The sequence below is a fragment of the Onychostruthus taczanowskii genome, unplaced genomic scaffold (genome assembly GCF_017590055.1).
Source record: "Onychostruthus taczanowskii isolate IOZ18803 unplaced genomic scaffold, ASM1759005v1 scaffold6, whole genome shotgun sequence".
NCBI lineage: Eukaryota > Metazoa > Chordata > Aves > Passeriformes > Passeridae > Onychostruthus > Onychostruthus taczanowskii.
Genome location: NW_024503679.1, coordinates 9,249,106 through 9,393,284, shown reverse-complemented (window position 1 = coordinate 9,393,284; position 144,179 = coordinate 9,249,106). Strand labels below are relative to the sequence as shown.

Below are 144,179 nucleotides of genomic sequence, written 5' to 3'. Positions count from 1 at the left end.
GAGCTGCCTGAAAAACCACAGCTTGTTTCTTCAGATTTATACCCTACACAACCATATTACTTAGACAAAGGAAGGCCACTGACCTATAGCCTACATGTATCAGCAAATATGTCTATTTTTAGCAAAGATTTTGCATGAGAATGGCATACTAAATTATATTTTGTCAGCATTTTTAGAGTGATTTGAGTACAACATAATTACTGAAACAGATCAAATATTTTGAGCATAGGATTCATTTTAGCATTCATTGTGTTTATATAGGTTTACTTGTATAAATCACAGAAAGTTCTGTGATCCTCACGAAATCCAGAAGATAGAGAAAATAAAAGTTCACTGTACAAATCTTCACACATCATTTGGACACCAGATTTGACAGGAAAAAAAAAAAAACAAACAAACAAACACCAGTGAACTTGTCTGTTTGCAGAGAACTGAGCTGCAATGCTGCTGGTGCTTTGCAGCATCCACGCATTTTTCAGTAGTTTCCTGATCAAACAGTCCGTAGCACTTCCTTTGGGGTGCCTGAATGCAATCTGCCTGAAATCAATGGCAAATCTCTTTTTACAGTAAAAATGAAAGGCTGATCCAAAGTCTATTGGAATTACTATGATTTTTGGACTAAAGCCTAAATAATCAGGTAAAGGAGAACATATCTTGTATTTACAATTGCAACCATCTCCCAAGGGCTATTTTAAAAATTACAAAAACATCCCACATCATACAGAAGCCTATTACTACTAATTTTTCTCACCCATGTGCAAATACCCTAGTCTGCTTCATGAACCTATAAATCAGTTAAAGGGTTTGGTGCCATTTTAAATGGCCTTTTTCTCTTATGCAAAATAAAAATGTTAAATTCATAAAGGCATGTACCATCAAAGCACAAAAATTTCTTATAGCATTGTAACACAAACAAACAAAGAAATTTACTACCAATGAGATAATTTTATAAAGCTAGATTACATTGGCTCTACTGGAAAGAGGTCAGGTTTTATAGCCTTAAGAGTGTTTAAAAAAGTCCAGATTGTTTCCAGTTCTCAGAGGTCTGACTGCCTTTCCTTCCAGACCAAGAATCAGCATAATAGCTGAATTATCAAAAAACTAAATACCATCTACTCTTTCCTTGTTTAAGACCAAAGAAAAAAAGAGTTTCAAAATGTTTGTGCTATATAAGCAAAGTGATTAATGCACCATCAGGCTTTATCAGCCTAAAACATCCTCTCACCATGTATATCTGAAGAATGACTTTCCAGCTCCAAGCACTGCATTTCCCACAGTACTTGAAATACATCTTTTTGATTTAGAAGCACTTCTCTACCGTATCTCAATGAACTCTTATTGATAGATGATAGCAGCACTACTGTGTAAGCATGGGATTATTTCTGTTACCTCCAGACCTTTCAGTCTTAATTTAGAAGGCTGAACCTAAACCTTTATCAATGTCAAAATTCTTGGATAAGAACATGTACCAACTTTTGGAGGTTCACCAGGGGCATGAGGAGGTCAGTGGGAAATTCACATTGCATTGTATCAATCTCTCATGATTTAATCATTGGGCTCTTCTAAAGAATGTCAAATGAGCACCTATCTGTATAATGTTAATTCATCAAGTGTCCTGTTACTAGCCCAGTGTAGCAGAATTGAGTTAAAGAATTTACAGTAGAATATTTGCCCAAGTACACATCCTTCTGTCTGCTCCTTGGGAAATGAAAGGTTAAAAAAATAATAATTTTAAAAATACTTTTAATCTATTGCTAGAAATTTAAAACATATCTGAGAAAACTTAGAACTGTAAACATTACAACACGAAACACTGAATGTGAGTTTTAGAATTTCAGTCTTTTATGAAAACTGTTCATGGTAGAGATGCTAGGAAAGCAAGGGTTTTCCTATGTAGGTCAACCTCAAACTTAATAAACATCAATTTGTGGCCCCAAAAGTATGTCTAAGAAAAAAGGAAGAAAATCAGTACCCCCTGCATAGCCTTTTCTCTTCCACCAGAGCAGCCCCAATGTCTGTCCAGCACCCAGGGGAGCAAGAATAAGAGAAACAACTACAAGTTTTGGTCCATTCTCCTTTCTTTCACGAGGAATCTTTCTGGGGGATGACCTTGCAAATGAGGGGTCATTTCTGCTACCTGGGAATGCTCTGCCAGATGCTGAGGTCAGTATCATCACAGCCACAGGAGGACTACAGACCCAGACCAGTGAGTTTCACCACAGAATTCGGTGGAATAGGATTACAGCCTCTTGGAATGTATTTGGTCCAAACTGAAATGATATAAAATGTGTTTTCTGCAGAAACTGTACTATTACAGATTCCCTGTGAAGGCTGTTTTACTGCACAAGGTGAAGACCTACTGGCTTCTGTGAGTATGATTTACACACAGAGACCTCTGGCAGGGCTGGGACTGAGGCTGTAAGAGAAAACAAGGAAGTCTGTAATTCTTAGTGCACAAAGAAACATGGACTGCAAACAGCAGTTCCACTATTTTCTCTGAACAACAAAAATGGTAGTTGGTGCTTTTAAGAAGTGCCAGCTCCCCATTCAGTTTGCCAATAAACAAAAGTATTTTAAAACACTTTTCAGTTCACTAAGCAACCTATCACACACAAGTAATGATATAATTACTCGTGCATATACTGCTCATACACTTCCAGCCAGCAATTAGCCTAAACAAAAGTATTGTTTGAATAGGATCATGCCTGACTTATGCAGTACCAGTCTCTCTAAGAGTAGTTTTGCCTGAAATTGTAAGTGGTTTTCATTTTCTCTTAATCCTTGCCTCCTTTCCCTCCTTTCCACTCCAAATCAGAAACACATTTCAGTTGATTATGGAGCTAACTTCCTTACCCAAAAAAAAACAAAACAAAAAACCAACAACCAAAAAACGTACCCTTAAAAATAGAGACCAAAATTAAACCTGTGAACAAAAAAATAATAGCATATATTAAAAAAAAGGAATAGAATTAAAAATATTAGCGAACACCTAACATCACCTTCAGTTAAATTTTCAGAGAAACATCACCAAATGATGCCTTTTGTCTCCACACAGCCTTACAAACACATGGCTGTACACTCCTTAAATGTGATTAAAAACTCGTTACAGACATCTGTAGGATTAGTATGGAGTACCACAAACCTGACATAGTAATTTGTTGCTTACACAAGATGTCCTAGCTAAGAGAATGGAAAGACTTGCAGGACTCAAGTCAGTGAAATCAGTATTATTCTAATATCAGCAGACAGACTGAGTGAGGACTGCAAGGCCAGACCCCTACATAGCAGAAAAGGAGTATTTCTAAGACAGTGCTGAAATTCCCACCGCCACATATTAGTGGTTGCAATTCTAGTGCTTGGATAAAATTAAGTTTATCAATTCGTTCTCCAAATACACAAATGAAACCACCAAGTGTTCCACAGTGGAATGTTTTCATTATAGAAGAATTCCTGAAATAGTTTGTGGCCACTTGAAAACAGTTTATTTATTCAAAAAAAATCTCTAAATGAAGAGCTAGACATTGAGATTGAAGACGTTAAGTCTTTTTAATAGTCTGAATGCTGTTTTAGGGTATCAACAAAAATGGCTTGTCAGAGAAAAACAATGGTTTCAGGCTCCTTCCCAAATCCAGAGTACTGAAGCTTTATGTGCATGGGTAGCAAGTGAGCCTCTAACTACAAATCTTCCTCCCTTCCCGGGATTAGAGCTTGTCTTCACTGATGTGTTAATTTGCAGTAACGTCCCTTGCATGACTCATCCCCAAGCCTGAAAACAGCTCCATTTCTCTGGTGATTTAGATGCAAACTGCCCTGCAGAGGAATAAAAAGGCCCAAGAATAAGAGAAAAGCCAGCAAGCTGCTGACACTCAAAGCCAGGCTGTGGCTCGGGTACCCTTCCAGAGGCAGAGCAGGAAGGATGGCCAGCAGCAGCAGGTGGAACCGGGAAAGAAATGAAGGAAATTGTGGAAAAAGAGCTGTCAGCCCAGTGGGACACATAAGACAACTTCTGTCCACACAAGAGTTTCCTTGGTGTAATATGAAAAACTTACAGAACAGGCACAAAAATGTATTGCTGCTGGACTGCAAATAAAAAGGTGGAGTAAGAGGTTCCACCAGTTTACTTCAATATTAAATTCTGAAGTAATTCAGATCCTGGGTTCCACTGCATTTTTTTCAATTTAATACTTGATATGTCATGATCCTTTTCCCCGTGAAAAAGCAGAAGCCAAGACAGATTACTTCTATTTGTGGAAGACAAGGTTTTAATGAGAATATTTTCCTGATTTTGGCATTCACTTTACAACAAGACACTTTTCTAGCAAACCCAAAGAAAGACTAGTTATTAAATGAACTGCAGCAGCCGCAGCCTGGGTATTACAACTTGCACATCTAGTTGAAAACAGACTGATCATCTTCTACCTTACCTCATATTGCCATACACAAGCCTGATAGTGCAGATTTTTCTTTAGTATTTGTTTAGAAACATTTCTCTGCCAAGATTAGACTACTTAGAGCCATATATCTAATTCCAGAATCAGGCTATCCTTGTTGTGAGTTTAAACTGGTAAATATCATAAAATTTAGAAGAAGCAAGGTCAACCAGAAAGCTAACTGGTCAAGCAAACATTTTCTCTCTATAAAGATAAACTTATTTTCTTTTTTCCTTCCCTTTTTTTTTACCCACACCCCCAAGAGAACTCTCAGCCAGCCAGCCAATCAAAGTGGAAATGAACTTCAAACACATTCAGCCCAACCAAGTTTTCACTGCTGTCCTTCTTGGTGGTCCGTCATATGGAATGGTTTTAATACTTGGAAGCAATACCTTAAGTGTCAGAAAACAAGAACATTTTATTTCTGCAAGAAAGCTTTCCAGTACTACTAGTATTTTGGAAAAGAAAAAAATTCCTTGTAGTAGATTAAAAGGTGAAAAGCCAAAAGAAATCAGAAAGAATACTAGGAAACTGTTCCTTATGGCAAGGTTCAACATATATTCAAAGCTGGACAAAGGGCTATTACTTGTATACTCATTTCATAATTTACTTTATTTTCAGACATTTATTCCGTTATTTAATTATTTCCATGAATGGTAAGGGGGGGCCATATTTTTTTTTAATCTCAAATTTCTAACAGCAGTTGAAGTCTTTGGCTATGCATCAAAATCTATTTGGTACCAAATAAGGTTTAAATTGCATTGACTCAGTAGAATCTCAGAAATTAAGGATGCAATGCACAGATACAAGACATCATGTGGTGAACAATACAGAAGCCTTTAGAAAATGCTCAGTTCAAACATTCCTACATTTCTGTCCTTTGGGATCCCTCAAGTATTTGCTTTGAATCACTGTTTTTCCCTGAAGATACAGCAATAAATGTGTCAAAACTATGATGTCCCACTCTATGCAGATGTCACCCCAGTGAATCAGTGTCAGTATTTAATCAGATCTTTAAAGGTATTTTTTCTTATAGGAGTGGTAAAAAAGATATTCACTGAATTTTGAAAATATCTAGCCAAAAAATTTCATCTGCATGTAATTCTTAAATACACATAGAGCAACAAAATATGCAAAGAGGTTAGTGCAGTCCTGTACAAAAATGAGAGCACAGTCCTGCCAGATTAAACCAGAACAAAATGTACTATCTTGCATGTACAACATGAATCCATGTGTAATTCTGCTGGGCTAGAGCAGAGTACAGTGTGTTCCTGTTAATATTTACTCATCTTTCATTTCAAACTGTAAGCTTGTCATTTCAGATAGCAAATACTTTTGAATATTTAAGCAACAGCTAGTTCTATTTTACTGAGATTACTTACTAAAAAAGGAATGAATGATTCTGATTAAACTGGCTCCCTGCTTGAAAAATATCACACACAACAGCCAAAGAAAACCCCTTTGAAACATTCCTGTGTTTGGAGGATGTAAGGAAACTAATCTTGGATCATGACAATGATGATGCTGCTATATAAAAATATTGTCCATCTCTCACTGGAAATTTTACTGACCTGGAGAAAGGAACAGTACGAGGGGGAAAAGGGCACATTTGGGAAGATAGGGATAGATGACTTCCCTGCAAGTGTCTCAAGGGTGGTTAGCCAAAAGAACAGAGGGTGTGAACCACCCTCTTCTCCACACCCATACCACAGCATCAGGAACCTCTCTCCCCTTTTATCCATTCTGTTCCCTTCCATGGACACAGGAGGAGGGATCACCCCCACAGCAGACCAGATCAGACTGATCTCGTGTTTTACTGGAGCACAAGGTTATTTCAAGTTTCCAATTTCCAGGTGTAACTTGGGATGTAAAGGAACACCAGGACTCTATAGGGATGCCCAGAGGACAATTCTGGACATCAGAGAAAAGGAAGGAATGTATTTCCCAAAGGTCAGCAGCCCTTCACAGTAGACAAGATAGAAAATGAATTACTAAAACTAAATTAAGGAATTAAGGTGTGTGAGAAGATGCTGCTCTATTCTTTATTTATGTGGTAACCTTCCAGCACTGATTCCACTTGTGTTGGATAGGTTAAAATGGGCTTTCAATGTGTATATGAATATATATATTTCTCTCTTTTTATTCACTTGTGTATTCTTATCACATTTATTATGTATCAAATATATCCATTCCAGCATATAAAAATTCAAGAGATTACCCAATGAAAGATTTTCACCCTCTGGTTTTAAGACTTCAATCCATTCATACTAGTAAATGTCATAAGAAAGAGCTGAATGAAGCACAGAAAACAAAAATATCTAGTTTTCTTATGCAGTTTGACCGTGATACAACTGAGTTTTGTATTAACATTTCACCAAAAGTATAATTATAATTGTGTATTATTAAAAACCTATGATTAATTTCCTATAAAGTTAGAGAAAATCTTTTTATTCACCAAAGAAATCCTGGTTTACTTGCAGGAAGTAATAGATCAGTAACAGATCAGTTCCCATCTGCATTCAATGTATTTTTAACTTTTAATAAATAATGCTTAGGGACTAAATTTTCTTTCAAAAGAAACTACTGCTAAAACAGTTGCTTTTACTTTTAACATTTTGATGTTTCAGCACCACTTTCAGTTCCAGGAATTCAAACTAAATTTCATACTGCTAAGTGTCTGGGAAGAGCAGGCTTCAAAACTAAATCACATTTATGAAAGAACAGAAGCTGGCCATATCCTAGATCCAATTCAGATCTCAATGGAATTAATGGAAAACTTTCCAGCAAATGGAATTCTTTCCATCAAATGGAATTGGGCTTTGAACTGCCTTCTGTATAGAGCTATGCTGGTATTTGAGGCTTTTTCAAGGGGATTCATTTTGTTTGTTTTTTAATCAGCTATATTATTCACATAGTCCAAACAGTCTAGTCAAAGACTCAGACTAAGCCTCTGCTATATTTGATTTATCATCTTCTCAAAAACGTGCTCCATTAAATGGAAACTATTCTGATCAAAGTGTATAACCTTTATAGTGTTTTTCAACTACTGTCATTAAATGCAGCCTGAGTTGCAGCTGCATTTTACTGTCCTATAAGTTATTGCTTTCCCAGGTGTTTAGTCCAAGGAAGGTCTTATCCAAGAACCTTTTCTGTTGATAATCAAGGCCCTCTAGGGAAGGAAAAGTATGAATTATTGTAAACATTTAAACTAAATTCAAATAGCTCACAGTGGCTCAGCATGCTTTCCATTGTAGCTTTTCTGCTTCCTTCTATCTAAAAACACTGTCAGTTTAAAGCTGAAATAAACCCACCTCAGTTCTCTCTTTTAGGATAGTGATGAGCAAACTGTTTTCTTCAAGTAGCTCCTGCAAGGAGCTCATCTTTCAAAATAAATCTGCCCATCACTGACAGAACCACACCTTGGGATGCAGGGCAAGTCCGGCTCTTCTCTCACTTCTACAGGGAGTGTTTCCTAACAAACTCCCTCCTCTTACATTAAGAAATGTACTATAAGTGTCTATGAATGTAATTCAGACAGTTTTGATGTGAAATTCAACTGACTCCTGGAACACACTGTGTTATGAGTAAATTTCCACAGCACGCCACACATTTCCTAGGTTTACTTCAGATCTTTTGCCAAGATTAACAGCATTTCTTTCATGTTGCTTTCTTTACATTTATATCTATATTCCATGTTTAACATAATGTTTCTATGGGTCTGGAGAAAGTATTAAAATTTTTAACTTAAAAAAAAAATTGTTTCTTTCTAAACACTGTTCCATCCATTATTCCCATTTGTTTCTTTATAATTCACCTAACCTTCCCTTACAAAACCTTAATGAACTAATGCAATATTCTGACTTTATAAGCTGGAAAATGCAAAATCTGCCTAATGCTGATTTTTTCTATTAAATAAAACAAATTGAGTCAAACAATTCACAGAAAGAGCAATCACTTCTAATTCTACATATTCTGCAGATGTAACTATAAACATCAATACATCACTAAAATATTGCTGCTTTTATCTCCATTACATCCTATTAATATTTCCCAAAAGTGGTTTCACTTATTATTTATGAAACTAAGTGCCTTAATTTGGATTTTGTATAGTGTGTCATCATTCAGCTTGCTATAAATTTTATGTGCCTTCAAAAGATAAGACACGCTCTCCATCTTAATCTGTTCCACAGCAATCTTTATGTCAGAGGTACACGAATCAATCAAGCAATCTCTGTAATTTTCACACATGGCACACTGACCTGGTCGTCATAGCGGTAAGTGAGGAACTGTTCCCCCGTGGTATCCTCAAGAAAACTCCCCTGTGGAGAAAGTGCAAACTCAGGCAAGAAGTATGCACCTTGGGACTGCTCTGCTCTTGTCTGTAAGAAATTCAGAAAGGTCACATTACACCTACTACAAACACAAGTAATCTTTTAAAAAAACCTGTGCATATAATTACAAAATCTAGACATGAACTTCTGGAGAGAAAAAAATAGTGTTGTGTTTTAAGGCATGGTATTTCTGAGTGGATATTTTGCTGTGATGGAGACATGCTAAATATCTACAGAGGTTCAAAGCAAAACAAGATGCCTCAATTGCAGAATAATCTGCTAAACCAAAGGAGACCATCTTTGGCTTATCTAACATCACTGCTCAAAGACATTCAAAAAGCAATGTTACACTTTCTTTTTCCTCATACACTTCAGAGAAGTGAAGCAGAGAAGTAGCTGCTGCAGGTAACAAGCTTTTGGTTAAATGCAACATATTTATTTTTACAGGAAGAAACAAAGACAATCATACAGTAACTCAGCTTAGAAAATATCTTTAGGGCTCATCTAGTCTAAAAGGAAGCCAAGACACTATGAATTACTTTTCTATCTTGCAGGAAGATATTACTGCAAAGAAGAAATAGGAATGACTGGAGTGAACACAGGCAGTGCTCCATATTAGTTCAGGATGCTATTCACAACTGAGGAAGAGCATTTGAGAACAGGCTGGGAAAGCAAAAAAGGGCTCATTTCAATCTACAGAGGAGTTAATTCTGTCAGAATCATAGCTGGTACCTCCAGCTGGGCTGTCTGACACCCGAGCCCTGATTAGAGAAACAGCTTTTGCTTGGAGGATCTGTGCCTGATCAGCCATCCCAACACACCTGAAAAGTGCTCAGCACACCCAGCCCGTGCTGGGCCAGCACCACCTCCCTGCACTGGAGGCCTCAAGCAACCCAGAGAAGCAGCAAATGTTCTGCACAGACTCTTCTGCCCTTAATCCTCCTGCATTTAACACTGCCCTGAGAAGCCAACTGGTTTGCATATTACAGAAAATAAGCAATCAAATTTCAATGCAGAATATTGAGTCCAGCTGTGTAGTGAGGACAGGGCAAGCAGATCAACTTTCCCTTCCAAAAGGTTGAAACCTTTCAGGGAAGAAAAAAAGGCCTGAAATGTGCAAGTTACTGCTGGACATTTACCAATGAATAAACTTAATAAATAGGGGTGTAATTAAACTGTATATTTTGACATTTACACAGCAATTTCACATGAAAGCTGGCAGTTGCCATCATCCAGTTTCTAGACTCTTGGCTAGAACTGTACCAAATATAGGTGCCAGCTAACTAGAGATTTCTAAAGCAATCAACATCATTTAAAGCAGTTTGTGGTGGAAAAGGAAGGTAAGACCTACTGCACTTTCTCTCTTACAGTAAGTTCACCTTCTGAAGCTCACAAGTTATCTCATAAAAAGCAGATGGCATGTCATTTGCAGGATGGTCTGGAGAAGCTTACAGGGCTTTTGCTTACTCTGCTGAGAGCTGTCAGCATCTCAGACTGCAAACCCCATCAGTCATGACAGCATCAGATTAACGTACTTGGTTTAAATCAAGCAGTCTTCATATAAACTAGAAATAGCTTGCAAAGGACATGTCTAGACTAGGGTAAAGGTCATATTTCAGCATGCAAGACTGAACAAGATTGTAAAGAGGATTTTTTCATCAGGCCTGCATAAGAGTAATTCATATTCACACCATATTATCCTTACATTTCTATAAAGCTTATTGCAGCAGAGGTCTCCCTTCTACACTTTAGCCAACAGCCCTTATTTATGCATAATTAAGTAACACAATATGGAGAACGAATCTACATTTGGTAACAACAGTTTCCCCATCAGGCCACCAAAAGAGGCCTGCAGTGCTGCTTCCTGCTGATCCCGAGCTGGCTGCAGCTGATGCAAGCCTTGACATGTGAAGCACAACCCAGACACGAGAGGGGCTGACATAATCTGGCATCCTTCCCCGCTGCTTTCACTGGGCTATCGATGGACCCGATGCGAGGGAATATGGCAGTGATGTAATCCTGTGATTTCAGCACAGGGCTAATGGATGAGAGATAGGAATTCTAAACCTCAAGTGGCCTGCGTTAAAGCACTTATCCATTTCTACCTCGGTTTTGCCAGGTGTAAAACAATTGCAACACCTACCGACCTATCTTAATGGTGCATTGTTTAGTTTATATTTGTAGAATACTTTGGAAAACAATCCTGTTAAGTGCTAGTGATTAACAACAATATTTTTGGAAGATTTTCTTAATTTACAGGCAGAAGAGAATCAAAATTACCCCACCATACTTCTTAGCTAATTGTATCTATCACACTGTTGCCTAATCTCTCATAAACAAATTTGTCAGTAGGATACATAGCAATAAACTTGTTTGCATTTCTCATCTTTGTGATTTAAACATTCAAAATACAAAGTCTTTGGACATTAATCAGCATTATGCTTTGAATATAAAACATGCCAATATTTGAAGCTGAAATAGCAATGTGAATAACATAACAAGAAAAACTAGAGGTTTCTAACACACATTCCATTTTTTTGTGAAAAGCTCATGAGCAGCTAGGCACTTGAGGAGCAGAGGAATGCTTGCTAGATTCAGGCAAGCAAAATCTGGCTTCCTAGCATGGAAAAATTCTGTGTAAAACGTGGATATTTTATAAGGTTACACAGGAGGTTACAATGGAAACTGATTGTCAGCTGCAGCAATAGGTACTGCTACCTGTCTGGTATAAGTCAAGTAAGAAAGAATACAGCCAAGAAATTAAATAAAAACCAAACCAAAAAAAAAAACCCAAAAAACAAACAAACAAAAAAAAAACCCACTAAAAGCATACTATCAGCTGTCATGGCAAACTGATATTGAAACAAATGACTTGCATCTGATAAACAACCCAAACTTAAAAGTTAATTTTTAAAAAACCAAATCTTCAAGTGTTCAAAGAACTCTTTTGTATCCACTCACCAAAGCAGCAGAAAAACATTTTTACCATTTATATGCAGGCTCCTCCAAATAAGCTGCATGCTCCCAATGTAATTTCATTCATAAATTGTACTGAACACAAAATAGAATGTTTCCACTTAGTCCATTTTATTCCCCACTGAGGAATCCACCAACGTTCCTTATGAGGCTTTTATATTTCTATGGGCACTTTGGCTTAAACATAATTCAAATTTCAACAGTCTGTGGGTTTATAGTATATTTAAGATCATCTCTGAATGACTTAGCTAATCTGATATAAATTCATGTTTTAAAGTAAAGACTATAAGTGCAAGTTTCAGAAAACAATTACATTTCATGCTAGTGTTTTAGGTCTGTTTAATGGCCAGTTTAATCTCAATAGCTTTAAATTAAATGTGTCAAGTTACAAGTACACTTAAGATTTAAAGCAGGCATTTTAAACCAGCTTTTATGATCTTAAGCATATGAAGACAGTAGAAGGTGATAACGTAGCCAAAGCATATATAATACTAATCACTACATAAAATTCACTGACATTAGTAGATCATGTAGCAAGAAAGTCTATGTTACCTACTGACAAAAAAATAAATATGAAAATTGGAAACAGATCAGTGTTCGAAAATCCTCCTAGTCAATCAGGACATGTACTTATTAGTCAGACACTGAAAAAATAAGGCCTTCCATGCTACATCTTTCCAGCTATGTGATCAAGGAGAACTATCCTGATCAGCAGAAGTGGGAAGTGTGACAAGCACTGGGTTTATTCAAGCCTTGATTATGCTGGAGCACAGCTTTGATGTCAGGCTGTGGCTGCTTCCTCACTCACCACTCCCCACCTGGGTGCTGAAAGACCAAATTACTCTTCCACTTTCAATTGCACAAGACACAAAGAATTGCCTGTATCCAAGCTCTGGTTTTTAGATCTCCTTCCACCAAGAGCTGCACGTTTTCTCTGCTGCTGCCCAGTTTCATTGCTCTGTAGAACACTGACTAGAAGCTGCTGGGGCTGAGGATTTGAGGATTTGATTTTATTTTATTATTGAGAGTCAGAGGAATGGTCAGTGAGTGCTTCCCAGCCAATGCTGCCATTAGCAAGCAGCAAGGCTGGGAAGGACTGAGCTCCCACACACAGCTGAGCCTCTCCCAGGGACTGAGCAGGAGGTGCTGCTGGGGCACAGCTTCTGGTTTGTTTGACCCAAAATTAATCCCTCTGGCACATTCTGAAACCACCACACAAAGCAAAGTACTTCAACTGCTCTTTATTTCCCCAGTACCCAGGATTCATGTTAGCTGTTTTCATCCAGTTTACTTAAAATTATCAAGTCACTAAACTGTGGAGTTTTCCATTACTAAAAATTATAAATATTAATCACTGGACATTCCTTTCAAGTTAGAGAGTAACAATTCCATCCAAGGATTTAAACTGCTATTGTAATTTCAGATAAATTAAAAAATCTGGTTTAGTCTACAGTTCTTGGAGATAATTTGATACTAAGGCCAAGACAAAGCTCAACCAAACCTCATAACAGCATGCTACTGTTCTACTTAATCACAGCCACGAGGAGACTTGAAAGTAATTGTTCCATATTTACATGTAGACAGCAGCAGCTTTAGAATGAGAGCCTTCTATTAAATCTGAGCTGTGAAGGTCAAGAAAATGAGATAACAGAGGTGTAATACCTCAAAGAAATTGCTTGAACGTAGTAAGAAATAAAACATTAATATTTTAGATACAGAGGAATTTTAATTTTAGACTTTCTTAGCACCAAGAACCACAAAAGTAAGAACTCTTCCTGTTATGTACACTTAATACATATAAACATTACCTAGATTTAAATCAGTCATTCCCTAATTAGGCCTGTGTTCTTGCTAAAATTGGGAGCATAATGAGATCAAACCCAAGTAATGGAGAGGAAAACTTCAAAATTATCTATTTCAAATGCTGAAAATTACAAATACCATGTTCTTCTTGAAACTGCCTCAATATCTTACTTTTTAAAAGAAACACAAACAAAAGATAAAAGGTCCAATCAATAGAAGTGTTACAGTTATGCACAAGTGCAGTACCCTGCCCAAAGTAAATTCTGAAAAGAAAGGAGAAATACAGTGAAGGCAGTTTGCTTTCCATAGTTTTGTGGCTCTTTTATTAGTTCTTGTTGGAAGCGGAAAATGGGCAGCATTCATTTCCAAAATCATTGGTTTAGGGGGAAAAAACCCAAGAAAAGCAAAATGAGAAAAACTATCTGCATTCTTAATGACTTGTAAATACATGTTTGTCAGATTAATATGCACAGCAAGCCCAATCATATATCAAAATGTGTGTATTCCCATTTAATTCAAGTTAAATATGTGTCTCCTGAGCTGCTGCAGCATTTGATTTATGCCCCAGGGAAGTAATATACCAGCTAAGTAGCAGTTTAGTTTAATGGATTTTCAAGGACTCCAATACAAAAATGTTAGATAGAGCACAGCATCCCAGCTTCATCACAACATGTAAAAGTGTATTTCCAGATAAACAACGTCACACTAACAGTTCAGAACTTCAGCTATCTCCAGAGCAAGAAATCCTGATGAATAAATATCTAGTAAGAGTAAGATTAGCTTTTGTCATGGCCAAGATCTACAGAAACAGCTTCCTAATGCTAGACACTCTGAAACATTTAAAGACCCTGCAAGGGAACTGAGTTTCCACAGAAGCTGCCAGCAGCTCAGCATTTCTACAGACCAGGCCAATTATTTAATTATTAATATTAAACTAAGAGGCCAGCATTTCAAATCAGAATTAAAGTATAAATGTCATTTCTCCTAGAAAAATGAAAGAGGACTTGGCTGAACTGAAGTCAAGCAGTTCTTCACAGAAGAATTCTGAAAGAAAATTTGGCTGTCAGATTTCATCAGGGAAGCCACAACTGAAGCAATGAGACAAATCTGAAACACTGAGTCAAAAGCTCTGCTGGGGACTGAACTAGAGTAGGAGACTCAAGTATTGTTCTTCCATGTTGCATGCTCTGTATTAGTTAAAAGCAGACTTAAGACATGTCTGATTTAAGCCCAGATCTAATTATTTTTCCTTTCATCTCTCATTCTAGGCCTGCTTGAACATGAAGAAATAAAACAAGCTTGGAAAAATGTGCCTCTGAGTTGAAGATACATACAAAGATAAGCAAAAGACAATTCTTAAATATTTTGGATAAGCTACCATTTTTCCAACACAGTAAAATACTGCCAGCAAGCAACTTAGACACTGATAGTTCAGCTATTGTTTGAAGTGTCTATCACTGAAAACTGAACCTAAGCTGTAACTATAATCATACTCACAGCTGCAAGAAAGCAACTGCCTACATCATCTCTGCTGCTCAAACCATCCTGTGCCCATTCAAGCACTCGGAGCCATTCCAGTGACTGGAATGTGTTTAAGATCACGTCACCAGAGAAAAGTGCTCAGCCTAAACCTCTCTTCAGGCTCTCAGTTTGTACAACTTAAAGCCAACACTGAAACAGGAAGAACAATGGAGAGCATCTAGTTTTTAAATTAAGATCCCATCTTTCAGTCTTTTCAAAAGGATATTTCTACCACCATTTTTCTTGATTAAATGTAAATACATTTTCTTTGGCTGCAGACTGAGATCAACACATTTTGAAATCTTTTTCTGCACCCTCTAAAATTTATACTAGTGATTAAGCTTTTGGATATTTATCAACAATTACTTATGTTTTCTCTTGTTATTGTCTGGCTAAAAGATTAAACATTTCACTGAAAGGCTGCAGCAGTATTTAGTCAAAACTTCATTTACTTTCAAAACCCAGCTTAAATATCGACTTCGCTTCATATTTCTGAAAGAAATATTTCTAAAAGAAATATGAACCCTGAAATTTTCCTACTTCCAGTGAAGCTTCTTCTAAACTCTGTGTTAGGCAGACTCTGCCTGCTTTCCAAAGAACTGATCAGATGTGCCTAAAATTTGCTCTAAAATAGCAGCAGCAGCAGCCTGAAGCTGCTCCCAGTGATATCAGTTCCCAGAGACCCTCTCAGAACCAGGGCCCAAATCCAGCTGCAGCAGGACAGCATCCCTTACAACATAACACTGGTAGGTCTGTGAGCAGCACTGCTTGCTCAGTTCTCTCTAGTTTTGTAAAAATAAGAGCCAAGGGCAATTCAGCACCCAGAGAAGATAACCCCAGAGCAGATCACTTCCAATTTTTGTCAGAAAGCTACTGACTGTGGATCAGATCCTGCTTGCAAAATATGCAATACCCAATTATTTCCCCAAGTCTTTAGCTTAGCCTTGGGGAATGGGGAAGGGGCACAGCTATGTTTAGATCCAAGAGAAAAGCAATTTTATGGCATCTAGATAAATCAATCTACACTGGTGAGTGAAGATTCTACCCACATGTTCCCCAAAGCTTGTGCTTTGGGGGTATGGGAATGGTTGAGGGATGTTTTCAGCCTTTTTTAAGACTAAATCCCCTATATCAACTCTCCTCTGTGATGAAACAGTGAAAGGAAGGAATATCTGGAAATGAGACAGAATATAGTATTTCACTTAAACCCCTTTTAAAAATCTTGCAAGACAGACATAAGTGACTGAAGTCTAAAAATATATTTTTTATCTCCTCTTCCACCATATGTTCCTTTATTGCAGACAAAAACTTCTTTTTATTCTCTTATTTAGTAACCTAATAATTGGTAAAATTCTTGTCATAAAAGAAGTCCTTTCATATTCTTATGAAACTCTACACCTTTTATTCACTGACAATTTCTAAAGGTTCTCACGATCCTCACAGAAAAAAATACATTACAAAAGTACTGTGAGCATTCTTAGCAAAGAAGGTGGGATAATCTGTGATAGCATTTTAAAGTTTTTGTTGCAGTTTAACCTGACAGGAAGCTGAACACCACACAGATATTCACCCCTCACAGCAGGATGGGGGAAAGAATCAGGAAAAAGGCAAAACTCCTGGCCTGAGATAAAGACAGTTTAACTGGTCAAAAAAAAAAAAAAATAATGATAATTTTAAAATGTACAAAACAAGGGATGCCCAGTGCAACTGCTCGAGATAAAGACAGTTTAACTGGTCAAAAAAAAAAAAATAATGATCATTTTAAAATGTACAAAACAATGGATGCCCAGTGCAACTGCTTTCTATTTCTTGACTGATGCCCAGCCAGTCCCTGAGTACCAGCCACCCACCCCTGGCCCATTTTCCACAGTTTTATTGTTCAGTTTGTTCCCACCCAGCTTGGGACATCCCAACATCCCAGTGGACACCTGGACTCACCCGCCCTGGCTGTGCCCCCTCCCAATTTCTTGTGCAGCCTCCTGGCTGGCAGGACAGTGTAAGAAGATGGGAAGTCCTCAACTTAGTGAAAGCACTGCTCAGCAGCAACCAAAACACCATTATTCTCATCCTAAATCCATAATACAGCACTACAACAGCTACCAGGTGGAAAATTAACTCCATGCAGCCAAATCCAGGACATTTTGTTAGTGTCCTTTATCAGGAACACCATGTGTGAAGGATTTTTTTGTTGCTAAATTGACCAGCTGCTGGCAACTGCACTCCTTTGCAGGGAACCAACAACCCTGCTTGTCTGTGATCCCAGTTACAGGTCCAGTTACAAACTGGAGGAGACTGGGAGCATAATCTTTGAGGAAATGCAGATTGCTTTACAAAAGACAAGGAAGAAGAATAATTTAAGGCCATGTAGGATTGCTATCAGAAGCAGCTGGATTATAAATCTCAACAAATCAACACATTCATTGAATGGAGATTCACATTGCTTAAGGAACAAAGGAAAGGAGAAAGGATACAGAGTCATTCCTTTAATGTGGAAGAAGCATCCACCATGAAGGGCCAAGACACCCTATGCATTAACACAGACCTCAGGATTACTCAATTACACAAAATATTGATGAATAGAGGCCTCATAAGAAGAACAAGAAGCTGCAGAAGCCTAATCCTTTCCTAGTGAGATAAACAGCACCCAACTGGCTTGCAAGACCAACGTCACCCTTTTCTAATAAATTATTTTCTCCTCATTGCCTCTCCCGGTATCCAGACTGGATAACTACTCTAACAATGCTGAAGAAAGGTTACAGGAAAGGTGTGAATACTCCCAGGGAACCAAAACTTGCAGTTTAACAAAAATCCTCCTAAAAACTACCAAAAAGCAAAAATTCTGGGCAGGTGAACTTCATGGCACCCTTTTTTTAACATTTCTGCACAGACCTCGTGAAATGTCTCTTTGTTTTCACCTGGCCACAATGACATGCCCACACTGGTGTGACAGAAGGATTCAGGATTTAAGGAAAAATACCTTCCACTGCGTATGACCAACTTTTCTTCATGCAGGTCTCAACACTTCAAGGAAGGCAATATAGGTGGTAGCAATTTGTATATTTATGTTTGAGCAAAATGGGACCTAGGACACTGTGGGGCACAGCAAAAGAGTCTTAGCACCATCAGATAAACAGGATAAGGGTGAGGGAATGCAAGATTCACACAATACTTAGCTCCCACACAGTATATTATACAGAACTAAAAACTACACTTAGTCCTTATATACTCTAGTATTATTGTACTATTCATCAAGACATATTGTGTGACTCAAAGGTGTCAATACCCTCATTTACAATGGCCACTCTCAGGAGAGTCTGGGACTTCTGACTCAGATTTTCCAAATTCTTTTTAATTTAAATTATAACCTGAATGTTATTAATGGTATGTTATGTTAGTATGATTATTTATATTTAATTTCCTTTTGAGTTTTTTCTTTAATAGTGATATAATTTGAACTGACACAGTAACATGCTTTTCATATACTTCAGTTGAAATTGTGCCTAAGGGCAGTGAAATTCTCATCCATAAGCTGTGTGAAGAAAAAAACTCTGGCACTCAGAAGCCAAACACCTGCTAGAACTAGTGGCGGATCCAGATTTTTAAGAGAATTCCTGTTGCATAATGAAAACACAAAGAAGGGAAATGTGTGGGGTGATGGAATGGTATTAAAACCACGGCACTTAGGGGTGAAAAAAGAATCCTAAGCTGCTATACACTTCAGAGCTAAATGCTGAAGATTTTGGCATTAAAGTTGTTCATGGGTGCAATTAAAACCAGAGACTTTTGTCGTGTGAGGAAACCTGAACAGTGACTCTGTCATACACTGCAGGGCACTGCCATGCCTTTCACTGCTCATGACAGAGTTTTCTCCCTGCCCTCAATCTCTGTACATCTTCTTCTGATTCAGGTGGCAGGGACAAACTGGCAAATATTCAGCCCCCAGAAAAGGCTGCCCTAGCACTAGTAATTTTTCTTCCTTGCATGCTGTTTATACAACTTTGTCATCAGCAACAGTGTGGTGTTTATCATGAACTAAACAGGTAGATGAAATGGATGGAATTGCTCTGCTACTGTAAATGACTACAAATTCTCGTAATAGAAATTGACCTGGAAACAGGCAAACTCTCAGCCACCAAGAACTGGAATAATTTCTTAGCAGGAAAACACATCTTCGTCACAACTCTAAGATCAAATAGCCCAAAAATCAAGTAGGAGAAGCCAAAGGGCATGCAACTAATCAACTTGGACAGATCAGGAAGAGAGAAAGCTTCTGATAATCAATATCTGCAATCAAAAAGTTTCTCAATGACTGAACAGTCCTGTGGGTGCCACAGGAGAGCTTGGGCTAACACTACTCCTCATCCACCTTTCTCACCAGAGCACCAGGAGCACCTGCTACCATCTTATCAATACATCTGTAAAGAGGGGCTGCAGAGGGGGTGTATCCCAAAATTCGGCTTGCAAAGACAGACCACCCTGAATAAGAGTGTAAATATTCAAAGTGGTTCTCCTCCCTGTTACCTCTAGCTGACGAATCCTCTCTCACCTGGAAGAAACCAGACTGCAGAGAAATGCCCCAGCCAGATGTTCACTCCCAGGCTCACTTAGGATTTCCAACAGCTCAGCACATAAATGCATTTAACATATGGTGAGGAAAATGTGATTTTTCCACTGCTAGTTTTCCACTACTTCTGATAATTTTAGAGATATTAACCCAGTTCTTTGTCTACTCTTCTTTCTCCATTGCAATGAGTCCCTTTGCAGGGTTTATGGACTGAGCAGCCTTGCACATTGAGTTGGTCAGGCACATTTTCACAATAAGGAAGCAGTTAAATGGTCATGGTTCTGCTGTAGGAATGTTGGTTTAAGGCTATTAATAAGGCACATGAGGTGAATGCCTTTCAGCCAAGCGCCCTCCACGTGTGCACACCTGTTTCAGCATGATTTTAAAAAGAAATCCCCAAAAGAAACTGTTCATAGCACGCAGCTTCTAAGTCTCAAACACGTTTCTGCAAATACTCTAAAGGTTTTAAGCTTTTAGTGCTTTACTGGTGTCAGGAATTCTGACACCAACCATGAGGAAAACATGCTACTTCACAGTAAACCATTTTTCCCTAAGAAATTACTTTTGTCTTACCATTTGTCTGCCACTTGGACACTACTGACAGTGATTTCCAGCATCATCATTCCCACCTGATGAGCTACTGCTGAAATGGTTTCCCAGACTGAGGCCCACTGTTCAAACACTGCAACTCACTTCTCCAAGCACTCTAATTTAGCTACATTTAAATCTCAGCTTAACTATTCCTTCAGTCCAGTGATGCCAGTCTTGATATTTATGATTCATCCATTTTTCAGCTTCCTCTCACTTTTTACAAGGGAGAAAGGGTGGTTTTTCAAATATATTTCCTCTTTCTCTCATGCCAGTGAAAGCATCTCAAGCAGAGCAAAGTTTTAACTGTGTGTTGTACCGAGCCAGACACATTATGCAGCATTAGAAATTAAATGCTAACTAGAAAAAGGTTCAATAGCAGAACAAAAACCAAATAATGCAACTGTGTAACAGGACAAACCATTAGTCTGAAGATTGTTCCCTTCCTGGTCGCAACTCATTTACCAGCACTAACTGACAGCATTTCATGTGTATGCTCACTAACAAGCCACTACTTAGATTATTCTGCTTTAGCAGCAAACCCCAGAGCAATTAAAAGCTCACATGACAGGCACTGCAGGCATCTGTTCACTGACAACTGTTAAGACTAATGGTCATTAGTTTAATGACTCATTTTTATTCTTCTCTCCAATGTGTACAGTAATGCTGGAGGACTGATATGGTGAAGGGAAAAGGGCTCTTACTGAGGTGAGAAAAGATAAACACAGGCCCTGCTGCTGGAAAGAATGAAATAAATCCTCTGAATGAAGCAGAATTGCTGAAATGTTAAAAGACACAGCTGAGCAAGTCAGACATAAAATGAAAATAGAAACTGCTAATTCAGAACAGGGTGCCTGCTCTAATCAGGATAGTTTCAACACTACAACTTCATCACCCATCTTCTGCGTCCAGCAAAGCAATTTTGTTAAGCAATTTTAAAATGATCCAGGTGATTACAGAAAGGCATTCAATGAACAAATAAAGGATAAAAAATGGACAGCACTCAGGAACATCTATAATTCTAAGGCAAGCCATTGTCTAGAATTTTGGAATTTAAAAATGAATGATGCCCTATTAAATGCCCTGCATTTTCTTTAAATATTTTAAGCACCAAGTGTCTTCCTTGTGACTGATCCCATTATATAGTAATTTTAGTCTTCTAATGGTCAATATTTCAAATGCAACAAGTAGCAAGTAGAAGTGAGTGAAAGAGTTATCACAGAAGGAGCACAGAACGATGGGCCCTGTGACTGTATTCCTGCTCACTCATCTTGTATTCTCATTCCAGCAGCTGAGTGAATTCCTCCTCTCCGTGTGCATTGCTCTGGGAACTTGGCCCCCACGTCCACAACACGGGATTTGCCAATACATACCACCTGCATTCTGAGGGAACGGAAGACCTTCCTGTGGAGGAATATCTTCCCATCCTGTGTGGGTGTACAGAAGCAGATGTGGATGCACAATGGATAGTTCCCAGGACAGATGAACTGAGACATGTCATAAGTCATGCACTGCTTTCCAATTATGATTGTCTTTCTACAGGAAATTTAACAGAATCATTTTACTCCGGAATATCACTCTGGAGTTTATGATGGCATAGCAGATGGATAGTGGGATAAATGGTCATTTCCTTCTCTTTACCAGCAGTTTGAAGAAGCTAACTGGAGGAAGCGATAACTTTTCAGCAGGTACCAAGTTAACTGACATTTCACTGAACCTACCAGCAGCCCAAACTTAGAGATCCACAACTGGATACAAAGCACAGACTGTAGTTAAGCTACTGAAAAACCCTCCTGATTCCACAGTAAAGGCTGTGGAAAAACTGACTCTTATTGTTGGTGCTGGTACACTCAAATCTCCTAACACATTTACCTTGCACACAAAATGAGCAATCAGCTCTAAGTGCCATGGACATCCTTTAAGGGCCACTCATTTGGCCTCTCCTGCTACAGCCAAGGGGAAACCACCACTATTTTGCTCAAAAGTAGGATGACTACTAAGGAAAAGCTTTTAAAAACAGCTTTTATATACTGAATTCTAAAAGAGTACACAATCTTGGGTTTTCCCCTTGAACAGTTTTGAGAAACTGTCATACCTCTGGTAGGACAAGGGATGCTCTACTCACTACTTTTTAAACCAGCGAGGGCCAGGGGAACGTGGAGTCCCCAATACATGCCTCATGTCCAACCAGTGGTGCAAGATCATCTACTCTTGTATATCTAGCAGCTGCTCTTTTACCACTACCATTTGCACTTAAGGTTAAACAGAATTCTTGACAGAATAGTTTCATTTTAAAGATTTACAGAGGGGTACTATTCCTACAGAATCTTTTTCAGCTATTCCTGAGCACTTTTGGAAGGATCTGTGGCAATAACCTCCCCTGAATTTTCTTATCCACAGTCAGCTCTTAGTTTGCCAGTACAAGCTAATGTGAGCTCGGAGGCCAACCCTAACAGCTCAGTATCTAAAGTTTTAGCATGTTTCCAGATTCTCATATGTTTGTCTTTAGCATTCTAAGACTTTTCAAAATACAGACAGAATCCAAGAACAATGGACTGTGCAAAGGGAGGGAAATAAATTCATCTACCCTTCTATTTAATTGCAGAAGATTCCTTTTGCCCTACACATCTATAACTTCTCAGACTAAAGACAACCATGACACTAGAAACTACTGCAGCTGGAACCTTCACATTCTGGTGAACTTGCAGTGGTGTGAAATACTGTGATCTTCCTGATTCATTTGATGCATTCTTATCCTGCATAATTATACATCTCTTCACATTCTTTTCTTCACTGTTTTGCAAATTGAAAACATTAAGAGTCTCACTGTTAAGCCATGCTGGAGTTATCTGTGGCAGTATTCCTATTTTCATTTGCACATTTTACAGTCCTGGTTTCCTCTGCACCCTAAATAGAGTAAAATGCTATTATAAGAAGCCTAAACAGAAACCATTTTAAATAACACGATCCAAATATAAATCTTAACCTGTGTATTTCCCTGCAAGATTGGCTGTACTTGGAATTATCAGTCCAGAACATCTCTATTTCAGAGCCCAGTTCTTTTGGCCAAGATAGATGTTCTTTTATCGTGATTATAGTGAAAAAAGCCAACTTGCTGGCCTGACTCAGGCTGTAATTATTCTGTGTCTTTGTACAACCTTTTTATAGTTCCTGGTGGAAAGGCTGAAGGAAATCCTACACATTGCAGAATGTCTAAAATTTTTTGCCCTCTTGCAGAAAACCATTCAAAAATGACTGAATGAGACTTATCCCTTCCCTATATGATTTCTCATTCTTCAAGTTAAGATAATGCTAGATTTAATATAGTCTCTAAATTTCAAAATAGTCCAAAACTCTTAATTTCTACCATTTACAAACAGTCATTCCACATTACCTAAAAGTCATAAGAACCCAAACCAATACCTATTCTAAATCAGTGTGTTCTGTACTACTACTTCCTGGGAGGCTGGGGGCCAAAGTCACGTAGGAAAGGGAGGGTCTCCTTCACAGGTCTTTACAAGGTATAGAAATTACATCTTAAAAAAAACCCCAGTAATGTAACACAAAACCTTGTGCTTAAATCCCCAAGTCTACTGTGAGTGGACAAATAGAAAATCAGGGCAGCCCACTTAAATAAATAATCCACCTATTGCTACTAATTATATTTTTCTCTTCTCATGTAGATGAAAAACAGCCAATTTGTACTATTTTGAGAATTATATTCAAGGAACAGAGGAAGTTATGTACAGCACATTTTAAACAAAGTCAAAATACAGAAATCAAATTCAACTTCAGCTGAGGAAAGTTTAAAAGAAATTAAAGTTAATAGAATAAACCCTCCTCTGTAAATCTCTTCTTATAATTTCCTTCAGTTAAAGATAACAACATACTGGATTTAAGTCTATACATAACATATCAAATGCTTTTTTTTCTTTTACAGAGGATCTATTCATAGCAGCTTGTATTTGCAACATATGCAGCAAATTATACTATTAAACACTTAATCCCAATAAAGTTTAAATTTCACCCCTAACAGTAAAGCTTGTACAGTTCTTGCTCTACTTGAAATCAGATTCTAGAAATAAACAATAACAGTCATAGGTAGGTATCGTGACAATTAATAATTGAACATTTGAGATATATTTGAAATGCAGCTGGTTATGTGGAAATGTGCTGATGAAATATTAAGACTAATCATTAAATAAATTTTTTGCAGTTGACAAATAGAAAATATAGAGTAAACATTACCAAGATGTAGGAAAATATCAGCTAGGTGAGAGCCTTGTGATTCTGGTTACATGTCTCTGAAAACCAGGGCTCCATGTGCCCTTCAGAGCAGTCAGGACCAACCCCACTGAGAGCCCTCTGCAGCTCCAGAGCCTTGGGAAAGGGCTGGGTACCCCACCAACCCTCACAACATCCAGAGGGAAAAATCCTTTCTGCAGCAGGGATGCTCTGGTGCTGACAGCCCACAGAGGCTGCACTGCTGGGGCAGCTCTCCAAAAAGAGCAACAGGCACAGGTGAGCTACACCAGCATTTTAAAAGCTGAACAGAACAAGTATCAATGAAGAGAACTGGACAAATTTCAACACAAATACCCGCACAGAGTAATGAGTTGCTGAAAGCAAGGTCCATTAGAATCAAGAATGTCCCCAGAAATCCAAATTTTATTTCTGCTCAGGTGCTCCATACATTATTTCTGACCTATCTAGTGTTAATTATGCAGCTCTGAACAGGATTGTTTTTTCCTAAGGTACTTTATTAAAAGAGTCAATTCCAACACAAAATCAGGCAAACAGGCCTCTATTTTACAAAACCTGTCATGCCATGCAAGTCCCAGAACAGGTATTCAGCCTAGCAAAATGCACCACCCTTCAACATGAAGCACCATTCCTCATTTTTCTCACCCCATATTCTAATTCAGCTGTGCAAAAACCTCTGATTGTAATTTCTCAACTAAAAATAACACTGGAGTAAATTATTGTTTTATGCAGCAGCACTGTAACTTATGTATAGGGAAGAGTCCATCAGGAGCCTGCAGCTTTCTAACACTTAATTTAGACTAAAATTCAGCTAAAGACAATCTCAGTTTGCCTAAGACTTTGTTAGTGCAATCACATATGCTACACATGCAGGTATTTCCACATAACATACACCTAGGAACAAAATTTTAAATTTCAGCAGTGAATTGCACACCTGAAGCAGAGACTTGAATTTTTCTAGGGTTGTTAAATGCTCCTCAGGAAAAAAAACATGCTAACTTTTCTCTGCAGGCAAAGGAACAGACTCTTTGACAGTTACTCTGTGCTTTTGATTTCACCTAAAGATGCAGATGCAATTTCTCAGAATACAGATGTCTAACTCTTGCAAATCCATCTATCCCAGACACTGAAAAAAGAATTGGGTCCTTCATTACAAGAACAGGTTAATGAAACTGGACTTGTCTCCTATCAGCTGGGGAATCCCATTACTGAAGTCAGTAAGTTGCTTTGGTAACATGGAATAAATTCATGAAGGTGTTCAGAGCAGTCTGATTTTGGGAAGAGCTGGGGAAGAACTAACAGGTGCAAGGATGTTGTACTTAAAAAACTTTTTCTCAGGAGACTGAATAGAGTTGATGACATGGGAAACTTGGGTTGCCAACTTTCTACATAGTATATAACTCTGGGAAAATTAATTTGATCATGAAGGTCAAAGAGAGAGGCCAGCCCATTATTGAAAGATAATCTAATTGAATTTTGCCAATTTTGTCTGAATGATTACTCTCCAGATGAAGAACAAGTGTGACTTTTTCATTGCTGCTAGTCTTTTTTCTTCACCTCTAGGCTCACTTTTTCACAGACCCATCTGGAACTAAGAAACCACATTAGTGGTAACTTCCCACAATCAAAGGGTTGGTTTTGTGCAGCTAGCTAAGTTTTCTCCACACTTAGCACAGCTTTCCTTGAGAGAAGATCATCCAAACTCAGCATCCTTACTCTCAGAGTAAGGTATTCTTGAGCACAGTAAGACAACGTTGAGTGGTAACAGTGGAACCTAAACGTTGGCTTTGACTATTCTGACCCAGACATGCACATTACTAGTTAATGTTTGCATTATTCATTCGCATTTTGTGCCAGAGAAATCTTACTCCACGAGTTAAATTTTATTCATAGCTCAAGTCTACATTCAAAATAAGACTGGGCTAATATGGAAGCAAAGACTTATAAAAATTGAAAACTCCCTTTGAAACACATGCTTTCCAGTAAGTGCAGCTAGCAAAATGCAAAACACTGTCAACATTCCTACACCATGATGTCAATTTTCATCTGCACAGACAAAATGCTGCTACATGTAGAAATCAGTTCTGCCTTCCTCTCTGGTGGTGTACTCATGTCTCCCTCTTTTCACTCTCAGAACTGCACCATGCAGTGGAGACTGCAACCCCTTAAATGCTCAGAGACACCTCCTGAAGATAATTCTGGGAAAAAGCCGCATTAATTTTTAAAAAATGAGTTTCCACATTCAGCTTCAGTTCTCCTGAAAAACAGTGTACATGCTCCAAGGACCAGTTTTGATGTTTGCCTCTACAGCAGTTCAGAGGAACTCCTGCCAACAGGGAAGGACCATAACACCTGATAAAATGGTCTTCAGTGACACAAAATAAAAAAGTGACTTGTAAAAAATGGAAGTCACTTCAATTCTTGCAAGGTTTATAAGAAACAGGAAAATTATCTTTATTATTTCTGCGGTTTTTTTTTCCCTCCAGAGAGACAAATACAGCCATTTTTCAAGAAAACAGCTGCAGGCAACACTTTTAAATGCCATCTGTCTTTAGCAGTTATATGATGAAGAGATGGACTTATTCACACCAAACAACAAGAAATATGATGGCCAACTGGTTAGCACTACTAAAATTCAGCCTCAGTTTGCTTCCTATGGGCAGGTCTTCCTCCAGAAAAACTCCCACTGATGTCTCAGGCAAAGTGCCTGAAGGCTTCACTTGTTACTCAAGTGCAGAATGCTGTACTGTTGAAGTAGAAAGCCTGAATTTTACAAAATAAAGTCTCACTTGTGGCACAGCAACCTTATGAAGGATCTTCTTCAAAACTGAAATCTTGTAGAGCTTGGAGTACAAGAGCCTATCACTGATTTACTATCACTACTACTATCACTGATTTAAAGTGAGCTTTTGGCAGGCAAGGAATGATGAGACACTCAGTACAGGGCAAGAGGACTAAGTCTTTTCCTCAGTATTATCAAAGATTGGCCTTAAAATTTGAAACAGTAAAAAGAAAGTTTATAATTCCTACATTTCCCCCATTTCTAAGTAGTGGCATCTATGTGACACATTACAAATGGCTCACAGAGGTCTAAATTCAGCAGTAAAAATAAGCAATTACAAACAAATACATCACTGATGTCTGCTAAGGACATAATTCAAGCAAGTTCAAAAGATCAGAACAAAACACACATGTTTTCTTATCCCAACTAAGGCCCTTCTCAAGATGGTTATCTACAGGAAGAAATTTTCTCCAAGAAAAGCTTAGTGCTCTGAGAACACCTCTGTTTCCCTTGGAGAAACCATGCAAGTTGGGGTTTTTTTAATTAAAATTAAATTATTAATTTTTATTTATGAGCTAAACAAAAATTTCCCTTTTATTGTCACACTGCATAAGGGAAAAGCTTTAAAAGACTGGGTGTTAAGAACAGGTGATGCTGACAGGATATTGGAAAAGCCCATGAGACTCACAACATTAAGTAAAATGTATTTGCCCACTGATCTAATTGCTTACTAATTTTCAAATCTATTCCCACCAGATAACTAATGGCATTTTAAGCCCAGCTCCTGGCATTAAAAATACATTTATAGTTCCCTCCTAGCAGAAGATAAACAGCTGCATGGTAAAACCCCATATGTTAAGACAGCATTCTGGAGGTTTTCCTTATAGTTTGAACCAACCTATTGTGTTCCAAATTTAACTGGAAGAGGGAGGAAAAGGAAACGGGAAAAGCATTTGGGTGTGCAGTTTCACACTGAGGGGAAGGCAATTCTCTCTCATGCACGGAAAACGTCTGGAATATTTGTGTTTTACAAAAGGACTGATCACATCATGGAAGTGGAGCTTAAGGCAAGCCATAAGAAGCTATTTCTCTATTTATCTTCCTCAAGAAAATACTAGTATTTGTTTAAAAATAAGAAGCTATTCCAGCAATTAAGCCTGAATTTCCTCAAATACTTGAAAATCATTCTAAAATTCTAACATTTGAAAATATATCAGAAACATCCTAAAAATGTTTGCATAAAAAATTAATAACAATATAAAAAATTGGGCCATGTATTTCTTGGTTACTTTTTAAATGGTGATTCCTAAGTGACAGTACATCTAGAACTGGTTCTAGTTCAATGATGCTCAAGTATTGCTCTGAAGAACCCCAAAATGACCTAAGAACAGCTGAACTGATTCAGACCATGGAACCATCCAGTCTAGCAGCTTCCAACACCCAAAAAAGCAGGTCCAGAGCAAGAATGCTGCAATACCTTCCCAGCCTGCTGGGGTTCATCTGTACTGTACTGTGAGGTGGATCTTCCCAGTACTCACCCTGTCTCCCCTGACATCCATGTAACCTTCTACTCCACAGTATGGGAAGGAGTGCCAAATACCATTATCATTACATGGATGAAACCCACACTTCATTGCTTTCAGTCTCCCACCTAGTGGTTTTAAAGACCCTCAGTTCTCACCAGCCTAGAGGAAACATGTAAATTGTTAGTCACGTAAAGCACCTTACATTCGTATAAATAAAATTATAAAATCAGGGGACAAAACCAGAGCCTGTTCAAGCAATCTTATCTTTAGCAAAATCCCCTACATAGCATAAAGCACACACAGCCCATCTCTCCAGGGATGGATGTATTCTCTGTCCTGCTTTCAAGAGAAGTGCTGATGAGATCAGCTGGAAGAATCCATAATATGCCACATGTACCTGGCAGTTTACAGCTAGGATATTGCCTAGCAAGCAGACAGTACTCAAGACACTACTGTGCAATTGGATTTTTCAGCCAACATTCGTGTTGCTCAACCAGGGAATGGTTTAAAAGTATTTGAAGACTCAAGAAAACAAAACACCAAATGAGTAATGTGACCTTGAAACATCTAATAAGAGAAGACTCTCAGGAGAGGAAGACAAATTACATATTAGCATATTTCTTTTGTTATACATCCACAGAGAGCACTGAACTTGTTCAGCCTTCTGCTTCCACACCACTGCTACACCACAAGAATCTGCAGTAGTCAGAAAGAAAAGGTCCATCAGAAGAGGCAAATCTGAATTTATCAGAACCAGTACCTGTCCCTTCACATTTCTCCATCCCAGTAGATAGCCTGGAACAGCCATGTATATAAGCAGGGAAATTGCAACAAAAACAGGGGACTTGAAGTTAATTTCTTGCTGAATCAGCCAGCTGGGAATAAAGCCAGATCCTGCAATCTTCTCAGAGCTTCAGCAAGGTGCATGCCAGGAAACACTTATTGCCAGAGACTGAGGAAACACAATCCCTCACTTTTCACATTCTGCAGCAGTGCAGGTGTGTCCATGTCACCTTACTTCATTGGTTCTAAAAGGCAGGAGATCAGGCAACTAAAACTCTCCTTTATACCTTGATTTACCATGCAGTGAGCCCCTATAGGTCCTTTCACAAATACACACTGTAAATGTTGCCCTGTTTTGCTTGCATGCACTAACAGGAGACTGCATCCTATAAATTTTAAGCAGCTTCAATTTTTTTGGCAAAGCACCTGATGACAGAAAAAAAAAATACCATTACATAAACACAGAAATACATGTTTCTACATATAAACAAACATTCCACTTATTCAATGCTACAAATCAGTCTCATTAAGCAGTTGGGACCTCCCACCAGGATACCAACAACAACCATTAGCATACAGCAACAATCTAGTAACTGCAATCATAAATACAGTTTTAATATTGGTTCACAATTTTGTTGAGCTAACTTGCATTCACTGTGTTTCTAGTGCATCCAGAAGCATGACAAACTGACAATTCTTGGAAACCACATTTCTCAAAACAGTCTGAAAATATTGTTCTCATTTTCCCTCTATAATGATGTTAAATCTAATAAATACAAAATTAGAAACAGAAATAACATTGTTGCTAAACACTTTATGTAATATGCTCTCTGCAAGGGATTTATTAGGCCAAGTTCTGAAAAACTACCCTCTCTTTATAAACACGTGACACTTGTACTTGCACTTCTCAAATATTATCTTATATGCACTTGAGTATTAGAATTCACACACCAGAAACCTATTATTTCAAAAGAATTTTTAGGGTGAGAATTTTGGTTTAATCAGCTAATTATGATGAAAAATACTAAGCCAGACTTTTTAGAAGTGCCTAAGGCACCTAATGCCTGGCTCCCATTAGGTTAATTGAAATTTACCTTGTTTTGAAAAACCCAGCTAAGCATTTACCAATGCAATTGAGTACCTAACAGTGTTTGTGTTTAACGTCTCCGGTCTTACTGAAAGACATCAAAACAAAGACTCCACAAACTCTTCTGAAAATACTGCTCTATCTGCATTAATTTAGCACTCTTGTATGGTTGTCATCATCCAAAAAGGAGTTCACAGAACTGTCCTTCCTCATACAAGTTGAATTGAGGGAATTTTGAAAATCTGACCCTTAAACACAAGGGCACTTTTCAGTCTATATTCTTCAGCTAATATCAAGTTCTCTCCTTACAGGAAAGGAAGTTTTGTGCATGACTTCAAACTTAAAGGAGTTATTGTCTATCACTGACAATAAAGTGAGTGCATGGAGCACACAGAACTGCAGTGCTGTACAGCTCCTACATGGGTCTCAGCACTCTCTTTGGAGCTGCCATGGTTATATCCAATGTCCTTTCTGGAATGTTGTGCTCACTGTCAAACTGTACTTCAAAAACAAACCCATTCTTTCACCATGCACAAACTGTTTTGCAGAGATTTCACCTAATAAGAATTACCCTGGAATTGTTCAAGTGTGACTGTGTTGAACAGTGCACAGCCACAGAAGTACCAGCAGTATTGTTAACTGTATAAAACTGTACTGACACATGGATTTGACTAAAGTACAACATTTGCACAATGTAAGTTATACCTGGGATTTCTTGCATAGACTTACAATGCCAACAACTAAAGATGCATGATTATGAATATGCTTCCACTGTCAATGAATTCACTTTATTACTTGATTGTAAGCCATATTGGAGCTCCTGGGGGTTTCAGGAGAGCATGGAGAAATGTTTAATGAAAAGCTTCAAGCACAAAAACTGAACATAAGGACAAATACGTGAACTTACAAGTTATAGAAGTAACAGCAAATAAAAAGGACTCCGATTTTAAAATGTATGTTCTTGCAAAGCAAAATGCATTACAGTGGGTGGCTAAATCTTGAATTCTGGATGAAGAGTAAGAGTTTTAATATCAGTACAGTCAATCATGTACATTTTCTGCAATGCAAAGGCAGGAATGGAATTTGGTGCCCTGTGCAAAACTGCCACCTCAGTGCTGTTTACGCCCCAGTTTGGTAAGGAATATGAGGGATACGGCTGCACCAAGCAGACCTTAATGAATAATTATCAGTGACTAAGCATTCAAGTGTCTTCTAAACCAAAGATCATCCTAGAGCCATTCCTTTATTTCTTGACTACTCTTTCAAGAGAAATTAGAAGCCACTGGCAGTTGCTAGAAATTATTCCTAACCTTGAGGCTTCTCTAAGTATACCAGACTCTTGGATATCTGGTTTTGGAAACAAAAACATGCAGCTCTACACACAACTGATCTCAGAATTTCTGTCCAACTTTCAGTGTAACTTCATGAGAAATTATCATCATAAGGAATAACTTAGATAGTAAAGGGGTGCCTTCATTGATGACATCTGTACTCCTGGTGCTCTCCCATAGCTGACTTTAATTTTTTATGACACATCTTAAAAAGTAAGTATTCATACATAGTTTGTGCCTCAAGTCACAAGAAGCATCAACTTTTCAGGCAATTCCACTATTGGATTGTAAACTAGGGGTAACAGCAGTTCAGATTCTATGAGCACTGGCTGGGCAATCATTATCAGTCATAAATTTAAAGCACATTCAGAAACTGAAGCATAAGTTTTCTGGTAATGCAGTCACTGAGTTGCAACCTTGTCAATAGCAATGAATATTTTAAGTTAGAAATGTTATAATGTCAGATATGTTATTTGTCTTTAGAAGCAGCAACTCAATTTTCACACTAAGAATAAAACCACAGGTCTTTTGAGGCTGATGGCAAAACTCCAGATGGGTGCAGAATTGCCACCTGCTTTCAGAAACAAAACCTTGCTTCAGGTTTAACTCAGGACTTGCCAATCTCACCCTGATATTTCTGATCAGGGTTACTGAAGACTTAAGAATGTTGTATGTAGCTCATAATCTATTTTCTGGACATCAGTGTGCAGTATATCCAGTGACTGTAAAAAAATAATCCAAAGGTTTTCCATGAAGATGGTCTCCAAGTCCACTATGTCATATAATGGACATCAGATTTTTGGCCTTGCAAAGCTCAGCCTTAAAGACATTTACTATGTTGGTAGTTTTTGGCAGATTGGTTATGGCAGAATCATTTTGAAGACAATAATGTTTTCAGTATGTATATCCTTCATTTCCAAAATATCACAGATAGTTAGAAAAGACCATAATGCAGGCAGGGATTGCAGGAACATAAATCATGGAAGCAACCAACAGTTTATTGAATGAATTTATGACCTATGAAACTTTCCCTTCCATAGAAACCAAGACTTAATGCTTCTTAAATACCCAGACATGGTGTCTTTGCTGTTACTCCCTCTGCACACATTACCAACCCCATGGTCTTTGGAGGCAAAATGTACTAACTTTTAGAGGGTTTAATTTGGACTATAGGAACCGAAGAAAATATCAGCATATTCCTGATTTGAAAACAACATACCAGAGAATAAATCTAAAGTGAATCCATGTGTAAAATTCTTGATATGTTTGCCCATACAAATCTGATAGCCATCATTTCTTCCTGCCAGTAATCCATTAGTAAGACTATAAAGATATACAGTCCCACATACATTTCATAACAAATATAACAGCATCTAGTTGAATGGTGTAATAAAATATCATCACAAGGTTAAGAAAGAGTTGGTTACCAGGCTGAACATCCTGCCTTTTCAATTACCAATATGAAGCAATGTGTACTCAAGAGATCACTTCAAAACAGCAGAACTGGGCTTGGACACTTCTACTTTGTTAGTTTAACCTTCTCCTAAAATCTGTAGACTTAATAGCTCTCATGCTACAATGTAAGGAAAAATGAGGAGCCTTTTAAACAATATTTAGCAATAAATTCAATGCTAGGGATGTAGTTAACATTCCCAAATACATATAATCTGTAGAATACAGTAACTTCTTTGGATAGAGTCATCATTTAAATCTTTAGAAACAATGAGTTATACCATGTTGCTGCTACCATTTGACAGACAAGTATCTCGTTTGTTTTCAAGAGAAACATACATACGTAACCTGCTCGTATTACCACTGGCTTTAGACTAATGCAGTCCCATTAATTTCATTTATATTGGCACATAAAGAAAAGGTCAGCTCTGTACTTGCAAAAGAACATGGCCAAGATTTACCCACAAGGGATCTCTTCTTGAGTGATTTATGTCACTGCTCTTGGTCACAGAGCAGATTTAACAATGAGGCAGCTCAACAATGCTCAGGGGTAAACTATTCCCTGGGTTATCCTAGGAAACCTAATTTACCTACCAGTATAGCAACTAATTTGCCATTGACAAAATAATTTTGTCAAATTTGAGACACAGCGGACCTGCAAGAGCAGAGATAATTTTGGAGCCCAGCTCAACACCACACTGTTTATTACCATGCTGTGAAGAATCAGAAAGGACTCCCATAACCAAAGTAAGGTTCCATTGCTTCTCAGGAACAGCTACCTCTTTTTCACAACTTCTCATGTTAAAGTTTACTTTGCATTATATTCATACCACATTTCCACCACATTCTTTTTAAATGGTCATTTTTTTATTCTGTACCTGCCTCAAGCAGGATGAAATTAATCAATTGCACATCAGTGATATGACATGGACTTGTGACCTTGCCCAGCATCCAATTGTTTCTAATTGATTAGCTCTAGACATAAGCACTTTAATAGCCAAAAACAACAGAAGTGGAAGTTATGGTACAATATTAGGGTAAAATGACTGTGTGTGGTCCATTTAGTATGGCCCCAAGCAACCAATTAAAGAATTAATGGTTATTGGATACCAAAAATGTTATGTTAAATAATATAAAATATCTTTAATGTGCCTAAAATTGTGATAAAACACCTAAAACTTAGAAGCAAAAAGGCTTCCTACAAGATTGGGGTTAAGTGCTAATAACTCAAATATGCCAAAGAGATTACAGTATTTTAAAGGACAATCAAGACCATAAAATTTGACCTGGATTGAAGTGTTCATAAAGCTACTCTCAATAGCCAATTGATTACTACAATGTGTTTGGGTTGTTTTTATTATAAAGAGACAAGTGAAGCTATGCCAAACCATTTGTGGAGAAGAGGAAACTATGCCACTACTGGTTCCAGCTCTGCAATAAGAAAAATATGAAAGAAAAAATACAAGAAAAATACTTTAAAAGCAAAAAATGGTCCTTTCATAACCAAAAGGCACAAAACCAAAATTAACATGTCCCTTCTCTGAGTTTCTATTCTTATCTTGAACAGAACTATTAACAGAACACCATGAACTATTTCCTGAGTGTTTTATAGGGCTGGTTATTACAGCATCACTCAACTGCTTGCACACAAAAATACAAGCTGAACAGGCACAGCAAATCTGTAACATTTTTGTCCTTGCACAAGAAACATGCAGGCAAAAAGCAGATCCCACTGTGGCCCTATCTGCCCAGACACATGTTGAATACACTGTGTTTTACTGCACAATTAATACAGATGTAAATTTTTAATTTAATGGCAATTTCTTTACTCAAGTAACCAGTGCACTGGTTAGCTGTGACCATATCCACAGAGAGGAGGTGTTCATCACCTGCCAAATCACTCACAGCACTCAGCAGTGCTACTGAGGATGCAGGGGAGCCCCATTCCCACTACCTTGAACCTCAACATGCACCACAAACTGATCACAGCTTACTCAGCTGTCTAGTACAGTCTCCTCAGTTCTTCATACTCCTTTTGCCTGCTGTATTGTTCTTCAATTCAAAATTCTTCAGGATGTATGTTTATACACTGCCCAGCACATCAGGCTTCACTTCTCAGCATTGCAACAGTACAAACAGTACACAACAACATTGATCTTATTTAAAGAATTTACTTTTTTTGTTGGAAACTACTACAATGCTTCAAAAAGAGGTTCCTATTTATTCTAAAAAAAAACAAATCTCAGTTTATTTAGTCATCTTTTTCCAAGGATTTATTTGATTTATTTACTTAAGTCTGAAGAATCCTTGAAACATGTTGTGCTGTGGGAATTATCAGTATAGAGAATGACATACTGTAACAACATCTCTGCAGCACGCCAGCACACCATATTTCTTGAAATACTCACCTCTTGGAACTGATTAGGCTCACGTGTCAGGCAACAGATCAGATGGCAGCTATGGTTTTTCCTCCATGGTTCCTGTACTCATTGAACACTTGGAGCAAAGACCTTTTTGGGCCACCTTCCTTGCCTTCCCACTTCCAAATGCTTTAGATATTTCTACCAAGGTATTTCTATAACCCTCACTTGCAGCGCCTTAACATTTATCAGGTGCTTAAACTCCCAGGGGCAAAGAACAGCTGTGCTGCCTAGAAAGACCCATGGCATTACACATCTGCCAAGATCTCCCTTTGGTCACCCTTTGGTAAAGTCAGCTACAGTATATTAAGCAGGAGAGAGAATATTCATTTCCCAGATGAACGTCATTGAAAGTTTGGTGAAAGGAAAATGTTCTCATTGGGAGACTTTTAAATAAAAAGAAGCAGCTCCTTCAGCAGTTTTCTGGTTTAAAACAGCAATGCAAAGTGTGCAGCAAGATCACCTGATACAGCACCAGGAATGACAACAGCAACAAGTTCATTACCTACCTCATGTAGGTGAGCATAGAGAGCAAAAGCAAGCCAAGTGATCCCCCAGGACAGCCCAGTGGCTTTAGGGCTGGCCATCCTCATGCCTTGGGGCTCTGCTGAGAGAAATTGTTTCAAGTTACAAACAAAATCAAGCGGGCTCCGCCAGAATTTCAATGACTAAAGCAAACTGGGCCGGCCGCTGGAAGCAGCGCAATGCAAACACCGCCGCGCTGCGCTGGCCAGAGCGGCAGGAGCGCAGCGCATGCCATGAGCACAGCCTGCAGGGTGAGGCAGCTCCGATTAGGGCACAGAAAAGGACCACACTGAGGGGTCGGGGAAACCGGCAACAGCGCACAGGCTTGAGTATCTCCTGAATGTGGAATTTATCAAATTGAGGATCCCTCCCTCCTTGATCTCCCAAATGTAAAACCCAAGGAACAGAGAACTCCTGATGTACTTTCCAGCACTTTCACCATTCAAAGATGAAAGCCCAGCCCTGGGATTTCAGCAGTAATTTGCATTGCCTTTGAAAGCTCAGAGACTAAATAATCAGGGCTTAATAATAGTTCAGAAAAAAAAAATCCATCAATTCAGTGATCATCACAATTACAAGGCCAGCATGGGCTTGTCAATTTAAAATCGCCAAAAACCCCATAATGTAATAATGTTAATAATTCTGCTAATTTCTTATGCCACTGCACCTTATTGCCTCAGACTATACACTACCAGTGATCTCAAAACAGTGCAAGTTTTACGCACCCCCGATACACACACACAAACAGCCCTCCTTCCCCTCAGCCACCACCCCACAAGTTTGCCAAGTCGCACAGTGAATACAAATTTCTCCTTCAAATGAAGTACTCCTTTCTAAAAAGGCAGGCATCTCAAAGGAAAACCATCTATCCAAACAGCTCTTGCACCTGTTCAACTGAACATAATTAAGATTCCTTACAGAAAGAAGCGGTTTATTCCCTCCCTCCAAAAGCATCGTAAAGTTCCCCTCCGTCCTAAAATCATGAGCACTCTCGGATGATTTTGTCGTTCAAAAGTATCAACTATGCCAATAAGAGAAGGAAGATTTATTATTTTTCCCTCTTGTCCCGGCATTGCCGAGAGCCCCAAGCGGCCGAGCACACCAGGCTCCGGTATTTCCCAGGTGCCGGTGCTGGGCTCCCGGAGCCCCGCTCCGCGGTGCCCTCACGGAGACTCCTCCAGAGCGACCCTGGCCAGCACCGCGGCCGCCCCCCTCCCGTGGCGAAGGGAGCCGGCTCGGGGCAGAGGGTCGGGGGCTGCCCTGCCCTGCCCCGGGCGGCCGCCGAGCTCACCCACCTGGTGGAGCGAGGAGCGGGGCCGTGAGGGCGGCGGGGAGCGGGCTGGGCGCGGCCGGCGCACGGGAGAGCCTCGGCTGTCACGGCACCGGGGATGCAGCATCCTGCCCCGCGAGCGGCGGCCCCTCCCTCACGCCAGGCTCCAGCCCACCGCCGCGCCTCAGCCAAGGTCCTACAGGCTGCTGGCAGCGGGCCGCCCCCGCCCCGGCTCCCGCTCCGCGGCTCGCTCGGCACCCCCCGCGCAGCCTCTGCTCCCCGGCCAGCGAGAGCGGGCGGGCGGCCAAGCGAGCCCGTTCCCCCCCCGCTCCCCCCCGGAGGCACTGGCGACGCTCCGATGTCGGGGGCCGAGACCCCGGCAGCCCGGGACCAAGTGGTTCGTCTTCCCCCGAGGGGCAAAAGCTACCGTGAAGTCAGCCCCCGAATCTGATGCAAAGCAGCTTCCAAAACCGCAACCATCCTGTGTCTCATCTGCAAGTAACTCTCACTATACAGCTACAAATCTGCTCGCACACCGAGTAGGTCTTTAATCATGCTGCCCTCTACAATAATTTTAGGTTTCCTACTGTAAATCTGGCGAATATGTCTCGTACGACAGCTTTGCTCTCGTTCTCCCTCTGAGCTTCGAGCTGCTAGACAGGAACGCCAAAATCCTCTACCTTTGCGCTACGGCTTCCACTGATGTTCCAAGCTTTCGTCGAGTCCGCTAAGAGCAGCACGTAGAGAAAGGGCTCTGATCCCTGCCACTGAAGTTAAAAATATGCTCCAGCGAACTAAACATAACCGATGAAGAGTTTGTTCAAATATGTTGCACTGGAAACTTTTCCAATCTGTTTAGGTTTCTCACCAGCACGGGAAGGCGCCTCCTCTATCGTTAGGAACAGAGTGCCCTCTGCTGAAACCAGCCTGCAGAGCCCGGCAGCCGGAGGGAGAGCCGCACGCCCGGCCCGGAGCAGAGATCGCGGGGAGCCCGCAGGGACACCAGCGCTGCCTCCTCCGTGCCACGCGAGCTCACACGCTGCTCTGGTTCAGCTCTGTCTCAGCCCAGATACCTGAGGCAAGCTGTTCTTCCCAGCCTGTACATGATGATAATAGGCTAAGGACCCGGTCTCCTATTTTTCTAATACTGCTCAGCTGAAAGTCTATCAGCTTCCCAGAAAGCCTGGCTTTCCAGCCATTTCAGTTGCCACACTTACTTAAACAGTCCTTTCACTATGACATCAGTTATAACCCTGAAATTGTCTTCCAAAATTATATACCCATGCAGGTAGCAAATACTTCATACTTGATCACAGGTGGTTTTAAAGGCAGAATTTAGACACTAGATCATCCATGTAGAAAGTATATTTTCCTTTGCCAAAACCACGGAGATGAAGCTGACCCTCAAGACTTGCCATCTTAGGAAATATGTATCCAGCTAGCACCACCCTTACTTAGAATATCTATTCTCTTATAATTAATATATAGAAGTGTTATAAACATTCGTTCATCTGCAATAAATTTAAGTGTAGAAAAATTGTGTGGTACAAAGCATCCTAGATTACCTCACATCAGATTCAGCAACTCAATTCAGGTTGCTATTTACACACACGCCTAAATCCTCATGTGATCCTGGTCCCAGGTAAGAGATTCTATGTCTGAATTTTTACAGCACATAAGAAAACAGAGGTAAGCACCCACAAGCATTCCCCCCAGGGAGATTTCAGAAAGCAGCATTACAGTAAACAGCACAAGTACCTTGTGGTACCTACCTTGGAAAGTAAAGATCAGGAAGGTCTTACCCAAGCTACTGAAATGACATAAGTGTTATTAATTCCATTCTCCCCCATAATCCATAGGTCTGGTTACATTACATTGAAATCATCCTTTTTGAAAGGAAGATGAGCACCCAGAAAATAACAGTATTTGGAGCATAAAAATAGCCTTAGCCTACTACTAAAAACTATGCAGGGTTTTGGACAACAGTTTTCTATGTGAAAACAGAACATTTTCCTATGTGAACGTCATTCACATTGAATGCTGATTTGTGTTCTCATTTATCCAATTTAATTGCTTCACCTCAGCCTCCCTACACACCCCTGCCACTTTTCTCTCTAAACCTCCAGTGAATCTGGAAGCTTGGAAATTTTGACTCCTATTGGAGGTCTTTATAACCTCTTCTGCTAAGCCAAGCAAAAACTGAATGAAACTCAGGTGTCCAGGCAAGATGTGACTGAAAACAAGAACTTCAAAATTCACCTGCCGCTCCATAGCAAATGCCTAAACACACCCTAAAGTTAAAAGGACCATAAATTAAAGGTTCTCACACATGGAGAAGTTTGTCAGCAACTCTGCAAAAACTAACTAACCACTCGAGTTTAAAATAAAATATCATTCTTGAAGAAAATATTTTACTTCCTTTTTGCTTATCCTGTCTCGAACAGATTACAAACTCTTCAAGGCAGAACTTCTGTTCTTTGCCTGTTACATTATGTTTGTACATCCCTGGTCCAGTGTCAAGTGCTTTAGGTATTACCTTCATAGCAGTTTTCACCACACAGTCTTAATTCCACTCACACCAGAGAGTCAGAGAGCCCAGCAGAGTCAGTGTAAGATTTCTGAGTAACAAACTATAGCAATACTTTAAATACTCAGGTCAGATGTATTTGTCTCTTGCTTTTAGCATTTTTTTTATTCCACATGTGCTTTGTTTTTGCTGGTCTTTAAAATATACATAATTTAAATTACACAGAAAATGACAAGTCTAAAGCCTTTACTGTTCATAAAATGTGAAATATGGATGTTTGCAGTTATTAGTCCATTGAACACATAACAGCAATGTCATCCATCTGTAGAGCTGGCATGCGCTCTAATGAGGACAAGGGTTAGAAATATGATGGTCTTATTCTTCGTTTTACAGAGACTTAAGACCATGTGTCTTTGCTATCAAACATAACCATGAAATATTTTGTCATTTCTTGATTTAGGGTTAATTGCAACAGAGAATTGCAACTTGCATTTAACAGTGCAGGCAGAAGTGGCAGAGAAAAAAGATTCTGCAAGATATAGCTGCCAAAGGGCCAAACTGAAAAAAAATTAAATCTCTGTATGGCAAACAAAAAACCTCTGTTAAATCACGTGATAACCACCAAATTTCACTCTTTGAACATTAAAACAGTCATATTTAAAAGAGAAACTCAACGCTTCTCTATTTACCTTTGTCCTGAAATGCAGGTAGACATACCTCTTTAACAGATTCCACCTTATATATAATTAATTCCCCAAACCACATTCAGCTACACAAATGTGATGATCATAGAGGCCATTCTTTCATCACAACAAAAGTCTTTACTGCCCAAGAGAAAATATGTTTGGCTAAACTACAAATTTAAAATCCATTGAAACAGTGCAGAACAACCTTTGGCTCATAAATCAGCATTCTGAATAATGCATAGCAAAATTGGAAATATCCTGCAGAGGCCCCATGCAGAAACTGCATTTTGGTTCAACATCTCAAAGTTATCAGTAACAGAGCTACACCTGATTGAATAATGAAAGCAAAATGTTAAATTTCCTGGAGCTAGGGTAATGAGAACCCTGACACAGTCTAATCAGTTCTTTGGCCCTGCATTATATGTGCACAGGGTTCTTGTTTACTCTGAAATAACAAGCCCTCCAGGGCAGAGAACAGTCACACACTGTCACCCTTCACAAGTATGTTATACCCTACCAAGAGTAAAGCCTCTGTTGGTAAAAAGGTACAAAGTTCAGCCACAGCACAGTCTTTCATTTCTTGGTGTTATGGAACCCATTGCTTTCCATGTAGATCCTTGCCCTGGGCTTTGGAAACAGCTCCATCACAACAGTAAGTAGAAAATAATTTTTGAAGCTTTCAGAAAGGAAAAACTGCTTATGTATAGATCTCAACATTGTAGAAAAAAAACTACTGTCTTCCTCTCAGTTTGTGTTCCAATGACTCTAGAATTACCTAAACAATATAGTCAAATGGTCACTATTTCAAGTATTTGAATAAATATTTGTCCTTTCTTGTCTTTTGAATTCCTTTTGGTGCTTAAGCAAAACAATTTTCATATTTATGATCCTATACAGTAAGAGCAAAACAAACACATCTTCAAATGGCACAAACTTACTTGTTATCCTACCTCACAGTTCATAGCCTTAACTAAAATGTTAGAATAAACATTTTGAGATAAAATTGTAATACACTTATATGCTCATTTTATGGGTTTGCAAAATATATTTTTAGAAAGGATTTAGATTATTATGTTGGGCATAATTAGAAAATATGAATTTGTATTGATAAAGGTTGAATGCAGATAAAGCAAAATTAAAAATTCATTGCAGAAGTAAAATAGTTTCAGTTCATCTACACATAGCTGTGTGTTAACAGATATTCTAACTTATTCTAACTTGCAAAAAACATATCCCCACTGAGACTATGGATATGGCATACTGAATTCCTGAACTTGTCTGCCACTTTCTTCTCATGCAACAGTGACCTGTTTTCCTCATTCTGTGATGGCCCTCACTGTGATTGTGCAAAACAAGATGTTACTGAGAGCTATGTGGAAGAGGCAATATTTGGTGAATAAACAGGGGCTCTGAGGAAATCAATTATATTGCAAGTCATGAGCAACAGACAAAGGTCAGCAGGACGTGCCCTCACTGTAATGGCTCACTGGGGAAGAGCAAAGCAGGTGGCCCGTGTGCCACAAGATAACTTGTGCGTGTCACTACATGAGCATCCACCACGATGCACACCAATATGGAAATGGAAAAGAACATCAAGAGGAGCAAACAGGGAGAAGGAATAAAAAAATTAAAGGTTGGAAGAAATGCGTGATACATCATGGGGATGAATACCAGTGACACACAGAGTGAGGTTATGAGAAGAGAAGATGAACACACACTTCACTGTGCACCTTCACACAGCGAGCCAGGTGCTGAGCACAGCAGCACCAGTGCAGAATATGCATAGTAACTTCTGTGTGTGGAGCTGAGAGCAGTTTGGTCACTGGCACCTAGAAACCAGGACAGCCTAAGCAAGAAACTTCCCCAGTGTCACCTACAAAAGGCTATTTTCTGGTATATTTTCTACATTTCATATTCTACCAAACAAAACCTATTGTTCACTTCTGTATCTGGTAAGGCCACAAAAAAATTAATTTTTTCTGCCCTGTTACCATCTTATAGAAGGCTGTTGCTCCATAGCAGACAAAAGCCACTATAAGCCAGCTATTTGTACTGCTTAATTTAACCAGGCAAATAGATGGATGGGCTGGAGTCCTGCAGAGGAAGATCACTTGTGCAGTGGCGTGTTCTTCAAAGGCCTTTCCCATCTGTGTGTGCTACCACCAATGACACAGAAACTGCCCTTTAACCTTTCTGGTGGGTGATCTATAATTCTCTCAGGGAAAAGTACCCACTCTGGTACTGTAGCAGCCACTATCAGGCCAACAGAACTCAATTTGTCCTCATTAGTTCTGGTCACATGGGAGTCACTAACAGCTCTTTGTGAGCAGACTGCTTAGGAAGGTATTTATTGATACAGTCCAACACCTCACACACAGTAATATCATGTGAAACAGCATTACTACTATACATACTTGCTCCTTAAGGTGTCCAGCAATACCTTGATTTGTTTCCAGTGGGTATTTAGGAAAATACCCTCATGATTTACAGACCAGAATAATATCCAGAGAAGATCACCAAAATGCTACATAATTTTCCATTGTTTATGCTGGCTCTGCATTTATGCCTGTATTTTTCAGCACAATAGTGTCACAATAGTCAAGCTTGACTACTGACTATGTATAGCCTCAACTACGTTTAACCCTTGAAAAGTAAGTATGAATTCAAGCATTTTGTATTGGGGCACAAAAAAATTAATTCTAAAAGGAGATACTACTATCAAGAAACTTCACCCAACTATGTTTAACCCTTGAAAAGTAAGTATGAATTCAAGCATTTTGTATTGGGTCACAAAAAAAATTAATTCTAAAAAGAGATACTACTATCAAGAAACTTCACGTTACCAAAGTATGTAGCAGGCATGGCTCTAACAAACTTTCATCCAAGGAGAGACAAAGTTAAAATAACCAGGCAGGTACAAACCAAGCCAGAAAAATCAGTCCATGAGACCTTACCAAAGTATGTAGCAGGCATGGCTCTAACAAACTTTCATCCAAGGAGAGGCAAAGTTACAATAACCAGGCAGGTAGAAACCAAGCCAGAAAATCAGTCTATGAACCACCAGAGCCCACAGCTCAGCAAAACCACACGGGAACATAAAAGAGTGAAGTTTAAGGCCAAGCCAGAGCTTAAATGGAGCTCCAGCAGCCCTGGGCACAGCGTGGGCAGAAGCCTCAGCTGAGGCTGGTCAAGGTCATGACACTGTTAGTGCATCAGGAGCCCTGACAACACTTTGGGACAAACACACACATGCTGGTCAAGGTCATGACACTGTTAGTGCATCAGGAGCCCTGACAACACACACACATTGCTTACACCTGGCTGGAGTTAGTTAGAAGGTACCTGTAGAAAAGGATAACAAGAAGTTTACTTGATTTTTCCCCCCCCCTGCTTTTTATTGTATTACTTCTTTGTTGTTTTCTTTTTTTCACCTAATTTCACCAACTCAAGTTCAAGGGCTTATTAAGATACTTGAAAAAATCCACAATGTTTTTTATTCCAACTTTGTGGCATCTACTAATACCATCTAAATCTTCCCTATTGATATTTCACTGTAAAAGGACTATTTTTATCCCCCCCCCCCCCCCCCCCCCCCAGTCTCTTAATCCTGGAACATTTCTAATATCTTGAAACTTGAAACAGTAGGAAAGGATGGCACAAGTTTATTTCTACAGGAATTCCTCAGCTATATTCGTGATCTAAGCAATACAGACTATCAAAGAAGAAGTAAAAAAAAAAAAAAAAAAAGTCACAAAGAAAAGAATCAGCAACAGATTTTTCATTATGCTTTTTTTAGGTTGCCTCCTTCTGTTCTCAGAGGGAGAGTAGGTAAAGAATACAAAAGATAAAACTAGTTCAGACTATTTTTGAACTATTTCTTTCAGCTGTTTTTGTTTGCATTATTACAAAGCCTTGGCAGAGAAGAGAAAATATTTTTAGAATAGCAGATTTCTTGCTTTGTCCTGCATCTGTTCCAGAACCATACAACGTATTTGAACAGCTGGCCAGTAACATGCAATGATCAAGCATGGCAATGACACACGATCACGGTGTTCTTTGTAGAGGACTGAGGTTTCAAAGCTGAAATAAACCCTCAGATGTACACTTCTTGGGCTTAGAGGTACATGTTCAGATCTAAACCATGCTTTTTATTTTTCTTGAATTGAGCTTTCTATTGGCAATGAAGGACAAACAAGTACTCGTTATATCAAAATAAAACACTGGAACAGCTCTGCAGGAAAGAATTTCCTGGTGGTGTTTCTCGGACGAGAACCAGAGGAGCTTAATCTGGCTCTGTGTCACTCCCCTGCTGTACATAGCTTTAGAATCTTGAAATTATGTTTTGGGGTTTTATAAAAATGTGTTAAGGAGCTCAGAAAAAAATTCTTGTTGTGGATTTACACCTTCGTCTGCATCCTTATCTATGCTGTAATTTTGTATCTGGAGGTATAAGTGACTTAATTCTAAACTCCCCAGCTACACTCCCAGGGCAAACTATGTTCTCCTATTTTTACCTGCCTGTCCGCATATAAAGAGGAGCTTGAAATTATGCCTACACTCTTCATTAAAATCTATCTTTACACTTAAAGAATTCCAAGACTATGCCAAGATTATTTTTCTATGTTGCAAATAACAGCTTAAGCTAAGATCTTTATTGGCATTTCTTGTAACTGCTACAACCAACACTGTAATTTACAGTTATAATAATGTTAAGAGATTTTTCTGCATATATTTAATGATTTCCCTACAGCATCTGCTCTCAAAAATGGAAGTAGAAAAAGGGTAAATTAAGTAGCTGGTGGAGAAAACTGATGATTATTACTGTTCACATCACTATTAAAGGAGTGCTGAAGCAACCTTCTTACTAAACATAGATTTTTATTAAATGTAATTAGTGTAAGGCTTTACAGACTGCTTCACACACTTGTCTTCAAGCAGGTTCTCTTTACATCCATTCTTCCTTTTGCTCACGCATCAGCTTTTAAGCAGTACACTATGTAAGTGGGATGGCTGACACGAAAGCTAAAACACCCACAAAGAGCAGAACGGTTATTTTCATCAGCTGAACAATTTGCAAAAAAAAAAAAAAAACCCCAGCCACAACAGGCAGAGAGCACTGACGCAGCAGCATGCTGGAGTGTGAGCATCACTGCAGCTGTCATGCATCTTCCTGCAGCTGGGATTTTGGTTTCGCCCCGACCCCTTGCACCGGTCTGCGAGAACGCAGGGCTGCGGTAGGTTTTTCCTTCCCCGCCTTCTCCGGGCAGCACCATTGGACTGATAAGATGCAGCAAGGCACGTACGAAAGATAAAGCGGAGTGGGGCTGGGGGAGAAAAATAAAAGTGTATTCTACAGGGCTCGGCCGGGCCGGGGCAGCCGCAGGACGCGGCCCGAGCCCTTTAAGCTGCCCACCCTCGGCGGGCCGGCGGCAGCTGGAGGCTATTTATACCGGGGCGGCGGCGGGCGCTGGGTGTCCTGCGCGGGGCGGTCCCGGCGGCGGCGGGGCCCGGAGCGGAGGCTGCCATGGCCACGGCGCTGCCCCCCACGCCGGCCGGCGGGAGCCGCTCCGCCAGCCGCGCCGCCGAGTCCCCGCTGAGCCCGGCGCGGCTGAGCCGGCTGCAGGAGAAGGAGGAGCTGCGGCAGCTCAATGACCGCCTGGCCGCCTACATCGAGCGGGTGCGGGCGCTGGAGGCCGACAAGTCGGTGCTGCAGCAGCGGCTGAGCGAGCACCAGGCGGGCAGCGACCGGGAGCTGGGCTGCCTGCGGCTCCGCTACGAGGCGGAGCTGGCCGACGCCCGCCGGGCGCTGGATGACATCGCCATCGAGCGGGCCACGCTGCAGGTGGAGCTGGGAAAGATTGGCGAGGAGCACCGGCAACTGCACGTCAGGTCGGTGCTCCGGCCCCGAGCAGGCCTCCCTGGCCGGGGACACCCCGGGGAGCCGCCTCTTCGGGGCTCCTGCAGGATGAGGGGAAGGGGATGCTTCTGGCAGGATTCCGTGGGTTGTGGGAGGAGTGCGCGGTGATGTTTCATGTCCAGGTCGTGCAGGTGTGATAATCCCGAAGGTGTTGTGCTCTGGAGTTAGCAGACGTCTGGATGCCTGTGCTGAAGGTGTGCAGGGGCGACACTGCTGAGTATCTCCGATGCTATGGGGTCACATCAGCGCCTGCCTGAGATGGGATTCCTACAGAACGTGGGGTGCTGGGTGCCCTTCTGGGCTATGAATGCATAGCTGCATGGGTCTGGCACCACACCTGTGTTTACAAACACTGAAGATCATGGCAAGTATATAGGAAGTTATGGAACAGTGGAAGGAGTATTAGTACTGGAGTCAGAGCGCATCTTTTTTGGGCTGTTTAGCTCAGACTTTGCCCAGAGGGGAATACAGATAGAAGATAGTTCTGGGAGCAGTATGGCTTACCTGGTCCAGGTTGGCTCTGCTCAGAAGTTCTCCTAGTTGCTTCTGAGATGAGCTGCCTGCTGTTTTAGTTTGACTTTCTTGTAAGCTGTGTGTACTGTGGCTGGAATCATCATCTTGGCTAAGCTCACCAAGCCTCAACAAAGGCAATGTAAGTGCTGTCCCATGAGGAGGAAGAGGTGTGTGAGCAAGTGTCCAATCCCAACAAGCTTCCGTTATAGAAATATAGAGAGGAAGAGTAACTAGCAGGCCTGCTAGCCCTGCTAGTTACTATAATGCCCCATTGTATCCTCATACCAGTTATAGACTTGTAAAATTTGGATGTCCACAGTCCCCTTACATCTTGTTATAAACCTGTATGAGAATTCAGGCACCAGCTTCTTCTTTTAATGCCTGGAGAAGGCATTGCCTCCTCATAGACTCACTAGACCTCAAGTAGCTGTTCTGTTTGGGAACAAAACATGTTTTTACTGTAAGCTTCTGTTATCAGCTGCATAGTTGTTGGGCTTGTCTCTGTCGTGCTGGGTTTTGGCTCACAGATCTGTTCCATAAATCTAACCAGCCACTTGAGTGGACAGTGAGGAGAGGGGTAATGCCTGTTCTAAGGCTTTTCTGCTGCTCTTTGTGTTTGTGTAACTCTGGCTTTGTTTGTAAAGCTTTAGACTTGGCAGATATGCAATTCTCTAGATTTTTGGGTTGGGTTTTTTTCCCTTACAGTAACTAGGTCTTAGAAGTGGTTAAATTTACAGCCCATGGGGAATGATACATGGTACATATTGGTGTCTGAAGGGACTAGACTGAAGTCCTAATATTAATGTGTGTTGTATCTGGGCTGCCTAACTGCAAATGTCTCGGATGACTTGGAACAAACTTTGCGGGTATCGTGTCCTTAGATATATACACCCTTTAAATAACCTGGTGGCTGTTTAACTCTTATAGAATGAAATGTTGACAGATAATTTCCTAACAGCATTAACTATTGGTCCTTATTATTCACTGGTTAGGAGACTCAAGGTTTTTGACAACAATAAACTGATTGCATTTGTTTTTTTCTTACTACTTAAACAATGGTGACTGAAAGCAGGCCAAAGATGTTTGGGGAGGAGGAATTGTAGATAAACGTATTGGGTGAATTCAGAGCCTCAGGAAGGTCAAAGCAACTGCAGTAACACAGCAGAGAAAGACAAGACCAGTTCCTTTCGGCACCAGAGAGTGTGGATATGCATTTTGCTGCTGAACAAACACAGTGTATCAGCTGAGGTTGTAAGAATGAATTCTGTACCTGCTCCTGACATCCTTTGGTCTTGACAAGCTGGAGTCTGTTTCAAACACACCTGAAATCTTTTGGTAAAATTATTTAAATTCTTCGGATCATGCCTGTGTGGCATCCTGATTTACAAGGAATGTGATTGGCAGTGCCTTAAAGTTTTAGCTTGTAATTGATAGTCTGTAGGCCACACTTAGCTCCGGAATGGTTGGTATATGGAATGTGGCAGAGTACTGTAACTGTCACTGCTTGCTGCACAGGGGTGTAAAGTGGTGTTCTGAGCTCCAAACTTGGATTAAAAGGGTAGTAAATGCTCTTGTCAAAGTCAGACTTGTTAAATTGTTGCTCTTAAAGATGAAATGTCTCACTCCAGGGTTCTTTGAAAATAATATTTTTCAGGAAGGAATCCAGGAAACATGAGCCTGGCTGTCAGATGCTTACATTGGAAAGTGAACTGTTAAAACAGATACTAATGGAATTTCAGTTTTGCACACACTTTGATTGCAGAATGAAATTTATATTTTGTAGGATGAAACAGTATTAAGTAGTGTTATTGACATACTTAATATCATATGTAATGCATTAAGTGGTAGTGGTAGCAGAGACACCAAAAGGAAGGTGAATAATTAATACCTAGAAAAGAAAGAAACCATAAACGACAGCACGTTATCTTGTTGTTCACTGTTAGTAGAGCTGTTTCTCCTAGAGTATGAGTAAAGAGTAAATAACTTCTAGCACAACACAGCCAACAAATGCCTCTGAAGAGCAGGGCTAGAAAAGGCCTTGAGCAAGCACCTGATGTAGCCACATGCCCCAGGCCTGTGCTGGAACCAGCCATACCTGCATCTCTTCCAGCAGATTCTGTGTAACCCTTATTTTAAATTCCACATGATGGAGATTCCAGAATATCCCCCCCAGGCAGCATGCTTCAGTGGTGAACTGCTAGTTTCCTCTCCCTAACATCTAACCCATGTATTCCTCCCTGCAATTTAAGCCCGGAGCTTCCTGTCTTTTCTGCAATAGACATGGAAAACAGATTCCCTAACTCTATGCGGCAGTCCTTTATGTATTTAAAAATTGTTCTGTCTCTTGTCACTATTCCCTTCTCTAGACTAAACAACCCTTAGTATTTTCCAATCTTTCCTTGCAATTCAAGCTTTCTAAAGTTGATCAATCCTGCAGAATTGCTTTGGACTTTTGCCAACAGGTCTCAGTTTTCCACTGGAAAACTCATTGTATGAGTTGACACAACTTTGCCACTTGGCAGAACTGGTGTTGCCAAAATAAATTGAGGACTTCCTTTACTCTTTGTAATCTCAAATACGAGTTTTGAGCAGGGACTCTGACTCTGGATAGTGGGCAGGCAACTGGAAGGATTTTAAAAGTTGGAGCAGTCTGGGGAATTATGACAGGTCTTCCCTGACAGGAGCTCGTTGTGGGCCGTTCTCTCACTTCCCCACTGTAGGGCCACTGAAGAGTGTTGGCCATCCGGGTGGTACCTGCGGTTCCACTGCCTGGGTATTGGTCTGGAGATGGTCTCTGGAAGCAAAGCTCCCCTCACCCTGTACCTCCCCGGCGCTGTGAGGGAGGGGAGTCACTCGCGGCGCTGGCTGAGGGGCTGCAGGAGGCAGCGCCCCGGCGGGACAGCTCCCCGGGCTGGCCGGTGGCCCCCGGGGGACAAAGCTCCCTGTGTGCTGCGGGGAGGAGGAGCGGCACCGCCGGCAGCCTCAGCCGCGCTCCGCCCCGTGAGGGACCAGCGCCGCCGGCCCCGAGCTGCCCTCACGGCCCGGCCTGCCCGGCCGGGGGCGTGCGGAGCCCGGGGCCCTGAGGCGCTCCCGGCGGGGCTGGGGCCGCCTTTGCTGCGGGGTGTCCGTGAGGGGTTGTCCGGCCCCGATCGCTGAGCGTGCCCAGCCCTCGCCCGTGCAGCCGGGGGCCTGTGCCGTCCCTTCCCTCTCCCCTTGGGAATGCCGTGGAAAATAGCTGGCTTCCGCTTGGGCTTCGCACTGAGCGAGCTGGAAAATGGGTCAGGAATCTCTCTGGTGTAACAAATGATGCTTGTCGGAGGGCCCTGTCTGGTTTGTTTTCTGCTCTCACCGTGAGCCTGACAAACCTCTCCTGTCTTTAACCACCGACCCCTCTGAAGGGAAACACATTGAGGACAAATCCTCCCACACTAGCTGCTCTTAACAGTGTAAAACTCTCTCCTGTAGGAATTCCAAAAAAGAAAGTGATTTAAACCTGGCTCAGGCTCGTGTGAGAGACCTTGATGCCCAGCTCAATGCGAAGGAAGCTGATTTAGCAACAGCCCTGAATGAGAACCGGACTTTGGAGAACGAGCTCCGTGAATTAAAGGATCAAGTACTCAGTGTAAGGCTTGCTATTGGAATCTAAACTTGGTTTTGCTCCCACAGTTTTTGCTTCATTTTCCTCAGTTAGTTATTGATACCTAAAAGCAGAGAAGGCCTGGTAAGTCTGACAGTGACAGGTAGACAAAAACCTTGCTGACAGTAAATGCTACTGATGGTGGTTTCCTTAAAACTTCTACCTGTTGTAGGTACCTTTAAGTCTATGACCATAGGATGAAATGTTTCTTGTTCCAAAGACAAAGCAAGATGAAATGTTCTGCTATAGTCCCTGTAGCATTCTCTAACACATCAGGGAAGTGTATAATACTGAAAGTGTATATTAATTTGTCAACATAGGCTGTATTTGGATGATTAAATGTAAAAAAAAAATTATTAGTAGGAAGAAGTTTTGGAATAATTAGTTTTAAAGGGGAGGAATATATCTGAATAGTACAATTGATTCATCAGAAGTCTACTTTGAGGAGTCAAATTTAGCTGGTGGAATTAAGAGTTGTTCTATATTTGCCTTGTGGGAAATCTAGTCTGCACAACAATTAAATAGGATTCTATCTGTTGTTGATATTTGGATCCTACTGACATAAGAACTTACACAGAGTAACCCACTTCACTCAACCAGTGTGTTTTGATTGCTGGGGTAATTAAGTTGAATGACCTGTAGCAAACTGGCTGCCTAATTTGAAAAAATACCTCTAATTTTGATAACCCTGTTGTCTGTCTTTTCTAGCTGAATCTGTCACTGGAGGATACTAAAAAGCATCTCCACAGTGAAATGTTGAGGAGGGTGGACCTAGAAAACCATATGAAAACTTTGCAGGAAGAAATGACGTTCCAGAAGCGCCTTCATGAAGATGTATGTTTTAGCTTATTAACAAGGCATCTTTTTAGGTGTCCATGATCCTTGGATGCACTTAAAGCCCATCTTAACATTACTTTTTTTCTCTAAAAAAGGTAACTAGCAACCTGTGGCAGCCCACGAGCTCATAAAATCCACCTAAACAGGAAGGCTCAAGAAAGTACTTAATCTCATGTTAACTGGGATAGTACCAATAGGTATCTGGGATATGAGAAATTTCTTAGGCTGCTCTTCTAAAGAGAACTTAAATCTGAAATATTATTTGTGTAAGTTATAGTGCATATATTAATTACTGTCAAATGATTCCAGATGTTTACTTGAAGCCTAAAGAGAAGTTAAATCTCCTTTAAGCAACTTGTGCTCCCAACTTTCAGCACTTCTCAGAGGTGTCTGGTAACCTTTGTGAGAGAAGTCAGTACATACAACTAAATGAATAATTTATATATAAATGTAAACCTGCGTACTGGTAGGAATATCAAAGTGTGCAGTTTGATGGAGAATTCTAATTTTTCTAACTGCTATTACTTTTTGAATAAAGAATAGGTGAAGTAACAGTGCTTAAAGAAACTGAAGTGTATATGCATGTGTTCTAAGTTAAAAAACCAAACAATCTATCTAGTTCAAAAAATTAGTCTTGAAAATTAAATATTTACTACATTTTAGTTTAAGTAATGTTGGCAGTGAGGTGGAAAAACAATAGTGAGGCAGCAAGGTGGATGTGCCAGTCATAATGGATGAATAAGATATGCATAAAGGTGAATTACTGTGTACTCAGTGATAAATCTACTTCAGTAGGGATGGATTTGTGAAGCTGGTACACTAAATCCAGTTTCAAACTATATTGGCTTGTTTATTCTCTGAGAAATTTCTTCCAGGAGCTCAAGGAGACAAAAAGAGTCCATGAGAGCAGGATAGCAGAAGTAGAATCTGGCCGTCAAAGGGAATTTGAGAGCAAGCTCTCAGATGCCCTGCAGGGGCTCAGAAAACAGCATGAAGAACAAATTCAAGGCTACAAAGAGGAGATGGAGCGAACATTCAGTGCAAAGGTGAGTTTGGAAAAGATGACAGTAAAACTAAACTGAAGTTCTCTGCATCTTGACATAATCAAGGTCACACTGGCAAAGACAGCTGATAGATGGAGCCCCTGCATTCACTGCACAGCTTCCTGGCATAAGTTGTTTTGGGATTTCAAAGCAGTGTCAGATTTGACAGTAGGATTTCTGCAAATATTTGATCCCAAACAAAACTGGTTCAAGGATAAATACAGGGAGGGATTAGGAGTTGATCATATTTCAGAGTTCTGACAGATTCAGGACCAAGGTGTGTTATGTTTGTATTAAGCAATTTCAGTCTTGAATAAAACCTTACTTTTCTTGCACACCAACTTGTATGCCAACTCAGGGAACTCCTTTGGATGCCTGTGCTTGTTTTCATGGAAAATTCTGTAACTGCCTCTTCAAGGAGCACTTTATCCTTTCTTGGGATGTCTCAAGATTGAGGTATTTGTGGAGCAATTCAATGCTGCTTGTAAAGATGCAGGAACTCTTTAATAATAGACCTTTTTGGGAAGAGTGATAATAGTTTGATTTATTCACCCAATATCCTGTAGCTCTGTGACAAGCAGCTTCTAAACATTTTCTCCATTGGTCTTCTAGAGAATCAATTTACTTAATATCCATACAAAGCCCTCATACATGACTAACTGAAATATCCTAATCCAGAAATTTTCACTACCTGATTATTGCTGACTTTTTCTGACAGAAATGTCAAATTTGTGCAAACCTCCCTGGAAAGCAATACAGAACTTTCTGACCTGGACTTTATTAGTATCTGCACACTTCAGTACAAGATAACTATTTCCAGGTGTAACAGGTGAAAATTATTTGGTGTTCCTTCCTTGTTTATAATACATGCCAACGTGCAACTCAGGACTAACAGTGACTTATCCACAGGTGGAGAATGCCCATCTAACTGCAGTAAGGAACAGTGAGTTTGCCAGTGCTGCTCGGGAGGAGCTGATGGAAACACAGAAGAGAGTTGATACTCTGATATCTCAAGTTAATCAATATCAAAGCCAGGTTCTGTCTTTATTTGTATAACCTTATAATTATTTTCATTTACTCTCAATTCAAAATACTGGCCTTTTCTCTCTAATCTTCACTTATGGTTTGATTTTTTCCTTTCCCCCTCCCCTTAATTTTAGAATGTTGCTTTGGAGAGCAGAATAAAGGAGCTACAGAATTTGCTGGATTACGATCGTGACCTCCATCGAAGGCGTATGGCTGAAAAGGAGGAAGAAATGGCACAAGCTCAGAAGCAGGCACAAGCACAGCTGGAGGAGTATGAGCATCTCTTAGATGTGAAACTGGCTCTAGACCTGGAAATAAATGCATACAGAAAGATGTTGGAAGGAGAGGAACAGAGGTGGGTTATGACAAGATCTTCATTATGAGAACTTGCTTCATTCAAGACCTCTACACTAACTCTTTGCCCTTAGAATGTGGGGGGACAAGAAACAAACATTAATCATGTCATTAATATAGTAATTCAATTACTGAAGCATCATCTTCTGTAAGTGGCATTTATGTCCCACATCTACCACATGGTATAGGAGGATGAAGTAACATCATAAATACAGCTGATAAAATTCAACGGTCCATCGAACATTCCTCAACTCTCAAAGTTTTGTGTTGAATCTTAGAGCATTCAAGTTCCATGAATGAAGCTGGGAACTTGGACCAACTCCTGTCTATGCAGACATGGTATCTTGCATGCATGGTGAGAACAGGAACTCTCAACACATGCTAGGAAGGGTCAAAAACTTAATATGACTTTCACTAAAGGTTGTGTCTGTTGAGACTTTTAAAGGAATATTTAGTGCAGTTGTGAATCTTCTCTTATCAATATAAGCCTCTTCTGGACTCTGGGGCTGTCTTCCAAACTAAACAAACCACTTAGCTACTCTTGCCAATAAAAGTAAAATTTTGTATTCAAGACTCCATGGAAAGCTTGGATTATAGGGAGCTGTTAGGCTTGGATGTAGTGGGAGGGTAGGCATGAGAAGAAGCAAAGCACATCAGATACTCAGGTGAATGTTATCTGACTCTCTTCTAGGCTAAAGCTGTCACCCAGTCCATCTTCACAGAGCACAGCAACTCAAGCAGCAAGTCAGGGGCGACGATACCTGCATGGGAAGAAAAGGAAAATCAAAGAAACCAAAAAGAGGGAGCATAGTGCTGCACTTAAGACTATTCAGCATGTTTCAGCTACTGGAAATATATCTATTGAAGAGATTGATGCAGATGGGAAATTTGTCAGGCTTAAAAACCACTCTGATGAGGTACTTCCATTTTCAAGTCTGCATTGTAACGTATGGCTGCTCAGGAATGGCTTTGGCTTAGTGACAGACTAGAGAGTGACCTTTTGGTACTGCAGGTGCTGTGTTCCCAGGGCTGTCTGGGAGGTGCTTTTGGGTAGAGGTGCAGGGGCTTCTATTCTGCAAAAATGGAACACCTTCAGCTGTTTGTCATCAGATTAAGGCTAGCACTACCAGGAGTACTACTGACCCTTGAGGAACCTAAATAGGGTGCTCTAGTAAATTGCAGAAAGATGGCTTCACATTAGTCAAAAATACCTAAATCAGCTAAAAGGTTGAAGAGAATTGGTGATATCTAATCTATGCAGAGGGTTCATCTGGCCAATTAGCCAGTTCTTCCACTAGTTTAGTTTGAAAATCCAGAACTATCAGAATTCATCATCAGGACTTCAAACATATGGCTTGTAGTTTAGCCATTTCAGCCTGAAATACAGAATGACCCATGAAGTTGTAAGGTGTTCCTATATATATCTATAGATATATGTAGTTGGTAGGTGGCCACGGCAAACTTCATTTTTCAGAATCTCCCTGGTAAAGAGTATCATGACCCTCCCATTAATGGAAGGTAAGAATAGTTGTGGCTTAACTTGATGAAATATCCTAAAGTATAGGGAGAAAACATAGGGAGGCTTTAATGGAAATGTGGCTGCTTCCTCAAAATTGTCAGATACTTGTATGCTACATGAGTGGGATTAAAACTGGCCCATGAGACTGGAAAGAACGTTGTGTTTGAATTATATGGTGTTGGTCTGTAATGCTGAGAGAAATTTTTGTCCCACAGGATCAATCTCTACATGGCTGGGTGTTGAGACGACGTATTGGAAGTGTGGCAGATGTTAATTACAAGTTTCCTTCAAGGTTCACTCTTCAGGCAGGCGAAGAAGTTACAGTAGGTATTGGATTTGTAAAACTTCCTCAGAGCTGTGTTCTTATGTTAGATGTCAGTAGAGATTCCTGTAAAATGGAAAACTAAACAGATACTCCAAGTGTCTAAAGAACTAAAGCTCTTATGTGTCAATAGATAGGGGGGAAATCCTTGAAGCAACTTGATCTGAAATGCTAATTACATTTCCTTTGAAGCTTGGACTGAACTTGGATCATCCCAGCCTGGAGCGTGCTCCTACTGTAAACAATTGTTGTATTCTAGGGGTTTCTTTTCGGTTTTCCCATACTCCTGTGACTTGATAAAAGTTGTGCAGAGACTCAGACTCTTGCTAAAATCTTTAGCCTACTCCAGGTCAGCAATGCTGAGGTCATGATTTGTAGTACTAAGAGAAATACTAGCTCTAAAATCATACTCTAAGTACATGCAGATGGTGATCAAAGAGCTGAACTCCACACTTGCTACTCCAAACTGGAGATGTTTGTTCAATAGATCAGTGAGTGACTCTACTGAGAGGCTCTTGCACACACAAGTGGCTGCCCTGAGCAGGTCTGTGACTATGGCTTGGCTCTGTGACTCAAATGTTCTGTGTGGCCAAGCAGGACTACCTCTACATTGGATAGAAGCTGTTAACTGCCTTTTCTGCACTGTTTTACAATCTTCAGTTAGAAAAACTTTACCAACCATTCTTGTAAGTCCCGAAAAGAACTAACTTGCCAGGAATTAGTGGTTCAGTTTCTCCTACTGGACGTCTGTGGTATTAAAATACTTAATAATTATATACGTGCAGCTGAATTGTAATCTAACTATAGAAGAAGATTCTTCAGAAGCTCACTGTAAATCTGTTGCAGATCTGGGGTGCAGCTGCTGGTGTTAGCCCAGGTCCTAGTGATTTGGTCTGGAGGTCTCAGAAATCTTGGGGAACTGGAGATAATATTGGTGTTACACTCATCACAGATAATGGTGAGGTAAGTGGAATAATAAAATGCTTCTACTGTCCTAATGCTAAACTTGTTTGTGCTTAATTCCTGTGGGGTCTTGGTGGCAATTCAATTGTATTCTAGGAACTTGCAGAGAGGAAGATAGTGCTTGTACCCAGAGAAGAAGAAAGCGAGCAGGATGATGATTATGAAGAAATACAGGTAAGCTGCCTCTGAAGTTTAAATATATGCTGTCAGCAGAGTCATTCAATGGCTATTTCTTTTCCTTACTAAATGAAAATACTTCTCCAAGTACTCTTCATATCCCACAACTCTTAATGTTTTTCTTGATGTCAGACCAAAAGAAGAAGAAAAAAGAAATGTTGTTTGGTTTCATGATAGTGGTCCCTGTGAGATCCTTAAGCAGGTGAGATGGTGAGAATCATGCTTGTCAGCTCACAGCAAACTTGCTTCATCAGTAGTGCTGCAGTCTCTTGTCCCACGTAGGATGTAGCTTGCATGGCTTTGCATCAGAAACGCAACTGAAGTTCTGCTTATTCTCTGAGTATGATCAAACAGCAGCATTAATTGTTTGATATCTTATTACTGACACACTGAAAATTCAACCTTTAATATCCATTTCATCTACATATCTGACTGTGAATTAAAGCTGTTATCCCAAGAACAGAATGCAAACACTAACTGCTTCTGGGGGATGAAGTGACTTGACACTCCAGTGTTTTTAAATTCCTTGTAAGACAATTCCAGTGTGAACTTAAGGTCAATACACTTAAAAACTTTTGGCTACCAACTTTCATGGTGTAATATCCTGTGCAAGACTATCCAGCCCCCTCAAATGTCTTTTGACTGACCAGAATACAAGTCTGAAGTGATGCATTTTGGATGCTCCTACTGTACTTTGATATACTTTTAGCTATCTTTAATTGCTGAAATGGTCTAAACCAACTAATATGAGGGCTTTAAGTTTGTCCCAACCAAACAATTATAGATTGTACTTGACTCAGGTTGGTTTGTGTCTTGACCTGAAACAGTACTGTGGTACAAACTCCAAAGCCTGAGAGCTAGGGGATGCTTAGCTAAAAACTCTCTCTTTCTAGCTGGCAAATGTTCAGCTACTGCAGCTCTTCCTAAAACTAACCCCACACAGTTATAAGGAGGAGTTGCATATTGCTGCACTAGGTTAAAGCTCCCACTACCATTTCCCAGATATTTTCATAATCTGTCTGCAAACTAACTTAAAAGTACCTTAGTACTGTCTTTCTGAAAAAAAATTACCTAAACAGGCAGTTACTGCCTGCTGGTTTTTTATTTTGGTTTTTTGTCCTTTCTAACAGAAAATCTGGGTAAATATCTGTTACTACAATACCCTGTTTGTCAGTCTCCTGACTTGCATGCACATTCTTGTAATATTTTCAGTCTCACTGAAGGATGGTGATACCCCGTTAAACAGGCTATTGAGAAGGTCTATAATGCTGTTCTGCCCTTTGGCTCTTACTGACACAAGCTTCTTTTCACACTCAAGAGTAGGGCCTCTCCTCAAGGATGGCTTCTTTTTATTTTAAAAGGCATTTTTTAAATTTACTTATATGACTTGTTTAATAATCAGTGATGGCAAGCAAAAGTAACTTTTTCCTTACACTTCTAATCTGTTTTATCAGCAATTTTACAATACAGTTGTGTGCCATTTATGGTAAGAATCAATTCTAATACTTCCAATCAAATTTTAATGTCATTCCTGTCTGCTGCCTTGGTAGTACTGAAACGGCTGCTTAGTAAACAGAAGTTAACTTGTTGCGTGCAGTAAAGTAATGCTTAGAATGCATGCTGTGCTTTAAAGGAAGGCAGGGTTTCCATGTTTTGCTTCTGCTTTTACCATCCTAATGAGGGCAGCAAGTATCTGCATGCCACATAGGTTCTGATGCTTGGGAAGAGAGGAAGCGATGGGCAGTTTGACAGCCTTTCATTTAGGAAGGCACAGGCTCGTATATTGCATGGACTTAAAGACTTGTGTAGTACAGTTCATGTACTGCCTTCTGAAAATCTGCTTGGCTTTATTAATAAGTAATGAAATCTACAAAGTGCTAAAAACCCTACCTGCCTATATGAGGATCAAGTAGGAAACCAGCAAGAAATATTAAGTTTGTACACATGCTAATTAGCCTAATGTTTTCATGCTTTCTCTCTGCAGCAAAATGAAGATTCCAGCTGTTTGGTCATGTAATGTGGACAATAATCTGAAAACACATCTCAGTCCCAGGTGACACAGACTGTATGTGTATTGATACCTTTTGTCATATCTGGAATTTGGAACTCACATATTCCATCTGATGTCTTTGTGAGAAGCATTGTCCATAACATGATGGAATTTCCTGCCTTCTGATTACTGGACCCTGGCCTTGATACAAAGAGCAGTAGAGTACAAGCTCCATGTGAAGTTGTTTTCACTTTTACACAAGGATCTGGTTTCTGTGACCTGCTGAAACAGAGAAGGGTACAGAGTTTACAAAGCTTCTAAACATGTGCCCTAGAAGGATGTTAAATACTTGACAATGAACATGAGGCTGCCTCCGCTTTCTCAGTATTCTGACATGGAGTTCTCCAAAGGTAATTTCTCTTTCCAGCCTGAGTGGGAAACATGGGACCGATCACACCTTTGCACCTTGAGCAAGTCTAAAGTAAAACACTGTCCTGAAGAGTGATGAGTGGTCTGAAATGTTTCCTGCTCAGATCCTGATGCAGAGATACATAAAACTGGTCTGGATCACTTCCTCGAGTGAAACACTTTAGAATTAAAAGCAAGTTGTCAAAAATATTCCTGCCTGTTATTAAATGTACTGTTTCTATAGTCTAGCACCTGGAAGTCTCCGTTTCAGTATTGTATATTCCTAGGTACAGTGTATCACAGCAGAGCTGTACCAGCCTTAACTTAGACAAATGTATCCTGAAAATGTGAAAAAGCATCTCATTCTGACAGAGCAGGTACTGTGACCTGTGCTGCTGGCACTGTTTGATTGGTCCCAGCAGCTTTCTAAGGGGCTAGAGAGAAACATGCTAAGTCAAAAATCAAAGCTAGAAAGCCCCAGCTGTAGTGAAAAACACAAACTCCCTGCTCTTGGAGTCTTATGTGGCTTATGGAGCTAAATCTCCATGCAGGCTGCAGCTGTGTGTCTAACGGGACAGCTGGGGAAAAACTGGTTATGGGCCACTGTGCAGCTCCCTGTCACTCTGGTAGCTGTGTGCTCCATGGAATGCTGTCCTGTAACCCTCAGGAGGGGACAGTCAGCCTCGTAGGCACTGCTGGCACTCTGTCTCTCCTCCAAACTGCTCCCCTGCTGGCCCCGGGGGCAAGGAAGGGCTTTGAGCCACATGAAATAAACTTCCACCTGAGAGCAGGAGGAGAGGGCAGCAGCTGAGCCTGCAGATTGCTCTCCATGCTGGAGTAGTGTTTTGACTGTCTTATCTTGCCAAAGTGTTCAGTTCCAAATTCAAGACCTGCTTTGTGTGAGGATGCAGGTGCTAAGGTGAGATTTTCCTTATGCTAGCTTAAACTCTTATATTATTTAAAAATTCTGATTTTGAGACATCAATAGTAGGTGCTGGTTTAAGACTTGGATTTTAGCAGATCCAAATTCTTGTTCCATCTCAAACAATAGAAATAGTTGCTGCTCTAACTTTGCTGTATTTATCTTTATTTCTTAAAACTTTTTTAACTATTGAAGATATTTTTCATGTATATAAAAGCAGTCTTGGATTTAAATATTTGCAGATTAAATAATAAAGGTCTGTCTGTTCAATGATTTCTGTTGAGTGGTTCAAATGACTTTGAAGTAATAAAACTGGTGATTTTAGGGACTGCAGAGAGAAGAAACCTTCAGCAATGCACTCTGCCCTCCTTTTCATCACTGACTTCAACTAGAGCTGAACTGCTATGAGCTTAAGAAGAATCTTCAGTAAACAACTTCCCTGTAAAGAATTCATCTCTCTTCTCATAAATTTGTCTTCTGTGGAGAGCAACTGGCCTCTTCCTCCAGGGCTGCTCACTTTGTTTGGTCACTGTTACATTACTAAGCAAAGCAGGATATGGTAAACAAAAACAAAGTGATTCTATCTGCATTGGGATAAGTACTTCTGATGCCAAACTTCTTCCTTTCTGTTATGTTTTTAGTTATTACATGTCTTTCCATCACTGCCTATTGTTCTTTCTCTTCCTTTCTATCCCTTTCAACTAAATATAAGAAACAGAAAAGTATTGACTTCTCATTTGTGTGCAGTAGGCACCAGTGCAACTCACCCCTTTCTCTCACTGGAGTTCTCTACAAACCCTATGGAACTAGGAGCAGTTTGTACTTAGTTCCAAGGAACTTCTCTCTTTTCCTTCTGCTAGAAAAAGATGTTAACAGACATAAATGCTGAACAATCAATCAAGAAGTAGCAAGATTATTAAAATTGCAGTGCAAAGGTGTCATAAAACCAATACTTTTTTTATTCATGCATTGTCACTGAAAGCTGATCTATTCAGCAGAAGTGGCCTGCTGCTCAAACAAGTGCCAGAACCATCAGTACAGAAGAAGCAACTACTTTGCTTATCCCACAGAAATATTTATTCAGTTTGGTCAGTAAATTATACCAATTTTAAATGCTGAGAACTTGTACTTACTACAACGTCATCTTAATATTGACAACAACCACTTTGCCTTTTGTCAACATACAATGCAAAAGAGGAATTAACTTGTTCACAATAAATTACGGTGTGATAGATGAAAACAGCTCAAGGACGTCAGTAACTTAGGAACTGGTTACAGTTAGCTTCACTAACAGTATTTTTTAAAATGGTTTTCAATAGTAAAATCATTGCAGCCAAAGATAAAAAAAAAAACCCACATACAATTATAGCAAGGAAATGCATTTTTGGAGCAACAGTGAGCTACCAGTAAACACTTCATACAGTGATCTTCAAGGCACAAAGCAAAAAAACTGGGTATGGGTTTTTTTGCAGGTTGACAAATCAGGGAAGGTGAAATTTTTTTGAATATAAAATAAATACATTTTAAAAAGACGCATACAAAAGTCAGTAAGTCAGTCAAATAGCAAGGCTTTCACAGAATGCCACACTGACAGAACATTTGTTAATCCATTTCAGTCATGAAATCATGTTCACAGCTCGAATGACACGATCACTGAGGCAAGGGAACTATCACTTCAACATAATTAATGGGGAAGAAGCCAGACTCTCCATTTAACATCCCCTCATACCAATTCTCATCAATCTGATTGGTCAAAGTTATGATGTCCCCTTCCTTAAATCCAAGCTCGCCTTCATTTTCTGGCTCGAAGTCATAGAGAGCTTGGCAGCAAGGCTGATCCATGTGCACTGAAGAACCTGCCCCAGTGACAGAAAAAACAACCACATTAATTGAGCTTCACAGCATCCCACCAGCCCCTAAGCACAAAACAAGGGGTCACAAATGCAGCCCTGCTGTCATGTCAGCAGCAACAGCTTTTCCATTGCTTTTATTCATTAGCATCTGGTGCTTCTACATATAAAATGCAGATTAGTCACAATAAGTTTAATACATAATTGTTCCTTTAAGTTCTGATGCTACTCCTCTTTCATTCCTAGCTGCCTTCCCTCGCAAAAGGATGTTTATCTCCAAATGAGGGTTTGAGAAATCAGTTGTCAAACCCCATGTGCTCTCTGTGGAGCAGCTGCCAGAGGAATCGGAAGGGCAGGAGTGGAGGAAGCAGAAAAGTCAACAGGGGAAATGACACGGAATACTTTAAACAAATGGCACTGCAGCCACTGGTCCTGTGGGAACACCTTCCAGGGGCAGGGGCTCCTGCTCTGTCCTACAGCCCCACAGGCTGAGGCAGACCCCTGGATTTTCACACCACACGTGCCATGGCAGGAGTGAGGTTCCACCCTCACCTGAGCAGTGACAGTTCTGGGTTACTGCTCCCTGAGCTCATGTGCTCCACTCCGTTATTTTACACATCCTCCATCTGAACTAAGGCAAAGGCTGTGGCAGGAACAAAGGCACCTCACCTGTCCAATTACTTTAGGGATGAAAACTGTCTTCTGATACAGAATCTGGCCGTTCTCATCATTGGCAGTTCATTCCAAAAAAGATCTTAATTTCAAATCGCCCTTAAACATTTTTTAAAAAGTTAACCTTGTTAACTTGTTAATGCAGCAAATACCTTTTTTTAAGATACTCTTATGGAGGAGTACTAATTAGCTTGGACTGGTGGTACCAATATATATGTAACATTTGTATTTATGAATAATTAGAATACATTTCATTAAAATAATTATGTTCAAATTGTAACGCTCAACTCTGTGGTCGAGAACTACTCCATGGTTCAACTGTAGTTCAGCCATAAGAGATTTTTTTAACAACATATGTAACATATCCAAGTAAAAGTCTGGTAATCTGAAATACATTTATAAATGAAGAACAGGAGAAAAGGCTTAATGCTGCTGTCTTGTAAAGAGTAGTAACACACCTTATAGCATGACACCGCTAGAACATTAGTACTTAAATTATTCAGGTCGTCTTATTGGGAACATTGCAGCAATACTCAAATAGTCCAGTCCTTGAGTCTCCCAGCTATCCTTCTTTACTGGGTAAACCTGCATGCAACTGATAATGCAATACAGATATAACAGCTAAAATGGAAAAAATGCATTTTAACCTGTTAATCATGGTAACACATAGGAAACTATCAAAGAGTAACTGCTCGGGGATTTTCTAGATAAAGAATTAAAATTCTCTAAAGGAAACCAGCTAAGAACCAGTGGTGATCACTGAGAGAAAACAGACAGGTGAAAGCATCTTTTTAACTGACAATAATACAATCGGGGGCAATATCTGCTGTTAAAACTGGAAAGTAGGAATTGCTTTTCTCTTTTGTGGGTATATTTTACCCTTGATAGCAACAGAAGAGAGCTTTTATTTATAACAATGGAAGAGAAGTGCCAACAGAGACTAAGTAAACTTTCCTAGAGCAGCACTCTCACAATGCCAGGCTCATCCTCTGGAAGGCGCAGGGTAGTGACGAAGTCCTACAAGAACCAGCTCCATTAGAGCTGCTCTAATACTCTGGGACAGGGGCAAGCTTGGTTGTCATATATTTGCTGAAGGACTCCATGCAGAAAAAGAGATGATGAGCCAGTTGCCCAGCAAAAATGGACGGATTGTGTTTAAAAATAGCAGAGTTATTTTCAGCCTCTGCCAAGGTAGAAGTGCTGTCAGCAGCAGAAGGCGCCGATGGCGGTAATTGACAGAGGCGCTGCCTGCACCGCCTGCTCCGATGGGGCTGATTTGTCACTGCAGGCCACTTAATTTCTGACAGTGAGCTACCTGATCAGAGATGGATCACATTTGGTTCATTTTAAGCTCCAAAGAACTGCAAAGAAACGTCTGGCAGCCTGGGAAGGTTTTTAAATAATGGCCACAGCCAGCACAACCAGTTTCACTGCAGGCTGCAGGATCAGTCAAAGTCTTCATTAGAGTCAGGCAGCTGCTGCTACTGTGTATTATCCAGTGAGACAAAGCTTCCATGACAAAGGTAAGGGGGCAGCACTGCCTGACACTCTGCAACACACACTGCTTAACATCACAGAACTGCTGGCACCACTCCAGCCTTTTGCTGTCTACTTGCGCAAATGTTGCAGTAGTTTTACCTAAATAAATTGCACTCTTCTATTTCTGCCAACAGGGTTTATGTTAATTTGCGACTCCATATGCACCTCTTTTATTTCTCTAGTTTACATCTCTCTCACAATCAAAAAAGAACTGTCATTAATTTCCAGACCACTCAGATCTGGACAGCACAAAATCAGGGTAAACAAGAAGCTGTCTGTGATTCCTGGAGTGTTACAGGATGAAACCAAAATGCCATTCAATGATGGTTTGGGTTTTTTGTTTGTTTTCCCCAAAGGGAGAGTGTTACTGCCTGTACCTGCATCTACTCTGCCTTCTATAGCATGCTGTATACATCAGGTAGCAAGATTGTATTTTAATAATCACAAACTGGAAGCTTCTAAGATAATTAATTCCAGTCTCCTTCATAGCTGAAGTGAGTAAACACTTAGATGCTCATGCTAAATTGCAGCATGTGGCAACCAGATCCATATATTTCATATCATAGTCAAACCTGACAAACAAACTCAGTGAAAGGCATGATGTAATACAGCAATTAAAGAGTTCTAAAATGAGCCAGATGATGCTCACAGCTGCAGCTCATTAATGAGCATAACAATGAATTAGAAGCAGAGAATTTTTTATCTGCATTAAAGCAGCCAAATAACTTGCAAGAACATAAAAATTAAGTTTATGTGAATCTAGCCCTGCAAAAGTGTGCGAGTCCTAAGTAGTGAATAATCCTCACATGTTAGAGACTATACAAAGGAAAACAGTATTTCTGCTCCAAGAAGCTGATAGTTGAAAAACTATTGTGGAACATGGGAGAAGTCACCTCCATGCTCAGAACTGTACTATGGCAGTTGTGCTGAATGTGTCACACCACACTCTGAACTGTCCTGCAGATCTCCATGGCTTTGCTGAGTACCAAGACACTATGTACCCTGAGGGACACTATCAGAGGAATTAAAGATCTGCATTTTGATAGGGTCAGTGTGGAAGTGGGGAAAATGAAGGATGGGGAGGTCAGTTTCCTAAACAAAAAGAAGGTGATTACAATGCTATCTCCCCACCTCATGGAGACTTTAAGACATTTAGCAGTTTTGCTTAGAACTGCCTGGTTCCTGTTTCTAAATCACAGGTAATAAAAAAAAATCTTATCTGTGTCATGATTCTGATTTTAAAAAGGGACAGAAAGGTTCTCCCATTTAAAAGCAGGGCATATTGAGCCCACTGCAGTTCACAGAAATCCGTATGAACAATATTTGAGTAGGAATAGGAAAAAAAAGAGAATGAATAGATATTTCAGTAATGATTTGTACCTGCTGGGGAGGTAAGCACAGCATCCACAGCTCCTTCAGGAGGAAAAAACCAGCATACATTGTCTTTCTAATGTTATTAGCACGTAAGTATGGCAAAAATTATCTCATATATCCTATTTCACCTCTTCATCTCTTTTATGGTGGTTTTATTTCATTTCCATTCTGACAGCACTAAGCAAGTGATGCAGTGACAACCCCTCATTCAGTGATATGCAAACAATTGGTGCAACAGTCCATGGATGGAGTCAGTGAATGGAAGTGCCTCACTCCTTCTCTATCTTAATGATCAGTGGTCATTTATTCAGTTTTCACTGAATTTCATCTCATTAAAACTGAGATTTTTCTTTAACTAAGTGGGCTGGAAGCAACCTGGAGAAGTCATCATCTGACTTTCTCCAAAGGCAGGATTGATTATCCTTAAAGCACATCTTGGAACAACTGCTGGATGGCAAAGATAAACCACTGTAATGCAGTTTGACACACTAGCTTATATACAAATGCTGAATCTGAATCTCCTTTCTTCCCTGCACATGCAAAACAGGCAAAAAAAAATCCTATATAACCTGGTAAGTAGTTGATAGGACCAAAAAATTTTATGGTGATTTTTAATAAAGTTGCTATGTTTTTGCTACTTTCATCCCGATGTGCTGTGAAAATACCAAGGAAGTTACTGATCCCTGCAAACACCTCCAATGCTTTGGATCAAATGTGTCCTTGTGTCACAGGTCTTAGGAAGCTGAGATAATGCACAGAGGGGATTGTCTCCCTCCATCCCACAATTTACAGCAACACAAAAACTCAGCATTCAGGCAGCACAAGGAGCTTCAAACAAATTGAGGAATCAGATCTCGCTGGGTGGATTTATGCTGCCAAACTGCAAATCCCCTTCAACATGCATTGCATAATGGTTTCCTCTTGTAGCACAGTGCAAGAAAATTCAAGAGACATTGGAAGGAGCATGAAGTTACAGATCCAAGCTTTATTCTTTCACTTTTAGTTCTCTCATTTCTCTCCCAACAACCTTTAAAAGGAACAAGACTGGAGAGAAGAAGATATCGGAGAGTTAGAGAAAAAAACCAAAAAAACAAACCTTTAGGAAAAGATCCTAGATGCCATGCTAAGTACAGAAGGGAACTTTTGGTTTACTACTTCTCCTCTCTCTTCCTTCCACATAATGTTTATAGAAAAATCTCTGGCTTTTTCATTCTCTTTTCTTTGCACATTGTCATTCGGGTTTTGTTGTTTGGGGGTTTTATTTGCTTGGTTTTTCAGCTGGGCTCATCTCATCATACAATGTAGTTATCAAGGAGACAAGGCAAAATAATTTTATTCACGAGGTGAGAAAAAGCTGTTTTGATGTGTAACATTACTGATTGTTACTGACACAACTTTCAAAAGTTGCCTTTTTTATGACATCAGGGCCTTACCAAAGGAAAGGGTCCTTAGACTCCACCAACAGGTACCTAAAGTACTTCAGTTCATACTTTGGTGCACAATTTAGGGGATAGTAAAGTTATAAGATGGTAAAAACAGTAAGGGTGGGAGTCACCTCTGAATTTTACATAGCTAATATTTGAGATCCTGTACATTTATGCTCTGAGACTGTGGAGAAAAATTAGCACCTGGAGATACTCCAGACTGTGCTCAAACACACCCACTGTAGGCATCTGTCTTTGCAAGAAATGAACTGTTTTCTTCAAGTGCTTCTCCCTCTCTCTCCTCCCACCCTCCGTGGCAATTCAAAGACCTAAAAGACCAAGGAGAATGCCACACCTAAATTTCAGATGGTGAGAGTCTGTTGAGAGGAACCCTGATTCACAGCTCTGTTTTGAAATCTGGGAAGCAATCTGGAGTCAGATGCACTGATACTGATGCCTGATGGATCCATTGTTCTCATGGTACAAGAAATACCTCAAGCAACAATTTGGCAAAACATCTAGACACATTAATTCTGTGGTGACAGACTCACCTGATGATTTTATGGAAGAACTATAGGCAATCCCATTGTGCTGCTGATTATCACCAATTTCCAGAGTTGTAGTTATTACAGGCTTTGGCTTAAATTCACGCTTAGGCCGACTAGATGCTACATTTATTCTGTAACACAGAGAAGCAGAAAGAGATTTACTTACGAAGAAAGAAGGAAGAAATACTTACAGAACTTAAGCTCAAGTTAAGTACTTTGCTGTTTGAAAGGTGAAGTAAGAAAATCTTCTGCTGGTTGTAGTTTTAGGCTTCTTTTGGCTGGTTTGTGTTTTGGTTTTATGGTGTTGGGTTTGGTTTTTTGGTTGGTTGGTTTGTTTTGGGAGGGAGTGTATGTTTTTACTAAAAGCTGCTCAATTCTCATGCAATACTTGAATTTCAACAAGTCCCTAATTTATTTAATACTTCGGTCCTGCTGACAAAGGCATAAAGCTTAACAGCCTGAGTCTGAGAAGTGATGAGCACCCACAGCTGCCACTGAGTTCAGCACAAGTTGCAGGAATGAGTTCCCTGGAAAGCTCAAATGTAAATGACATATGGAGAAACACATCCAGGACAGAGGCCCAGGGACTGCATCTCACACATGGCCTTTTTATTAGGGAATACAGGAAAAAAACATTTAGCCAGCAAAACTGTCTAGTACCTCTTGCTGTGTGTGCCCCACGAGAGAGCTCCTTGTCCCCCCGGCCCCTCCAGCTGGGATGGCACAGGGTGTCTGCAGACACAGCTGTCCTCATGCCAATGCTCACAGCCCCCACAGCCACCCTGAGCTGACAGCCCCAAGCAGTTCTCCTGACCCTCCCTACAGCACAGCAACACTCAGGTCTCTGGTGACCTGAGTAACACACCAGTGACAGCAGCATTTCTCCCTTTCCTTAGGCTGACACAAAGTACCTGGGCCTTTCTTATGTGTGTTAAGCACAGCTCTGTTCCTGGCCAGCTGGCTGGTTCCTTACTGTGCTGTAGAATTTTGTTATACCCCTTAATCTCAATAAAAACAGGCCAACTTTCAAGCAAATCCTCCAAAACACAACTCAAAGTATGCAAGTTGAAATAAACCTCTAAACAAAGGGAGGCTGTCCCCATGAACCACCACAGATGGGAGAGACTCTGCACACACTCAGAGCTCCCTGGGCAGATCCTGTGTTACATTAAAGTCTCCCAGCACAGCAAGGAGCTGCCAGATGGCAGGGGTTTAAAGCCATGGAGCTCAGTCTGGCACAAAGCACAGCAAATGTGCATCTGGGAGGTGGTGCTACAAGATTTGTTGCTTCAGTGACTTTCCAACGTTGTGAACCTCAGCTGCAGAGAGGTTCAGCATTTTCTGAGGGGTTCTGTCTTACCGGTTTTGCAGCTTGCTCTGCAGGTCCTCCAGAATTTCTGTGGATTGTTTATGGTAATCTAGTGCTGCTTCTACAAACACAGCCAACTGGCTGACTTGTTCTACCTGAAAGACGGAGGAAAATAGTTGTAAGGGCTCTGCAGTACATTCAGCAGAAGGAAAAACAAACAGATCATTTAAAACAGACCCAGTATCTCAAAAGACCACAGTACCTTGTAGAGGTTATTGGAAAAGAGCACATGTGATTCTATCAAAGAAACTGCCAGTTGGAAACTGAACAAAACTGAGGTGTAACTTCTAGTTCACTAACTCAGGGCTGGGTCCTTGAGTCATTTCCTTTCACAATGTGCAAATCCCTTCTGCTTTCAACTTCCAAGCCAGCTGTCTGTCAACACCCAAGCCCAAAACATTAAAGAGGACATGACCCCTCAGCAGGTGAAAGTGGAGCTTTTCTGATCAATGCTGGAAGAAATTACACTGTGACAGCTCTTATGACTCAGACCCATTAGTGTTTATTATCAATGTTTACAAAGTGCAGTTCTGAAATGATCTGGACTTACCTCACTAGATGGCAGCATTTAAAAACTGATAAATGAAACATGATTTATCTACTTGGATTTAAAACATATTAGCCAATCATTCAAAAATATGAATGATGACGAAAGGGAGAATGTGAAGGAGAAACACAAAACAAAATATTTTTATTCATGAAGTTACAAATAGTCTCATTCCCCTAACACAAGCTGAAAAGTTCAAGCTGTATGGGGTATGGAGCAGTAACAGATATTTGTCTTCTTCAAGACAACGTTAAGAAGACAGACCCCAAGAAGTCTGACATCTTTCCATTCCATCATGATGTCTTCAGACATTGGATCATAAGAAAATATCTGAGTAAACTTTCTACACATGTTTTATGGACCCATGGCAGTTTTGTATTACACTTTGTCTGCTTTTACTCAGTTAAAAAGATCATTAAAAATTCTGCCAGGACTACAAGAGAGCCAAACACTGTCACACAGCACAAAGAAATGAAATGCACCAAACCAGCAGCTGAGACAATCCCATCACAGTCAGAAGAGAGTAATATAAACAGCTGAGGACAACACACAAAGTGCCTGGGGTTTGGATGCATGGTCAGAGAAAATGGATAAAGGGCTGTCCAAACAAGAGAACTAACAGCTAGGAGAAATATGGAGCTGTGGATTAGGAGAAGAGAGAGAGAAAGAAAGACTGGGAAAGAGCCAGAGAAACTTGAAGGACTAAAAGCTACTTAGGAAGATGAACCTGGGACTGGCTGTGTGGGAATGGCAGAAAGATGGATCTGATAAGAAGTGAATGCAACAGTGTCAATGTGGGAGGTCTGGAGCTGGCTGTGCAAAAACCTGAGAAAGGTGGAGATCAGGATTGAGCCTGGGAAAGGCACCTGGCAAGATGGCTGGGAACCAGAGCTCAGAGAACAGACTTCAGGCCAAGAAGACCAAGTGAGGGAAACACCTGGGGAACTGGAAAGGATCAGAAGGAGATGATTGCAGTTAAGATCTCTACAAACACAGTGAGACCATTTGGGGTTAGACAACAAGGCTATAATGAGAAGTTTTGGGAGGACAGACTGGAGGGGTCTGGAGGAGGAAGATCACAGAGTTTTATTTAAACAGAAAAAATCGGAAATGGGTACAGAAAAGAAAAACTTCAGAGGGATATCCAGTTCACCCCTTCCCAAAGGCAGAATTACTTACACTAGAATGCATAACTCATCTGTTTTCTAGTGGCTGAGCTAAACCAGTTGAATTCCTGAACTCTTTTATCCTTCGTTTGGTGCTCTGACTAATGATAAACAGTACCTGAAACATTTCTCAGCTGCCCATGCAAGACAGAATTGCTAAACACACATCCACTGCAACCAGGCAACTGGTAGAGCCTACAGTGGAACAGTGCTGAAATTGTTGATAAGAGCATGTTCCAGCTTTTGCTGCCCTCATTAACTTCCACTGGTAAAACAGCAAGAGGCTCAACTTTCCCTTTCACTAAACACTGCTGTAACAAATGTGTCCCACTTACAAACAGTTCAGGAGCTACAGGCTGGTTTATAACTGGGTGTGCATAGAGAGAGAAGCTGTTTGCAGTTAAATCTTCCCACTTCATAGCTCCTCACTGTTGCAGTTTGCTCACAGAAGACAGCACAATTTTTACTTTGTGTGTTTTCTGTGATGCTGCATCAACAGGAGAAGACAAAACTGTGGAATAGGCCCAAGTAGGTCCAGCTCTTTTCCTATAATTCCATGATTACGCAGGAGAAAGCACATCCCGCTATTCCTCTGTGTGGACAGAAGGGAGGATTATCCTGAATGGCCACAGCTGCTCCTTATTTAGACATAATTTCATGATGGACTTGGACTCTGAGCCAAAGTCCACATATCTGAGCCCAAGCCACAAACTCACTCTATGGACTTTGCAGAGCCAAAGAGTAATAGTAATGATTTTCCGAGGTAAAACCATTCAGAGACTCCACATCAGCAGGGAAGTTTTGAATATAAGTGAGCTAAAATTCAGAAACCTCAGAGGGTACATGCCCTTGCTTAGATTTTCAGCAGCAGGTCTTGACTACACCAATTTCCCAACCTTCACTCTCTCACTGACCAAGCTGCATTTTACTCTCAGCTAGTCCTACTTGGCTACTCTGTGGCCATCTTGTCTGTGTCACTGTATCTCCAGAAAAAATTTTTGAGTCTCCGATTCTCTGCTGTGCATTATGTTCTTCTCTGAAAGGGGATTTAAAATTGGGAAGAGGCAAGAGTTTCTGCTTTCTGCTCCTGTCAAGGATGGGAGTGGTTTTAACCAATCCCACACATTTGCCCCTCCAGGATGTACTGCAGCAAACAAAGATGCAGCACAGACTTACATCATTTTCTAAGAAATTGAACATGCTTCTTTCAGCCAGTTCCTTTGACTCTTCAAACTTTTCTACTGCTTGTTTAACTTCTTCATCTGGTATCTTTCCAAAACGCTTCTTTTTATAATCATAATCCAAGCGGCGCCCTTCCAGTTTCTTCAAGTGATGCTAAAAGAGACACAACATTTATGAGAAGGACCAAATGGGACATGCCCAAACAAACACATTGTGATCTCGGGAAATATCATCAATGGATGCAAATATATGGAGACTTCAAGAAATACAAGGCTCAGAGATTTGTACAGTCCATCCCTATGACCCCAGGCAGTGCCAGGTAAGTGTAGGGTCACATACATGAATGAAATTTTAAATAAAGAGCCCTTTGGTAGTACTTGGGGTACTGGCAGCCTTGATTTGCCTATTTTAGACATCCACATAATGGACTTCTCTAAATGTGCAACAGTACAGATTCCCTGAGCTGCGGAGAGAAGCAGGATCCAACTTAAATATTTGTGCGCACCAAATTCTACATGTAATTCAATTTTACATCTTGAATTATCTGCAATATGACAACTAAAAGTTAAAGGGTTATATTCCCCTCATAAAGCAGTGCTTCAAAAAATCTTGTGTTCTTCCTGTCCTTGTTATATATCAACCTGACACTTCTGTCTGATAAAACTACACAAGCTTTTCTGTTCCCAAAAATCCTGGGACTGACAGACTCACAGAATGGATTCAAAGTGACAGGACAAAATGCTCATTAAAGCTAACATCAAACAATTTCTTTTCATCAGCTCAGAAGAACACAACTGAAAACAGCTATGCTTCAAACAAGACAGCTACAGACATTACTGCTATCTTTTTGCTATGCTTTCCACATCCATTTATGTGTAAACAAGTAAAATAACTTTCATTTCTGCATTTCATCAGGGTTTTAACTTGCTTATTACCCAAATCCATTGGAATCAACAGACTCAGACAAAGACTGCCTGGATTTCTTTGAATTGTCACATTGCAAGTAAAAACACTGAAAAACTTAACTCTAAAGGTTAAAAATGTGTTCCTTAGTATCCTGTATTTTTTCCTATAGTGGCATATGGCACTTCAACATTTTATGACACTATTCAGATCTTTCTGTGTTTGCCCTGAAAAGCCTTTCTTAACAGTTATATTCATTCTCCATTATAAACAGCTTTAGGCTGACAGAGATGGTAAGATAGGATAATCACTAGCAGTAAATCACAACCCACTCACATGTTCATAAGCATTAATAAAAATGTTCATTAAAATAAAACAGAAGAAAAAATAAAGAATATCATTCTCTTCACTATGCTTGTACTGACTGTACAAGCAATACAGCAAATTGAGTAAGTTAGACAAGGCAGAAATAGCCCAGCATTCATTCTAAGCAGATCTTGTCACTATTTTGCTAGACAGAAAATCCATTACAGCAAAATTTATTTACCTTATTGCTTTTAAGAAAAATATCTCAGTGAAGTAGGGTTGATTTGACTCTGATTATTGCTAAGTGAAGCTCTACCCTAGAAAACTTACCCCAATCTCTTTTAAATCTTTGTCCTGCAATAACTGTAGAGGATCAATAAAATTTTGTTTGACATTAATATCAAGAGAGTCCTTCACTTCTGCCATTTGCTTCATGCTCTCACCAGCATCCAGTAGTGCAAGGCCTGTGGTAAAGAATAGGCTCTTATATCTCAAGATAAGTAAAAGCAGAAAATTTGTCTTTTAAAACAGCCATTTCAAATAGGTATCTTTGTATCTGCTGCAGTCCCTTGAAGAGTAAAAAAGAAAATGCAAGTTATGCTTGTTCTCTATACAAAACTGGAACTAGAAAATTTTTGTTCTGAATTACATTGTGGGGTTCTTTTTCCCCAACAGATATCAGAGGAAAAAAAATTTCTCCCTACTGTACATAAGTCATTACAAAAAAAAAAAAATCATCCAATGTTACTGTTTATTTCTTTCTACAACAATTTTTCCCTTAGTTTACTTCTCAAATTGAGCAGAGGCATTTTTATATGAAAGTTAAAAGAAATAAACTGCATTTAAGAATCACCCTAATTATTTAGGTTTGGCGACATAGAAACTAAAATGCTGAAAAACAGGGATGGTCAGCCAGCATCTCTAACAGTGTTATCAAACCCACCTTCAACAGAGGCAGACAAATGTGCAGGAGCATTCTGCTTCTGAGCTGTACCAACCATCCCCTGATCCCTGCACTTAACTCTCCCTCTTACCTGCAGTGGCCAACTACACAGGTAATGTCAGTGAGTTACACTTTGCAAAGGACTTTATGCTGAAATATTGGCAGAGGAGATGCACCAACTCACCAAACATAGACTCATCGCCCAGCTCTCTGCCATACCGTATCATGCAGTCTCCCAGGAGTCCCTCTGTCTGGGGGTAGCCTGTGGTTTTAACTTGTCCTCTGATCTTTGACATAGTGTTCAGCATTCCCAGCTTGGCCCTGTATGCTAAGAGGGACATAGAAAAAAAATAATTTTAAAACTAATCTATTTAAAGCAATAAATTATTTCGCAAGCCACGAAGCTCATCTCAGACTGGTGATTTTTCTGTTGTCAGTACCTCACAGTCCAAAGTTGAAAAAAGATTCCATTCAACAATATGGGTCATATGAAACTAGCTTTTATTCCCAACTAAAAAAGCATAAATTCTCCAGGCAAATATTCACCAACACTCACATTCCTTTGAATAGTCCTGGTTGTGAGCTCCTTGATTAGAAATAATGCAGAAAGCAAATGCAGGATACAAACACAGTCAAAGCCAACTCCCTCTTGCTTAGAAGAATTTTGCAGAATTCCACACAGAAACCTCACAATGATGACCTAATTAGCTTTTATTTACCTAAAATTAATTTCCAAGTAATAAACAATGTTCATCAAAATCCAACACCTATTGTTCCTAGCCTACCTGGATTTGGCTGAAGATACTCCGTGGATTTGGACAAGAGCTCTGTTACAGCTTTATTAGTAACATCAATTTTCTGAAAAAGAAAAGTAAGTCTACTATGAACATTAAAAAATAACCACATAACAATTGTAAAAGCAGAAACTGGCACTAACATTGTTTAATTTGCAGCACAACTCATCCGTGGATAGCAAACATGTCCATTTCATGTAAACTTCTGAACATGGATAAATTAAAAGATATGATCTTTTACCAAGAGAAAATCTGGCTCAAGTAGTCAGATTTTTATCATTAATTTTATCAGATGCAAAGGCTTTGTGATATACAAAGCCTCACTAACACCACAGACTTCTCTAAACTCCCACAGAGCCAGGGGAAGGCTCCTCCTGATGCTCTGCCCCTTCTTGGAGGAATTCCTCTTCACTGTGGAGAGCTGTCAGTGGAACCTGATCCTCTGCTCCAACAGCCTTTGGGGGTGTCTCTCCTCCTTTGGCTGAGCTGACAAGGCTCAAGGACAAATTTGCATTTATCCTTTTATCTTTCTGTTTGGGAGCACATTATAGGGTTTCCTCCCCCAGGTAAATCTACAATACCATTCAATCACTTGAAACATGAAATATTTTTGATTTTGCAATAGCTTAATACTGAAACACATAATGTGACTTTTCTTACCCTTTCCATCTCTTGAAATTCCTCATCTAACTTTGTTCCTTCTGCTCCACTTATTTTTTCACTGAATAGCTGTAAAAAGATAAATTTAATAAACAAAAAAGGTATTGCTATTTAATTACAGAATAAATATCTCTGAGAGTTACAGGATTAGATTAGATTTCCAGATTAGAAAACAGCCAGCACCGATTTGAGGTAACTGTGCAGGACAAAAGTAAACAGTCCTGGAAATGAAGCCCTCCCTTCAAGAGAGACAAGGGTACTTGATACCATTTAGAACAAGCAAACAAAAAAAAAAGATTTTTCATGCTTGAAGAGTTTATACTCTACAGGCATCACCTACACTGCAGATTTCAGCACAGGGACCAGAGTGTGACTGCAGGTAAATCCACAGTAACCTTTCCAAGTGTGTCTCTGCAGCTTTGTACTTTTGAGTGCCTTCTGTGTGCCAGTAGGTTCAGGGATGTAAGTCCCATTCCTGCTGCTGGAGTTGTGTGCAATTCTGTGCAAGGAACAGACTCATGAAAATGCTTCACTGTGACTCAGCTGTGAGACTGAGCACCCTTACGATCAAAACAAAAATGCCAGGTGTTCTTCAAAAACTCGAAGCGCCAGTTTCAGATCTATTTCAGTAAACCTTCTGAAAAGGCTAAAAGTTAATCAACTTTGGTGTGAAAACTCCAGGCTGTCAGACCTGACTGTGGTCCTCACTGAGTAAATCATGGTCAGGAATAAGCCATTGAGCAGAACTCTGCCATCTGCTTCTTGCAGAGCATGGTACCTGCACTGTGACAACATGAAAAGAAAGCCAGATCTTTACCCAGTGTGAAACAGCCTTTGAAAGCCTTGATCCCTCCACTATGACAGTGACTTAACACATATTCAACATTAAATTCCTTCAAAAATACCTGTTTTAATTGATTTTTATCACTGAACTGTAACAGATAATGTGAAATCTAGGCCTAGCTCACTGACTGCTGCTGTTCCCCAAACCTGTCCCAAATAAAGTGTTTTGTTTGTCCTCAGCACCTTCTAAAAGGGAATTAATCTCACTGAATTAGAAGGGCCTTGGGGACTTGCATAACCTGAAAATGGGTCAGGACTCTCAGCAGTGCAATGGTTCCCTGTTCTCAGCCACTGCCTGCACAGCCCAGGTGAGGGGGGAGGACACTGCCCTGCCAAAAACCAGCAAGGAGCTGATGAAGCAGAGCTGGGAGCTCAGCAGTGCCTGACCTTGCACCAATATCACTGCTACCACACAGAGAACAGTCCTGCTAAAGGGAAAATGTGAGTTCAAAGAGAGACGTACAGCTAATTATTTCTATTGGCTTTTCAGCAGCACTCACAGCCTTCATGCTTAATATGCCAAGCAGCACACACACACTTGTCAGGATTATTTCTCTTCCAGAGTACTGACAGAACAAGCACAAAAGCAGATAAAACAGATGGAAAAGCCCAAGTACCAGTGAGCTCCTGTGGGTCATCATCTTGCTGCTCTAAGACGTGACAGCAGAGAAGTGACCTGAGGTTACACGTGGAGCAGGACACTGCCCTGGTCTCTGCAGGAGTGTCTGAGGAGTCCTTGAGCACACAGAGAAAGGTACATGACAAGGCTGCATGAAAAGCAGGAATTCCTGTCAGGAATTCTGCAGCTCCTCCACAGTAACAGTTTCTGTCGCCTTTCTGTGCACTGTTAATTCCAAAAATAATCAATGCCATTTTCCACAGCCTCACACATGTCTTCTTTCTCCAGCAGGCAAGGAAGAGATCTGTGGTTTCCCAAAAGCCTTTTCAAAGGCTGAGCGCAGTGGGGGAATTACCCTTCTCAGGTTTAAGTTGCAAAACCCACATTCAGTAGCAGCCGACAGCTGTCCCATTACAGAAAATCCATTTATATGATGGTGAAAAACAAACCTAATGAAGTAACGTGATTGTTTGACTGTGAAAGTGTAATCAATAATAAAATTCTAGATCTATTTTATAGTGACTTGTGGATGCAACTTCTCAGAGCCAGCCAAGGGATCTGCAGACATTGTTCCATACACACTCTGAAGAAAACCTAACACACACCTACACCTGGGAAAAAAAGTACTGATCATAAGAAAAAAATTGTGTTAAAAAGCTTTCCCAGTTCTATGCAAATATTAACAATATTGCAATTTATAGCCCAAGGACACACTTCTTCAGTGGTATTTATCCTGAGCCCTAATGGCCTTTGAAAAACGATGCTCCATAAAAAATGATTCCTTAAAGTCTGTAAGCCATCTGAGCTACCAACAGTAAAAACTGGTATAAAGTTCTAATGGTTATAATTAAATTTTACATCTCTACAGTTTATTTCATATTGGTGTAATTGGGAATAGCTGTACAAGTCTTGCATTTAGGAACAAAAAAGCTTTTGTTCTGATCATACTGAATTTAGGAGTTGTAAAACTAGCATCACCCTTCTCACAATTAAAAGTCACAGGATATCCAATTAATTATTGAAAATGGATGCACAAAGGAGACAGCTGCTGAGTTTTAGTTCCCTGACTATTTGCTGAGCATCATTTACATGCTTTAAATCAAGCTGAAAAATGCCTTGAACATAAACAGAGGATGCCCAGCTGAGGGGCTGTGTAGTTACATGGCAATATCTATCAGGCTTTACGAGCCACCTCACCAAAGACACAACTGCTGCCATGACACAAGGTGTGTACTCTGAGGGAACTTGAAATTTCTTCTACAGGAAGAATCCTTCAGCTCAAAATTCAGAACCTGGGCAACGTGGATTCAGCACCATTTGACTAGACAGGGCCACAGTTCTGTCTGTGAAAAAAAGCAGTTCCCAGCAGGGGGGCCAGCAGCCCTTTACTGCTCCACTGCCAGTCAGAACCAAAGCCTTTTATTAGTCCTGCTTCTGGTGAAGCCAACTAGCCTTCCTCTGGATCAAAACCCACACTCAGAGAACAGCTCTGCAACAGGAAAGATTTCTTCCTCCCAGGCGTCTGTTCAACTCCCTCCATCACGCTTAGAGAGAGAAAGAAAAAAGCAACAAAGCTTAATTATGAATATGAAAATACTTTCAAATCAGCCATTTGTATTATCACCACTCATTTGAAGTTACACATGGTAGCAAAGTACTTTCAATGGTAAAACCTGCATGCTCTATATAAGATTTTTTTGCCTGAAGAAACATTGCAGTTTGTACACAAATGCTACTTGCTTGTTACTTCTTGCTAGATTCTACTGTTCTTTTTAAATTGAAAAATTAAATATGATGTATTATAAACAATCTGAAAGTCTCTGGTGGGCTTATGTAGGATTTTACATGAAAAAAAAGTGCAATAAAACAAACAGGCTTTGAAAAAAACCCCTCCAGATATTATGATTTCTATTTTAGTTCTGTATATCCAGCTACAATTCAAACTGCAATCTGCAATCTTGTTACAGTGTTAAAAGACTAAATATTTATCTGCTAAGGCATTTATATTCCAAGAAATTATCTGAGAAAAATATTTTTCTATAAATCTAATATTCATATTCTTTTTTCTTATGATACTTCTTTGCCATTCTATTTTTTTTCAGATAATATAATTTTCCTTTGATGTGTTTTGTTATGATGAAGCATTGCCTCAACCCTGGTGGTGTTCAAAAGCTGGAGAAGGCCTTGAGTAATCTGTCTAGGAGGAGGTATCCCTGTCCATGGCAGGGGCTTTTGGGACTGGATGATCTTTAAGGTCCATTCCAGCCCCTTACCACTCTGTGATTTCATGAACATAGCACATGAGCTGTCCACGCTTTAAAGCAAAATCTACAGCTCACCAAAACTCTAAACTAAAAACATCTCAAGATTTAAAATAAAAATACTGAAAAATTATGTTAAAAATATTAAGATTTATCCTATTGCACAGGAATAGTATATTTCCCCATTGTTATACGGATTACAACAAACAAGCTTCAGAAAAAATGCCATCTTTTACTGATGTTTTGTACATCATATCCACTGAATTACACTAGTTTTTCATATTTCACTATAGAAGGTTACTGAATATAAGAAGCTGCCAAAAATATCCCAGATCAACAGAGAGCTGATAAAACTCTCAAAACAATTACCCTATTTTTTTTAATATATCCACTGGGTATTTTCTAATACAAGTCAATGGGATTCTTGCCAGCCAATACTCGCACAGACGCTCTGACCTTCTGTTTCACTTGTTTTGCCCTTCTTTTGCAACACTCTAACTAGGATTGAACCATCACAGTTCTTTTGTTGTTATTCAGCTACTGCTGAAAGAAGTGGCTTGCCAGCAAAACTCTCTTGTACATACCTGGCCAGGAAATCAGCCCATGCTATTTAAAGGCTGAATGAAAGGTATCAAATTCTATTAAAGGCTTAAGAGCTTTTAATGACTCTTTATAAAGTTACAGCATTTATTTTGTTCTGAAGGACTAGCTGCTGAAATTATCTGTTGAAACTTTAATGGGATAGAAAATTCCTACATTTGTCATAAATATGCATGCTGTCAAACCCATGAGGCAAAACCTAGTTTTTTTATTCTGACAAAAAAGCCAAGGCTATGAAATGATTTTAAATTTATTTCCCTCTCTCTCTAAAAAGGAAGCAAGCAATCAACTGGGAAAATGAATAGATTCATCCCAAAGTTAACACACAGAGAGCCAGGAAATAATGTAACTGTATGGCTACATTTCCCATAGAAACAGAACTGGGCCAAACTGCAAAAATGCATTAAATACATCTTAAATACAGTACTTAGTACAAAATACTACATTCCAGTATGGTTAACACACAATAGTTACGCTTCTCTTAATAAATCATTAAAAGTTCCAGTGATTTCCCTGCAGCCATGTAAGTGTTTGATTTGGTTTAATGCAATGTGACAATACTAACAGCTTTCTCAAGGATCTTATTTAAGCCTGTAATAAACAAAAGGAAGAATAAGGTGGCTGGCAGGACAAAGTCAAATCTCTGTGCAGTATCCAAATCCTGAGGGGAGGCAGAGATTTTATTCTTTGTCCTCTCCCAGAATGCTCTATCAGATTAGAGACCAAGATTTCAGCCTCTTTTCTATATCAAAAGTAGTTTAGCCTCAAATATCTGTAATTCCCTGTTTTGTGCTTCCCAGTTCTACTACTATGCTATGCATATTACTTATTTTTCTTCTTTCCTGATTGTCGTATTTCATGTAAATTGCTAACTCCCACACTCAAAAAAAAAAAGGGTTACCACTAGTTCATGTATTGGACACCACCAAGAACTTGACCTACAACACAGTTTCACGTCTTTCCTCCTAGTAAACATTTAAAGGAATATACACTGGCAGAGCCAGCTGCACAAAGCTTGCCACCATGACAGAAAAATATTCCTTAAAAAAAAAAAAAATTCTTCTTTACTAACTAGGTTAATTGGCAGCTATCAGGCACCCCAGTGATTGACTTCTAGAGATTTTCTAAAGGTCTGGATGCTCAGAATAAAATGTAGTGCCCCTTGCTGAGGAACTAAACTAAGATGCATGCTTTCTAATTCAGATCTAAACAAAAGACTAAAGAAACACAGTACTTGTCCCTTGGGTACAAAATCATCTGCAAATGAAAATGGTACTGGTACTTGGCCCTCTTCTTTTAATTAAACTGATATAGCTCATTCTATCCTAATGCTTTGGAGAAAATACAAATCCCTCATTTTAGAGGTTGAGCACTCAACAATGGCGGGAATTCTGGAGTCACCTCAATATGTTGTGTTTTCAAAGGAAACAAAAATTCTCTTGCTCTGATGTACTTTAAAGAAAAAAGATTTATTCTACCCTCCAAAATAAATAGAGGGTCTACTACAAAGTGCAGATGTTTCTGTCACACAAACACAGAGCACTCTGGCTCACCTCCAGCAAATCATTTCAGTTCATCCTCAGTAGGTGCTGAAGTGCTTTTCTGGACGGAGCTCTGAGCGCTCAGCACCTCACAGTGTCAAGCGCAGAGGGTCATCACCTTCACATGAAGGTGCATTTTGTAACTTTTTCTTCTACTAACTTTCAGCTAACAGTGGCACAGATTTCCCCAAAGCATTTGGTAAAATTGCTGAAAAGATTTCTGACAGCAGCAGTGGGAACTGGGTTTTTTTTTGAAAAATTAATCAAGCAGCTGAATTGGGTTGTAGTGCTATTTAATCAAAATTATGGTGTGCAAGAAGCTGTGCTCTAGAAGTCAAATACTTTTTATTGCTCCCATGGCTGCATAAGTGCTATAAAATATCTCTGAATTTAACAATGCGTGTACACAGGTATTTAAGAACGTGCAGCTTTCTCTTTTGGTAATGGTTCATACATAATTATAAAACATAATAACATTTTGGAATTTATGCGAGACATGAACACATTAAAAATTATAATCACATTGAGGATACAAAATTCAAGCAGCATTCTGTCAGTACCCATGGCAGAGTACACTTCTATAGAAATTCATGGAAACAAAGAAGTGCTGCATAAAATTGGATGATTCACCCATAATTCATTACCTACAACAAGCAGCTGAACCAGAACTCCAGAAAACTACATCCACGGCTAGAGGAATTCACATCCTAACGTTTCACTGAAGATGTCTATTCTCACATATTTAAAGTAGAAACATAAAGAACATGTAGGACATGCTCGTACTTCAAAGACATCTCATGACTATGCTCACACTATCAACTTCCTTAGGGATTTCTGACGGACCCAGTAGCAAATCTTGTCCCTGCAGCCAACAAAATTAAAATACCAAAAATATCAATCTCAAGGGCCTTTTTCCCAAGAAGGAAAACATACTTTTTCTACTAAGAGATCTCTGAATCATACAAACAAAGTTAAAAAAATGCATGAGTACTGCCACAGTGTTTATATTCACGAAGAATGTTCCTGTCTCACTAATATTTATGAACCCTGTACGTTATTACTTGTAACTTCTCTAGGCAAACAGGAGCAACAAGAAGCTTATTTTTAGGAAGACAGGTGAACTGAGTTACACAAGGATATGCCCCCAGAGAAGAGAAAGGTGTTTGCAATGCAGCCTGCTGGGAAGGGGGATCCAAGGGTGTCCCCAAACACTTCTTTCCCACATGGAGATGTTCTGGGAGCTGCCAGGGGAACACGAGCTCAGCATTGAGCACGTCACTGTTGAAGGGTCCTGTGCAGATCTATGCCAAGCATTATAACCCAATCTACTTCCTAACATGGAGCAAACTCTTCAAAGCTGAGTATGACCCAAAGTGTAGAGAAGCCCAGCCAGGGAATCAGGTGAATCACTTTGCCACTGATGGTGTGAGATACTCACACCTATGGCAGACAAGAACTTCTGCTGCTTTCAACTCTTTTATAAACAGTTGTGCTGTACCATGTAGTATGGACTCTCCTAACTTAGATCAGCTTGTGTAAATAAGGACTGCAGAAGACACCTGGCTATGTGTCAATGTATTTAATCAACTTTACAGCCTTTTCTTGGGAAACCCAATTAAAGAAAAAGGAAAAGGCACAGAGCCCAAGGACATGACAAGCAAGGTTATTCGTTGAGGAATGCATCTTTTCTTGAGGAAGGACTTACATAAACCAAAAAAAAAGATGGAAGAAAATAGTTTAGAGTGTTATTCATCAAACAGCCTGATTTCATGTAGTTTAAACAAAAGATTCTGCCATGTGGGAGGATCATCACAACAGAAATTTTTCAAAAGAGAAGTGCAGCCATTTTAACCAAGCTAATGAGGGCTTTACACAAAGGTCTGCCACACAATGTCTGTGATGTGGGTGTCTGACCAAAGCTCCCAGTTCCCAGCATCTTTGCAATTCTTTGTGCTGACAGGAACTCCAGGATGCATTAAATAGTTTTTGATTCCTGCTTTTTCAAGACAAAGAAAGAAAACAAAAAGGAAACAGACCTGAGTGTATTAAAGGTCTTGACAGATTGAAAAATTCTGTTCATGTGCTTTAGAAACTCATCATCTCTCAAGAAAGCAGCAGAAGATACAGTAACACCCCTTGGTCTCAGAAAAGGTCTATAATTGATTAGGTAAGATGAAGTACCTGGCATTAAACAACTAAGTCTTCTGTAAAAACAGGCCAATATGCCAGACATGGTCCTGCATTTTATGAAAGTCAATAACACTTACTGAAAGATTTATTAATCAGTTTGATATTTGCTATATCTGTTTTAAAAAAAATTAATCTCATTTCTTTGACAGTAATACTGAGAATTCACCACATATGATTCCTGTGCTCTTCCTAGTGTATTTCTTGTATGTAATTCTTTGCAAGAATTAGGCACAAAATTACATATGGCTTGGTTTGGGTAGTTTTTAAAAATTAATTTAATAATAGAAACACCAGACATTGAATCCTAGCTCTGATACCACTTCAAGTTGTTCTACAAGTAAATCTATGCCAGAAAGAGAATTTTAAGTAGGGTCAGGAATGCTGGGCACTTGATGTTCCTTAGTCAACACTCAAAATCCTGTACCCAGCTGAACTAGTCTGCACACAATCATGCAGCCTTTTAAATTAACCTTATTAACCAAATCCAGCCAAAGTATGTGTAAATACAGACTGTGTAATCTAGACTTACAAAGAAGTCTGCACATTGAGAAGGGTGCTGTCTCTTGCTCTAAGCAAGCATGTCCTTTGAAAGGCCTTAGCATATTTCAGGATATTTTATGCTCGTGATGTAAAGGACAGCTTCCCCCTTTCTGTGACACTCCAAAGGTCTCGAGTGTCTCATTAAAAGCAAGCCCATGCTACTTGTGCTGCTTTCCACATGTCTGGATTCCAGACTTTCTGCTCTCAGCAAGAGCTACTCTTTAGCTCTTTGGATGCTTCAGGAAACATGGGGAATGAATTCATACAGGCTGGAACCACACATCCAAGCTCCTAATACAACATTAGTAGGGGAGGAACTACAAGACTAAATGCTTGAATTTGAGTTAAACTGATTTGTCCTTGGCCACACAGTTAACAACTGCTAACTCTGAAATGAGAAAATGCCAAAGTCCCAGATCTTCACTATCTGCCATGAGCAATGCAGTCTTAAATAAAATATTCCATCTGTGTTTCTGAGCAGGCAAAACAGGGGACGTTATGTTTATGGGACATGAATTGTGAGTTGCACAATTTATTTATTATGGGAATACAATTTATTTATTGTGAGAATGAAATTCCAAATTTTGTTGCAAAAATTAAGAGATGAATGTACAATCTACACAAGAGAGATTTTACTGTACACAGTCTGTAGAAAAGTGTTTATATCTATTTTCCATGTCAAAATAGATAATAAATAATAAATAAATGGTTTCAAGTTTTCAAATTTTGAATGATAACACCTAAATTCTGCAAAATGATGTGTCAAAGGACATTCTTTTCCATGCAGGTCAGAAGGCCCAAAGATTAGCAAGTTTTTCTTTTGCTTCAACAGATACAGGCAAGTAATGAAAAACAAGAATAAAACAAAAAAAAATACAGGAAAAGAAGATACAAGCATAGCAGTATTTATGAAATAACTCAGTGGCTGGAATGCTATTTCCTGTTGAATTTTATATTATTTTTCTTCAAAATAATAGAATTAATCAACAGCTTTTACACACACGCACATGTGCATATACACACTCCCACATGCCCTTGAGTAAGCCAAGAGGTATTAGAGACCTGGATGCTTTTGAGCACCCCACCAAGTGCTTATCTAAATCTCTAGGCATGTAAATACTTCTTAAGAGTCTAACCCAAGAGACTCATCAGAGGCACACAGGACCCAACACTGCCAAGATATGAGCTCTGTTTCATTTCAGATTCTCGTCACAAAGAGCTGAGAGCAGCTAAACTACTACTACTGCATTAGTATTACTTAATGTCTTCTTTTGAAGAAATATCTTGTCCTTGAGTTTCATCTGGCACAGTAGAGCAAAGGCTTCTGTTATTTACATTCAAAAATAATTGCTGGATAGGCTGTGGGTATTTTCTTAATCAATCCATACATCCAAACCATAGAGCCATCAGTACACCACAGGGCACATGCAGTTTGGGGCAGCCTCTGTGTATGGTCTGCAGTTATCACAAAGAGAACACTACAGAAATTGCCAATATTTAAACTATTGCTTGGTATGCAGTTATCTGTACATGTTTGGACCCATCACTTCCTTGCAAACTACAATGTGTATGGCAATTCCACAGCACTGTGGCCTAATACATTTCAAACAGGATTAAGAATTCTGACAATCAGCAAATACTTTTTTTCACAAAAATAATCTAGATGCTTAAAACAAGAAGTTGAATACTCTAGAAAGAAGGCAGACTTGTACAAACAAAACTCAGATTGATGGCTCCTGGCTTGGCAATGCAAACGAAAAGATAACTTTCCAAAGAAACACTGCAGGATTATTTGCAAAGCAATGGCTACCTACCCAAAAGGCACATGTAATAATATTAAATTATACACAGAAGTTTCATTTTTACAGCATTCTTTTCTTCTGCAATGAATGTACTGATTTCTTTCTGGACTCCGCTATATGCCTCCTTTTCTTACATCTCAAATCCCAGTTTCCTACACTTGCAAAATTAGCTCAAGCTGGCACTTCTCTCACCAGTATGACCAGTGCCAGAGTTTGCAAAAATGAAGTTTTAAAGAAAACCATGGCAGATATTACTGTTTTTGAAAGGGTAGCATATTTAATGTTCCATAATAATTTAATTCCAAGTCCTATTCAAAACATTAGCACTTTCAATTCTTATAAAGAGGTTTTCTACAATTTCTTCTTTTAGCCTGAGTATCCCAGTTTCAGAGCCTCTGGTGAGAGGTGGCCCGAAGCTGTACCAACCATCACAGTTCAGACAGTGGAGAACAGCTGCAGGAATGGAACATGCCCCTGGCAAGAAGGGATGTAGTAATTCAGAGCATTCCCAAAGCAGCCACCACCAGCTGAGTTCCCAGGGTCCCGGTGACAATTCAGACTGCTGAAGCTCCTGTGCAAGCCTGAAGTACAAATACTGCTTATCTCCCTGGGAGAGAGACAGCAAAAAATGATGCTCCTCTATCCCATTAAGGTTAAATCAATGCCACAGGTTCAAATACCAGGACAAAGCCTGCTCTTTCTTAGGGTATCGTCATCTCTGAGATTGAGAAAGAGTTTGGCTCGGTGCTCAAAAACTGAAACAAGGAGGGAAGGGTAGAGCAAGGAAATCACTTTGCCACTGACACTGATTGTACCAGCCCCAGCTCTGTGCCAGGGCAGTCAGCTCTGTTCAGGACTCACCTCCTGCACCAGGATTTCCTGGCAGTGCCCTGGGTGTGCTCACCTCACCTTGCAGCACAGGTGTGCAGAGCTGTCACTACTCTTAAGTATTTCTACTAAGCTCTGTAAGTTTTCAGAAATGTTGTTTTCTCCTCATTTACTCATCACTGGTACCTTAGCACCTTTCTTTTTTCCTTTCAGTCTCTTTTCAATAGCACTGCTTCCATTTAGTTGGTTTTTCTAGCAGTTGCCTCACCCCTCATTATCAGTTACCTCTCTTTGCCTCAGGTTTCTTTCAGTTCCCATTTTGTTCTAACATATACTTTCCTCCATCTCTGCTGGAGGTATGGCCTGCTCAAAACCTGAGCAAACCTCATACACACACATAATTTTTCCAGAAGGTCTAATCATGATGTTCATTCCAGTGCCCAGCCAAACTCAGAGGCACCAAGAATTGTTCAGCTGTTGTTCCATTTTTATTGCTTAAGTGTCAAAAAACATGTTCCCACACTTAGGAGCAGTGCCTTGATAAATTGTTCAGAGAAATGATACTTAGGCAGGAAATGAAACATTTTAGAATGACCAGTTACTTTGTGCATCCACGGATGATAAAAATTAATCCAACTTTCCATCTTAAATATTCTCTCTCACAAGCCAGCTCCTCCTTCCCTTCTTCCTGCTAGTCTCTCTCTTCTGTTCCCATCAAGAGATGCCTATGCTTTTGTTCTCTTCAGTGTACTGTTCAGGAGTCATTTATTGGCACACTCTCATGCTTTTATCAAAGTACAAGACTGGTTTATCCTGGTAACTTATAATTTCAACTCAAGGTTAAAAGAATAAAGAGTCCTAGGACAGAAATACTGTAGAGAACAGCCTAGAGAAGATCATGTACTTGCTGTTATTTTGAGAAACAGAAAATAACAAAAGGAGGAGGAAGAAAACAGCCAGAGATAAAAACTACCTTTGCTTTCAAGGAGAGCTGCAATAAACCTTTCCTTGCAAACCCACCTTTTATCAGCTGTGCTTCCTATCACATAGATATGCACTCTTTATGACTCCACATTTCATGAAATTTGACATTCTGCCTTTAAATTGCAAAAGCACTTTCCCTCAGATGCCCTGGCACCTGAACTTAGGAACACAACAGATAAGCATCACCACTTACACTGACTGGGAACACTTGCCAAATGGCTTATAAAGTACTGAGTGCCAGGCTCAGAAAATGCAATGCACCTTCATTCTAAATCACCTGCAAGAGTAAAGGCTTTTGATTAGAAAAAATATCATCAGCATCTACTAAACCCTTCATTTTGTAAACAGGACTTAAGTCTCCTCCTGCCTTCAAACCTGCCAGCAGGAAAATACTTTTTGATTTAAACTTCAGGTGAGACCTGCAGCTCTACCAGGTAATGTTAAATACATGAGCTAGAAGCATACAGAATGTCTAATGTAATTGTAGAATTGCAGAAAATGTTTAAAGGAATATATTCCACCACTTAATAAACCTAAAATGCTAAGTCCTTTCTCTTACAATGCAGAGAGTATTTGTTTTGAGATAATTTTCTTTACAATTTTTTTTTGACAGAAAAATATTAAGCAATCAGTAACCACATGCAGATAATTATGGCAGGACCCTCAACTGTAATTGTAAAAAGTGGTTTCTATTTCTTTCCCATAACATAAAGCAACTTTCTCTACTTCCTAATTACACGCATTCCTTATTCTTTTTAAGCACTAGCACAAAGTTTAAACATTAGCCACTGAACAGTGTGAAAGGAAATGTGTTGTACATTTAAAGGAAAGAAGAGCAGCTGCCACAAAGCAGACACTTGATTCCAGCCACAGAGACCTAGAACACCTCAATGGCAGTGGCCCAGCACTTGCTCCAATAAGGAACAATTCAAACACCATTCTTCCCCCTCTGCTCCTCCATGGTCTCTTCACAAATGAGCTGGACCACCCAGCTCAACGATTAATGGAACTTGTTACTAACTTACCCAGACAATTTGCTGCAGCAGCATCATTACCCTGAAATTGGACTTTGACCTCTGGGTCCTACAGGCTCTTAAACCAGCTGAACTGGGACACAGCCTTTGCTTCTAGGTCTGTAATTCTGAGACACACAGTGATTGTCTAAAGTCTTAAATGCTTTAAACTTGAAATCCCTATCAGACTTGGCATCCTTCCCAGGTAACTACATTGCCTTTCTGAGTGCACCCACTAACACTGCAATTTTCACTTTAACTGTTTGACCACAGCAGTGGGATGAAAAAGTAAGAAACACAGGCTTCACAAAGGCACTTCCAAACCACAGTGCTGTTACACTTGGTGCCTTTGGTAGTTACTGAGCTTTGGAGGCAGCAAAAACACTGAGAAGTACCTTCCAGAAACCGTGTCCATCTCATGGCAAACTCAGTTTTCCAAGTTACCTACATGCCACCTACTCCTCCTTGCCTATAAATTCAATTTGTGGCAAAATCCAGACACATCTCAACAACAAAAATGAGCTGGTACATACACCAATGCAATGCTATGTGCTTAAATTGGATGCACACAGATATTGAAGAAAACCATTACCATGGACAAAGGACAGTCTTGTCCATATATGAATAAAGTACAAGACTCTAGACTCTATAATGTGATTTTGCATTTCTATAGAGAGTGACTCATTTCGCACCAGGCAGTGACACGTCACACTATTACGGAGCACTTTAGTCCAACTTGTCTGCTACAGCTATTCTTCAGCACATGCATTGTACAACAAAAACTACTTTGTACTGCAAAACCTTGAACTTTTCCTGACAAACCTCCACTGTTTCCTGAAGAACTCAACAGTGATGCTTACACATGCATTTATACATCTAGAAATTCAAAGTCATCATTATTGTACACATCCCTAAGGGCGAAACATCTTTGTAAGAACTCAAATGTAATAAACTAACCAATCTAAATTTTTGGACACAGACACATGATTTGCTCTGCAAGCTTACTTAAAAAAATGTAACAGGGTCAGACTCAAGACTGCACACTTGTCAGAAGAAAAGATACAGGTGCTTTTAATGAGAAAACCTGATTACATTTAAGTCTCTGACAGTAATTTAAATTATTGATGTAAGACTTTAAATAGCCAAGAACAATGATGAACCTGAAACCATGAATCGCCATGCTCCACACTTTTACTTCCATATTTCATTACAGAAATCTAAAATACTGTTCCCTAATCTGTTTGAAATCCTGTTTGTGAAAGTGAGCATACCCTAAAAAGAGAACTGTAAAGCCATCAAAGGGCCGTAAAAAAATACCCATAATGATTATCCTGCCTCACTTTTTAATTTCACTGACTTCTCACTCAGTTCCAAACTCATGCTTAAAAAAAAACATTCTGAATTTCTTTGAAAAGTAAATTTTGGGGGTTTTTATTCTAAACTATGGTCTTCCATCTCATTATGTTGGCAATCGCTTGCCCAGCCAATATAATGGGACAGAATGTGCACAAGCACTGCAGACAAGTAGAGTTAGTGGGTGCACCCCCACTAACAGCCCATCCTCCTCAGGGTGACCAGGACAAGCAGCACCTCAGTGCCTATCAGAACCATTTTCTGCCTCTCTTTCAGCATCTTGTTTCAGGTAAAACTGGGCAGTATTTCATTCTGTTTCCTCGGCATGGAGAGGAGTTGGAGCTGTGAATGACAAGTTACACACTGCGTGCATTCCACTGGCTGTTACCACATTAACACTTCTTCCTCCCTCCACAGGTTCCAAGTGCAAAATTTCACTTGGCAGCAATACCATTCTAATTTGGCCTTAAAACAATCCCCCTTTCTGAAGTTGTTCCCTGTGCTTGTAAGGAAGGTGTGGCTTCCTTTTGACCTACTCATATATATCCACTGCAAAGATGAGAAAGGGTGATTGTACTATAAAACAAAGTCCTTAAAATCAGAGATTTAAATAACCCCTTTACACACTTCCAAGTAATATGAGAAGCTTTCATATTATCTTATTACTCCTCACACCTGTGTGGTTTAAGATGTTTCTATACTGGATGTCTCTCATGACTATATTTAAAAATTGCTTTTACAGATGCTAATAAGTAATTGTGAAAGAAGTCCCTTAAAACATTCTGTTTTGCCCAGAGTATTGAGAGAACAGGAGAAGTTACATCACATTTTTTTACTGATTATCTTGCCTCTTGCTACCTTCAATAACATCACCCTAACTTGTGTCTCTGTTGTATACCATTTATCCCAGTAGTACTTACTCCAGCTAAGCAGAACTTCGCTCCCCAGACTCTCCCCTCAGTTGAAATAAAGGCACTCTTTCCTCCACTTAAGAAATGTATTCCATCTCCTTCAACAGCATTCTCAGTGTTTTGCTGAAGCCTGGCTGAAGCCTCTCAGATCTCACATAGCTTGAGGGGCTGCTTTCATCAGGAGCATCACTTTCACCTACATCCAGGCTGATAACCGTTTCACTAAAACCACTCAACTGTCCTGTCTGGGTTCCAGGCTTGCTGGATTAGGAATAGATCTTTTTGCCCTCATGCGATATATTATCATAATCACAATGTTCACCATTAGCCCAGGGTCAGCTGGTAGCAGAGATTCCTTGTGGGCTCTCATTCAGGACTTCAGCGAGGCAAAAATCCCTTACAAAGCAGAACCTATTCTACTCTCAGAACAAAACATTCTAATAATCATTAAGGTACTTTCCCACAGCTGCTTAGCCTTCTCTAAATCCTTTTCATCCCTGTCAAGACACTGCCTCCATTTCCCTTGCACTGGTAGCAGCAACTCCTGTGTGCTGTGAGCTCTTCAGTGGGTTAATCCACCTGAAAGCTGCTCACACATTGGAGCTGGGTTGATTTTGAGATGGATAAGCTGCCTCTAACAGCTGAGTGTGTGTGATCACACAAGCACCCAGAGCTGACTCAAGGAGCTGGACAGGACCTTACCCTGGATGCAGAGCAAGGCTACCACAGCCTAGATTTAGCGTGATTCAAGTTGTCATGGAATTCTGTGCTGCATCTGACAGCATCCAGCTGTTAAAGCTGACTGCACAAACATTGTTCCTGCACATGCAGTGCAAAGGTGTGTGTACAGTGAGGGGGTCTGACTTTAATGACCTCTCTGCACTAAATCACTACACTTTACATTACCTTGTCCATTCAATACCTCTTCATTTCTGCTCACTTCATATGACAGCTGCAATTGCCACCAGTCTAGTGAAAATCCATGCTCTGCCTTGTTCTAGGGAATGTTGGCATATTGTCAGTCATAGTTCTGGAAGAGAGCACTACTCTGATTCATAGCTCCTAACAGGAACTGAATACACTTCATGTTCCCAGAACATTATGTGACCAGTTCCAGCACAATGCCTTGGATTTAAACCCAAAAACTGGATCCTTCACTCCTTTCTCAGGTTAGACTACCTAGCCTGTTCATGCAGATGGCTCCCACTGGCTCATGCAAAAGCTAACACTAAATACATCACTGACTGTAGCACAGGCCTGAACTCAGGAGGGTCCAGTCAGCTTTCAGCACACCAAGAGTCACAGACCTAGCCACGGATGTAAAGCTGTACACGTGTTTTACACCTTACTGTAACCATAACCCAGCGTGGCACCCTGTAGCTGGGTCCTGCATGAAGTCTGACTAGGTTAGAGTTGCTATAGAATAGCCAATTGCACCATTTGCAATTATTTCTGTGACAGTAACATGCTGTTGTTGGTATTTCTTTTCACACCATTTGAAACAAAAAAAAAAGTCCTAGTTTGTCAAATAGGAGAGATCAAGCAACACAAAGATCATAGCCTGCATATGCAGAACAAGAAATTAAAATCCTTAAAACATGTAAATATTTTTTTCTTCTTAAAACATGTAACTGCACTGCATAATTCATGACTACCCAATTGCCCTCCTGCATTTCCACCACCAGAGACTTCTGCTTATTCGACAGCTTTACTGAAAATCCATTTAAATACAAATCAGCTGATCTAAAAGTTCAATTTTTTTTTTTTTAAGGGTGAACACATTGGGCCACCTTATTAGGACACCAAGCACTTCCACATCTTCAATGCCCACGTGCATGATTAGAAAGATCACTTACACACAACTGATGTCAGAGAGCCCTGCCAAAGAGCAGCAAAAGTCATGGATAACCTAATTCAGTTTCTATAAAGCCAGAATATATTCACATCACCTTTGCTGAAGTCACACCTATTCATTTACATTCAACACCAATTTATTTGAGTCTCAGTAATTTCTTGGCAAATAGTTTTAAGCACCAGTGCAAACTAACTACAGGAGAAATAACACAGCCAAGATGTGGGCATTTTTAACAGTGACTAACAGCTTTAAGCTCAAAGTTTATGTATTTGGGCCAAATATTTTTAAATTTGTCGAAGTTCAAGAGCTGCTAGCACTAAAAGATATGTTGCAAATACTTAGGAGTATTAGTTTTAAAGTAAGACTTCCCTGGCAGTGCCATAGTTTAAAGTGACAGTTTTAGTGAATCCATTACCAGCAAAAATGTGGTCAAGATCATTCTCTACAGAGCCCCAGGCGAGCTGTGCAGAGGAAGCAGAGCAAGACTGTCAACAGAAGCTGTACACAGCCAGATACACCAACCAGTCAAAAATGGTAATTTGAAGTTGATTTGCTTTAGAATCAACTTCTCCTCACATTAGCATGCTATTTCTCATCACATCTGCATGTTTATCAGCAAGTCTACATTTTACACATGAAAAGTGACAAATAATCTTTTTATTGCTCTTTCAGAAACTACTTTCCAGACAGTAATTCTTACAGAATCCCAAGTAAGAAATTTGTCCTTCAATGTTATTAAACTGCTGCTTACATATTTTAGCACTTAAGCTGTGTGGAATTTAAATCACTATAAAATGGACTGAGAACTCCTTCTCATACCCTTACTTTTTGCTGCACACTATTTTGATTTAAATGGCATCATTCCTACTTATCTGAGCTGCCAGTGCTGTAGCTTCCTGTGCTTTTGGTTCAGTGTGAAACACCCACATTCTTCTGCCACACAGTCAGCCCCCATTATGTGATGCACAAGGCAATCTACCTGGTCAGCTGTAAAAGGATGGCACATTTTCCCTTTGAATCAGCAAGCACATTGTCTGTGCTGCTTGTGAGGTTTCTTGTTTGATTCTTTTTTCTTTTTTTTTTTTTTTAAAGGCATTTTAGTTCACAGTTTTCCCAAGTCTAAGCTCACATCCAGCATCAGAGCACTGTTAAGCAATGTACTTTCAGTTCCTGGGTCTGCTACAAATGCAACTGAATTTTTAATGGTCTTAAAAGTCTCTTTCCTCAAATATTTTGAAAAATCCATCAATGTGCTCCTAGAAGCACTGCTGACTTAGCTAGGATCCATGGAGGCCCTTAGAAACACTACCCATGGGAAAAAAGAAAGAACTTATTATCTTACTCTTTGCTAATGCAACCTGTGCTCATCAAGAGTTGGGAAACCTAAACGTAACACACAAGTCCCAAGCACTTTCTTGTATCAGAAAGTTTGCAATAATCCATGCTCCTTTCATTCACTTAATAGAAAACCTCCATGTATCACAGTGAAAAGTGAAGAAAAAACCCCATAACCATTATTTCATCAGTTTGTTCACCAGGACTAGCTTGGAAAGGAAGTCACTGTACATTTTTTGTCTTATTTTCGAAACTCTATTTCAAAACCTGCCAGTGGTTTTAGGCAGCAAGACATTGGTAAATACAACACCACAAACTCAAATGCAATTGGGGATAGAAACGGAACTAAGGAGCCCTCTAAGAAAGACACACGCTGTCTTGAATCTCCATAAGGCACAGTTCTTCCTAGTGGTAAGAGCAGCACTGCAGAAATGCAACACTGACTTCATCCATGGGACAGACAAGAACTTCTCTCAGCACTCTCAAAGAATTGACTTCCACTGTTATCAAATTAAACAAATGTCAGAGAAAACTGCAATAATTTCCAAGTATAATTTACACACAGAACACAGACCCCTGCAGAACTCCCCAATGAGCTATAAAGCACCAGTGCAAAGGAGGTCAAAAGGCTCTATCCTCCTCTGGAGGAGCACACGGCTTTGCAGCAAGGAATTCTGACAAAAAAGGCAGCACATCCATCAGTAGCAAAACAAGCCAAGTCCCATGAAACAGAAACCTTTAACCACAGCTGAAGAGATCACTGAAGGGAAACTCTTAATCACCAAACTCACAATGAAAATGCCATGATTCTTGCATTCCCCATACAAAACAAACAATAGACATAGCACTTTGGATTCTATGTAGTTACTACAACATACAGGGGGAAAAGGCAAGCAGGGATTATTCAGAAGCTAAATCCATAAAATGATAAACAGTTAATCTTAAAGGTAAGTAACAGTTGCTATGTTCCAGTGCCTCAGGAAGTCAGTCATCCAAGCAGATCACACCAAACACAGAATTCATCCTAACATCTTTAAAAATATTACTTTCTTTGGAGAAATTTCAGAAGAGCAGACTGGAACTGCTGGTTCTGAATTGATGAAAGGTCTTTGATTACCAATTTCCTCGTTTAATAGGTTTCCTTCCCCCCTCACCCTGCACACATCTCTTGTGACCCAGATGCCAAGCTGGCAGGTGCTACATTCTCTGCGGGAAAGAAAGACAAAGCATTCCCGTGTTTGTGTGTTCTCTGACCATACAGATGGCACAGGCACCAAATTTCACTTCCTAGCTCTACCAACAGGATTGCAAAAGGCAGAATCATAATTCTGAATCAAAATATTGACTTTGCGACTCCCAGTCCAACATTTTGTTTATGGCACTAAGCACATTTCTCACATACACACACACTCATTCTCTGCTGAGGAGATACTACTACCCAAAAATCCCAGTTCCTAAAAGATTGTTTGCCCATTCCAGAGGGGTATTAAACACAGTGAAGGTAGTTGAAAATACCATGTTCAGCCTTGCCAAACTTTCCGTCAGTGAAATAAATCACAGCACATTTATGCGGAAACTTTAAGCCAAACTCATATCTACATTTTGCATTTATCAATACATAAGTTAAAAAAAAATTAAAAACAATAAATTTTGTTTTTAAAAAAAAACTACAGTGACTGGACATTGCATCTGTAGCCTAGAAGCACATAATCTACTTTTGGTTCTGCCAATGACCAGCTCCTTATCCTTGAACTCATGTCACTTTCTAGTACACATTTATTGGCAACATCAAGAAAAAGAATGAGAACAGTAAGACCTACCAGGATTTGCAAAATACTCACAAGGGAATAAAGGGGCTGTTGCTACCTAGGACAATTACCACTTTTTTCATACTTTATCTCTTTTTTGCTTGGTTAAGAAAAAAAATTTAAAATACTTTCTCTACTTTTTCACCTTAGATCTGTAACCTGACTGCAATCATAGAAAACAGAATTTTAGAACCCCTTGATTTCCTTTGAGTCCTGGATTTCTTAAGTCATGTTCAGTTGTTAATCAGACTAATTTCACTGTAGTCCTTACAGTTCATTAAACAGAAGTACAGCATCAAAAATGCATCTTAATTAGGGTGGTAAGGAAACAGAACTGATTCTCCTCAGAGGTTTGGCATTGTCCTTTGAATAGCAAGTATGTAAGGCCAAGTTATTTTTGTGTTTCACATGCACAGCTGCTGCTACCTGAGATGTTGCAGGAAATTAACAGGTATATTCTCCCGTCAATGCATAAAGCTCTTAGTAACTTCGATAACAGAAACATGCATACAGTGGAAGGACACTAGGGCTCTAGAAAATCAAATAGAAGGTGTAACCTGATATTTGAATAGCTCTTTTCTAAGTGGACTTCTGAAAAGCATTGTTTTTCCTACCTACAGGTTCAACTCTCAGCTAGCCATAACTCCAGCAGTGCCTTCCTCTCCATGAACAGAAAAGAGACCAACAATGAGAACTCAGCACAATATAGAATTAGACTATGGCAACAAACTGGGGTAAAAGTGGCATTAACTTAAACAGAAGCACTTTGTCCTTAACAGTATCATTATAAGAGCAAGTTTGCGTTTTATACGCTTTTCACAGAAACGATGAAGAATGGGATGCATTTTATATCTTATTTACATGTGTGTTTACAGAAACTGCAGGTGCACTGCAACTCCAAGTAACTCCAAGTGCTGCTGATGAAAATCTCAATGCAGGGCTGCTGCTGGGCTTCACTTGGCTGTTTGTTTTTCAGCATTGCAGGATTCTCTGGAGCCTGCACTGCAATGTATTACCCAGCATGTGCCGCAGTGACTCAGGCAGCAGCAGGAGCCTGGGATGGAGTGCCAGCTCTCACTCCAACTTTCAGGATGCCTGTGCAAAACTCTACAGCAAAGCCAAGCTATAAAAGGAGATGAATTCAAGGAGAAAGTTCAGCTCCCACTCTATTATGCCACTCTCTATTCTTTTTCAATGCCATTGAGACTTTCATATATAAATATTTTATGTGTAAAATATAAATAACCTCCTTCCAAACAGCAGCTGCACCTCTGCTAGGTTTCTGAGTTACTGCATTATGATCCCCTCTTGCAGGCTTTGGGAGCTGCACTGTTAAAGGCTGCAGAGCACATGGCCTCTGCCTTCTGCTAACTGGTACTCTGCTGACTGAAGCACTCACAGCTTCTTTCTGCTACACTTCTGCCTGACTGCCAGGCCACCTCAGCAGCTGATAAATACAACCGCAGAAGTACAGTTATTCATCTAAAAACGTATCAGACAAGAAACTAAATTCTATTGTCCTTTTCACCACTGTCCTTCTTCCACAATTCTTTAAGATTTGAAGAAAAGTAAATCCAATTATCTAATAAAAACTAGGAATAGGACAGAAGCTTTCTCTGCACTACTGTCATGGATTTATCATGCCCAATTCACATTGGATGTGAAAGGACAGTATCTCAGACTGTATGATAACAGCTTATAGTCCTAGGAAAATATAGCTGAATATAGCTGAATGTAGGCAATAAAGTTTCCTTTCATGTCTCACTGTCAAGTTCAGGCTCTCCTTGTATAAAGTTTACCAAAGCACTTCCTTTGCTATCAAGCCCTTGTGTAATTGAAGTTTTTTGTGTATTAACTAAATGTCAACATGGACTTTAAAAAAGCCTTAAATATTAGGTCTAGGCTAGTATCTACAACATAACAGAAAATAAAAATAGTCAAGAGAACAAAAAAAATTACCAAAAAACACCACCACCACCCCTAATAACTTAACAACAAAATCCAATCACACAACTTATTCTGTCTGGGGAACAAGGTGGTCTTGATTCTGATCTGGTCTTCACTCCAACAGATCAGATCAAAATGCCACCTAAATCAATGGAGAAAAAGCAGAAATCTGAGATATATGAAGCAGCATCCCTGCAACTGTTGGTGACAGCTGAAAGTTTAAAAGAGATTAAAAAACAAAAAAAAGGCCATTTAAAAATAGCTAAAATAGTTACAGCACTTGAAAAGACAAATGCCATTCAGGATACATAAGAAATTAAAACACAGAGCATATTATTTATATATTTATTACACTAGGTTAAATCACTTTCAGAAAGCAAAAAAGTAGTAACAGATTTTGGTTGTTTTGGTAGAAAATCTGCTTCCCCTTAGGCTCTGTCTATAGACAATAAAACCAGCTCCTGGCTCACACTCTCTTGGAGCCTCTCTTCCTCCACTGACAATGGGAGAAGGTTTAAGAACCCAGTCTGCAGAGGCTACAGTAGCTATTGATGACCACATTACAAATAAGACAATAATTGTGAATACTGGCAGATGTGTTTCCTCAGAAAAGCATTACTTTCCACTATCTCTGAATACCTAAGCCTAAGAAACACAACATGAATAAGCTGTTGAAAGTGAAAGCGCTTCTATACACAGCCTTCAGCTACAATTAATTTTAAAAATATATTTAAAATTGTGAATTCAAAATCAACATATTTCCTATAGCAGTATCATGGCTGAGCTTTCAAAACACCCTAAGGGAGTGAAGTTCTGAGCTCACAAGCCTCCAAGCACCTGGAAAAATCACACACCTTTACACAGGGATCCTAGCCTGGCTGCGGTTTTAGAGCACAGCAGAAATTAGAAATGCATCTGACACCTATTAAGGCTTTTTTATTCATTTTCTGTGCTTCCTGCTTTCCTGAACTCTGAAAATACTCCCAGCACACACCAGAAGATGCAGTCCTCCCAGCACATGGGTTATCCCACATGCACAGCCAGCACGAGAGCCAGGCCGGCAGAAGCAGCAGGCAGATACACACACACCTACATCAAAGCTTTCAAACTGAAAACAGGAAAACAGATCTGATCTGGCAGAGGCTGAAAGCGACAGGACACAAACTCTCCCTGCAAACACAACTCTACAAAACTTATTTAAAAAATTGAAAATAATATTAAAAAGGTGAATTTCATGGGTGTTGCACATGAATTAATCAGCCCTGAGAAACAGCCTGCCCTTGCTTATCAGCCAGTGGGTGAGAGGTGGTAAGACACTTCAAAGGTTCTGCTTGGTATTTCATGAGTTAAATGAGTTATACTCAAGGAATCACCACTGATATGTAATGGAGAGAATGGAAGAGATCCTCACTGCAGTACACTTTCAATTAAAGAACTTCAATTTAAACTTATAACTTAAGTAGAAAGCATAGTAAAGAAAGTTCTAGTAACATGAAGGTGTTATCACTTCATAACAGACACAGAAACTTGGAGATATATCCCAGCTTTGGGTCTATCCATGCCATGACACCAGGGGAAGCAATCATTAGGGGACAGATAATGGTAATGGAGTAGCACTGCAGCTTTATATACTGGAATGTACAGAAAAACAGCTCAAACTCTACTCATCTTGTGTTAGAAATGTTACACAAGAGCTGTCTTCTAGATCTCACTGCCTGACACTTCAGTGAAAACCAAACATGCATTTTTCAGTGGAAAATAAAAACAACTGGGTAAAAAATTCTAGGGGAAAACCATCTGAACACTTGGGATTACAGACAGACCTACAGTGACTTTTTCCTACACCAGCCAAGTCTGCAGTAGCTTGTCATGCCTGATTTTGGCAAGGGCATTACTAACCATAAAAAGTTAACTGCTGATCTTTCATAAAGCAAACACTCATTTACTTAAGTGTAATTTCAGACAAACCAAGCTGACAAGCATCAAACATCCCAGAAACCTCAACTGCATGTATTAAATCACAAGTAATTCTTGTTTTCCTGGACTCCTGCACTTAGAATTTAAGCCTACACACAAAGGTGATCACCACTAGTCAACAAAAGCTGTACATAAAGACACTTAGGCTTTTTACAAGCACAAAACTGAAATGCATTTTTTTGCAAAAAAGTTCAGTGGTGCAGTAAGACCAAGCAGAATTTAGAACAACTCAATTTATTTTACTTAATCTTTTTATAACTATGTATCTATACTACCCTATATTTCATTTAGAATTGTAATTTATTTCCATTGAACAGAAGTCTACTTTAGCACGGAAACCATATATGGTTCCATATGGTAATTTTTTATATTTATTCATATTTATGAATGAACTGGTAAATACAGATTGTCTTAATACACTTGCTTCAGCCTTCAGATTTTTTGTCCTTAGGTTCTGTCAGCTTTCAAATATTATTCTTATTCCTTAATCACATGTCCTGACAGTAGTCTCATTCCCTCCAGTATTCCTCAATGTCCTCTGGGACATTTGCCAGTTTTTGTCATCTGCCCCCATTCTCCTTTAGGAACACTAAAGGAATTAATTTCATTCTTTCCCCAAGCAATGCCTGTCTCTGCTGTTAGCAGTTACCACTGGCATCTTTCATCCACTCAATACACAAAGGTCTCTGTCTCCTTAAGTGATCCCACAGTACTTGGAAATTGAACAAATCTGTAGAGAAATACCTCTCATGCTCTGCATTTTCTTGCTTTAGCATTTTATAAAAAAATTCTTCTAAAAGATGGAATCCCAATACTTCAATTTTTCATGTCCCACCTTATTTTTGTTAGTTCAACAACTTTATACATCTAGGCATGACTGTGCCTCTGTGTGCCAGAGATAAGAATTTTCATTGTTTAGACATGGCTGTTTTGATCCACTACGTATATATGCTATTTCTTCTGTTATTTTCCCACTACTATTTTGCCCAAACATCTTATCTGAATACTTACAGAATGAGTTTTAAAGAAGTGTCTTCTGATACCTTATGTACAAAAAAAAAAAAATAAAATAAAATCCAGTATCTTATTCCTGAACTTTAATTTCCTAGTAAACACATTTCCATAATGACAGACTTTTTCAATCAACTGATTTAAAATTTCTTGCTCAGTTCTGCATTTGAAAATAAGTTGAAGTTTTACCTTTGACCCACCCTGACAAGAAGAATATTCTTATGAGTTATGCATTGCAGTTCCTTACAGTATGGAATATTGGAAGTCATACCACAACTTTCCAATAAATGCAGTCAAATTCAATATATTCTACAGCTCCTTTCTGCCATTACTACTCCTTTATCAGATCCCACCCATCCTTTTGTTTGTTTATCTGGCATCTGAGCAGGGTTAAGTAACCTGCACTGTCACCAGCTGCCAGACAAGAGGGCTCTTGCTGTGGTTACCTCTCCAACTTCCTCAGTTAAGTATCTTCAGCTTCCTGAGTTACAAACTCACTACAGCAAAGGCTGCATCACTTACCAGCATATCAGATGCAAAACAAGCCAAAATCTTTAATAAATTGTCCTTGGATTTGTTTACTCTACAGACCCAGCATTTTCTCAAAGGAACAGTGAAAGTTAAATGATACCAATTCACAACATTTTTCAGGATCAGTACATTCCATGAAAGAGAGCACACTACTGAAACATTAGATACAAATATTTAGCATCTCTATATCCAAACAAAGTACAGATTCTGCACTTGGGCTGCTGACAAGCCACATAGTTGAAGGAAGATTTAGAAAGATGACAGCCAAGTACTCAAAGAACCTTTATTCTCCTGACTCTCACCAATACAAGAGCAGCTGTCAGATTTTACTGAACAGGTTACAGACACTAATTTCGATATTACCATTACCATTAACGGCAGCCAGCAGAAATACAGATCTCTTTGACTTGGAATGAGCAAGCAAAGCAGCTGAGACTTCCAAAATCCTTCAGTGGAAGAATCCCACTGCAGCCACATCCTGAAGCCCCTGCATCAATGCAGGGTTTGGCACTGGCACCATCCTGCCATGGAATTCAACCAGTCCTGCTCGGCAGCAAGGTGCTTGTCTCTTAAAAGAAACCAGCTAAACTATTAAAGCAAAGCACATACAAAAGAGAAAAGAGATAAAGGGGTCGGAAGAAGATGAAGATTCACTCTAGAGAAGATAGAGCATACAGCATCTAGAAAAGGAGGGAAAACTCTAGAAACATCTGATACCCTCTACAGGACAAATCCATGGCATTCCAGGTAGGATAATAAACCAGCCATTCGTGGAAGACCAAAACAATGAACTCTTTAGGGGAAAGCTGCTCCCATACAGGCTGTAGCTTTAACTGAGGCCTCAAAACACGAACACGAACCCACCACTAAATAACAAATGTTATTAACGAAGGGAAAGACCTGAAGCCCCAAGCAAAAGAATGGAAGGGGCAACCTTAGCCTGTGAGAACAGCACAGGAAGCTGACAGGCAAACACAAGGGCAGGACGCGGAGGTACCGCTGAAGGAAACGCTCCCCGGAGGTGCCAGGGCGATGCTGCCACACACGGAGGAGGGACCCGCCGCCCGTGCGGGAGCGGGCGCCGGGCGAGCCGCCCATCAGCAGCAAAGCCCGCCGGGCCCCGCCGCGGCCCCCCTACCTGGCTGGCTTTGTGGAACTGCTTCTTGAGCCCCGCCACCGACATGGTCCCGCCGCCGCTGCCCCGCGGCCGCCCGGGCCCAGGGCCGCCCGCGCCCGGCAGGTCCCCGATGTGGCGGCAACGCCGCCCGCCCATTGGCCGCTCGCCGGGATATGTAAATGAAGCGCTGGGAGACGCCCACGCTGCGCTGTCGCATGGAGACAGCGGCGGGAGCCGGGCGGGGGCTGCGCTGGCCCGGAGGGGGCACGGCGGGGGCGGGGAGCACCCACAGGGCATCCACAGGGCACCCCTGCCGAGGGGAGCACCGCCCGGGCACCCACAGAGCATCCACAGGGCACCCCTGCCGAGGGGAGCACCGCCCGGGCACCCACAGAGCATCCACAGGGCACCCACCCGCAGGGAGCATCGCCCGGGCACCCACAGAGCATCCACAGGGCATCCCTGCCGAGGGGAGCATCGCCCGGGCACCCACAGAGCATCCACAGGGCACCCCTGCCGAGGGGAGCACCGCCCGGGCACCCACAGAGCATCCACAGGGCACCCCTCCTGCGGGCAGCACCGCCCGGCATCCACAGGGCACCCGCCGGTGGGGAGCACAGCCCCGGCACCAAAAGGCCAGTCAGCTGCCTGGTTTAATCTGTCTTATTTCTAATAAGGCTGAAAATGTCTCATTACGGCTCTGTCTCATTTCTTGTGGTTCGACGCAGCATCTCTGTCTGAGCTCATTAACCTCAGGTCCATTATTGCAGGTGGTAATTTAATGATAGTTCTTAAAACATGAAGGCTCTTGCAGCAGCCCTGAACTCACCTGGCTGGTTCTGTGCACCAGAAAAAATCCACTTGGTTGTGTGGCTCCATACCTGCAGTGATGCTGCTCAGGGTTCCAAAGGGCACAGGCAGACTAGAAAGAGCTCTGCTGAAAAGATGTTTTGGTTGTTTGGTTGGTTGTTATATGAGGATTTACTGATTATATACTGAAATATGACTGTGTATCAGGAATGTGCTGATATAAATTAGAGATGTGGTTCTGCCTTCATGGTAGAGCAATTCCAAGCGATGCTTAGATTCTGGGGAAGATAAGCTCTGTGATAATGCTGCTTGATCCTGGCTGTAAGGATACTTGGGAGTTATGATTCAGCTAGAACTTATGCAGGGACCTGGGGAGCAGTTCAGAGATAAGCTTTGCTGGCTGCAGCAGGGCTCTCTGTTACTCACTGTCATGCTCACTGCATTTTGATTGGGTTGGGAGAGAAAAACATTTTCAGAGTGTGTTAGAGTTACTTTAGAACAGCAAAGAAGAAAAAATACAAGAACTTTCATACTGGTTGTCACACTGTAATTTGGGAGAAAGGAATCACTGTTCCCATTTCTTAGAAAAAATTATTATACCACTAAGAAACAAAGTGTAAGGAGAAACACATTAATGAGTTTTGGATCTGGCTGTTACTTGACAAAGGACTCTCTGTAGAGGAGAGGCAGAAGAGAAAGCAAAGAGGAGAGCACCAGTCAACATTTGCTCTGGCAAACAAACTGTTAGGTGAAGTCCTCAGGGATTTGGTGATGTTTGAAAGAAGCCTGCCATGACCATGTTATCTGGTGCCACCTGTGTCTAGGGAAAGAGCATTTCTGGCCTCTTTACAAGTTAACATGATTACACCACAGACACCTGATTTCAGCAGTTGTTTCTCCTCCCTAATTGAAACTGGCAGCAAGATGTTAACTGTCAGAGCCGAATTAGTTATGGCTTAAATGAGTGACGTGTTTGTAGACACTTCAGGTGAGGAAATAAGGCCTAACTAGGATATTTGAGCTCCATAAAAGGAATTAAAGCAAGCTTTTACTGTGCTATGGAATTAGGGAGACAAGGCAGCTTTGGCTGATCTTCGGCTTTGGGAACGGCTGGACCAGAGCAAAGGAAGGAGTTTGAAATAAATCGCTGTGGAGGGGAATGAATGGATTATAGAGTTGCTGTGGGTGTTAGCTGTAAAATTGGATTAGATAAAGAACTTTAGTAAGGCTGCATGTCTACAACTTCTTTTTTTTTTACAAAAATTCCTTCTTGTAGCCCAAGGATAGCAGCCATGTTGTGTCTGCTGAAGGGGTGCAAGTAGGAAAGGACCTGTGGAGATTTCACTTCATAGCCTAATTGCTCAGTGATATAGACAAGGTGAAAACCTAATTAATGAGCCAACTTGTGTAGTTCAGGTGGAGGCACCCTGAAAGACACTGGTATTCATTTCAGATACAAGTAAAAGGTATAGCTTGTAGCCAGCAAGACACAGTGGCTAAGGAATTTCTAGAAGGCTTTATAATCACAGAGTTATATTTCATGGGAAAAACAAGGGATTTTAATTTGCTGGGTGATAATCCTTAAGTTTTATGCAAAATTAGTGATTTAGTCTGTAAGATGAGAGAAATGAGAAATACTACAAAAAATTTGGGAAGTGGTTCATGTAAATGCTGATGTGATGGAAAAAATGCTTCTATTAAAGTTGTTAGAAGACAGGCTAGGACATAGCACTACAAGGGCAGAGTGAAAAATGATTCACAGAGGGGGCCTTCAGGGCAAAAGTTCTAGATGTCTGGGTATTCAAACAACAATTACACTTCTACTACTCAGGAAACAGGAAAGTGCATGGGACAAATTTGTAATGGCTCCACCATGTCACTGAATCAGGTGTGCTAAAATGGACAATGGAATTTGCACAAACTGAGAACTCCTAACTGGGCTCAGATCAAGGTAGTGACTAGAAAATATACACTGCCTGCTCACATGGGAGAACTGTGCTTGAAAATTGGTCCTATGAAATTCAAACAAGATAGAGTCTTGAATAAAAGGTTAAATTTATAATTCACTTGCATTTCAGCGTGGTTAATACTATGGAAAAAACACTGTCATCAGAAACTTAATCTAAAGATATGATAAACAATCTTACAGGTGTTCGGTTTTCAATGAACAAATCATCTTACTTGTAACAGCTGAAATTGCAGTAGTAGCCATACAAAGTATTAGGTTTCCAGCAAAATGAAAACTAGAAGTATTTTTTAAATTATCTAGAGGCATCTTAGCATTTGGATTTACTTGGAATTTGAAACCAACTACATTCACATTCATTTAAATGTCTCTTAAAAATAATGAAAACTGTCGTTGAAATATAGTCTGGGTCTTGGGTGGTTACTGCCATAAAAGAAAACATCAAAAAAGGGAGGAAAGATGACTTTGCAATAAACTTCTATTGTATTTGATTCTGGACTATACTGACTACATTATTAAAGCCTTTTTTTTTCTTTTAATATTTAGGCCTGAAGGAAAAGATAAATTACTGTGCATCAGCTTATGATGCAATACATTTCAACACAAGGTATTAGAAGGAGACTTTGGATGTACTCACCTGATCCAGCACAAGAGCACCTACAAACAACAGTGAGCAAGACTCTCAGACATGGTGTGATATCCATTAATGGTCTGTAAGGATTATCTGTATGTAATGACAGTGCAGATTACCTGGTTAGTTTTCATCTTAGTTGTCAAAATTGTGGCAATATGCTGTGGTTTTGGTCACAGGAAGAGGGCATACCTGAAAATTATTGTTTAGAAAACAAGCATTTGGAAAAGACATTTTCCTCTAGGAAAACGATGCCATTTGAAAGAACAGTTGGCCAACAACCCACTCTGCAAGAGCAAACTTGTAGAAAGCCTTCGAAGTAAAGCAGGCTCAGATTCACCTCGTGTGACAATTCTAGAAAAAAGAGAGGATTACTAAACTCAATTGACACTGACTCTTAAGTTTTGACCCAAGCAAATGAAGTAATATAAAACATAGTGTTCCAGAGTGAAATCCAAAGGACTGGAACACTTCGTGAAATTGGTCCCAAATGTCATCCATTTCATTATTTTACAGGTGTCACACAACAAACTTGGGAGCTGACACTGTGAAAGCAATGCAACAGCAAATTACCCCAATAACAAGAACAGAAAAAGATCCTTCTGCAAAATATGCCCAGGATGGTAAAGATATCTCATGTGGCTGTTTTAGCAGCCTTTCTATATATTTACATGAAATAATTATTTATAATTAAACAAAAAGAATTGGTCACACAAAGATGTGTTCATGAGCAGGAGCAGGCCAACACTACATTTTTGTTTCTAGAACACTACCAAGCAATTCTGCAGATCAGCACATTCTGCACAGATCAACTGGCTCAGGTATTTCTGAAAGGGCTTTACATTGCAGTATACATTTCATAAAAAATCATGAGAAACGGAAAAGAACAGTTTTCCCTCCACAGCCAGCACTGGCCAGCACTTGGAAAGCTCCTCACTCCAAAGGGACACTGCTGGCAGTTAGAGCAGGAATATGTGACCCTGGGGCCAGCAGACACTCTGGCTAACCTACTGCAGTTGTTTAGGATGCTCATGTTTGCTCCCCAGATCTTCTAACTAAATGTAGCTAGTGAATTATTTTTGGCATATGTGACTGTTCTTCTCAAGCTGACTTTCCATATGTGTTGCTTTACCATTATGCAGATCTTTGCTTTTCTTGTCTCCTTCCTGTGTTTGTATTCCACACGCTTCTCTGTGATACTGCACATACCTTCTGTCCTCACTTTGCTAAACCTCTGGCTGCTGTTCTGCAAGTGTCAATAACAAAACAAAAGTTTGTTAGGTCTTATGCCATTAATAAAGATGGTTCTAATTATGTGTTTATTTTAAAAAGACATATAAACAATTCAGGTGAATTCAAAAATCTAGACAGAATTTTTTTAAAGTTACATATCTGTACAGTCTGTACTATAAGTATATACTCTAATTTTAAACTCACAAACCTCTTTTTTTTTTTGTGTATGTAGCTCTGTCATTCAGAAGTTTCTAAAAAATAGCAGTCCTAATCTTGCAAACCATGTGGATGGACTCCTGGACAGCTCCAGCTTGGAGATCTTGTAACTTTTAGGTGCCTATGTTGTTCCTGGTATCACTAAAACAAAACAGGTTTTGTATTTAACACATACCTGAGCACTCAGTGCTCTCAGACAACACCAGGCTGCTCAACAAAATTAGTTATGTATGTAAATTGAAATAAAGATGTGACCGTCCAAAGTTACTCCACAGTGGAGACAAACCTGAAAATACTGGAGTATTACTAATCCAGGACACACAGAGCATTTTTATTTCCTCCTCAATTGCAGTTTTCAACTTGACAAAGCACTGGAAAAAACCTGTAAGATGTTTCCTTTTGAATATGTCCATTGCCCTAAATGGAAACATTTCCATTTTCTGACCAAATCGGAAAAAACCATCACTTAAACTTCGAATCTCACTGTAGTCAGTGCAGCAGCTTTACTTCCCACGAGCTCCTCTGGCTGCCTGATCCCTCTGTGGAAGTGTTGCCTGCAGCCCCCAGGGCAGATCCCTGCATGGGGCTGCTCTGCAGCAGCTCTGGAGCCATGGAACCGAGAGCCAGGGTCCAGGGGGAGCTGCTTCAGGGAGGTACAGCAAGGTAACAAATCCACCAGGAAAGGCTGGGTTGGGAAAAAAAAACCCTTTTTTTTCTATTGGAAAATACCAAAAATAAATATGTGGCCATTTCTGAACTGAAATTTCTTCACCTCTTTTCTGGGGAAGGAGAAGCAACCTATTGTAAAACCTATTTGATTTAAGAGAAAAATGAATGTTGATGGTATCATCAATAAGCAGAGAAGGAACATCTCTCTTTGAGGTGGCCTTTTTAGAGTAGCTATGTTCCTTCTTATTAAAGAGTAAGGCAAAATAAACTTTAGATGAGTCATTGTAATAATGTGGAGAAATGTTGCTTTGATTTAAACAGATCACACCTGAGCTCTCTGTGCTGCTGATTCGCAGGTGACAAAATAAAGGTACTGATTTTCTGCATACAGCTGCCTGTGTTCATCATAAAATGCTGAGACTCTCATGACTGAAAATGCCAGCACAAAATATGAAGTTGAAATGTTGCTAGAAGAGTAGCACTAGCTTCAGAAAGGTGTGAAGGATATTCATAGCAATGTTAAAATTACTGTATCATAAACTATGGTATCATTTTGATTCAAAGCAGAATGCTGTACCATGCTGGTGTAAGCTGGATCACATTTGGTGTCTGAAATCCCATCTAGAATTTCATGCCACTGTTATTCAGGTACAGAACAAAGGTTTAAGTAACATCTTAGTAAGTCTTGATCTGTATAATGATGTTTTTCAGTGGGAAAAGGCCACACTGAAGAATAGCACACACTGCCATGACTTGCTTAGAGAATGCAATGCACAAGCTTTTAAAAATCATTATTTATTCAGCTTTATCTGAGAAAAAAAAATCATCAATAAATCTGAGCAAAAATCTGCAAGGACACAGATTGCCTGTAGTGAGAGGAGACAAATAGTAAAAAATCCAGTAGTTTATCTTCTCCACGTGTAAGTAGATGCTTAATTCTATTTTAACTTGCTTTATATTGCAGAACAGAAAATTTTATCAACTCTGTGACACAGAGTCCTTATATAATACACAATGTGGACATTTCAGAGTTGGACTGATTTGTAAAAGCAATTTGAATATCAGTAAGTATCTTGTAGCAAGTTTGTGAATATTCAGGCATACCTGAATTTAACAAAACTTCTACAACATAGATGTTGTTTTGCTTTCAGTGTAATTTAATAGGTCTTTTGGGATCTGCCATGTTTGAACATCTGGGAAACATCACATGTTGTCTGTTGATCAATGAGGCAACAGGAAAGGCTTGATGTGACACAGATGTTAAATATGGCAATACTCCATAGACCAACTGGATCACAAATGGCAATGATCAGACTTTGAAAAATCTGATTAAGATTCATTGACTGGATAAAATTCAACTGGGTTTTTCTTCTCCTCCGATTTCCTAACTGTTCTTATAACAGTATTTAGTGGGTATTATTGTGGTCAATGAATTATTGCAAACTGGCTTATTTGAAGGAACAAAACGAGGTAACTGAAGACAAGGACTTTTACTATCAAATACTTTACTGGAAGATGGATATAACTTGCCAGATCCCTGCTGTCTCATCATGAAGATTAATGTCTACTGCTGGATAACTCTGCCACTTCTAGTAAAACAAAGAATATATAAAGCAAATTTATTGCATTAGTTTAAGCCTCAGTTAATTGACTAACTGCCACTATAGTAAGAAACCTTTTTCTCTCTCATATGCAAAAGAGAAATTGTGTATACGAATTCCTTTAACTGTTACCCAGGAATGCCACCTCCTGGCTACATATAGAAACGCCCTTTGAGAGGGAGAGGGGGAAAAAAGCAGCTTTCATTCTGTAGTTTCCATAAAACCATTTCAATTAAATATATAAATATAAAAATGTGTGAAACACAGGCATGTCTCCTGCCAGACTTCCTATCTTGCTCGTTGCAATGTAAAGGTACTCAGATATTTACTTTTCTAAAGAAATTGTGTGGTTTAAAATAATAAACACACCTGACACTGACTTTCTGTAGAAACCTTAAAGCTGTTATATTTAAAGGTAGCAGCTGAATCAATATCACAAATGAAAATCTGACCTTACTGAAGCTGACAGGTCTTTTGCCACTGACTTCGGTGGGGTCTAAACTTTCAGCCTGTATTTTTTGAAAGTTGCTCTTATGAGCTGGGTTCAAATTGTCAGAAGTTTTGAAGGAAACCAGACATATCTTCTGCAATTCAGTGGGCACTGAATTATCAAGGGGAAACTGGTTGTGCAAAACAATGATGGTAAAGGTTTTCAGAGTCAGAGATCTCTCCTTCCCTATGATCAGACCAGATTAAATGTTGCTTTTATTCCTCAAACTTGTCCAAAACCAGACTTGTTTGGTGTTGCTAGTACAATAATATGTTCCTTGAAGCAATCATATTATCGTGCTGCAATGGACTCCCAAATCAAAGCAGAATTCTGTTCTGGCTGCTAGGATGATACACAGACAGTAGGACAAACAAGCCAGGGATTTTCTCTCACCTGGAAAGCAAATAAAAGCATTTCTCCAGTGCATGAAGGAGACTATTTGGGCAGACAGCAAATGAAAGCCCCTGCAATTACAGATTGCTTTAACTCCACTGCATTTCACTTCTACCTTTCTTTTTTAACCTGAATATTACAGCTATGTGATCTCTTGCAGACTTAAATTCTCAAGTTAATAGGTAAAAATAATTTCAGTGAGCCCAATCCTACACTTAGATATTTCAGAAGGAAATAGGTTTTTTTTGGTTCTGCCCATCAGTTTCTTTACTGTATCAAGTGTAATGTGGCAGAAATGGAAATGCAAGCTGCCAAATCACTTACCCTTAATGGGGACATTGCACTGCTTTTAATTTGCCAAATCTGTGATTCTAATTTTTTAATGTTGTCAGATAGGCAGTAATTTCAAGAATTCAGTAGAACAGCACCTATTGGAAGAAGTTAAAAACAGTGAATGTTTTGTCTTAATAAAGGATATCTGACATGTTTGATAAACATTTTTGTTACCATGAAAAAGTTTCTATCTAAATACAGAAGATACAGGATGGAAATTATGAATTTTATTATTTTCCTTTTTAAAGTTATATTAATTGTAACGAGTTTTGATAGGCTGCAGATGTGTGGTTCTTCTACAATAAATAAAAATAACATGAAGCTTTTTCAATTTTTTAATCCCTTCTTTGGAGGAAGAAAACAAAAGAGATTAAATTGAGATTAAGCTGTATCTCTGCTGTTCCCACAGTGCCATACTTGCTTTTCTTTCCTGATGTGTCACTTTGAAACTATGACCCAGGCAGTGGAACGTGGAAAGCAGGTACCCACTTACTCAATCCATCTTTACAAATGTCCACAGAGTTTGCTATTTCTCTCAGCTGCCTTCTGAGAAAGCTGTAAGAAGCCATTTATAATTTTGACATGTATAGTAAATTTTGACAAATATAATAAGTAATGGAAAGCACATTTGTGAATCCTGTTTGGTTTTGTTTTTTTTTTCTTTAAACTTTGACATAAAACATTACAGGGCTTCTAAGATTCTTACAGTACCATGCTTTTTCTTTAATGAGGGTGATTATGATCAGGGTGCCAAAGAAATGATAGCCTGTGCTGGGTGACTTTGTGGGGTTTTTTAAGAGGAAGGCAGGGTTGAGGAGACAAGTGCTCAAGAGAAAAAGAGAAAAGTTTTCCAGCATGAAACTGTTCCAACAATTTGCTCCAATATTAGCGATACTATCTCCTATCTATAGATGGCAGTGATCTCCCACTGCCTGCTTCAGGAGGACAGGGAATGGTGGTGGTGAAATCCTGAAATTAAAAACCACTGTGCTGAACAGATGTGGGGAAGAGAAGTCATAAGTTATGGGAAAGTATATGCCTTACTGCCTATTAATTTCGGTACCAAAGGATTTTGACAACAAATTCCAGAATATTGTGTTTTGAAATTTATCTATGATTAAAACCCTTTGTTTGCTTTCTGAACTTCTTGTATGCACCCTAGACACATTTCATTATTTTAAACATGTTTATTCAAATAATACCTGCTGTTTTCCTTCCAAACCCCTCTGGGTACTTAGCTACCTCCTTCATCAGTTGTTCAGCAAGTCTATTACCCATTTAATTTTTAGCTGTTTTTCTCTTGACACTTGCATTAGTTTTCACTTTCATTCAAATAAAATGCAGTAAACAGTGTGTAAGTCTATCTGGATATACTTCAGTGAAGGGTGTGATGTGAAGCTCACTGAAAACAAAGAGTTTTTGTTAATTTCAGTAGGCTTATGATCTTGCCTCACAAAATCCTTAGTGACCAGCAGAGAGAATCTTCAAAATACAACATAAAGTCACTATTTTTAGTTGTGGATTTTTATCTTACCAGTTCTGCCTGAAAAATTTCAAAATATAATACTTTTCATAAATATCAGACTATAAAAACTACATTTTTGAAGTTCTATTCCAAGTGTCACATGGGCTTCTAGCATCAGATTTTAAATGGAATCTAGACACACAAATGCAGATGAGGAGCCTAAGAGGATTTCAAACACCATCTAAATAGCATTTTAAATCTGCTTCTGAAGTTTACAAATATCAAGGAGATTCTGGGTATTGTGGGGCTGAAGATGCCTCCAATGTATGTATATGCAAAGTGGACACAGAGAAGTACCTAAGCCAGTTATTTCTTATGAGCCATTTTTTTAGTAGAAAGGGAATCACTGCAAAGAGGAAAAAAACCCCACAAAATATTAATCTGCTTCTAAGGCAGCCCAGCCTAGTGTAAATAGAATGAGCATTAGATACCTCAGAGTGACTTTGAGACATTCCTCAGCAAATCATGAGCAGCTTCAGCTCCTTCCATTTAACCCTAAGTCTCATTCCTTGCTGCTGAGAGAGGTTTTGCAATATCAGCACAGCTCATCTGCAGCCACTGCTGTTTCACTGCAGTCGAGCAGAGGCTTGTCATTAGTATGACCAGTGGCAATTTTGACCTCTAGTGCAGAAAGCCAGCATAAATTACTGTGCATTGCCTAAATCCTTTTTGGAAAGCTTAGCTTCGAGTTTTGTCCTTCTGCATAGGAATGTATCACATCCAATAGGCTCTGGAATAAAAAGGACACACATTCTCCATCCCAATGGCAGGCTTTTCACACTTTCCAGTAGTAAGACAAAACCATCTACATGGCACGACTGTATTAAAGCTTTCTATACATGAATCCTACATTTTCTCCTCTGAGTTCTGTCACCTCTTTCTTGCCATGCCAAATGGCTTTTCCTCTTCTTTACTGACCACACTCTTCTGTTCTTTGAAAAGCAGCAGTAGCTTCTCTAACTGATCTGTCATATTGCTAAACCTGCAGTTCTAAAATTGAATTTGTTTTTTTAATGGGTGAATGGTTAATCTTTATATTCCACTGTCAGAAAAATAATCCATTAATCTGTTCCCAGTATGTAGTTTCATAATATGCACTCTAAAAAAAAAAAAAAAAAAAAAAAAAAAAAGAAAGAAAAAGGGGCAACTAAGGAATTGTGTATGGCCTTACTGCCTATTATTTACCGATCCACACATGCCTATATCCAGACTTGCCTTTTCCCTCACACCACTGGCTGGCAGGGCAGAAAATTAATTTTCCTAACCTGCTTATATTGTTGTCCATCCAAAAAAGACTGTTGTGAGATAGTAAATAAAACCTAGGTTTAATATCTCCACTCATGCTCTAAATACACACAGTAAGATTCCTTTCTTTGGGAGTTTCCTTCGGTCACTTCACAAAAATGTCAACATTGGAATTCTGCAAAAAAACCTCATTCACTAAACTGTTGGCTCAGTTTGCTTTATATATACTTCCAAGAATATTTGCAGTTTGAACCCAAAGTGTGCAGATCTCAGTGTAATTCTCCCATAGCTTCCAGTGACACTTGCAGTGTTTCTGCCTACCCTTCCTCCGTTCTGCTTCTTTCCATCCTCATTCTTTTGCTCCCTCTCTTCATCTTTCTAATTCATTCCACATGCCCTTGAATATGTACCATGCAAGCTGCTGTTTTGCATTCAACATTTGTTTATCCTGGGACTTATCACAGTATCTGAGAATCTCATAACTTTCACAGATTTTTATCCTCTTGAAGCCTTTGTGAAACAAGGAAGTGTGTGTCAATTTACAGGTGGGGAGTGGTCACACTGCAGATTAAGTGAGGTGCTCAGAGCCCTGCTTAGCCGTGGGAGCTCTGTTCAAGCATTTCTTGGCTCCTGATGTGCTGTAGAGATTGAACATTCCTGTCGAACTACATCTCCTGCAGTGCACCACAGCCTCCTCTCAAAGTGAGGACAGGCCATTACTCCAGCGTTTTTGGCTTCTGGGTGATACAAATTGGATGGGGAGTCTCTTCTTACATTAGAACAGGGACGTGAGACACAAATTCAGAAATTTCAGAAAATCCCATTGCAACTTTTCAAAATAAAAATTAATGGATGGATAGAAAAGAGAATGTGTGTGGGAATGGGTTCAAGAGTCTGACCTACATTTCCATTCCCCCAAAAGAAACCAAATCATCCCCAAAAAAACCAAAAAAGAACATGCAAAGCAGATACTTTACTCATAAACAGTTAATGATTTAAAAATGCTGGCTTCTGAAGAAAATCCTGTAATGGCCCTAGTTGTATTATAGACTGGAAAAAAGCACATATCTAAGATTTCATTAGAGTTATCTTGTCTTTCTCATTTCAGAGTATCTGCTGTAGATGTAGCCAGAATTCTTCTTGCAATAAAATTCACCTACCTGTACATCCACACAGTAAGTCTCTTAATGCTGGTTCTAAATTAATTTTTTTGAGTTGTCAAAACATAGGACTGTGTATCCATGTTTTCCAGCTCAAAGGGGAAGCTTCCAAAGTAGTGAAAGGAAGGCTCACATAAGAACTGAGGCTGGCAACATGTGAAATTTGGGTGCCAGGTTATTAAGTATTCTGATTTAGCCACGATGTGAAACTCCACAGTGAGCTCTAAAATAACTTTGCTGACACCGAGGTAGTGACCTCTGAGGCTTTCATGTGACTGTGCTGCCAATGGCTTGTCTGGTCCACCAGGGTGCCACTTTCCTTTGATTTAACTTTGAGTCTGAGGAATTTTTTTTTCTGTAGTAAGAAAATCCTATTTCAAATTCATTATTGGAGCTGGCCCCAGTGGATAAATCCTAGTAACTAGATATTTATTTTCCATGGATATATGTACTGACTTTAAAACAAGCCTCATGCAGATAGATGTCTGGTTTTCCTTATTAATTAAGGGAGTTGGGGAAGGGAAGAAAAAGGGGAATATATAATAGCTCACTTACCTGAGAAAAGCTGTGCAGCTGGGTGTGATCTGTTGTATAATTCAAAAAATATGCATCTAATCAATTGTTCCTTCTTAGAACCTAAAAAAAAATTGGTTTATAGCAAATGTTGTCATACAAACTTGGTGATAAAATAAACATTCTGATTACTTCTGCACTTTTCTGCAGACCAAATACAGTCACTATAAATGAAGTTAAAAAAAAAAAAAGAAAGAACAGAAAAGTAACAAATTAATTGTTTGTGTAAAACTACTCTGGTAGTGAGCCCGTATCTCCTATTGTTGGGATCCAAACTGCTTTGCCTAGTGAAAATGTTTCAAAACTGACATGCAGAAAGAGCCTGCATTCTGCTGCAAGCATAACTTCCACTGAACTGTGTAAAAATAAGGCAAGATACAATGTCAACACTAAGAAGAAAAGGTTAAGTTACAGTCCTTGTAAATTTGATGGGTACTGCGTAAGAAAGCCTTTTCCCAGTAAATCAGTTTAGAGCTTTTTTCTATTCAGTACTAAAAACATTTCAGCAAAATCAAAAGTTTCTAGATCTATCAGAGAACTGTGAAAGTAGCATTTCTACAGGCTACAAAAGATATTTTAAATCTTATCTGAAATCTCATCAGGGGACTTATTCTGCCAGCTGAAATTTTGCAGAAACTGGCTCTATCGCCTCTATGCCCAACTACCTAAAAGTCACCCACAAAACCAGAGATAAATTTTAGTCTGTGCTCAGTGTTTTATGCAAGAGAGTCAGTAAGGAGAGCAGTGTCACCTCCACCCTCCCAGCAATTCCAGCTGCTGACAGTTGGATGCTGTGCAAGGAGCTCAGCCCAGGTAGTTTCAAGAAGTGTGCTTCATGCTAAGCACTAACAAAAATAACGAGTATTAGCTGTTCATACCCTGAATATAACACAAAGGCTATTGCACCTTACTGGATTTTTCTCCAAAACTTCCTCAAAAATTACCTTGTGCACAAAGGAAATCAGCAATGCAGTCGGTGTGCAAAGGCTGGGAGTCTCCCACACCGAGCTAGGCTTGAGATGATGCCAGTTACTGCCATTATGAGGTTTTTCCTTTTATTTTCACTCTCTGAATAATCCTCTTTCTCACATTTTTGTTAATCTATTTTTTGGCTCATATTTTCAGATACATAAATACATGGAAGCATTTTACAGGAATTCCAAAGCTTCTTGAGAAGTGACTGACATTTCTAACTCTTGGAGTATGTGCACTTAATTGAAAAGTTCTCCCCTCGATATATTTTCTCTAAACAATGGAAAAAAATCTATGTTAAACAGAACCCCATCCAGGTATGTGTGTAAACTTGAGAGAAGAATGCAAAGGAGTTATTTATAAAAGGATAATATTAAGTATTATTTATTTAGTGCCAACTATATTCTTGGTTCTTATCTGTTCTTACAAGCAGCATTCTGTTAATATACGGAAGATGCAATTTGAAGCCACAGCATCTGAGCTACAGTAATTTTGATATAATGGCAATGAAAAGATGCCAGCAAAGTACCTTTTATGTGTGAGTTAAACTTAGCTTTGGTTGACAGTGTGCCCACTGCAAAACATATACAATACCTATAGGAATGATAAACAGAGCTTTCTCCAAAGCAAGATTTTGTTCCCTTCTGTTGTAACTTAGTTATTAATTTAGTGTATAATTTAATCTATCAATTCCTTATCTATAAAAGGGATGCATCAGGACTTTTCTGAGTCTTGTCCAGACACATTTCAATGTCTTGTGAGAGGAGCAACCCTGCTACAGGTGTTGCTCCACCCCTGCTACTCCACAGCCCTAGTCAAGACTGGGGGCTCAAACTGTAACTGTTACATCCAATGTAATATGAAACATTAATTTTATTATGGTAGCTGCAGGCATTAAGACTTTAAACAAGGAATAAAAAAATACTACTGTTTGACATATAAAGAATATAAAGGGAAGAGTTCTGGAAATGCTTTAAAATACCTTGGTAATATTTTCTGAAGCTCTAGACATATTTACTATGATCACATCTCTCTTTAAGTCTTGTAAGCTAACACCATCTTATTAACTTTTAATATATGAAAAATATGCACTATAGGAAATGTAATGTTACTAATGAGGTAAAGATCTCCCCCCTCACTGTTATTTCCTGTCCATCTCCGTGGTAAGTAACCATGGATCTTTGTATATGGACATGTACAAGATAAGTGAAATAGCTGCTTACCCATCTCCAGTCCCAGTGGACCTCGATTAGCCAGTGAAAAGGCAGAGGCCACATCAAACCAACGCTCTACAGAACAAACCCAAAGAAGTGCATTAAGATTCTGCCCTTGTAATGCCAGCTAGTGAGATTTTCACACATGGGGATTACTGAATAGGACCTTCTAAAGCTAAAGGATCCTGCAATCACATTTTGTCCCATCAACTAGTAGTTCCCACTAAGATAAATACAGAGAAATCTGCAGTAAGAACATAGAGAAATATTCCCAGAACTTTTAAATCACAGCAATATTCCCCTTGTTAAAAAGCAGATGAAATGTATTTGCTTGTTAAACACTGCATTCATAAAAGAAAACTTTTCTTTGCTGAGGATTGTACACAGATTTCAAGTACTTTTCTGCAAGCCAAATACAGACATCATTTTTTTTTTCTGATATAAAAGGCAACCCTTCTGCATCCTAATCAAAAGTTAGACTGCCAGATTCCAAATGATACTAAAAAAAGGTCACATTAAATTTCTAAGGGTCATTATTAAAAACATGTGGAATGTTCCCTCCAGTACCTTTGGAATTTAATTGCACACTGTCTGGACACTCAGATTATTCCTCTTAGGCAAGGAAAAAGAGATGCTGATGTTAGAGGCCACACTGAAAGCACACCCTTGCTTCCCCCTGCCGTCCTCTTGTCCCCAGACCTCCCCATCCCTCTGGCCAAACCCTAAAGACAATCAGCACAAGAAATAGCATGATTATGGAGAAGTGCCTGAAAGTACTGTTAAGACCACATCTTCTCAAGAGTAAGAAGAAAAACTCAAGAAAAAGCAGTTTAACTGACTGGTCCAAATTTAAACAAAACCCACCCAAAGCAGCAAAGCAGGCTCTGAATTAAAGCCAATTCCTGTGAACTTTAGGTCAACCAATAGCTAACAGCAGCTCCACAGGGATTAGAAGCTCTGCCTGCTACTAAACTGAGCAACCCTGAATGTAAACTCACTCAGCCCTTGAAGCCATGCTGAACATCTACTGGAGCATGACTCAAACCAATCCACAGAATTCCTGTAGAATTTGATTTAAAGGCGTTATTCAGATCTCCCTGATACCTCCTCCTGTTCCAACTTTTCTGGAAAAGCTGATTCAATACAAAACTTGCAGCACTTCCATGAGCTTTAGATTTCCTGACCTCCAGCGAGTGGGAGGCTTATTGCAGTTTCCCTGGAAGTCTAAAACCACACCCGTTTTTGGAATGACACATTGAGCATTTTGTCACTATGCAAAGTGCAGTGATGTCTGTGCTGAAATTTAGTTTCCATAAATGAAATAACATCTGGTAAGAGCCAAGAATATCACAGGATGTCCATCCATGCAATGTTACAACATCCTTACTCTGATTTACTAATACTTACTTTCCTAAGATTAGCCTGTTGGAGTTTATTTATAAGCTCTAGTATACCTGCTCATAATTTATTTAAAAATCATTCCAATCATTTATTTTATAAATCAATTAGCTTCTATTGATTTCCTTCCAATTTACAGTGAAATATCTTCTGCCTGTTGTTATTCTGATTATTTAAGTTTGGTAAATGTCCTTTAAATCTAGTTCTTATGCTTTAGGATGATGCCCTGAAATCATTTTTCAATAACAAATTTGTTCTAAAATTCCCCTGAAAAGTTTAGTAAAAGAACAATGAGAAATCAATTAGGGCCATGCTGATGAATTAGGAATTATTATTATCTTAGCTTTGCTTTGAAACAAACAGAAAGAATATGCAACCAAAGAGATGAACATCATCCATAAGGAATACAATTTTAAAAGGTAGGACTAGCACCAGTGTACAGACTGTTCTGTGAAATCATATTTCTGAGCTGAAGGAAACTCACTGGGATCTGGGTCACTGTGTTAGAAAGAACTGTGTTAACAAAAGAAAAATTATTGTCTTTCTAATTTAGTATGCTAGACAACTAGGGGAACTTGATTTCAACAAAATGCTTCTGATATTATATAGCATGGAGTTATGCATACTGCAGCTAAAACCAAGTTAAAACAAAAATTAAAAGGGGAGAAATGTAAATCTGTCCTCTATGCCCTACTTCTTCTGCCTATGTACCACACAGTGGGAATTCTACAAGGACATAATATAGAAAATGTATATATCTAGGCTCTGCAAGAGCACTACATAGAAGCAATACATTTAAAAAATACAAATCAAATTTGCTTTTAATCTCCCTTTAGGTTTCTTATTTTAAAAAGAGGAAAAATTGAAGACTTCAAAAATTAATGTAATGACATCTTAGAGAAAAATTAGCTTGCTATAAAAGACTCACTCAAACTTTAAAATATATAGCTAAAAGTCCTGAAATATTTTATGGTTTACCACCTAACATAAAACAACAACACAGAAATACAACAACAAACACACTCTGCTACCTTAACAACCAAATCTGTTCATGTAAACTAAACCCATGCAATGAGTGCTACACTGGAATAATAGATATGAAAATCAACAAGTTCCCTCTTCTAGGCAAGAATTCCTTGTAGCTCCATGCTAAAATCTATTGCAAAGAAATTAATACTCCCATAAGAAACTTCAGATGGCATAACAGTAGCATTGCAAGGACATTTGAAATAGGCTGGAATGGAAATTTATTCCCAATGAGTAATACTGGGTATTCCTACTGCATGGAAGGCTTTGACTTGGATTACCTTGTATTTGGATTATGTTTTACCTTGCAAGCCTCTGATCTCACAGTGAATGATTACAAGCATTCATAAGAGTTCAGGGTGATGTGAAATTTAACTCATTGTGTAGTTGGGGGATATGATCCATATCTTACCACTAAAGGGATTGAGACAGACTGGTTAAAGGGTTTCAACTAGAAAATTGTTCAGAAATGGGTACTGAACATCTCTCTCAGGTTCCACAGCCGTGCCTTAGCCAAATGCTTTGTCCCTACTTGGTGTTCAGACCACACCTCACGGACAGAGTGTCACAGAACTGTTTTGTCTGGAGTTTCACCCTAAATACATGTGAAATTACAGGTAAAAGTCTCACTTTTTGAGTCTGCAGAGATTTTGTAAGGCATCTTGCCTCAAAATTCCTTTCACTGATATTTAATTTTTTTTTTATCTTTTCCCTAGAGGGAAGACAATCCTACTTCAATATAAATTGCTACACAGGAGAAAAGCAATAATTTCTCTTTCTCTCTGCTTGAAATCACCTCTGCTTGGATATTCAGATACAACTGCTATATACTTACAGGCCTAAATATAACTAATGATATATTTCAAACAAACTGGTACAATTATTTTAATGTTGCTTGTATAGACACGAAAATCAGATGCACATGTAGTTCTGCTCACTACAGGTGAAAGACTGCAGATAGGTGTATGTTTTAAAGCACCCTGAGATTATATAAAAAAAAAACTAACAAAGATTCAGCTCTCACTAGATCAAGTCTGTGACCAACAGGGTGAAACTGAAGGTATTCAACTTCTGCAAAGCTGCAAGGACACAATCACTAATGAACAATCTGGTCCACCTTGGGCAGCTGGGAATTCTGTAGTAGCCCTCACCAGGGCCAGCATTTTTTTATGATTTCTCTTTTCTTTGGTAAGGTCCTCAAAACCTTACATATTTCGATATAAACCCAGTCCCTTCTGATCATCTGACTTCTGAATCAGCCCCTCAAAGAACACTGCATTGGCAGTAGGTACTGTGCACAGAATAATCTTTGTTCTCTGCCATATGCCCCATGTGGTATTTTAAAAAATGACTGATTGCTGCATGATTGCTCTGTTTTCCCCTGTAGCTCTTGGGCTATATATCTTCAGGTGTGTTAAGGTACCCATGGTACAATGCCAGACTAAAATTTGCCTTAAACAAACTCCCAATAGCTCTGATATCACTTTTAATTTATATTATAATTTCTAAATTCTAGTTGTTCCCTTGTGACCTTTTCTTTTTCTTTTTTTTTTTTTCTTTTTTTTTCCCACAAGCACATCTGGAGCTGAGAAGCAGTTCTGTGCAGGAAGCAGCCATGTGTATTAAATGACACCCTTCTGTGGGACTTGTGTCTCTGTGCAATCTGACCTCTTTCACCTGAATGGCCAGTTGTGTCCCACAGGTTCTGGGCAGTTCTTACTGTTTTACCTAAAGCAAAAAATTCCTGGGACTGTCCACAAATCTGAACCGGCATCTGTTCTTTTCCTGTTGTTTTTTCTTTGAAAATATAAACAGAATGTTAATTACCTTGCCGTGATTTTATCCTGCTGCTCAGTTTGTTTCCTTTTAAGTTCTGAATCTATTACCACCTGCCAATTTGTCTAATCCTCTATTCTGGCAGATGTAAGGTTTTAGCTGAGATTACTGCAATGATCCTGAAGGAAAATGAGCCATATTCCACTAGGTCAACAAGACTCAGAAAGACAAATCTCTTACAAACATTACTTCATCATTTGCAAGAATTGGAATCTACACACAGAAACTTATTTCATCATTTTGTTCATGGATGTAGTCAGAGGAGCTTGATGATCTCTCCCATGAAAGAAAGTCACAAGATTTGTGCCTCCAATACTTTCAGTGGCCTTTTCATTTTTGTCATGGTTTGTTCTTAAATGAATAATAAAATAAAACTTTAAATAATTGGAGATTCTTCACCAGTTCTCAGCACACCCAGAAGAAAGCTGAATCAGCGTTTTCACACGTGCTTAACTCCATAATTATGTGCTGTGCTAAATTAGAGAGCTGTGCTCAGGTTTCATATTACAAGGATTACTTTAATTCTATACAGGAAAAAAAGAATATTTTACACTATATTTTAATAAATAATTAATATTAACCTGCATCTATTAAATAAAGGTTCAAACTTGCACAGTTGCCGTAAGCTCCCACTGGATGGTGTTTATCGACTTGCAAAATCAGGACCTGGTACAATGGTATTTGGAGAGAACTTCTGTTTCATACTGTGCCAGTTCAATATTGCTAACTACAGGTGTTTAAAAAGCTTAAAGTGGTCCATCAAATATCAAAAGATTAGGTTATGCTTGCCAAATCTTCAAAAAATAAATAAATAAATTTTGGGCTCTGCTTATTTGCCTTCTGGTTTTTGATACTCCAGGGTTCAGCTGGCTCATGTTTTCATGTTTTATCTCTAACCATAAAGGCGAGAACTCTTTTTTGATGGAAGCTAAAGTTTGCATCTACTCACTAGCCTGCAGGAGCAGACTTTAGGAAAACATCAAATATCATTAACGCTCATGGGAAAATCGTGAAAATGGGCTATGCTGGTTGATAACTTACTAATTTACAAATTTTAGTAATAGGCATTGGTGCTTTGAACTACTGATGTGAATTAGCCAGGTTCTACAACTTACTTAATAGTCTGTGTTCCTTGTGGCATTGAAATTACTGTGGCTTAGAAACCTACTCTACAACTGAACACAGCGCTGCTTGCCATGTGAATCTGGAATACATTTGCTCATAGAGCAGTGGGGGGTGTACATTGAATGCTGGAATAAAACAGTATTGTAAGAGTAGATGGAGTATCTTTAGACTAGTTACTCCAATTGTTTTGATAATGAAACTGCTGGTTTCCCCTCCTTTTATTGCTCTTTGCCTTCAACAAGCAGCTCCACAAGATGCAATTTCATCCCGTGGATTTTTCATTGTTTGCTATTTGATGGATGAGATGTAGTCAGAGGTGTTTTGTGAGCCATTTTCAGGATGGAACTGTGAAACCCTGAACATCTACATCTTTTGGTCTGTCTTAAATACAGGAGCTACTGAAACAAGGGAAATGGTGTAGATTTGTTGGAGGAATGAATAACTGAGTAGACGAGAACTAATACACACTTGGGCTCTGTTGCTGATGTATCACAACACTGTTCCAGTCATGAACTTCTCCAAAGAATTAAGATTGCAATTTGAAGGCTCATTCCCTTGTCATCTTTGCACCTGCCTAGATGAATTGCCTCAAGAACTGAAAACAAATACAAAGATCTAAAAATTTCTGACCCATTTTTTACCCTATGTGCTGTGACAAGAGTAACTGAGTTCTTTTCTTTCATAAATGATTTAGGGTTTTAATTGGCTGTTGGGTGACACAGAAAATATAAAATCTCATTCTATATCTCATACCTTACAACCTATGAATCTGTCAGTTCAAATGAGACTGCCATGGTAATCACAAAACAAAATCAGCTGAGAATGAAGGGGAAACCTTTTTCTCACTATCTTTTAAAGATCTCTTGTGTTGCTCACTAGGTATAATAAGTAGAGAAGAACTACACATAAATCCACCTAATTCAAATGTGGTGCTTTTATAAATTTAACTAATAACAACAAAAAGCATTTCAAATTATGAGTTAATTAAATGTCTAGATACTCTCTTTACTGTTGCATTCATTTTTACCCAATTTTAGGATTAACAAACTGCCATGCTTAAAATTACAGTTGAGGTATCAAATCATTATTTATGCACCTCATACTGTGACAGTGCTTTGTGAAGTAGTCTCAGTATATATTTCTCTACTGATAGGTGTAGCATATTTGTTTCTAATGGTCTGTAATTACTATTAGCAGCTGAATAAGCAGAAAACATCACTCACCTAATAACATGCAAATATTTAGTATTTTAAATATTAAGCCTTCTAAGTATCAGTGACTGAAAACATTCAGATCATGCAGAATTATTTCACTGAGGAATGAATAACCTTGCCTTCAATTCACCTAATTGCCTCTGCTGGACTCCCCTTTGCAGCCAGACATCCTTAGCAAAATGTGCCATGGTCCATCACTGCAATCACACTGGAACTTCTGTTAATATCCACCATCTTTCGTTGCTTGTTTTATACTATCCATGCTAATACAATGATGAGTAATTTTATATGAATATTGAATTAGTAAGATTTATGCTTCCTTACACTATTACAAAATACACATTTGTTCTTTGTAAGAAAGTAGGACACTTTAGAATACTTCTGTTTGCATGAAGTCAGCAGTAGTTTGGCATGAGCAGAATGCAGGTTTGAATTTTTGCTTTAGTAAACGTTAATTACACAGGTATTTCCTGCACGAGGAATTACTCTCTCAGAAATACAGAGCTGTGTTTTGAGAGTCAGTATTTTTAAGAACTTGTTTTTTTGCTTTCTTAACCAAAAAAGATTTTTTTTTTCCTCAAAGTTTATTTATTGCTTTGGTTTTTTTACCCCCTGAAGTACATTCCCAAGATTTTGATTTTCAGTCTGGAGTCCTACTGGGTTTAGAATTTCACTGAATATTTGAAAAGTGTCCTGGCCAAGGAAGGCTTGCAGAACTAGACACTTTTAAGCACAGAAGTATTTTTAGTTGCAAATATTAAAAAAATGCACTCACAGCTGTTCACACAGCAGTGATTGGAGTGGTTGGAGTAGTGGAGAATGCTGATACCTTGATATGTTTTATGAGTGCAATGTAGCTGTGCTTCAGGCAGAAATTCTTCAGAAGAATGAGGAAAAAGAACACGAAGGAAAACTGTTTAAATTTTTAAAAAAGGAGTTACTTTTTTTGTTGTTGTTGTTTTTAAAACAGGCATAAATAATACTGGAGTTCATATACATATATACTGAAATGGAAATACATTTTCATTAGTGTACACTGTGCAATTCTGCTTTTATTAAAATTATCTCAAGTAAATGCCATAACATGAGAATTACATACAATACTGGCTTAGAACTGATTTTGGTTGGTTTTTTTTTTTCATACCACTCATGATTATCAAGCTGTCAATTGTGCACTTTGAAAAAATGAGTGAAAGAACATGGGCAAAACTAGATTTTCCAGGGGGCTTAGAGAATGTAATCTGCATGTCTGTGCAGTGCCCTCTTCCACTTTTCCTTTGACCCATCTGAAAGGAGCACCTGCATTTCAGCATAAATGTGTTCTACCAAAACCCACCCAACCCCAACAGCAGCCTCATTGTGCATCTGATCAGTGTCCCACCAAGCCCAGCAGCCAGAAAGCCAGTATTGACTACAGGGTTTTGAAGCCAAGCAATTGATTTCAGTCTGCAAAGACCTCCTGAACTGAAGCTGGCAGTTTCCATCAGTCTTAGAAAATCTGGTTTCAGACATTAGAGATTTAAGACAGCAGTTGGTTCAGAGAAATTTGTTAACATTTGGGTACTTTACACAAATAGAAGTCTCAAGTTTAATTTATTTTTACTTTTTTTGTTTAATTTCTGCAATATCTGCTTGGAAGGAATCATGACTGCCAAGGCTGAGCACTGATACTAATTAATAACTTCCAATGCAGTATACATCAAACACTGCATTTAAAGAAAATCTTCTGGTTTATTTGCTTTTATTTCAGGAAGCGAACACATAAAATAACTGAACTCTGTAAATAAAATAAAATTATAAATTAAGATAAAATACCACCCTTTTTCTTTTTCTCTATAGCCTCATGCATTCCTTTCAAACATGAAATAACTTCTGAAGGAAGGATGGCTGTGGTGAAAATCAATATTTTTCCTCTAGCTGAGCCTACTTCAGAGAAAAGTCAGATCCTGCCTATGCCCTCTGCTTGCATCTAAAAATTTTAGGTTTCATTCCCTGTGGTAACTATCATAACTATACAGCTACTTCATACAGTATATATTGACTTTGTAAACTGTGGTTGTTCTGTGGTGCGGGGATCAGTATTCTGGACTGAGCATTCAAGTGTGGAAACAGGAAAATTCTGACATGTTATTAGATGCGTCCTTACTCATGCTCTTTGTAAGACTTCCTACATATCCCTGGATAGAAAATCAATGGTTACGTATGAAGTATCTGTAGTTACCTATTGGAAAGCTGCAATATGCTTCTTGAGCTTGTGAAAGAATCTTGGCTTTCTTATTTAGCAGTGAAGGACTGCAAAAGACAAAAACAAAGTTGACTAAAGAATATCATAATCCTTAGTTTATTGCAAGAAGCACCAAAAGACACAAAGAGCAGGAAGTGAAGACCTACATACCAACAGTCCCTTGCTAACTACAGCAGAAAGGTTTGCCTTTGAGCAGAGCAAAATCTACTGCTTCTGCAAAAAGAAGAAAAAGTTAGTGAGGTAAAATAACTAAAGATGAAAGAAAAGTGACTATAGACGAGAAGAGAATTAGAGAGAAGAAAGGTATTTATAAACAAGAATTAAAAAGCCTCAGAACTTAATATAAGCTATGAACAGTGTTTGCACTACTCTAAGTTTTAAAAGAATCATTAAAAATATAATAAATTTTCAGTGGAACATTAGTTAGGAACAGGGCCTCATATAATTATCAAATAAGAGATGATTTCCTGCTCCAAAGAGCTTTCTATCTAAGTTCCAGTCAAAAAAGTCAGACAAAAATATATTGCTGAGTGGTCAGTTGAGTTTGTTTAAAGTTCTTAAATCAAACTGGTCTTAGCATCTACAGGTTATCATGTACCAGCACTGAGCTCACACAGAATTGTCACAGAGTTGGCAATTATCGCTTTGTAACACAAGATCTACTCACTCACATTTCAGATGTAAAAACAAAGCAGAGGATGTACCCTTACGAGTGCACATGTAGTATCTAGTTGAGGAATCACACCCTAATAAATATGATAGGCCAGATTCTGCCCCTGGTTATATGTGCCTTTGTCAACCCACTGACAACATTAACTACAAAATAATATAAAGTGACACAGGGATTAAGCATTTTTACAGCTTAGAAAGCAGTGAGCTCACCTTAGAACATCCAGGTATTCTAGGCTTAATGTACTTACATCTTGCAGCTGCAAAATGCTCTTTCTGTAGAGGATACACATTACACAGCATGCAGGTGGCAGTCAGATTCTATCACTATTGTAAAAGCAGTTTATTAAGCACACACAGTGTGACAGGGAAATGGAAGATAGCCAGGAATTTGATCTTACCTGGTGCTCTGTGCTGCTGCTTCACGGTCTCTTGCCATGCTCAGAAGTCCTATGCTTTGTATTTGCTTCAGGCCTAGAGCGTCAAAGTGTATCAGTTCTTTTACAAAGCCACACAGCATCAGTATGACATGTGAAACTAGCCAGTTCTGCAGCTCTTTACACTTCAAATGTTTTCATGATATTGAGCCTTACAAGAAGAAATGTCAACCCAGCCTGATCTTTAAGCCTTTCACCGGTGAATCAACACACGTATGTCACAGATATTTAACAGTAACTGTAGAGATGGATAAATGAGTTTGTGGAAAATCCTGACCCAGCATGCATTTGCTGCAAAAACCCTCCCAACCCTCTCTAAAGTTCCTGTCACATCAGTGGAGATCTTATTTCTGTGTTACTCCTTACTAATTTCCTGGTCATCATGCTGCTAGCTGCTGATGTAGTAAAACCACATCCATCATCATAACCAAATCCTTTAGCTGAGTCTACACAGCTTAATTAAAAACCTTCATTTCGGTAAGGTAGATAAGCAAATAACTCCAGCAAGGAACAACAGGCACTCTGCTGAAACAAGCAGCACATGCTAGAAGTGAAGAATGTGCCTAAATATTCTGCTGTGTTTTTAATCTTATATAACAAGCCATTTTTTTCACAGGAAATACATTAACTCTGTAAAGGAGGCAAGAAGAGGAGTCACATGTTTTGGGAAGCATGGACCATCAGTGTATCTGCTGTCATTTCTCTACATTCTCTATTTTAATAATACATATCTTTCCTTTTCCACTACTTTTTTTCCTCAGATTCTCTTCCCCTTTATTTTCTGCTTCCCTCCTTTCACTTGCAGACTCCAGATCTACAAGGACTTTGCTTCATCACTTTGTCTTGTACAGAATTAATTTAGTACTTGTCCATTATTTTGTGTTATTCTGCTTTAAATGTGTGAGTTCCAGTGTCCAAGCAGGAGCAAATGCCCTGTGTGAATGCTGGTGAGCACCTTGCTCTCTGTGGCTGACAGGATATAAAGCCTGTCACTCTTAATTGCCACCACAGCCAACCTTTCAGCCTGAGTTTTGAAGTTCAGTCATGAGCTCTATGGTATTTCCCAAGCTATTTGCACATGTTTTAACTGAAGGCTGTGTGTATGTGTATGCAGCCACGGGTCATTACACAAAGTGAAACCACCAGCTTGTGTGTCGTAGGCCACCAAACAGCCACCAGCTGATAACAACTCAGTTATTACTAACCAGGGTCAAATTCATGCCAGTGACCGAGGAGAAAAGGGCTCCATATCTCATTACTAACATTCTGAGCTCTCCAGTCCCTCTGACCACTGCATTCAGGTCTTTAAATAAAAAAAAAAAGAAAGAAAAAAAATCAGGAAATGAAGCCAGGTATTTCAGTAAAATGCATGTGTGGTATATGACCACATTAAACACCATCCAGAGAGTGAAATTCTTCCACTCACAATCTGATAATGCATTCTCAGCACACAAATACCTTCTTATACAAAACAGCTAAAAAACTATCAACTAGGAATTAGTATAATAGAGAAGCATCTCCAGTCTCTTGTGTGAATAACAGACATTTAGAGGAATCCCTAAATACTTTTTTACTTGATAGCCCCTAACTTTTCTGAGTGAGTCACTCTGGTGTGCTCAGTAAATAAAAAAGATTCACAGAAGCACCTCAAGTGCATTTAACAGACGAAAAGGCATTTCAGAGTCTTCATTAACTCATACCAAGATAAACTGTAAACTTTAAAGATTTATTTTTCTTAAATACTAAGACATTAATGAAGTGCATTTGAAAATATCAAAATAGGATCCCATATTCAAAAATAGGATTTTTTATTTTTCCCTATTTCAGGTTCTTGTGCAATATTTTTGTTTTCTATTTTGGGATTGTAGGTAACTGTTATAAAGTCTCAGGATATTTAGACAGAAAGTACTCAAATCTGCAGGATACCTTTAATATGATAGTGATCCAACAACGAAATTGCAAATGCATGCTTCAATTCAGTTAATCTGCTGATTGCAGAACACATTTTAGGATTTCGTTCTAACAGATCTAGGAATTCAAGGTCTTTAAAGCCTAACTAATTTAAATAAATGTATACACTCAGCTTTTTACTTTCCTTAAGATGATAAATAGTACAGAATCATGAACTCTAAGTTCTTTCCCACGTTATCTATACTACATATAAAATATTTCTAATGTAAATGTCCTAAAGTTGACAAGCTACTCATTAAAGTAGAACTCATAGCCCCTAGCAGAGCAGTTATGCTCCCCTTGTATTTTTTTAAATACTAATCCTAAACTCAGGCTTGGCATGTAAGTAGAGAAATTAATTTTTAATATTTTAGTTTACTACAGATTTGCACCATTTGGTTCATGAAGAGCACATTATTCAGCTATTTATTTGCACCTTTAGATAGATTCCTTCTATAGCAGACTATTAGCCACCTTCAATGCAAAAAAAAAAGTGTTGAAATATTGTGTCCAAATTAGTTCATTTGCCTGAAAGGGAGTGGGAGGGGAATAGTGATAGTAAGAAAACTCTTTATGAGTGTTGTTCCAGGCATGATAGCAGCCTTGCCAAATCCAGGTGTTCAAAAACCAGAAGACAGTTCCCAAAACACAAAATTGGATCAAACATCACAAGATTAATATCTATTTGTTTTTCTTTTGATTTACTTTATGGCTTCTGAGATTTAATTTTTAAATGAAAGCGGAGATTCTTACCTAACCACAGAATTTTGGAAGCTGTGAGTTAAAGAAGAAAATTATACTGAGAAGTTCAACTGCTCCTGCTTTTGCCCACCTTCTGTTGCTCAAGATCTACACTAGAACTGCAAGGAAGGGACTAGATGAGCCTTTTCACCAGAGCTGCACCACCTGGACTCCCCAGCACACTGTGAACCTCTGGGCTTCCAGTTAATGTAGCATCAAGCCTGCTTTGTGTGGAGGAAGGATGCAAATGAAAATGAATGGTCCAGTGAGTTTGTCCTGCAGGAATCCAGTAGCAGTAGCACATCTGAATCTAGTGTGATTATTCGGGTTATTATAATGTAATAACAGATAACATAATTATAATAAGTGTGACTACTTGCATTATTCAGAGATTTCATTGTATTTCTTCGGTAAAGGACAGTCTGTGAACTCTGAGTCTAAATTTCATACATTTGAATGATTTTGCCTCTACATAATCTAAAGCGAAGGAATAGATGCATGAAATCTCAGAGACTTGCCATGAGTTCAATATAAGCACCTACAAGTTTGTGATCTGCCTATGAGGATTCCACTGCTCATCTCCACAGTGTCCAAATTTTCCCCTGGGTGCTGGTGGAATTAGACTTAAAGACTGTTCCAGATTCAAAGTCATTTCCGTGATGCAGAAAGTGGAAGGAGAGGCAATGTGAATATGCTGACACAAGCAGGTCTCCTTGACCCTTTCCTGGGATAGCATTATTTACAGCGTTTAGGAAACTATCTGATCTCTGAATCTGTTTGTCTCCTTCAGTCTAGTGAGTACACACCTAAACAGTGCACCAGTCTAGTCTGGCACTCAGAAAGCATTACTTTGTTCCTAACCTGATCATCCCAAGCTTATGCAACTGTGTTTTCTGTCTTTCCCACTAACTTTTGAATCTATTGGCCAATCTCAATAAATTCGATAGAAGAGCAGTGATCTCAGAGATATTAAGTACTACCCAGCTACATGAAAACTGATGACTAGATAGATGACTGGCCTCATTAAGAGAAAAACTGCACCGTGAACTTAAAAGTTCTGTTTTGTCTGGCTCACCAGCTGGACAATCAACACACAAGCAGCCACAGGACATGCTGCCTCTTGCCCTGCAAGTAATTAGGTACAGCAATGAGACCTCAGGATACTGTGTATGGACAGCAAGAGAGGACAAGAAAGCACAGGTGGAATACTTGAGGTCCTGGATAGAAGAATCATAAGGTACATGAGAGGAAGCAGCTGATACTACTATCATGGAGCCCTACAGAGACATAAGATTAAAAGACAAAGGTGTAGGCGTTGACTCATGACAACATTCTTCATCACCAGGAAGGTGTGTAGTTGGTGCTTATCAATAACGTGCAACTCTTCCGTTTTGATTTTTAAGACAAGAATGCATATCTGAAAATCAGATCTGTTAGATGCTCACTCACAAGTCAGTGAATCTTTATCCAACTGCAGAAACCAAAAATGGCACGAGTGAGAGCTAAGACAATTCCCTCCATAAAACATTTATAGCCTAAACCAGGGATTTTCCACAGTGCACTTTAAAGGCAAATCCTGCACTGACCATGCTATGTCAACCCTGCTACAAATTGTACCACAGCAAAGAGGTCACCAAGAACAGGACAGGGGTTTAGAACATTTTGCAACTGCAAAATAGGGACTTTCCACTGGCATTCACTATGTTGGACATCACACACACAAGTGGCATAAGTTACATTCTACGTTAAACAGATGCTTGAAGTTACAGTAAACCACCTATCTGGGTATTTTAAGAGAATCAAACAGTCTACCTGAAGATCATAGAGCCATAATGTTCTGTGATAATATAGATGTAAACACTATGGAACTTAATAGCTCTTCAGCAATATGTGACTTATTAAGGTATTTGTTGTATAAACTAAATACAAATCTTTCTCACAAAGAGAAAAATAAATTCCCCTCCTCAACTATTAAAGCACTGTGCATTTTCATATTATTCTTTACTCTCTGGCAACCATGGATATTATCATGGCCTCTAGTTAGTTTTCAGTGTGCTGAACAGAGCTGAGGAAAATGTGCTAAGATCACAAAGGTGAAGTTATATTTTCAGTTGTTACCCTTTCTCATCCAAAGCTTCAACAAAATGCTTCCCAACAGAATAAGGAAAAATTTAGAACTGTATTCTTTTCTTTGCCCAAAGATCCCAGGATGCAGATGAACTAAAATATGAAGAGCAGAGCAATCAGAAAGGAAATGGTCATGCATGGGGCTCCTTCTGAAAATAATTCTACTGATTTTGAGTGGGGCACCCAAGTACAAAACTGGGTACTGTAGTCTCTGAGTGCTCTTGAAAAACATTTTTGATACACGTCATGTTTTGGTAGACCCATTATACTCCATGATTAAACAACAGGGATAATTTTCTTAAGATGACTTTAAAAAGTTGTCATCATGCTATTTTCTCGTGTAGAAGGAAAGCAATGACTGTACAAATACTTCAGCATACGGTAAGAGAATAAAGGCAGGAGTTTTGATCTACATCTCTGACTCATGTTCATGAATTCATTAACCTCAGTGGACTCATTCACCTCTGTTTTCAGAGTAAAAACTATTAGTCTGCAAATGGTAACATTTCCCCAAAGTCGTGGCTGACAAAAGCCATTTCATTGTCTGGTATATATTAGAGAGCTGCTAGGGTTGCTGTGAATTCAATCCCTCTACCTATAACCATCAAAGGACTGATGCTCCAGCTGGAGGTCAACAGCCATGCACAGCAGTGACACTGCTGGAAATGCTGTGTAGGAAAAATTCTTATACAAGAGGAATCAACATCTGGAGGTACCTATGAACTCTCTGGTCCTTTGTACTCCTGGAACAGTACATTCTGCTCAGAGCTCTTGAGCAGGAATTAGCCCCTGATTTAATTTATCCATCACAATATTTCTAGTGAGTTCATCAACAAGATAACTTGTTAAAAAGTGCTTAACTGCTTATTCAGTTGAGCATTATTGCCATCAGCATTTCTCATGGATCTTTCAGTGAATTTACAATTAATTAACCAGTCTTCAGCTTGAATACACAAAATTTTGGCATGTACCAATAGCAATGGGGAACCATTCAAAGTCAACAACATTAAACAAATATCACCACAGTGCACAAAAATCTATATTTTCCCAGAGCACAACAAAGAGCATAACCTACATGTTTCTTTTTATAGTCCATTAAGTTATATTTACTGTACTTCCCTATAATAAAAATATTATCCGGCAACACTTTCCCTAATAAATAGCAGTGCCCTCAACAGTCTTTACTACAATAAATTCAATGCCTGTAATGAACTTAAGAAAACTAATCACGCTATAGTTTAAATAATAGAGGCATTAGTCACTTCAGAACTGGTTTGCAGCAAAAGCATCTCCTCAAAGTATGGAGCACCACAACTCCCACTGAGCTCAGTAAGGTTGGCACAGTTTTAAAACTTTTGTGTATGTGTAGGAGAAAAATAGATCAGTCTAACCCACCCACATCTTATAGATTGTTTTCTTGAGAAAAGTTCAGCTCACAAAAATAAATGTTTAAATTTGCAGGCTCTTTTCTGAACTGTATTAAAGCAGATCATATTCTGACATATTTGCTCTTGGTGCTTCCTGATCCTTGAGTGCTATTTTTGATACACAGCTGCAGATTTCATTTACGCAATCTCAGTGTTTTGGGTTTGCATTAATGAAAGCTGTTAGAAGTAATCACCTGCCTTTTGCTTTTCTACATCTTGATCTTGTAGATTAACAGCACGAATGAGAAAATATTGACACAGAACTACTAATGCAAGTGATTTTTGTCAAAAAGTGGTTTTTTGTCATCAAGAGTCATTGATCTCTTTCTCTGCAATGAATTCCTGTTGCTTTCTAGATTGTGACAATCAGGGCCTGTCAGGACTATCCCATGTATAAAATATTTGTGCCAGCTGGCAGTTCAAACCAACATTTCTCATTGTGAAAATGTTTTGCCTGGATTTTAAAATCAGATCTAGGGTTAAACTAAAGATTGTACCAACTGTATGTCTTAAATCCATTCATTCCATCTGACCTGCAAGTACACATCTGCTGCATGTTAGCCTTACCCTGCTGTCTGACAGTGGCACACATTTGAATCCTCATCATTTTGATTAAAGACTTGGTTTTGTTAGGATGTCATGTACAGTATATCAAAGGAGATCAGTAACCAGTCTGAAAGTCAGATGACAAAGAAAACAATCAGCACATGCACAGTTAAGCAGAGTTTCATGAAAAGAAGGCTTAACATAATGAGTCATAATTTGGAAAAGTGTCTGTAAGTGGTCTCAGTACTCTGAGCCCACAGTGGACAGTTTAGGATTTTAGAAACGGTTACTAAGTACAGACAATCACAAGAGGTGTGCTGTCATGGGCTCTGTACTACTCTGAGTACAAACTGGTTACCTCAGATCATCAAATTGTACAACATTCAGATTTAGGATAGGCAAAGCACAATATATTTCAAAACATTTGGTAATAATCTTTTTAAAGTTTTGGAGATTTGTCCAGCTGTTCAGTACATTAATGTAGAATAGAAAACCACCTTTCCTTTAATCAATGGATAATGAAGAGCATTTGTAAGACTATCTAAAATACTAACTCTGTCGTTGTTTAGTGAAAATATGATTTTTTGCCTATCACATTAAAAAAACCTGCTGGTCAGCCTTCCTGACTGATTTCTGGTTAAAATATCCTAACCTATTATGTTTCCTATTTGTGTTTATTAGTGTATATATAAGTGTATCTGTGTCTGTGCATCAAGATCATTATTAATCATAGTCATGGCAGGGGGGAAAAAAAGAAAACTTCTAAGCACATTGGAAGAGCAATAGTGTTCCAGTAAGTTCAAGGTCTGCTAGGATTAAGGTTTGGCTGATCTGAGCCACCTGTTCTTCAAGTGAATACAAAAAGATGTGAGTGTAGTTCCTGAAGAAGAGAGCATGGATTAGCTGGTCTTAGGAAAAGACAAATCCAGATATTTGCTGAGCAGAAATGGTCAGTGTTAGCTGCCAATCCTACCAAAACAAAGTTTAGGGTCTGCTGTTTGTAACACTTCCTTTGAAGTGTTACCTCTCCACATGTCTTTATCTGGTATTTAAAAGGTAACAATTATTTATGTAAGCTCTTTATACACATACACTTTTTCTTTTTTTCCTCAAGGTATACAGGATAATTCGTTAGAAATCTTTCAGCTAACTTTAAAACTTTATTATTAAATGAACTAAATTGTTTTTAAAATAGAAATCAGTTTTTTTAATGATTCACCAGTCCTTTTGTTTATATCACTGCAGGATTTCACAAGTGAGTAATTCATAATCACTTGAGCTGTCCACTGAAGGATCAGGCTTCCATCTAGTCTACATACGGCACTTGTGCCTTCAGGCTTAGGGTTTTAAAGCCTGTAAAGAAATGCAGTCAGGCATAACGTGGACTACCTGTGACCGAGAAACATGTGCTCATTAAAGAGCACCTCTGCAGGAGAGGAGCAGCACAGAGGCTGGGAAAGCTGCAGCAGGGTGGATTTCCTTGGATCACTGTGCTAAATGTATTTGGAAGGCAAAAAAACACAAGCAGAAAGATATTATAGGAACACTCCTACAAACTGGGAAATGCTGATCTTGAACATATGATCAATGCATTTCCCAGGTTTCCTTTTAAAATCATCTGTGTTCTTTTAATGCACTTAAAGGCATCCTGTGTTGTATCTTCTGCACTGACGCCACCAGAAAATTTTCCATGGTATGCCAGTATTTGTGCATGATCTTCAGCAGGAAGCTCTCCTTTGGTCTCCTAAGCCATGTGCTATTTATTATAGAACCAGGATAACAGCTGATATTTTCCCAAGCAATTATGTGAATGGGGACCATGAGCTCTTTTGACTTTCAGTAAAACTCACCTGAAACATTTAAATATTTTGAAAATTTCAGCAACTGAGTTTTGAAAAAGCTTTTAAAATAACATTAACACAATCCCCTACTTAATCTTTATGAAATAAATATTTTACTTATTTTTGATACTCAATCCTTCTGTATTTTAGACCAGGCTATAAGCAAAGATAACTTTTACTTACCAATTTGAGTTCACAAGGATTTGTAAACATTAATTTACTAAGACAGTAATAGTTTCACTGTGACTTCCTTGTAAGGACTTACTGAAAGTCTTCACAGTCATAAGAAAATTGAATTGCTATATTGCTGAGACCACCATATCACAAGTGATTTTGACTTGTCTTGTACATTACACTGCCTTAAAAAACACTCAAGTATCTTATCAGGCCAGAATCCGCTGATTAACAGGATGGCTGTAGTAACTTTTTTTTTCTGTTAGTGTTTGTTTAAGCTCTGTTAAATCATTTGTAGTAACTTCACTGGATTAAACATCTGGATTAAACATCGGAAAAAGACAAATTGCTCTTATTCAGCATAGTTTTCTTTACTGAACATTGCAAAAGAATTAAGGTGATCTTTATTGCAATGGACAGCACCAAAAATTACAATACACTTTAAGCTCTTAGTCACTGTACATTCATTAGCACTTTTCCCTTCCTCCTCAAGTTTTTGTTTCTTCATAGTGACCATAATCAGATGTCTGGTGTACTCCTCCAACATACATCCTCCCCCAACATTGTTTTTTACAGGATTTTCCTTTCCCAGGCTATTTGACAGGCTTTGTAGGGAATATATTTTTATATGTAAGATATTTTTAAATATAATTGAAATCTGTTAAAGGGATTTCGCTGTATTAATAGAAAAATCACAGATTTATAGTAACAGTACATTTTTAGGACAAGCTGCAGATGCAACATCAAATTTGTGTTCAGTTTCAGTGATGCACAATAAGCATGTGCTCATATTCTTTAGCTATTTTATAAGCTACTTTCTTTATATCCCTGTAGAACAAGTAGTACCATGGCTATACTACAACATCAAAAGCTTTCCCTCAAAAAGCAGTACAGAGTAGTTCCATTTAAAAAATGAGGAGATGAATCAAGCCTTCCTCATTATTTCTGGGAGATCTGTCACATCTATTTCCATTAAAAGAATACTAGAACATGAAAATGAGCCTACTGAGCCACATCAAGAGTATCTCCTGCCCTGTATCCTACCTTGTACACAAATGGATGCCTAGGGAAGAGCAGCAATGAGACAAACTCCAGAAAACAACACACACTCAATGCTACTGATGTACTGCATATGAGGGCAAATCATTGCTTAGTTCTTTTCTCAGTTAGCATTTCCATTTCCATTTAATCTTGTATTTCTTCTAGTTTCTACAGTTTCACAGCTTTTTGCTTTAGAAAACTGTAAGTTGTTTTAGCAAATTAAGTTCCTACAACCACAAAAGTGCCACTTTTTCATTAGCAAAGCAGACTGACACTGGCAGAAACCAAGAACTTTGCAAACACAAAATGAACTCCACAGCATTGTGAGATAATATGCATCTATAAAATGCAGTTTTCCAGTTTTCTCTCTTTTGTCTCACTTAGCAAAAAACCAGAACATTTCAGCAGCAAGTTTATGGAAGCCCTGTTACAACAAGAGGCTTTCAAAGGTACATGCTCGTTCTCGTACCTGGTGCTCAGCCAGCAGATGGGGCTATTAAAGTCACAGGAATGAACCAGAGAAACACTGTAATTTGTGAAATTAAGGAAAGTCTCTGAGTACTAAAGGTCAGAATAAAGTACACTTTACAACTTAGAAGAGATCCAAATGCATTCAATGGTACAATTATTTACTGTATTTTTTTCCAGCGTGTACATGTGCTGGACATGAACCAAAGGTACTGTGCATATTAATTTCTTCTGAATGGGTGGAATTTCATTGTGTATGATGAATCCCACTTATATCAATGTGACACTTCTAAGGTAAGATAAAAAAAAAACAACAAAAATGTGTCATAAATGCATACCAAGTACTAAATCAGCATAATTTCAGTGTTTTGAATTGCCATGGGAATAGCTGAGCTCCCATCAAGTTAAGTCTTGCAGAGGTAGCAGTCATGCTTCTCTTTTCCTAATGGTGCTACCATCACTCCCTTCACCGTTGACTATTGTTCATGTATAATTATAATGTGCCTGCAGAAATCCCATTAAATGTCTAGCTTTTGTTTGTAAATTATATGTATCATAAGGTTTATGAACTGATTTGTGTGTTAAAAATTCACAGAAGAATTCCAAGTCAAGAGCCTTACACTATTATTTTTCAGTAAATGAAAATAGCATGTCAGTATTTTAAAATGGAGATCTGGGCCCTTTTCTCCAGCTCAACTGAACCTGTCTTTCAAATATTACAAAGGGAAAATGGGCATTGCCCACAGGCTGTCTGTTTGCAAGCAGCACAGCCAGTGAGCAATTTATTTATTAAGGGCACAGCAAACATGTCATTCAACTGTAGACTTTGCCCAAATCTAAACACAAAGATGCTGCTGCAGATCTTCATCCTATCAAAAATATTGCTAGAGTACACTTTTTAATCAAAATTGATCTGAAAAGTGATATAAGCAGAAAGAAGTTTCTTATTTAAAAATAAAATTTCATCCGTTCAGAGATCTCAACTCACATAGGATGCTGAAGACAAGCATTAAAAAGAAAGCAGCCAAGGAGAAATGAAGGGATGTATTTCATAAAGTATGAGGTCACCCTGCTGTCTCAGCAATCTTGTCTGTCTCTTTTTATCACCATACTTAGGTATTACTTTTCCACATATTTTATGTCTGGAAGGTTAGAATTAATATTTGCTGAAGTGTGTAGGGTCCACCAAACATTCAGACTGTCCAGCTGAGTAGTCTGCAGCTGAGACTTGTACTTTTATAAAATTTAAGCTATCAGAACTGTTACCTGATTTCTTAAATGGCAAGGAACACATATGACAATGTTAAACTCTGCTTCTAATGTCTTTCCCTTACGTGAGTTTCAAAACATTTGGCTTTTATACATCAATTAGTCTTTGTATATTGAGACGGAGAATTACATCCAATAAACCTGGAATTAGTACATTATTAGACATAAGACGAAACCCTGGCTTTACTACAGTGTTCTAAATTTTACCTCACTCTAGAGCTGAGAAACATGGAAATGCTAGCACTGGTACATCAAAGCATTGGAAAAATTTAATCAACAGCACCTTCAAGCTATTATGCATATCAAGTGGCAAGATAAAATCATGAATAACAAAGTTCTGCAAAGTGGTTGCACAAACAGTGTTGAAGCAATCTTATAAAAGCGTATTTCTGCTGGACTGGACATGTCCTTTGCATGGAGGACACCAAGCTCCCAAAGGAAAGAACGTGTAGTAAACTTTTAATGTGTGAAAGATCAAGAGACCAACTCAGGCAGAAGTAAAATATGCCCTGGAAAAAAAGAAAAATTATCCTCTCCCATTGTGACACAGGTAGCAACACATGTGGCAAACAAAACATGTTGGCGAGACCCATTAACATCTGCTGCAGAAAGCTTGGAAGAAAGACATGCAAGCCAAGAGGAGAATAGGGTAACTGGCAAGCAGAGAGAGTGTGAGAGTGGGAGCACGTGCAGGGAAACTGCAGAAACAGCCAGGAAAAACGATCCCAACGTACGGAAGCTGATGTCACACAAGCTCGTGCTTCTTTCGTCTTCAGAACAACAGGCACCAACCAACAATGACAAACTCACATTTGGACCTTCACGCCAACCCTTAATCTGTGGTGCAGCAGCTAATGTTATTCTTGGAGCTAGACAGAGTCTTGCCTAAACAGCAGTAACCTAAAAGAGTGTGTTCACTGCAGCTCCATTAAAAAATGTGGGTGGGGTGAAATACATGGGAAAGAAGCAATCATGAAAGCAATCCATAAGGAAGTTCATTTCATGCTTCTAAAAGGGTTTGGCAATAAGCAATTGGGGATTTTTTGATCATAGAAAGGTCCTTGTACTAAAAAAAAAGAGAGAGACCATTTATTACAGTAGATTTGAGAGAGAAAGGGTTCCAAGGCATCAATTTTATAAAAGAAATCATCTAATTTTTGTATTTTCTCCTTTTCCCCTGGCAATGTCTGCTCCAATTCTTTGTTGCTGACTTTAGGAGACTCTTACTTTCATAGGAGACATGAAAGAAGGACAGTAAGTTCACGTCACATCTGTGAACATGTTGCCATGTCAACAGGCAGTACTTTGTGGCTTAATTATTGATTGACTCATGTTCCTTTAGGACATAACACAAGCAATAACAGCACACTGAGCAGCTTTTCTAACTTAGATACCTCTTTATGCCATCTAAGAGGTGTGGCACTTCCAGCCTAGGCATGGGTAAAGTCTGTATCAGAGCTTTAGTATAAAAGACCCTACCACAGCCATCCTGCATAAAGAATATGCAAACATACATAATTACATTAATGACATCGATGAGGAACTGAGATTAGAGCCTTTGTCGTTTAGATAAAAATCCTTAGCATGCACAACTCCAGCTAAAGAAGAGATTTTACAGGTAATGCATGGATTAGTTCCTACAATCACTCAGTCATTCAACAAGTCAGATACAGCAACCAGAGCAAGTTATTTCCAGGCATAAACTGTGAAGTAAGAGAAGGTAAAAATTACAGTGCATTATGTAATCCATGGCAGCTATTCATGCACACATTGTTCTCCTGTGGTGGGTACAAGGTTGATTAGCCCATTTTCATTGACCATCAAAATACCTAAACTTACCTTATGTTTACCAAGATGTAAAAGCACATATGCTAATTATTAAGCACATAGTATCAAATACTACAAACCGCCACCCTAACTTGCCTCACAGGAATTTGTTCCTACAACTACATTCCAGTTAAGTGTCTATATGTACAAAGCAAGGGCCTATAATCAGGCTGAGAGGAGCCCCGAGTAGTTCCGAGAACTCTCAGTAAAGTTCGAGGGACATAAGCAGAATGGGAAGACAGATGAGGTATTTTTAAGATGAAGTTCTTAAAAGTTAAATCTGTTCCATTTCACAGTATTATCTATGCTGGAGCCTTATGAAGCCTCCTTTGCAAGAGTAAATTCAGATCTTGTATTGGAAGCGTAGTCAGGCAGGATTCCTAGGAACTCAAAAACAAAGCAGAAGGGTAGGGTCTTTTTTGAAAGAGGATATTTAAACTAGGAGAAAGACATATAAAAATGCAAGACACATTCCTAATCTAAAAAGATAATTTTTTTTTTTTACAGTAGAGGTAGTTCCTTTGAAAATTTGATCTCTCACTTACAATTTTAAGCTTAGCATCCTGGAAAGCAGATGCACAGAAAGAGGTGGGCAGCATCTTGGAACATCCTTTTGATGTGTGTGGTCATGTTCACATCTTGCTAAGCTTATTATTTCAAACCCACGTTGTAGACACCGTGGTGCTCACACTCCATTTGTCACCGCTGCACCATTACATACATGCCGTGGGCCAACAGAAGTGCTCCTTTCTGCTTAGTTCCTTTTCTGTAACATATAGAAACAATTAAGATATGGCTTTTATTCAGAAAGTTATATTTTAACTAAGCAAATTTTAATTAGGAATGTTGCACCATTTTTAAACTTTTTTTAAAATAAATCATGGAGAGAGAACTCTTCTAAGTTCTTTGAAGTGATTTCTATATAAAATTTTATTTCTTACAGATACATAAGTTATGCTAAAAGATACATTTCACAATAAACTTGAAATTTCTTTTCAAATTAGATTATATACTTATTTGGAGATGCATTTCACATTTGTTGACCTGACAATATTTGCTTTTCAGCACTTCAACGATTATTGGAATTTACTGTTGTTTCCTGTGAAGTATCATCTCCCCGTCAGAAATCTCACCTCATGACTAAGAAAACACATTCACACATCAGGTCTACTGATTTTCCTCTGTGGCTTGGATCAAGTCTGTCCAGGCCTTAGAACCTCCCCTGTGTAATCAGGAAAACAACACTTGCCTTCTGCTTTTGTTCCACAGTGTCTAGAAAGGGGCTGGGACAGTCTCAAAAAATACAGCATTCCACTGAATGGGATTCCACTGGGATTACAAACTCAGAGTTTCTTAGTGCAATAAATGAATCATAATGAGTCTGTTTTAGTTCCAGAGGAATACATCCATCCAAGCCATTTATGTAAATAAGTTAACTTGATACACAAAAGTGCTGCAACCTTACAAATTCTACTTCTCCCCATCTGTAAAAATGACACTTCTAACTCCTCATTGCTCTTGCTTTGAGCTACTTTTCAATTTAATGAGCAAACTTTTCTCTTGCCCCTTAACTCCCCTCTCTTTAAGCATTAATCTCTTGGGTAAAACATTGTCAAATGACTCCTGAAAATCTAAAAATATAATGTCCATGCTACACCCTATCTTGGCAGTGTTATCTTCAAAGAGTTCCAGAAGGCTAGTGAAGCATGACATTTTTTTTTTCCTAAATCATGTGTATACAACTAATCAGGCTGAAGGATGCTTTTACAAGATACTCCTTCCCCTAATCTGTTAAAATTCTTTCAAATGTCATTCCTACAGATGAAATTAGCCTAACTGGTCTAATGCCACATGGTAAGATCTTTATTAAAGAAAGCTCAAAGTGAAAGAAAGCAATGATAGGGAAGAGCATAAAATTTGTGAGGGCTTGACACACACTGCTTGTGGAGTTGTAATAGTCAGAAAAGTCCTCATTTGTCTCAGAAAGTGTTGCCTGAGTTATCATGTCATGATGACCCAAACTTTCTTCTGTCTTTTTAAACACTGGAGTTACGATGACTCCTGGCCACCTTCAAAGGAGCCCTCTGACTGCCTCGGCAGAGAGGAGCCCCCCAGGAATCTCAATTGTTTTATATAACCTGAAGAAAGCAAAATTCCAGAGCACTCCTTTTGCTACATTTGTTACAGAGATAGTCATTAGAAAGGAAAAGGGCCATGGACTTGTTCCCCATAATACTAATCAGTAGAGTCAGCAGCTTAAATGCAAAATGCTTTCTGCTTCCTCTGGATTGATACACCATTGACATTACCCAAATCAAATTAATATCATTGAAAAGCATAAATTCATACAAAAAAGTACCATTCATTCATACTCTCTTGTTATGCCACCTTTTTTCTGCAATTTATATGGTCCACTGTATGATGCAGTATTCCATCTGCCAACCACTGAATGACAAACCAAAAATTTGTGCTCCTGCAATTCCAGTTTCACCACTGCCACACACATTAACAGCCCCACAAGAAGAATCTCTCAGCTGGCTCAAGACAGAGACTGTAGCTGGCATGGCCTTCCTAATGAATGGTATCATAGCCTGACATGTTCACTCCTTAAAAGAGGTACAAGAGGAACCAAGATGAACCAGAATGAAACATAACCATGTCATTTTCAGCAGTGTGATTAGATTGCTTATTTCTTTACAGCTGGACATGCATCCTTCTTATCTGCTCACTGTGCTGAGCCAAAATGCCAAAAACATAAAACATAGCTGTATGAGGTCACTGTGGCATTAGGCAATTTTTTTACTGAAGAAAACGAAAGACATGCTGTTCATTCTATTGAATTTATATACTGATGCATGATAAAAATCCAGCCTCAACCAAAGATTCATGCAGGGAGACTGAACAAAAACATGCAGCTGGCACACATCACATGACTTTTTTCCCTAGTGGTT

The 144,179-nt window shown here is 39.3% G+C and overlaps 3 protein-coding genes across 9 annotated transcripts in view; 1 reads left to right on the top strand and 2 right to left on the bottom strand.

The window, feature by feature from the left end:
- ADAMTSL3 (ADAMTS like 3) overlaps positions 1 to 37,808 on the bottom strand; it is a 168,092-nt gene extending 130,284 nt beyond the window's left edge. The window contains exons 1-3 of one of the 2 annotated variants that reach the window (XM_041418466.1): positions 37,678 to 37,808; positions 36,367 to 36,461; positions 8,690 to 8,809 (exon numbers count right to left, since the gene is read on the bottom strand). In XM_041418466.1, the coding sequence (XP_041274400.1) occupies positions 8,690 to 8,809; positions 36,367 to 36,450 (204 nt within the window). In that variant the 5' untranslated portion in view covers positions 36,451 to 36,461; positions 37,678 to 37,808. Of the gene's footprint in view, positions 1 to 8,689; positions 8,812 to 36,366; positions 36,462 to 37,677 lie in introns of both variants that reach the window. The other variant, XM_041418468.1, reaches the window with a different exon arrangement.
- An 8,258-nt stretch (positions 37,809 to 46,066) lies between these two features.
- LOC121343375 (lamin-L(III)-like) lies at positions 46,067 to 60,746 on the top strand. 4 transcript variants are annotated; one of them, XM_041418471.1, is made up of 12 exons: positions 46,067 to 46,099; positions 50,761 to 50,917; positions 51,641 to 51,766; positions 52,645 to 52,815; positions 53,722 to 53,847; positions 53,973 to 54,193; positions 54,884 to 55,109; positions 55,927 to 56,034; positions 56,880 to 56,996; positions 57,093 to 57,170; positions 57,306 to 57,375; positions 59,158 to 60,746. In XM_041418471.1, the coding sequence occupies exons 3-11, from the start codon at positions 51,686 to 51,688 to the stop codon at positions 57,345 to 57,347; spliced, it is 1,170 nt and encodes a 389-aa protein (XP_041274405.1). In that variant the 5' UTR covers positions 46,067 to 46,099; positions 50,761 to 50,917; positions 51,641 to 51,685; the 3' UTR covers positions 57,348 to 57,375; positions 59,158 to 60,746. The 4 variants fall into 4 exon arrangements, 3 of the variants coding, with proteins under 3 accessions (XP_041274405.1, XP_041274403.1, XP_041274404.1); XM_041418469.1 differs by lacking the exon at positions 46,067 to 46,099 and adding an exon at positions 46,363 to 46,754; XM_041418470.1 differs by lacking the exons at positions 46,067 to 46,099; positions 53,722 to 53,847 and adding an exon at positions 46,363 to 46,754.
- An 805-nt stretch (positions 60,747 to 61,551) lies between these two features.
- SH3GL3 (SH3 domain containing GRB2 like 3, endophilin A3) lies at positions 61,552 to 102,966 on the bottom strand. 3 transcript variants are annotated; one of them, XM_041418474.1, is made up of 10 exons: positions 102,858 to 102,966; positions 77,231 to 77,348; positions 75,771 to 75,839; positions 75,102 to 75,174; positions 74,501 to 74,644; positions 73,704 to 73,837; positions 72,159 to 72,317; positions 69,261 to 69,364; positions 67,904 to 68,031; positions 61,552 to 62,349 (listed from the first exon to the last, which is right to left on the bottom strand). In XM_041418474.1, exons 2-10 carry the CDS (start codon positions 77,252 to 77,254, stop codon positions 62,144 to 62,146), a joined length of 1,041 nt encoding a protein of 346 aa, XP_041274408.1. In that variant the 5' UTR covers positions 77,255 to 77,348; positions 102,858 to 102,966; the 3' UTR covers positions 61,552 to 62,143. The 3 variants fall into 3 exon arrangements, with proteins under 3 accessions (XP_041274408.1, XP_041274407.1, XP_041274409.1); XM_041418473.1 differs by lacking the exon at positions 77,231 to 77,348 and having other exon boundaries at positions 102,858 to 102,961; XM_041418475.1 differs by lacking the exons at positions 77,231 to 77,348; positions 102,858 to 102,966 and adding an exon at positions 102,654 to 102,849.
- Positions 102,967 to 144,179: the final 41,213 nt, after the last annotated feature.

What these genes read in the sequence shown, in the direction of transcription:
- LOC121343375 (XM_041418469.1), top strand. Translation starts at nt 46,390, where the DNA reads ATGGCCACGGCGCTGCCCCCCACGCCGGCCGGCGGGAGCCGCTCCGCC. An exon ending in TAAAGGATCAAGTACTCAGT is followed by an intron (nt 50,918 to 51,640) that starts GTAAGGCTTGCT and finishes TGTCTTTTCTAG; the next exon opens with CTGAATCTGTCACTGGAGGA. An exon ending in ATGATTATGAAGAAATACAG is followed by an intron (nt 57,171 to 57,305) that starts GTAAGCTGCCTC and finishes TCTTGATGTCAG; the next exon opens with ACCAAAAGAAGAAGAAAAAA.
- SH3GL3 (XM_041418473.1), bottom strand. Translation starts at nt 102,902, where the DNA reads ATGTCGGTGGCGGGGCTCAAGAAGCAGTTCCACAAAGCCAGCCAG. An exon ending in GGGCGATGAGTCTATGTTTG is followed by an intron (nt 73,838 to 74,500) that starts GTGAGTTGGTGC and finishes TCTTTACCACAG; the next exon opens with GCCTTGCACTACTGGATGCT. An exon ending in CAGAGCAAGCTGCAAAACCG is followed by an intron (nt 68,032 to 69,260) that starts GTAAGACAGAAC and finishes TCTGTGTTACAG; the next exon opens with AATAAATGTAGCATCTAGTC.